Raw genomic sequence first — 144,179 nt, forward strand, 5'->3', positions numbered from 1 at the left:
CCTACCTTTGAGAATACTGTTCATATCATAGACTGTGGTGAGGGTTTCTTCCAGAAACTCCCTACAGAATCCTAAGTGATGTAAGTGTAGAATTATCAATATATTACTCAGTGCACATAAGCCAACTATATAACTGTATAAAACTACCCCAATTTACAACTGATGCAGCATTACCTTAGCTATTCCATGCACACATGAGAATGCCTGGTGATAATGTATTGAAATGGAAAGAACGCTATCATGCAACACAGATGTAGTGTACTGTCATAAGCACAAACTTGATAAATAAACTCAGCATTCCTAATATTTAGTTTGTTTGTCAGAAAGATCAGAAAGGAGAGTATTAAAACTGAAACAGAATAATGAAATTCCTAGTTGGAGCAGCTTAATAGGTCTGTAAAGACAGTACTCAACATAATAAACAAATGGGAACTATCAATAAATGGAAAACCTCAATATTAGTGCAAAATAAAACAAAAGCCCAAAGTCCCTAGTGCAACCAAAATAGTTCATAGTTCACACTTCAGTTGGTTAGACAATAGACAATAGACAATAGGTGCAGGAGGAGGCCATTCGGCCCTTTGAGGCTGCACCGCCATTCAATGTGATTATGGCTGATCATCCCCAATCAGTATCCCGTTCCTGCCTTCTCCCCATATCCCCTGACTCCCCGACTCCGTTATCACACTGTTGACCATCACACTTAAATCACACTGTTAAGATGATAGGCGCCGACCTGTAGGGGGTATGGCTGCATAGCCTGCAGCTGTCTGTTTTTCATTTCTTTTTTCTTATTTTTAGTTAGTTTAGTGTTTTGTTTTTAAGGAGTTCTAGATTTTTTATGTGTGGGGGAGGGGGAGGGGAAGGGGGAAACTAATTTTCAAGGTCCCTACCTGGTCAGAGATGCAGCTTTTCTCCAGGCTGCACTTTCGACCCGTCCTCGCGGCCTACCAGCGGGCCTGGAGCGGCATTTCCTGAGGGGACCGCCTGGAGCCTCGGCATCGGCATCGGCAGCGGCGGCATCAGCGGCGGCTGCGGAGCTGCGGGTCCGAGGAGCGAGGGGACCGCCCGGGGCATCGGCATCGGCGGCACCGGCATCGGCATCGGCATCGGCGGCGGTGAAGCTGCGGGTGTGAGGATGGCGGTGCAGCGCTGGAGCGCCATTGTGGGGCGGGCGGTGCCTTGCCTGGGTCGCCACGCTGGAACTCCGGTGAGCTGGGACCAGCGTTTAAAACATCGCGGAGCTGTGGGCGGCGGCGCTGAACTTTACATCGGGAGCCTGGGATCTCGCGACGAGATCGCCAGTTGAGCTCCATTCAGCGCGGCCTTGTCGGCTCCGGAAGCCACGGTCTCGAGTAGGGAGGCGGCCGTTCCAGGGTTCCCATGCCGCTGAGAGGACTCTCCCGACGCCGGAACATCATCACCCGGCGAGGACGGCCTGGAACATCGGGCCTCCGTAGAGGCAACTGTGGAGGCCTCAATAGGCCCTACTATGGGTGGACATTGGGGATGGGACTGGACTTTGTGCCTTCCCCCATAATGGGAACCATTGTGGGGGGATGTTTTTATGTTAAAGCTATTTATTATTGTTATGTTTGTATTCTTTCTTATGTGCTGCATTGGCAAAAGGAATTTCACTACATCTAGGTGTATGTGACAATAAATCAACCTTTGAACCTTTGGACCTTTGAACCTTTGAAATTATGTACTCTTTCCCTGATCTATGCTCTTCTTGAATTTAGTATAACAATGGGAATACAAGATACGGGATATTCCAAAATCTGAATGGAAATAAATTATTATTCCAATGATTGTTACTGATTTTCCATGAAGAAAACCTTTTGTAGCACACTCACTTGCACTTGCTATGCAACTGGACTTTGATTTGCTTATATCTGATGCTGAATTACAGCGTCATTATACTTGCAGATGTGTGTATTCCCATGTTGATCCAACATATCATCCTCTATGATCATCTTGAACACTGGTTCTCCACAAGGATGTGTTCACAGCCCTCTTCTTTACTCGTCGTACACCCACGACTGTGCAGCCATGTACAAATCCAATAAAATGTACAAATTCACAGATGACACCACCATTGTGGGCCAGATATCAAATAATGATGAGATGGAGTACAGGAGAACCCCGTGACCTGGTGTTGAGATAACAACCTTTCTCTCAATGTCAGCAAGACAAAGGAGATAGTGATTGATGTGGTACACATACCCCAGTTTGCATTGACGGCGCCGAAGTAGAGATGTTCGAAAGCTTCAAATTCCGAGGACTAAATATCACCAGCAACTTGTGGTGGACCACCCATGTTGAAGCAATGGCCAAGAAAGCACACCAACACTTCTACTTCCTTAGAAGGCCTAGGTAATTTGGCATGTCCCCAACGACTCTCTTCAAATTCTGCAAATGTGCTGTAGAAAGCATTATATTAGGGTGCATCATATCTTGGTTTGGGAACAGCTCCATCCAAGACCAAAATAAATTGCAGAGAATTGGGGATGCAGCCCAGACCATCACACAAACCAGAGATGCTGGCTGACCCGCTGAGTTACTCCAGCATTTTATGTCTATCTGCTTTCTATTGACTCATGCTGCCTCAGCATATTTAATGATGAGTCACACCCCGGTCACTCCCTCTTCTCCCCTCTCCCATCAGGCAAGAGGTGTGAAAACGCACACCTCCAGATTCAGGGACAGTTTCTTCCCAGCTGTTATCAGGTAACTGAATCCTTCTACCAATAACTGGATAGCTGTCCTGAGCTACAACCTACCTCATTGGAGACCATCAGACAATCTTTAAACAGACTTTACTAGACTTTATCTTGCACTAAACGTGATTCACGTTGTTCCCTTTATGTTGTATTTGTGCACTGTGGATGGCTTGATTGTAATCATGTATTATCTTTCCGCTGACTAGTTTGCTCACAACAAACGCGTTTCACTGTACCTCGGTACAGGTGATAATAAACTAAACTAAACTAAACTAAACTAAACTAAACTAAACTAAACTAAACTAAACTAAACTAAACTAAACTAGTGTGGTGTAAAATTACTAGGTTCTGCTGTGGAGTGAATCATCAAAATGCAGCAAAACATACATTTACTTGCTTTAATGAACTATTTTTAATCACAATCAATCACAATCACAATCACAATAATACTTTATTAGCCAAGTATGTTTTGCAACATACGAGGAATTTCATTTCCCAAGTCAGTCATACAAATAAAAAGCAACAAAACACACAAAATACATTTTAACATAAACATCCACCACAGTGACTCCTCCACATTCCTCACTGTGATGGACGGCAAAAAAAAGTTCAAATCTCTCCCCTTCTTTGCTCTCCCGCGGTCGGGGGACTCGAGCCCTCCATTGACGAGACGATCTTGACTACTGTAGCCTGCGGCGTTTTTGCCCTCCGCATCGGGGTGATCAGCCCCTGCATCAGGGGGATGTCAGCTCCCCCGTGCCAGACGATCGAACACCGCGTTGGGACTGGTCGAGCCTCTGGGTCGTTGGAGCTTCCGACTAGCCGCTCCCGAGATTGCGAGCTTGCAATGGTAAAGTCCACAGGCTGTGGTTGGAATGACCCCAGGCAAGGAATTGACTCCAATATTAAGTCCACGCCCCGCGGTGGGGCACAAAGTCAGTCCGAGGAGACCGCAGAGCGACCGGAGATACGATCTGGAAGAAAATCACATCCCCGACAAGAAAATCACATCCCCGACAAGAAAATCACATCCCCGACAAGAAAATCACATCCCCGACAAGAAAATCACATCCCCGACAAGAAAATCACATCCCCGACAAGAAACTGGAAAAAAAATTCCCCCTCCCCTTTCCCCCTCCCCCTACATAAAACAAACCCGAGAACATTTACACAGACTTTTAAAATGCACTAAAAAAATGAAAATGACAAAAAACAGACAGACTGTTGACAGGGCTGCCCATCGTGTAAATAGATTTTCAAGAACCTCAGTAAATTATTTCAATTATAAACTTGTAAAATAAACAACAGTTTTGCCACAATAATCAAACATGCCTTTTGCATTAATACAAATCATAAATATATTTTAAACAAGTTAAGTGAGCCCTGCTTTTGAGAGAATATGTTAACAAAATGTTTATTTCTCAGAAATGTAAACACAGAATTGGCATTAGTTTATTATAGTCATATATATTGAGATAACAGTGAGAAACGTTGTTTGCGTGCTATGTGGTCAAATCATGCATGCATGAGTACAATTAAACCATGTACAAGTCCAACAGGTAGTGCAAAGTGAAAAATGCCAGAGTGCAGAACAGAATGTGAAAGAAGATATTCCTGAATCTAATGGGATGTGCTTTTAAGCTTTTGTATCCTCTGCCCAATAGGAGAAGAAAGAAGAGGTAATGACCGGGGTATAAATGTTGCCTGCTTTCCCAAGGCAGTGTGACGGGTAGATGGAGTTGATGGGAGGAGGTTGGTTTGCATGGTGGACTGGGCTACATCAAAATTTGTCAGCAATTTCCTGCAGTCCTGGGAAGAACTGTTTCCAAACTAAGCTGTAATGCATCCTGATAGGATGCTTTCTATGGTGCATCTTCAGAAGTTGGGAAGAGTAATTGAAGGCAAGCCAAACTTCTTTAGTCTTCTGAGGATGTAGAGGAGTTGGTGTTCATTTTTGGCCAGAGCTTCAAATTAGTTGGCCCAGGTCAGATTGTTGGTGATATTTATACCTCAGAACTTGAAACACTCGACCAGCTACACTTTGGCAGATGGGAATGTAAACCACCTTGAAACTGACTTTTTCTGACTGCTTCATATGAAGAGCAATTGATTATTTTATGTCCTAAGGCAAATTCCATGTTACAATGGATTATAAAGAAATACTCCTTTTTTGATCCAAATTCTAAATGTTAATTATTAGTTCATTCGCATGGATTGTACAGACATCACCAAATCTCAGGGTAACAACTAACAATGGCTTCCTGATTTGCTGATTTAATTTTAATATGAATTTGCGGAAACTCAATCAACCATCATAGTTAAGTTGGTCCAGGTTATTGTTGAAGCTGAAACTGAAGCTGAATGGATAGGGTGAACAATGGTAAATTTTCTTAATTTAGATAGTTTAGCCAGTAGCACTAACAAATCAAATGTAATTCTCATCTATACAAATGCATGTCTCAGCTCTGCAAGCAGTACAGCATTCTATGTCAAATGCAAAATCAGATGAAACATCTTAATTTAACTAACACCATCCGGTTCATCACTTCCTGTTAGTGTCATTCTTAATGTTAGTCAAGAGGAGTCTTTAAATAGGTAGTGTATGAACTTATAGACAATAGACAATAGACAATAGACAATAGGTGCAGGAGTAGGCCATTTGGCCCTCCAATGACAAAATAAAATCTGAATCTTAGGAAAAAGGGCTCCCAGATTTATATTGGCACAATTTATACAATGTATGCTACTGAAATTGACCAAATTCAACCCACTCCATCATCGTACCCCTCCTCCAATCCAACAGGTCAAATTTTCCTGTGCTTTTGAATGAAATGCCTACAGATCACTTCAATCTCATGAACTTCATAAAGGTAAAGCAGTAAATGAATGTTATTGGCCTGGTTATCTAGCGGCTTGTAGTGTCAAGCAACAAATACGGAGAATATAGACAATAGACAATACGTGCAGGAGTTGGCCATTTGGCCCTTCGAGCCAGCACCACCATTCAATGTGATCATGGCTGATCATCCTCAATCAGTACCCCGCTCCTGCCTTCTCCCCATATCCCCTGAGGAACTGGAAGCATCCTGGATCCTGGAAGCATCCTATCATTAAGAGCCATAATAACCAGAACTGCTGTAGATTTGGGAGCAACAGCAGCAGGAGCTTAGTAAGAGATACGACTGATTGGCTCTAGCCCAAGTGGGAGGAGAGAAGTGATTCAGTGCCAGGAAAACTGTTGAAAACTGAAGCATTTGGTTTGTAAATTGGTAAATCAGGCAATTTATCAGTCAATTTAAGCAAGACGGCTCTTAGCGAGCGGCAGTGAGTGAGCGGCTTTGTGAGGAAAGTGCCCTGTGAGAAAAGTGTGAGGCTTTGGCGTGCCCTGTGAGAAAAGTGTGAGTCTTTGGCTCGAGAATCTTCGGCGAGGAGGCTGAGGAGAGGAGACCACGCAATACGCTTGAGAGGTAGAGACGGAAGAAGGAGATGTCAGGCAAGCTGATTCAGTGCGATGCTTGCAGTATGTGGGAGGTCAAGGACACCGCTGGTGCCTCTGGCTGCTACAAATGCGAGAAGTGCATCCAGGTAGAGCTCCTGAAGGGCCGTGTTGGGGAACTTGAGAAGCAAGTGGATGACCTCCGGTTCGTCCGAGAAACGGAGTCGTTCCTCGACAAGTCCTACAGTACGATTGTTACACCTAAGGTACTGGAAGAGAGAAGGTGGGAGACAGTGAGAACGGGAGGGAAGCATGGAATGCCAACGTCCCCGGGTGTTGTACCTCTTGTGAACAGGTTCACCCACTTAGAAGCTGTCGGGACAGAAGAGGTGTTTACACTGGGCGGCGGACTGGCTTGTGATGCGAATAGGGCTGTTGAGCCAAAACCAAAAAGGCCTAAGGCAGGCAACGCCATTGTAGTGGGAGACTCCATTGTGAGAGGTACGGACAGGGGTTTCCGCGGCAACAGACGGGATGCGAGGATGGTGTGCTGCCTTCCTGGTGCCAGGATCCAGGATGTCATGGACAGAGTGCAGAAAATCCTCAAGGGCGAAGGTGAACATCCGGAAGTGGTAGTGCATGTCGGCACAAACGATGTTGGAAAGAAGGGGATGAATATTCTGCAGCGTGACTTTAGAGAGCTCGGAAAAATGCTGAAAAGCAGGACCTCCAGGGTTGTTAGCTCCGGTTTGCTTCCAGTTCCTCGTGCTGGCGAGAGCAGGAACAGGGAGATACGGGACCTGAACGTGTGGCTGAGGAACTGGTGCACGGGGCAGGGATTTAGATTCTTAGATCACTGGGATCTGTTTTGGGATAAGGGGGAACTGTACAAAAGGGACGGATTGCATCTTAACAGGTGTGGGACCAGCATTCTGGCAGGCATGTTTGCCACTGCTACACGGGTGGTTTTAAACTGAATAAGGGGGGTGGGGTGTCGAATGGGATAGTGGAGGATGGAGTTAAAGGGAAAGGGTTTCTTAAATGTGTGAGCATAGAGACAGAGGGATGTAAAATGAGGGTAGAAGCAATAGGTAGCAAGGTGAAAAGTAAAAGTGGCAGGCAGACAAAACCAGGGCAAAAATCAAAAAGGGCCACTTTTCAACATAATTGTATAAGGGGTAAGAGTGTTGTAAAAACAAGCCTGAAGGCTTTGTGTCTCAATGCAAGGAGCATTCGTAATAAGGTGGATGAGTTGAATGTGCAGATATCTATTAATGACTATGATATAGTTGGGATCACGGAGACATGGCTCCAGGGTGACCATGGCTGGGAGCTGAACATCCAGGGATATTCAATATTCAGGAGGGATAGAGAGAAAGGAAAAGGAGGTGGGGTAGCGTTGCTGATTAGAGAGGAGATTAACGCAATGGAAAGGAAGGACATTAGTTTGGAGGATGTGGAATCGGTATGGGTAGAGCTGCGAAACACTAAGGGGCAGAAAACGCTGGTGGGTGTTGTGTACAGGCCACCTAACAGTAGTAGTGAAGTTGGAGATGGTATCAAACAGGAAATTAGAAATGCGTGCGACAAAGGCAAAACCGTTATAATGGGTGACTTCAATCTACATATAGATTGGGTGAATCAAATTGGCAGGGGTGCTGAGGAAGAGGATTTCTTGGAATGTATGCGGGATAGTTATCTAAATCAACATGTAGAGGAACCAACGAGAGAGCAGGCTATTTTAGACTGGGTATTGAGTAATGAGGAAGGGTTAGTTAGCAGTCTTGTTGTACGTGCCCCCTTGGGCAAGAGTGACCATAATATGGTTGAGTTCTTCATTAGGATGGAGAGTGACATTGTTAATTCAGAAACAATGGTTCTGAACTTAAAGAAAGGTAACTTTGAGGGTATGAGACGTGAATTGGCCAAGATTGACTGGCAATTAATTCTAAAAGGGTTGACGGTGGATATGCAATGGAAGACATTTAAAGACTGCATGGATGAACTACAAAAATTGTTCATCCCAGTTTGGCAAAAGAATAAATCAGGGAAGGTAGTACATCCGTGGATAACAAGGGAAATCAGGGATAGTATCAAAGCGAAGGATGATGCGTACAAATTAGCCAGAAAAAGCAGCATACCGGAGGACTGGGAGAAATTCAGAGACCAGCAGAGGAGGACAAAGGGCTTAATTAGGAAAGGAAAAATAGATTATGAAAGAAAACTGGCAGGGAACATAAAAACTGACTGCAAAAGTTTTTATAGATATGTGAAAAGAAAGAGATTAGTTAAAACAAATGTAGGTCCCTTGCAGTCAGAAACAGGTGAGTTGATCATGGGGAACAAGGATATGGCGGACCAATTGAATAACTACTTTGGTTCCGTCTTCACTAAGGAAGACATAAATAATCTGCCGGAAATAGCAGGGGACCGCGGGTCAAAGGAGTTGGAGGAATTGAGTGAAATCCAGGTTAGCCGGGAAGTGGTGTTGGGTAAATTGAATGGATTAAAGGCCGATAAATCCCCAGGGCCAGATAGGCTGCATCCCAGAGTACTTAAGGAAGTAGCTCCAGAAATAGTGGATGCATTAGTAATAATCTTTCAAAACTCTTTAGATTCTGGAGTAGTTCCTGAGGATTGGCGGGTAGCAAACGTAACCCCACTTTTTAAGAAGGGAGGGAGAGAGAAAACGGGGAATTACAGACCAGTTAGTCTAACATCGGTAGTGGGGAAACTGCTAGAGTCAGTTATTAAAGATGGGATAGCAGCACATTTGGAAAGTGGTGAAATCATTGGACAAAGTCAGCATGGATTTACAAAAGGTAAATCATGTCTGACGAATCTTATAGAATTTTTCGAGGATGTAACTAGTAGCGTGGATAGGGGAGAACCAGTGGATGTGGTGTATCTGGACTTCCAGAAGGCTTTCGACAAGGTCCCACATAAGAGATTAGTATACAAACTTAAAGCACACGGCATTGGGGGTTCAGTATTGATGTGGATAGAGAACTGGCTGGCAAACAGGAAGCAAAGAGTAGGAGTAAACGGGTCCTTTTCACAATGGCAGGCAGTGACTAGTGGGGTACCGCAAGGCTCAGTGCTGGGACCCCAGCTATTTACAATATATATTAATGATCTGGATGAGGGAATTGAAGGCAATATCTCCAAGTTTGCGGATGACACTAAGCTGGGGGGCAGTGTTAGCTGTGAGGAGGATGCTAGGAGACTGCAAGGTGACTTGGATAGGCTGGGTGAGTGGGCAAATGTTTGGCAGATGCAGTATAATGTGGATAAATGTGAGGTTATCCATTTTGGTGGCAAAAACAGGAAAGCAGACTATTATCTAAATGGTGGCCGACTAGGAAAAGGGGAGATGCAGCGAGACCTGGGTGTCATGGTACACCAGTCATTGAAAGTAGGCATGCAGGTGCAGCAGGCAGTGAAGAAAGCGAATGGTATGTTAGCTTTCATAGCAAAAGGATTTGAGTATAGGAGCAGGGAGGTTCTACTGCAGTTGTACAGGGTCTTGGTGAGACCACACCTGGAGTATTGCGTACAGTTTTGGTCTCCGAATCTGAGGAAGGACATTATTGCCATAGAGGGAGTGCAGAGAAGGTTCACCAGACTGATTCCTGGGATGTCAGGACTGTCTTATGAAGAAAGACTGGATAGACTTGGTTTATACTCTCTAGAATTTAGGAGATTGAGAGGGGATCTTATAGAAACTTATAAAATTCTTAAGGGGTTGGACAGGCTAGATGCAGGAAGATTGCTCCCGATGTTGGGGAAGTCCAGGACAAGGGGTCACAGCTTAAGGATAAGGGGGAAATCCTTTAAAACCGAGATGAGAGGAACTTTTTTCACACAGAGAGTGGTGAATCTCTGGAACTCTCTGCCACAGAGGGTAGTCGAGGCCAGTTCATTGGCTATATTTAAGAGGGAGTTAGATGTGGCCCATGTGGCCCTTGTGGCTAAGGGGATCAGAGGGTATGGAGAGAAGGCAGGTACGGGATACTGAGTTGGATGATCAGCCATGATCATATTGAATGGCGGTGCAGGCTCGAAGGGCCGAATGGCCTACTCCTGCACCTAATTTCTATGTTTCTATGTTTCTATAAATAACTCTCTCTTGAAAGTATCCAGAGAACCGGCCTCTACCGCCCTCTGAGGTAGACAATTCCACAGACTCACAATTCTCTGTGTGAAAAAGTGTTTCCTCCTCTCCGTTCTAAATGGCTTATCCCTTATTCTTAAACTGTGGCCCCTGGTTCTGGACTCCCCCAACATCGGGAACATGTTTCCTGCCTCCAGCAAACCCTTAATAATCTGAAATGTTTCAATAAGATATCCTCTCATCCTTCTAAATTCCAGAGTATACAAGCCCAGCCGCTTCATTCTCTCAGCATATGACAGCCCCGTCATCCCGGGAATTAACCTTGTAAATGTACGCTGCACTCCCTCAATAGCAAGATAGTCCTTCCTCAAATTAGTGGACCAAAACTGCACACAATACTCCAAGTGTGGTCTCACTAGGGCCCTGTACAACTGCAGAAGGACCTCTTTGCTCCTATACTCAAACTCCTCTTGTTATGAAGGCCAACATGCACTTTCTTACAGCACAGGAATAGGCTTTTTTGCTCACCATATCTGCCCTGACCATGATCCCAGCTTAAACTATTTGTCTGTATATGGTTTGTATTTCCTATTACCTACCTGTTCAAATTATTCTCAACGTTGCTATTGTCGCTGCATCTCCCCTGCTGGAGGGTTCCAGGCCCCCACCATTCTCTATGTAGAAAAATTGCCATGCACACTTCTAATATTTAATGCCCTACAGTACTATATATTTCCACCTTGGAAGAAGGCTCTGACTATCTACCTACAACTGTGCCTCTTATAATTGTACACACTTCTATAAGATCTCAATGTCCGTTGCTCCAGCAAAATCAATCCATGTCTAACGTTTCTCAAAAGCTAAAACTTTCCCATCAAAGCAACTTTCCCATCAAAGGTCAAGTCTACTCTGCCATTCAATCAAAGCTGATCTATCTCCCCCTCCTAACCCCATTCTTCTGCCTTCGCTCCATAATCCCTGACACCCATACTAATCAAGAATCCATCTATCCCAACCGTGAAAATATCCACTCACTTGGCTTCCACAGGAGTTATATCCTGTTGAAACCTTTGAAACCTTCCTTACTATCTGCAACCTTGTGAACCTACGCTGCACTGCCTCAGTAGCAAGGATGTCCTTCGTTAAATTAGGAGACCAAAACTGCACTTAATACTCCAGATGCATTTATCGACTTACTACAAGAATAAGGTGCATCAGTACTTCAAAAAAGAAATGGTGTCAGGACCTGGTAAGGGGGCAGGAAAAACATGAAGTTGGTATATCCCTTTTGCGCGGTTTTTATAATAGAGCTTTGGGGGTTTTTTTTCCCTTTTTCCTCCTTTCTTTTCTAGGGTCTATTTCTTAATTATTTTCTCTAACCAATGGGTCTCTTTTTTTCTTTCTCTCGTTGATCACTCTTTTATACGAACACAACTTTCTTTCTCTCAATTTCTCTACTTTCTTTATCTATATCTTTCTTTAAAGCTTAAAAAATGAAGGGGTACAATAAATGTAATAAGATATATCTGGCTTGTACTATTGTAATTTACTGCTAATAAATAAAAATATTTAAAAAAAATAAAATACTCCAGATGTGGTCTCACCAGGCCCCTGTACAACTGCAGAAGGACCTCTTTCCTCCTATACTTAAATCCTCTCGTTATGAAGGCCAACATGCCAATAGCTTTCATCACTGCCTGCCGCACCAACATGTTTACTTTAAGTGAATGGTGTACAAGAACACCCAGTTCTTGTTGCACTCCCTTTTTCCTAATCTGAAACCATTGAGATAATAATCTGCCTCCTGGTTCTTGTTGCCAAAGTCGATAACCTCACATTTATCTACATTATACTGCATCTGCCATGCATCTGTCCACTCACTCAACCTGTCCAAGTCACCCTGCAACTTCCTAGCATCCTCTTTGCAGATCACACTGCCACCCAGCTTTGTGTCATCTGCAAATTTGCTCGTGTTACTTTTAATTCCATCATCTAAATCATTAATATATATTGTAAATAGTCTGCCAACCAATTCTCAAACCCTACCCCTAATACAATGTGCTCTAATTTTGCCCACTAATCTCCTGTGTGGGACCTTATGAAAGGCTTTCTGAAAGTCCAGATACACTAAATCCACTAGCTCTCATTCATCCATTTTACTTGTTACATCCTCAAAAAATTCCAGAAGATTAGTCAAGCAGGATTTCCCCTTCATAAATCCATGCTAACTTGGACCAATCTTTTTACTACAATCCAAATGCGCTGTTATTAATAATTGACTCCAGCATCTTCCCCTCCGCCGGTCAGGCTAACTGGTCTATTGTTCTCTGTTTTCTCTCTCACTCCTTTCTTGAAAAGTGGGATAACATTAGCTACCCATATATCCACAGGAACTGATCCTTAATCTATAGAACATTTGAAAATGATCCCCAATGCGTCCACAATTTCTAGAGCCACCTCCTTGAGTACCCTGGGATGCAGACGATCAGGCCCTGGGGATCTAACAGCCTTCAGTCCCATCAGTTACCCATTACTATTTCTCACCTAATGCAAATTTCTTTCAGTTCCTCTGTCTCCCTAGATCCTTTGTCCTCTAGTACATCTGGGAGATTATTTGTGGCTTCTTTAGTAAAGACAAAACCAAAGTACCTGTTCAATTCTTCTGCCATTTCCTTGTTCCCCATAATAATTTCACCTGTTTTTGCCTTCAAGGGACCCACATTTGTCTTTACTAATCTTTTTTAATTAACATACCTAAAGAAGCTTTTACTATCTTTCTTTATATTCTTGTCCATCTTACCCTCACACTTCATCTTTTCATCCTGTATTGCCCTTTTTGTTACCTTCTGTTATCCTTTGAAAGTTTCCCAATCCTCTGGCTTCCAGCTACTTTTTGCTATGTTATACGCCTTTTCTTTTAGTTTTATTTAATCCCTAACTTCCCTTGTCAGCCACGGTTGCCTCTTAATCCCCTTAGAATCTTTCTTCCTCTTTGGAATGAAATGATCCTGCATCTTCTGGATTATGCCCAGAAATTCCTGCTATTGCTATTCCACCGTCATTCCTGCTAGGATCCTTTTGCAGTTGACCTTGGCCAGTTCCTATCTCATGCCTTCATAGTCCCCTTTGCATCGCTGACACTTCTGATTTAACCTTCTCTCAAAGTGCAGGTTAAAACTAATCATATTATGATCACTACCTCCTAGCGGTTCTTTTCCCTTGAGTTCCCTTATTAAATCTGGTTCGTTAGGCAACACTAAATCCAGAATTGCCTTGTCTCTGGTAGGCTCCAGTACAAGCTGCTCTAAGAATCCATCTCGGAGGCACTCTACAAACTCTCTTTCTTGCGGTCCAGAACCAACCTGATTATCCCCGTCTACCTGCACATTGAAATCGCCCATAACCACAGTGGTATTACCTTTGTTACATGCCAATTTTAACTCCTGCTGTAACTTGCACCCTATATCCAGGTTACTGTTTGGGGGCCTGTAGATGACTCCCATTAATGTCTTCTTACCTTTACAATTCCTTAATTCTTTCCACAGCGACTCTACATCGTCAGTCCCTATGTCACTCCTCACAAGGGACTGAATTTCATCCCTTACGAACAGAGCTACCCCACCTCCTCTGCCCACCTACCTGTCCTTTCTATAGGACGCATAACCCTGGATATTCAGTTCCCAGTCCCGATCCTCCTGCAGTTATGTCTCTGTATTCCCTACAATGTCATATCTACCAATCTCTAACTGAGCCTCAAGCTCATCCACTTTATTTCTTATACTTTGCGCATTCATATATAATACTTTTAATCCATTACTCACCTCACCTTTCACATCGATTCCTATTTCACTTGGCCATACTCTCCTATCCCTTAGTGAGCTTTCTGTCCCGTTAATTCTGGTATCTTTATTAACTTTTCCTATACTCTCTTTCCCTTTAACTCCATCCTTGTATTTCCAATTTGTCTCCCCCAGTGGCAAACCTGCCTGCCAGAATGCTGGTCTCCCGTCTGTTAAGGTGCAACCTGTCCCGTCATGTAGTTACTGAAGGAACATCTGGATCAGTAATGCCTTCTGTGGAATGAAATCTTCCAACTTAACTTGGACTTACCTTGTGTATCTCTAGTCCTATAATTGAAGCTGGGTCTTAACGGTTCTGAAATGACTTTTGGGAGAATAAGGTATGTAGATGTACAATATGGACAGGCTTATTCTTTTGAAACTACCTCAGGTTCTTTCAACTAGTTTGAAGAACAGTTAAATTGACACTTTAGACTTTTGAGATGCAGTGCGGAAACAGGCCCTTCGGCCCACCAAGTCCACGCCGACCAGTGATCACCCCATTCACTAACACTATCCTGCACACTAGGGACAATTTACAATTTCAGTGAAGCCAAGTTGGAGGAAACTGGGACACCCAGACAAAACCCACGCGATCACAGGGAGAACAGACAAATTCCGTACAGACAGCAGCTGTGGTCAGGATAGAACCTGAGTCTCTGGCTCTATCGCTTTGCCCTAGGAACAATCTAAGTCATCCCTTGTCACATGTGCACAGTTAATTTTAAATAATAATTAATAATATTAATGGTTAATAATAGCATTGTTATCCATCTTTTGGATACTATTTCAGTCTAGTGAAAATTACTACATTACCAAATTTAGGTTGAGAGCTTCAAGTTCCCAGGTAATGGAATATCACCAATAATTTGTCCTGGTTCATCTACTTTGATGCTACAGGCAAGAAAGCGCACCAACAACAACACATCCTCATTAAGCAATTTGCCTCAATTTCTCCAATGACTTACCAATTTCACTGGAGTGGGCTATGTCTTTAAAAAAATGAAGAGGTAGACATTTTAGATACATTTCAATCTGGTTTCAGAGCACATTACAGCACTGAGACTGCCCTGATAAAAAATAGTCAATGACCTTAGAGTTAGCACTGACCTTAGAGTTAGCACTTAGACCTCACAGCAGCTTTTGACACCACAGGATCACAGTATTCCTATAGCTCGCCTAGAAAACTGGGTCGGGCAGTCAGATCAAGTACTAAGTTAGTTCCAATCATATACTGTATAAGTGGAAGGAAGTACTTTGTTAGCATTGGGGACTATGTGTCACAGCTGCATGATATATCCTTTGGTGTAGCACAAGGTAGCTGCCTTGGCCCGTTACTCTTCCTTGATTATGCTGCCTCTCTAAGAGGAGTTATCAGACAGCATAATGTAAATTTTCTAAGTTATGCCGATGACACTCATCTGTCGAACCCACTGAAGCAAATGCCTTAAATTCTTTTACCCCCTGCTTATTTTCCATTAAAAAATGGATAAATGCTAACTTTCATAAACTCAACGATGATAAGACAGAAATTTAATTACTTGGGTCAAAACCCAAGAGATGTTACTCAGTAAACTGGGAAATTTGACTGCCTGTCAAACAAGAAGTCACAAGCCTGGGGGTAAAAATTGACAATGATCTTAATTCTAAATCTCATATAAATGAAGTATGCTTTCCATCACCTCAGAAATATTGCTAAAGTAAGGCCTTTCTTAACTCGACTGTAAAAAACTCATGCATGCTTTCATATCAAGTAGACTTGATTACGGTAATGCTTTATTCACCGGTCTGCCTTCAAAATCTACCAACAAGATACAGCTCATTCAAAATGCCGCAGTCCGGCTCTTAACAAATACCAAGAAAAGGGAACATATCACCCCAGTATTATACTCCCTTCAATGGCTCCCTGTGAGATCCAGGATAGACTATTAGGTACACAAAAAGGCTGGAGAAACTCAGCGGGTGCAGCAGCATCTATGGAGCGAAGGAAATAGGTGACGTTTTGGGCCGAAACCCTTCTTCAGACTGAACTATTAGGTTCTCCTTCTTGTCTACAAAACCCTAAATGCCTTAAGAGCAGGATATTTTACAGAGTCCCTCCTTCTCTATGCCCCTACTCGAGCGCTCAGGTCCTCATGTTGCTGGCCTATTAGCTTCTCAATGCTGCAGCAATAAGAAAATTGGTGAAACAGCCTTTTTCAATTACGCCCCCACGCTGTGGAATACCCCACCCAGGGCTATGAGAGACGCCCACTCAGTTGACATTTTTAAACGGCAGCTAAAGACTTATCTCTTCAATCAAGCTTTTAACTGATTTCACTTCCTTTGTACTTTTACACTCTCAATTTTATATTTTATATTTATATATAAACGTGTGCTTTTTATGCTATTAACTGCCTATGTTCTTACTGTTTTAAATTGTATTTTTGTTTAGACCTGCGTCAATGTGGAAAGCACTTTGGGTTGCATTCAATTTTATGCAAAGTGCTATACAAATAAAGTTATTATTAAATAGGAAGATAGAGCATTTGGTAGGATGGTGTCAAGACAACAATCTCTTCTTCAGCGTCAGCCAATATGATGGAGCTGGTCATTGACTTCAGGAAGTAGAGTGAGTACATATTCCAGTCTGTATCAATAGTGCTGAATTGGAGATGGTCAAGAGCTTTATCCATTTGTCTTGATTTAACCACTCCAATGCGATGGTGCATACCAATACTTCTCATTCTCAGAAAGCTAAGAAATTTGGCATGTCTCCAATAATTCTGACCAATTCCTGCAGATGCACAATAGAAAGCATCCCATCCGGATGCATCACAGTATGCTACACCAACGGCTCAGCCTGAGAACGCAAGAAATTGCAGAGTATTGTGAATGCAGTCCAGTCCATCGCTCCACCCCAATCATTGACTCCATCTATACTTCACAGTGCCTTGGAAAAGCAACCAATGTAAATAAAAACAATTTTCACCAGTTCATATGGACTTAAGCACGTACCACAGGATTCAAGAACAGCTTCCACCTCACTGCTCTTAGATTCTGGTACAGCCCTCTCGTATTCTCGGAATGAGTTCCTGATTTTTTCAATCTATCTTGTTACAATCCTTGCACTGTTTATTATCTGCATTTTCTCTGTAGTTGTAATACTATATTCTCCATTTTGTTTATTTTTTCTTTTGCACTACCTGATGTACTTGTTTCTGATATTATTTACCCGGATAGCATGCAAACAAAGTATTTTTGCTGTATCTTGGTACATGTGACATTAATAAACCAATAAAATAAGATGTTTAAAGAATCACTCAAACTCCTAAGTTAAAACGTAATAAAATTGAAAAACGATACATGTAAATATGCTCATAAACAATGCAGACATTTTTTAGTCTGCGATAGCTTTTATTCAAATGTAATTGATGCATTATGGTATGTCATTTTATACTTTGGTTAAATGAGGAGCAGCTCATTTATGACTTGAATACCCATTCTTGCTGATATTTGAATAGCAAAGTTCTGGCAGGCTAAGAGACAAAACACCAAGTTGTTGTTCTCAGCTGCTAGGAGATTTTTTTGCATCAACTTCTGCTGGGGCAGTTCTCCACCAACACTATATTCAATCAACAAAGCTCTCCTACACATACCAATATATAATCCTAATTAACATTCAGTGAGCATCACATTGCCAAGGGTTGGAAATGTTAAACGATAAGCACAGAAAAGTTATTTGTGAAACTGAACAATGAAATTATCTAGGAATCTCTGAGCATACATCGATATGTTGAATATGCAACCAAAGAATCCCCAAAGTGTGCTCACCATGGTTGCTGCACAAAGGTTATGAAAAATTGATTTTACATTTTGTTCACTATGCCTTTTGGTGAATTAGATTTCTAGCCATTAGTCTGCCTCGTTGACTAACTCCGTGACCCACATTTTCTGTTCATGCCTTATGATGGTAAAATTGTAATGAGGGAATAGCCACATTCACTGAAGGGATTTTAAAAATCCTGATCGGAGCAATTTTCCAGCATCAAAGTCTCTTACTGTATGTTCTTTTGACAGGATTCGCATCCAGTCATTTAGCTTGTGTCGGCTTTGAAGATCCTTGTCAGGTAGAATAGTGTGGCACAGGTGAAGGGCTTGAAAGTGAAGAAGTGAAATCCGGCAGGGATCAAAACCTGAACTCTACCATCGCAATACAGAAGGAGAAGGAAGTAGGTAGCAGCACTCTGAGTCTACATGTTTCATTTAGTTTAAAGCTACAATGGGGAAACAGGCCCTTCGACCCACCGATTCCGCGCCAACCAGCGATCCGCGGACACTAACACTATCCTACACACATTAGGGACAATTTACAATATTACCAAGCCAATTAGCCTACAAACTTGTACATTTTTGGAGCATGGCAGGGAACCAGAGTACCGGAGAAAATCCACGCAGGTCACAGGGAGAACAGGGAGAAACTCCATATAGACAGTACCTGTAGTCAGGATCGAACCCGGGTCTCTAGCTCTGTAAAGCAGCAACTCTAATGTTGTGCCACCGTGCTGCCCACAGAGAACCATTTCAACACTGCTGGGTAGAATTCCTAGTCATCAATGAGAATTTAAAAGTTACAATTTGGGCATACATTGTCACATAAGGCATAAAAATGGAATCAAAGATGTGCACACTTCTCATGTTGACATTTCCTTAGTAAAAGGAATGACTGCTGGCATCGTGCAGAGAAGTGGGGCTATGACACACATCAGAGATTTTAAATGTATCATTATAACCTTACAGATTGGTTGTCAAATTATTCCTTCTGTCTGCTGGTGCCAATTACAAGCATTTCCGGAGCTTCCCTTTACATTTGTTGAATTGTCTGCAGGGAATGGTTTGATGGTCCTGTCATGAAACTTAGTGCTTCCAATATATGTCCTAATGTTTTGTGGAAACTGGGTTGACTGGAAGAATGAAGAGACATAATCTGAGCAGGGAAACTGCAGGAAGGGAGAATGATGAAAAGACCATTGAAGTAAGACCATACCTGTCAGGGATCTTTCCCTCACCTTCCTCAACTGGCATTTAATGCGGCCACAAAGGTGGCAAAGTTATCTCGGAAACCCTCTGTGTAATAGTGAAAACATCATATAACTATGAGCGTATGTTCCTTAAGTAGCCTATGGAATCCAAACTTAGTTTTGACATAGCACAGGCGAATAAGAACATAAACTTATCCCATTCAATCTTGTCCGAGATGGGAGGTGCTGTGTCGCAGTGGAAGTTGTTACATCAATATCCGGTACTGAAGCTACATGTGTGATAATGAAAGTGAAAACGCATTCCATGATGGAAAGGTGAAACAAAGCTCCATTTGAAGACTCAAGTAGAGTCATATAACATGAAATCATATTCATACTGACTGTTGAGTAGCCATCTATACTAATTCCATTTCCCAACATTTGGCCCGAAACCAAAGCGAGCAGTTTGAGCGTAGCCTACGCAGCTGCACGGAGCAGCAGTGAAAGTTGCCAATGGCATCGCGCAAGGGCAGGTCGACCTCTACTTCATTGATCCAGTGCCACCAGGGCACAAGGTTTACTGTGGGAAAATAAGAAATTGCATCTCTTCTTGGGACAAGATCAAACTTTTCAGATACTTGGAAGATGCAAGATTAGTTTGAACTTGGCGACACTATGGGTGCTGTTCTAGAAGAGGATCTATTGTACTCATGTACTGCATAATTTGCCCAGATCCAATGCAGAACAAGCATTTCACTCTATCTCTAACATGTGACAAAAAATGACCATTGAACCATTGAGATTTCTATGCCTTTTGGATTCAAGTGCGCACCTGGATATTCCTTAAATGTTGTCGAAGTTTCTAGTTCCAGTGCACCCTCTGGCAGTTAAGGAAGGTCAAGGTGCTGAATGTTTTTAAGACTGAGGGAAATAGGTTAATGGGTGCAAAAGGCATCAACGAGTAAACGGATGGAACACATATCTGATAGAGAGATAGATGATCAGCCATGATCATATTGAATGGTGGTGTGGTTTGCAGAGCCAAATGATACACCCTTGATCCATTTACTATGTTTCAACTAAACTGAGTTGAATACTGTGTCATATGTTCATTTACTTCCATTCCTAGACAAGTCAAGTTGAGTTTGTGCACAAGTGTGGTGAGGAAACACAAAATACTGCAGAATACTGAGCAAAAATAAAGTTCTGGAGACTCAGTGGGTTAGGCAGCAACTGTGAAGGGAAATCGACAGACAAAATGTTGGGTCGGGACCTTTCAGACTGCTATAATGAAAACCTTGCTTACTGCAACATACACCCAGCCAACACACAAAATCACAATCACAATCACAATCACAATAATACTTTATTAGCCAAGTTTGTTTTGCAACATACAAGGAATTTAATTGTGTAATTGTGTAATAGGGAAAAAAGTTCAAATCTCTTCCATTAGCTCCCCCGCGGTCGGGGGCCTCAAGCCCTCCATTGACGGGATGATCTTGACTCCCGTAGCTGGCGGCATTTGGGCCCTCAGCATTGGGGCGATCAGCTCCTGCGATCGGACCCTGGGTCGGGGCTAGTCGAACCTTTCGCGATGTTGGAACTCCCGACTAGGCCTCTCCCGAAACTGTGAGCTCGCGATGGTAAAGTACGCAGGCAGCGGTTGGAATGATCCCAGGTAAGGGATCGGCTACGATGTTAAGTCCACGCCCATGGTGGGGCTCAAGGTCTGTCCAAGGGGGTGTCCAGCTCCATCGATGGTAGGCCGCAGAGCGACTGGAGATGCGATCCGGAAAATAATCGCATCTGCGGCAAGGTATGAAACTGAAAACAAAGTTTCCCTCTCCCCCCACCCCCTCCCCCCACATAAACAAACCAGAGAACATTTACACAAACTTTTAACACACACTAAAACTTAAAAAAAGACGAAAAAACAGACAGAATGTTGGCGGGGCTGCCAATTGTGCGGCGCCCCTGGTGTTCACGAACATGAATTGTGGATAAATTTCATGTAAATTATATATAAATAATACTTAAATTGCATTAATTCTACCAGGCAGTGAAAGGAAAGAATGCAATAAAGCGAGACATTAATTGAAAAACACATAATTAGAAAACAACTCCATGGCAGTGCAGAAGTTAGTCCCCATTGTTCCCTTGCCGAGGTAGGATTAGAGTCAAGAGTCAAGAGTCAAGAGAGTCAAGAGAATTTATTGTCATGTGTCCCAGATAGGACAATGAAATTCTTGCTTTGCTTCAGCACAACAAAATATAGAAGGCATGAATTCAGAACAGATCAGTGTGTCCAGTATACACACATGAATAAATAAAACAGATAAAGTGCAAATAAACTGATAATTGGCTATTAATGTTCAGAGTTTTGTTTGAGTTGAGTTCAATAGCCTGATGGCTGTGGGGAAGATGCTGTTTCTGAACCTGGACGTTGCAGTCTTCAGGCTCCTGTACCTTCTACCTGAAGGTAGCGGGGAGATGAGTGAGTGGCCAGGATGATGTGGGTCCTTGATGATGCTGCCAGCCTTTTTGAGGCAGCGACTGCGATAGATCCCCTCAATGGTAGGGAGGTCAGAGCCGATGATGGACTGGGCAGTGTTTACTACTTTTTGTAGTCTTTTTCGCTCCTGGACACTCAAGTTGCCGAACCAAGCCATGATGCAACTGGTCAGCATGCTCTCTACTGTGCACCTGTAGAAGTTAGAGAGAGTCCTCCATGACATACCGACTCTCCGTAATCTTCTCAGGAAGTAGACGCGCTGATGTGCTTTCTTTATAATAGCATCAGTGTTCTCGGACCAGGAGAGATCTTCAGAGATGTGCACGCCCAGGAATTTGAAGCTCTTGACCCTTTCCACCATTGACCCGTTAATATAAATGGGACTGTGGGTCCCCATCCTACCCCTTCCAAAGTCCACAATCGGTTCCTTGGTTTTGCTGGTGTTGAGGGCCAGGTTATTGTGCTGGCACCATTTGGTCACTCGGTCACTCATTCTCACCTATACTCTGACTCGTCCCCATCAGTGATACGTCCCACAACAGTGGTGTCGTCAGCGAACTTGATGATGGAGTTTGCACTATGACCGGCTACGCTGTCATGAGTATAGAATGAGTAGAGCAGGGGTTGAGCACTTGAGGTGCTCCCGTGCTGATTGTTATCGCGGCTGACACTTTTCCACCAATTCGAACAGTCTGTGGTCTGCGAATGAGGAAGTCGAGGATCCAATTGCAGAGGGATGCGCAGAGACCCAGTTCTGAGAGTTTGATAACCAGCTTGGAGGGGATGATTGTATTAAATGCTGAGCTGTAATTAATGAATAACAACCTGACATATGAGTTTTTGTTGTCCAAGTGGTCCAGAGCGGAGTGGAGAGCCAGCGAGATCGCATCCACCGTTGATCCGTTGTGGCGGTAAGCGAACTGCAGTGGTCCAGGTTTTTCTTGAGGTAGGAGTTGATTTGCACCATGATCAACCTCTCGAAGCACTTCATCACCACCGACGTTAGTGCCACTGGTCGATAGTCGTTGAGGCACGTCACCTTACTCTTCTTGGGCACTGGTAATATTGATGCCCTTTTGAAGCAGGTGGGAACCTCGGACCTCAGAAGTGAGAGGTTGAAAATGTCCGTAAAAACTCCAGCCAGTTGGTCCGCACACGTTTTTAGAACACGACCAGATATACCATCAGGACCAGGCGCTTTTCGAGGGTTCACCCCTCTGAAGGATTTTCTGACGCAGGCCTCTGTGACTGTGACTGAAATACCATCACAGCGAATGGCGGCTCAAGAAGGCACATCAGTGTTCTCCCTATCAAAGCGTGCGTAAAACGCATTCAGCTCATCAGGGAGTGATGCTACGCCGACATTCAAGCTACCTCCTGCTTTCGTCTTGTATTCAGACGCCGCCACAGTTGCTGAACATCTGTCTCATCCTCCAGCTTGGAGCAGAAGTCCCATTTGATGGCCTTACCAAGTTCGTATCTTGACTTCTTGTAGACCACTGTATCATCAGACATGAATGCCCGGTGTCTGGTCTTCAGGAGAGTGCGGATCTCAAAATTCATCCAAGGCTTCTGATTGGGAAACACTTGGAAGGTTTTTGTCGGAATGTAGTCCTCCACACATTTCTTTATGAAGTCTGTAACGACTGTGGCGTATTCGTTCAGGTCCGTTGCCGAGTCCCTGAACATTGCCCAGTCTACAGACCAGCTCTGTACTGTCCTCACCTCTGGGGGTGCGCTCTTTAATTGCTGCTTGTAGGCAGGAAGAAGCAGCACCGCGGTATGGTCGGATTTACCGAAGTGAGGGCGAGAAATGGAGCGATAGGCATTCTTGATGGTGGTGTAGCAGTGGTCAAGGGTGTTTGGTCCTCTGGTGCAGCAAGAGACATGTTGGTGGAAGTTAGGGAGCGATTTCGTAAGGTTTGCTTTATTGAAGTCCCCGGCTATGGTGGTAAACGCCTCGGGGTAAGACATCTGATGTTTGTTGACCACGGCGTGCAGCTCCTCCAGTGCCAGACGGATGTCTGCCTGGGGTGGGATGTAGACCGCGGTCAGGATGATGGAGGTGAATTCCCTCAGAAGGTAGAAGGGACGGCATTTCACCGCCAGATGTTCGAGGTGTGGAAAGCAGGAGTTGGACAGACGCCCCCTCCTCTCCTTTTCCCAGATGCCTGCGTACGGTCCATACGGTGGGTGGAGAACCCTTCAGGCTGGACCGCTGAGTCTGGGGAGCTGGGGGTGAGCCATATATCTGTGAAACAGAACACAGAGCATTCCCTCAGCTATCTTTGATAAAGCAGCATTGCCCTTAAGTCCTCCACTTTATTTTCAAGGGACTGTATGTTGGTCAGTAGAATAGTAGGGAGAGGGGGTTGAAGTCCCCTGCACTTCAGTCTGACCTGAAGTCTTGCCCGTCGGCCATGTTTCCGGACACAATGGAGGCCTCCCCTTTGTCCCCAGGTACTGTACTTACTGTACCTGCTGTTTCGAATGAACCTGTTGTGCAGGTTGGTTCAAGAATCTTATAGTTGTAGGAAAGTGTCTGTTACTGAACTATTCACCAAAGAAATAGGTTTCCGAATGGGAATTCCTTCTTTTGAAAACATGGAACGAAAGAAGAGCATTGACTCGACAGCATTTATGAGCCCATTATGCTGCTGCAAGTGAGAATTTCATTGTTCTGTCATCGCTGCATATATGATAACTAAACACTCTTGACTCTTAACTGTGCATTAACTGCTGTGTGCCAGTCCTCACATACACATCTGTCAGCATCAGTACATCTGCATCTTTGAGGTAAATGCTGTGGGGCAAATGGGACCGACTGATAAAAAGGTTTGCCGTTAGCAAAACTCAAAGACATCATTAAGATATTTGGCGGCCTGACTAAACAATGAAGTTTTGGATAAATTGGGAATAGTTCCACCACTGCTTTCAAACAAAAAATCTTTGTCAGCTCTCAGTGCAGGCACTGCTCCCAGGACTGCAGTTATGAGATGGAATTGAAAACTATTTAAGACAAGAGCAAGAGAGAAAAAAGGGAACAAGGGGCTAACAACAGTAGTACGGAAAAATGCTGGGAAATATAATGAAAAATGTGGTAATAGACCAACTTGAAAGGACTGAGCAGAGTCAATATGGATTTCTGGAAGGAAAGTCACGTTTGACTGATCTACTAGAGTTTCTTGAAGATGGGGATGGCACATTGGTAGCAGCGGTAGAGTTGCTACCTTACAGTGCAAGAAACGTGGGTATGATCCTGACCACGGTGGCTGTTTGTATGGAATTTGTACATTCTCCCTGTGACCACGTGGGCTTTCACCGAGTGCTCCAGTTTGCTTCAAAACTCCAAAGAAGTACAGGTTTGTAGGCCTGTAAAGTGTAAATTGTCCCTAGTGTGTAGGATAGTGCTACCATACGGGGTGATCACTGGTTGGCTGGGACTTGGTGGGCCGAAGGGTCTGTTTCCATGCTGTATCATTAAAGTCTAAAGTAGTATAGCTAAGGGAGGAGCTGTAGGTATGCTGTAAACACAAAAAACTGCAGATGTTGGAATCTTGAGCAATACACAAAGAACTCGAGTAACTCAACGGTCAACATTTTGGGTCGGAGTTCTTCTTGTAGTAGGGGAGAGAAAGCTGGAAAATAGAGATGGGGTGGAACAAAGCCAGGCAAGTGATATAGAATACAGGTGTGATTGGTAAATGGGTGGAGTGAGTGACAAAGGCGAGAGGTGGAAAGGAGGCAAAAGGTATCAGATAAGGAGAAAGAAGGAGTGAAATGCAAATCCAGAGGGTGGGATAAAGCGGAAGGGGATAGGACGGGGGGGACGGGGGGGTGGGTGGGGGTGGGGGGGGGGGGCAGAAAGATGGCAGGATAGTGGGAGAAATTGATACACTTGCACTGGGAAGAGAGAGAGGGTAGGAGGAGGTGGGAGGCAATGGGAAGGTTGGGAGGGGGAAGGAGGAACAAGTCTCAGATTTTCATTGCAATCCAAGGAAAAATACATTCAGAGTCTATGAAGTCTTTATAGCAGGACATTTATAGACACTTTTGTCCTTTCTTCCTTGCACACAGCCAAATGTTTGTAATAGGACACACGTACACTGTAGGATTTCCACAAGGCCTGTCGTTATTGAGAAATTGGCCTTAGAAGAAATCCAAACCAAGTATATGATTTTAAGCAATACATGACAAGCTGATATAATTTTATTCTTCTGAAACAAAAGAACACAAGAAAAAACGAGCAGGGGTAGGCCCCAGGTCCTTCTAGTGTGTCCCACCACACAATATGATCATGGCTGAGGTGCATTAGCTTAAACTCCTGTGCCAGTTCCCCACAGACCTCAATTCCTGTTCTTTCAAATATTTCTCTGTATCCACTTTAACCATATCTAGTGATCTGGCTTCCAGCATCCTCAGGGGCAGAGAACTCTAGAGATTCGCTACCCTCTCAGAGCATATGTTTTGTCCAGGATTTTAAAGTTAACATTTACATTTTTTTTAATGTAATTCTAATCAGTATAGCTGGGTCACTTTTGCCTTCAGCTCGGGAAGAAAAAAATTGCATTGAGCCTGTCATGTTTATTTTTGTGTCAAGCACAGCTCAAGAGAAACAAGGGCAGACTACAGGTCAGTAAGAATCTGCCACTGCAATCTTTCTGGCCAAGTTGAATAAATAAGATTGATACTGACAGTGTAGCTAGTGTTCAACTATTCATAATTCTCAGATAGTAGACGAACTTGACATTGATAATGAAATCATGCTTAATTAATAGTAAAATCTTGTATTTTCAATGATTTTCAATGACGTTGAATATATAACAGCAACGGTATAGCCTTGAGAATGGCAGCTAAACTGGATAATGTGTAATTGAGGCATGCTCGTTTAACCCAGTGCAGGCAAATAAAAGTGTGTACTGCGCCAGTGTACTGCCTCTCCATCACCTGCCCCCAAGATGAAGCTTTCTATTCCATGACATCCGAGATGTCCTCTTTCTCAGATAAGCATGGTTTCGCCCCTTCTGTCATAGATGGATCCCTCACCGTGCCAACTCTATGTTCCTTAGTTCTGCCCTTGTTTGTCCTCCCTCCAGATGGAACAGGAATAGAGTTCCCCTGATTCTCACCTTTCACCCCACCAGGCTCTGCATCCAACACAGAGTATTCTGATATTTCTGACATCTTCAATGTGATCCCACCACCAGTTACATCTTTCCATCTTCTTCTCATCTTCACATCTTCTCTTTTCGCATTAAGCAGAGACCGCACTCTCCACAATTTCTTGGTTCACTCAACCCTTCCCACCCACATCACCTGTTCCCCAGCTCCTTTCTGATGTAAGATGAAGATGTAACACCTGTATCTACACTTTCTCCCTCACATCCATCCATGGACTTCATGTAAATGGCTCCAGTTTGGCGCCATTTGCAAGTGCAATTTGCTATACATGCTGAGTTTCTTAATCTGGCCATAAAGGCCTGCTATCCTGGCGACGGTCAGTTTGGCCAAGGGTAGCCATTGGTGTCCTCTACTGCTGCCCCAGCAGGTTGCGTCCAGTCCACATGTTCAACCTCTTGAAGTGGCGCTGGATCCAGCTGAGCCCAAGGCTGCTACAGGGCCTACAACGGCCCACTCCACTGTCGAGGTGTACTGCACTGCTTCCTGCAGCCATCTGCTTACTGGCCCTTTGCTCCTTGCGTCTCCTGCCGCCATATTGAATCTCTTCAACTTCCTCTCGAGTTAGCAGGGCAGTGTGGACCCATTTCTTGAATGTGGACCCATTTCTTCCCTCCCCATTCCCTTCCAACTATATTCCTTCCTCTGGCTTCACAATTCACACTTCTTTTATCATTACCTCACACCTTTTGTCTTTTCACCCTCTGGCCTTTGTCCAACCACCTGGCCATCAACCCCCTGCCCACCCTTCACCTGTATCCACCTGTAACCCACCACGCTTTTAAAAATCATTCTCTGTTTATTCTCATCTATATAAAAACATGACACCATAAGCTATAGGAGCAGAATTAGGCTATTCAGCCCATTGAGTCTACTCCACAATTTGATTATGGTTGATCTAATTTTCCCTCTCAACCCCACTCTCCTGCTTTCTCCCCATAACCTTTGACACCTTTCCTCATAGAGAACCCTTCAATCTCCGCTCTAAAATATCCCAGTGCCTTGACCTCCACAACTATCTGTGGCAATGGATTCAACAGATTTTCTACCCTATGGATAAAGTAATTCATCCACACCTCCACTCTAATGGTATATCCTTTATTCTGAGACTGGGCCCTCAGGTTCTAGACTATCCAATTACGGGAAACATTCTTTCCATGGCCACTCTATCTATGCCTTTCATTATTTGGTAGGTTTCAATGAGATACCCTCCCCTCACAGGCCCAGGGCCATCAACAATTCCTCATATATTAACCCAATCATCCCCTGAATCATTCTTGTAAACCTCCTCTGGATCCTCTCTAATGCCAACACATCCTTCCTCAGATATAGGGCCACAAACAGTTCACTATTAATGCCTCCACAATCTCAACAGCTACCTCTTTCAGAACGCTGGAGTGTAGTCCATCTGATTTACATGTCTTATCCACTTCAAACCTTTCAGCTTTCCAAGCACCTTTTCCTCAATAACAACGACTCCACACACTTCTGCCCCCGACACATGAATTTCTGGTACATTGCCGGTGCCTTCCATTGTGAAGACTAATGCAAAAAACTTATTCAGTCCATCTGCCATTTCTTTGTTTCCCATTAAATACTACTCCAGCATTATTTTCCAACTATCCAATATCTACTCTTGATCTCTTTTACTCTTTATGTCTAAACATTTTTGGTATCCTCTTCTATATTAATGTCTGGTTTACCTTCATATTTCATCTTTTGTCCCCATTGTTTTTTAAGTTGCCATCCATTGGGTTTTAATAGCATCTTAATCCTCTAGCTTCCCACTAACTTTTGCCACATTATGTGCCTTCTCTTTTGCTTTTATGCTGTATTTGACTTTCTCTGAGCCATTGTGTCCTCATTCTCCCCTCAGTGTTTCTTCCTCTTTGGGATGAAAATATCCTGCATTTTTTATTATTCCCAGAACTCCTGCCATTCTTGATCCAGCAACATTGTTAGGGTCCCCTTCCAGTCAACTTTAGCCAGCTCCTCCCACACTCCTCCGTAGATACCTATACTCAATAGTAATACTGATACAACCCATTTCAGTTTCTCCCTCACAAACTGCAGGTTGAATTCTAGCATCATATAATCACTGCCTCCTAGGGGTTTCTTCACCTTTAGCTCACTAATCAAATCTGATTAATTGCACAACACCAAGTCTAGAATTGCCTTTTCCCTAGTGGGCTCAACCACCAGCTGCTCTAAGAAGCCATCTTGTAGGCATGCTACAAATTCCTTCTCTTGGGATCCAGTACCAACCTGAATTTCTGTAGTTTAGTTTATTTAGTTTAGTTTAGTTTTGAGATACAGCATGGAAACAGGCCCTTTGGCCCACCGAGTCTGCACCAAACAGCGATTCCCGCATATTAACACTATCCTACAAACACTAGGGACATTTTACATTGACACAAAGCCAATTAACCTACAAACCTGAGATGGACACAAAAAGCTGGAGAAACTCAGCGGGACAGGCAGCATCTCTATAGAGAAGGAATGGATGACGTTTCGGGTCAAGACCCTTCTTCAGTCCTGAAAAGTCACCGGTTTAAACCAGCAACTTCGGTTTAAACCAGCATCTAAAGTTCCTTCCTACACAACCTAAAAACCTGTACGTCTTTGGAGTGTAGGTGGAAACCGAAGATCTTGGAGAAAACCCACATGGTCATGGGGAGAATATACAAACTCCTCACAGACAGCACCCATGGTCGGGATCGATCCTGGATCTATGGCGCTGAAAGCACTGTAAAAGCCATGCCCCACGGTACGAGTTCATTCCAAGAGTACTCCCGAGTTTGCCCTGATTCGAACTCGGAGATTTACGGTAATGGCCACTCGTCGGTACTCCGGGCTCTCGTGGACATTTTTCATCATGTTGAAAAATCTTCACGAGTCTTCCGTGCTTACCTGCCATTAGCGAGGCTTCCTGAGTACCTGCCGTTAGCGCTAAGAGATGTCCCCGAGCTCCGATGTACCTGCTACGTTCATTCTCCGTGCTTACCACTAGTTTGATTTTTTTTAAACTCGGGAGAGCTCTTGGAATGAACTCGTACTGTGGGACAGGGCTTTAAGGCAGCAACTCTACCACTGTGCTGTGCAGTCTGTTAGCATATTGAAATCATTCTGTTCCATACATGCCTTTTCTTTTTCTTGATGTAATTTGTGCCCTACATCCTGACTACTATTCAGAGACCCGATGTGGGTAAGTATAACTCCCATCAGGGTTTTTTTTTTTTACCCTTGCAATTACTTAACTCTACCCACAAGGATTCTACATCTTCTATCCTATATCATCTATCACTAAAGATTGATTTCATTCCTCACCAACAGAGCCACCCACCCCTCTGCCCATCTGCTTGTCTTTTCGTATCCATGGATGTGCAGCTGCCAGCTCTGATCCTCTTTTGGTCACGACTCTGTGATGCCCACAATGTTGTACCTGCCAATTTCCAACTGTGCACTAAGTTCATCCATGTTGTTTTGTATACTGTGTACATTTAGATTTAACACTTACCAACTCTTGTATACTGTCTCAGTGGACTCTTTCTATACATATTGTATTAATTGGTGATTGTACTTTGGTAAGGTAATACTGTACACAAAAATCGAATTTCACTCTTCCTTGCTACATTCAGTTCTGTATGCACACCTCTCTTCTCAAAATGGTCCCGACGTAGACCACATCAGCTAGATCTTCCCCCTCCCACTCTAATTTCCTCTGCAGGTCAGATGAGATGTCCCAAACTCAGGTATCAGGCAGGCAACACAGTCTTTGGGATTCTCGACCCTTGCAACAGTGAATTGTGATTATTCCCCTGACTATACTACCCCCAATTACAACTGCATGTTTCGTTTCTCCTGCTCCTTGTATGGCTTCCTGACCCATGGTGCCATGATTAGGTTGTGCATCCTTTGAAGACCCCCACTCTTGTATGCCGAGAGAGCAAGACTTAAACTTGTCAGAGAAGCTTCAAGGCTGAGACTGCCCCAACACTGTCTCTTGAATCCCCCTACCTGCCCCACCCACGTTTATGCTTCATTCCATGGTGGATGTGCTTTTCTATGCAGTTGGTTTGTACGGAAGCTTCAAAATCAAAGTCAGTCATACAGCACCTTCTGCATCACTTGGAAATTTAAGAAACTTAAGTGAAGGAAAAATAGTATAGTGACTGCAATTGCCAGTAAAAATAAATTATGTTTATTAATGATATCACTGTGGTGGGCCAGATCATGAACAATGATGGGACAGAGTACAAGCAGGAGGTAGAGAACCTAGTAACATGGTATCTGGACGATAACCTCTCCATCAATGTCAGAAAAACAAACGAGCTAGTTATCGACTTCAGGAAGCATGATGGAGTATATGCACCAATAAGTGCCGATGGTGCTGAAGTGGAAATGGTTGAGCTTTAAGTTCCTTGCAGTTAATATTACCAAATATATTTTGTGGACCAACCACATTGATGCAACAGTTAAGAAATCACATCAACGCCTCAACTTCCTGAGGAAACTTTGGTAAAAACGTTACAGATGCCCCATAGAAAGCATATTGCCATGTTTGGAACATCTCTGCCCAAGACTGCAGGATATTGCAGAGAGTTGTCGATATAGCCCTGTCCATCAACAAGTAAGTGCCGAACAAATAAGAACGGAGATGAGGAAAAACTTTTTCATACAGAGAGTTGTGAGTGTGTGGAATTCTCTGCCTCAGTGGGCGGTGGGGGCTGGTTCTCTGGATGCTTTCAAGAGAGAGTTAGATAGAGCTCTTAGGTATAGCGGAGTTAAGAGATATGGAGAGAAGGCAGGAAGGGGGTACTGATTGGGGATGATCAGCCATGATCACATTGAATGGCGGTGCTGGCTCTAAGGGCCGAATGACCTATTCCTGCACCTGTTGTCTATTGTCTATTGTCTATAGTCTATTGTCTATTGTCTAAACCAGACTTACCACCATTGACTCCAACTATACTTCACACAGTCTCGTAAAAGCAGCCAACATAATCAAAGATTTGTCCCATCCAGGTCATCTCTCTGCTTGGGGAGAAGGTACAGAAGCTTGAAAATACGCACCACCAGACACAGGAACAGCTCCTCACCCTCTGTTACCAGGCTCATGAAGGACCCTTCTATAAGGTTGGGTACTGTGCAATTCACCTCTCTCCCATTGTGGACATTGGTCTTTTTCTGTGGAACTGATACAAGAAATTGCTGAGAACTATATTCTGCATGCTGCATTTTCCCCTTCGATCTCTCTATTGTATTTGTGTTTGACTTGATTGTATTTATAAACTATATTATCTGATCTCTTTGGATAGCATGCAAACTGATGGTTTTCACTGCATCGCGGTGCTAGTGAAAACAATGCTAAACCTAACCCCATTATCCAACATGCAGGTAGTTGACAATTTATTTAAGTGCAGGATGAAAGCATTAAATCCTGCTAAAATGTAGGTTTAACTGACAGACCTGACTTACCACCATTGACTTTATCTACATTTCACACACTCATAAAAGCAGCCAACATAATCAAAGATTTGTCCCACCCAGATCATATATTCTTCTCTCTGCAAGGGCAGAAGGTAGAGAAGCTTGAAAGCACGCACCGCCAGACTCAAGAACAGTTCCTTGCCCTCTGTTATCAGGATCATGAAGGATTTAACAAAAGTCAAGTTTAACTTTTTTGGCCTTACAAAGTTAAAAGAGTATGTTAACTGAATTACTGAACTCCAGAACAACACATTCGCTGTACGCACTGATTGCTGGCACAATCTGCTCACTCTGCACACTGCCACGCTATATTTGAGTGCTGGGCATCACTTTGAAACCAATCCACCTCCTGTCACGCCAAACAATGGAGCCACACACTGCACCATCTGGCACCAGGCTATGACTCTGAGTAAGTAGCATGGGTCCAGCAAATTTTACCAGCACCATATCGTGAGAGGTGAAATTTTAAAGCAATTAAGTTGCAGGGCCAGAGGGAAATAAGCAGGGGTGAAGGAACTGATGGGACTGCTCTGCTGATCACCATCAGGTTCTTGACTGACTGCAAGACATTGTGGGTTATAATAAGTATCATGTATTTATAACATTTGATGAAGTGCCAGTTAAAATACTTTTGCTCAATCCCTCAACATCACGTAAAAGGATGGTGAAGGAAAGAATAAATCCCTAAAAGATCACCATGGTTGTCTTTGTGTGGAGCTATGAGAGACAGAGGAGACATTAAATAAACACTTCTCATCTGTTTTTACTGAGAGAACATCATGGAAAGCTAAGCAGTTGAGGCATATAAGTTGTGATGTCTTAGAAGAGGATATACTGGTTACCAAACCTTAGGTATTGGTGGCTTTAAATCGTTTGAACGTGGATAAATACCTAGTGCATCCTTGCATTTTAATTGCATTTTGGATGTCCTGGTCTCTGACCTGCCCTCATCCATGATCTGCTCAGGTCCACGGTCTGACCAGGTCCCTAATCTCCCCTGGCCCATGACCTGCTCAGGCCCATTATCGTTCCTAGTCAATGATCCGCCCTGGTCTATGACATGGTCTATGATATGCCCTGGTCTATGATCTCCTAGGGTGCATGATTGGCCCTGGTTCATGATGTTCTCTGGTCTATGTTTTGATCAGATCTATGCATTGCTCAGGTCTACGATCTGCCCTGGTCCATGATCTGCCCTGGTCCATGCTCTGCTCCTCTGATCCATGGCCTTTCTGGTCCACAGCCTGTCCTGGGCAGTGGCCACCCCTGATCTATCCTGGATTATGATCTGCCCTGGTGGCACTGTAGCTCTATTCAGAAGGAGTACGGACAGCTTATAAAAACATCCTTGTGGCACCTTGGAAAGCACCAACTTACTGTGGATTTCTGCAAGACAAAACAAACACATGATAAAGATGTATGGTAAAAAAAGGATAGTTGGATGTAAGCAGATAACTATTGGTCAAAAGGCCTGGAGCCTGCATATAGCCAGGTGCCTTCAGCAGGAACACATGATATGTTACATTAGAAGCCAACCACAAAGTTCACTGCAGTGTCTATTCTAATATTATGGGGAATTTAATGTCAGTGCTGAACATTTCTAACAGGTTCTAAGATGGAAAGGAGATTCTGAAGTACTTTTATATGCAAAGATATGCTTTTCTCCTCGACCTCTGCTCGGTGACAAGGACAACAAGTAACAAGTCATCAAAAAATAACATGATATCTCCAGCTCTGCCTAGCTCTATCCTGAAGAGGCATACGCAAGTATAAATATCAGAGGAAATGCTTGTTAACAAAATTTAGGCTGCAGATAAACTCAAACCTTTCTCCATCTAAACATCAACTGGATTGGAAGGCGTGAGCTATATTGGCTATATTTTCCCTGGAGCAAAGGAGGCTGTAAAGTGATATGCTAGAGAATATAACATTTGAGAGATATAGAAATGATAAAGTGCCAGAATCTGTTCCAAATGTAGGGGGTGTGTACATCTGAAGGCCATATGTTTAAAGTGAGAGGAAGGAAGTTTAAAGGAGATCTGAGGGGTAAATATTTTACACATGGAACTGGTTTCTGGAATGAGCTGCCAGAGGAGATGATGGAGGCAGGGACAGTAACAACATTTAAGAGGCATCTGAACAGATGGATGAATGATAAGGGCATAAAGGATATGTAATTAGTGTCGACATGTGGGATTAGTATTGATAACAATGATGGTCAGCATAGACATGGTGAACCAGAGGGCCTGTTTCTATGCTGTACAACTCTTTGAAGACACGTGAAACTGTAGATGCTCGAATCTGGAGGAACAAATTATCTGCTGGAGGAACTCAGCAGGTCGAGTGGCATCTATGGAGGTGAAATGGACATTCAACTTCAATTTATCTTCTTGTTCTCACACCAACCTATTTGTCCTCAACCTCCTTCACTGTCAAGGTAAGACCAAATGCAAACTAGAGCAACAGCAGTAGAGGTCATTTCCTCAGAATTAAGGATGTTCTTTTAGGAAGGAGATGAGGAGGAATTTCTTTAGTCAGAGGGTGATGAATTTGTGGAATTCTTTACCATAAAAGGTTGTGGAGGCTAAGTCAGTGGATATTTTTAAAGCAGAGATAGATAGGTTCTTGATTAGTACAGTTGTCAGAGGTTATGGGGAGACGGCAGGAGAATGGGGTTAGGAGGAAGAGATAGGTCAGCCACGATTGAATGGCAGGGTAGACTTGATGAGCCGAATGGCCTAATTCTACTCCTATCGTTTATGATCTTATGAGCACCGTATATTCCACCTGGGTAACCTACAACCTAAATGCATGCACATTGAATTCTTCAGTTGCAGGTAAGCTGCTCCCCCTGTCCTCTTCGCTCTTCTGATCAGACCTGCTCCTCATTTATCTCTATCACTCTGTTTTTTCCCCGTCCCCATTCCCTCCATCTGTTCATCATCCACGCAATCCTCCCACTGGGTCCCCTCCCCACATTATTCCCATCTGCCCACACCACTTCCCTTATTTGGATCTATGCTTCACCTCCATTTCCTATTGTAACCCATCTAAAATCATCCAGAGTTAATAAAATGATAAATTACATTTAAGGAATAGTGGGATCGTTTGCAAGGGAACTGCAGACACCATCGACAGCGTGTGGAGAGAGAGATACAGAGATACAGGGATAAAAAGGGTTAAAATGATGCAAGGTATCGAATACAGACATCATTTAAAAGCATGATTGTAATATTTACATCAAATTTCCTGTGACATCATGTGTGTTGTTATTTGTAATGTTCGTGTGAAAATTATTTAATTATGGTATCTTGAGATTTCGTAAAATTTTCAAAGAGTTGCAAGTCGTGTTGTTGGATGAGATCGTCAGATTCAGAGAATACCATTTTGTAAAACTTCCTTATCAATGATGGGCCATTGTGGTGTGTGGAAATTCTCAGGCAATGATCCCAAGTAAGGCAGTTAATGGAGCATCTTGGTGAAGTAAGTGAGTGAGGACCAACTTTTGAAAAGAAGAGCAAGTGAAAGACTGGTCAAATGTAAGAAAATTGAATATTGCTGCATGATAGGGAAGAAAATATATCACTTTACAAATATTGAAGGAAAAAAAGAACAAAAGAGCAGAAATTATAGTGAATATAATGAGGGGAAAAATATAGTACTTAGTTCTGGAGACACATTCACAACATTATTAGTGGTGGGAGATTTTCAACTCATCTGAGACAAGAAGATAGGCTTTTAATATTGTATAAAGTGGCAACAAAATTTTCAAAACATTTTCTGTTATAAATGTTTAATCAGTGATTTCCAACAACAAATTGGCAAAAAGCATTACTCATATATTTTGACATTGTGATGGAAGGTTTGTGGATAGAAAGTGCATGTAGTGCGATATTTATATCACCAGAAATCCCTTGATTTTGCTTGTGAGGACTTGTGGGTGTCTTATGATAATATAAATGTTATTCTGGGTACAACAGAACTTCAAAACCAATGATTTACATTTGCATTACATTTGCATGACATGTTTTTCTGAGATTTTATTTTTCTGTACTTTTGGGATTAATTTCCTCAGATTTACTTTATTTTGGGAAAACTGAGTGGCCTTTATGCAATTTATGCATATTTCATAAATTTCATATTCTATGATTTACTAGCTCTTCAGCACAATTTTATATAACTGGGATACCAGATGTGAAGATAGTATTCCACAGAGAGGCAGAACAACTTTTGGAACTCTAGTATTTTGTTAAATTGAAGGTGGAGTACTAAGAGCTTCCTGGAAGAGGACAGCACTGGACGTGGGAGGTATAATAATAATAATAAACTTTATTAAGGACTCGAGGTCCAGACAAGGGGCAACATTACATAAAAATGCATTGCATATTAAAAAATATCATATACATCACTTAGTATATCACTTATAAAATCATCATAAATTATATTAAAAAAAACAGAATACATGAGTTAAAAATCCAGATTAAATGAATGTTCAATGTCCTACAATGAGACAACGATACCAGTGTCTCCACAGCTGGGATACGTAGCGTGTAGTGCTAACCCTTATGTTTGACAAGGCCACAATAATTACATTTTTAGAGTAATTTATCCTGCAAATGAATTTATACATGTGATTTCTTAGGAAAGCTTCTAAAGTACTGACTCCTGCAGCCACAAACAGGAAAGGAGAGGAGAGTTGCTCCAAGGATTAAAACTGTCCATGGAAATAGGCAGTAATGGAGAAGGCTGATTGTAGACTTGACATTAAGGAAGTTTCAAAGTTAGGTAAGCAACAGGGATTGGAGTAAACTGATTCCTGCAAAGAATAAGAGCTTGACCTCCCATTGAGTGAAAGTGAGGAAAATGCATTTTTGTAAGTAGCTCCTCACGGAAATAGTATCAGTGTATGTGTGATTTTCATGTTCTGTTATGAAAGAGAGAAAAGAGGGAAGGGAACAATTCATGGCAGATTTATCAAAAATCAGCGTCAAAAGGAATAGGCATTAGAGCCAATAGTATGTGAAGAGTTGCAATAAAAATGATACAAAGCCTGGAATTGGCAAAGAGCCATGGTGTAGTAAAAGTGTGGAATGATGGAGGAGAAATTTGCCCTTTGTTGTAAGTTTGAAACACATAAGGGAGAAACGTTTGTGTATACGGAACCTGCTTCAAACATACAGTTTCATAAACTTTACATTTCTGAAGCTGCGCTCACTGCACACAAGTGAGCATATTGCATATTTAATGCACACAATGGATGACAAAACATTTCCTGTCAGCAATGGCATATGAGGAGATGGTATGAATTCCTGCTGTGAAATTTACATCAATATATTTAGCAGCGGATTGATTTCAAGAAATTCATATATTGGATGTAAATATTGTATATCCTTTCTGAGTGAGAGAGGTTGGTCTTTATCTGCCAATATGGAGTTATTTTGGAGGCACAAGAGAATGCACATGTTGGAATATGCAGCAATAGAACATTTGAATATGTATATGTATATCTATATAACTAAAAGGCTCATCTTGATCACTTCCTGTCTGCACTGTATATTGATTTTAGAAAAAATATTACCCTATATCGCCATGATTTTTGGCCATCTTACTCACAGTCCTCTTCTGCTGAGGCAGCCACGAGGATTTTTCTGATCGATGAAAAATAAAAAAGTTATGAGTGTATAAAATATCTTGAGATCAGCTGATTGGTTCTCTCGCCTGTCAATCACCACGATGAAGGTAGCACCCCTTCTGGGGGGGGGGCAGGACTAGAAAACCCCAGATGCATGGACGTCAGTCAGTCACTCTGGAAGATCGCGAGGGAGAGTCCACGACTGTGATTCGAAGCTGTGAATCAACTGAACTGTGAGTCTGCAATGTACGTGCAATAAATGATTTGTTAGCCCTTAATGACAATGCAATGAATTGTTTGGCAATTTGGTGGCCTGCACTCCACTAGAAATGCTATGAAATTTAATGTGGTGGCCTGCACTCTGCTTGAAATGCTATGATATTGGATGTGGAGACCTGCACTCTGCTTGTAATGCTATGAAATTGAATGTGGTGGCCTGCACTCTGCCTGAAATGCTATGAAATTGAATGTGGTGGCCTGCACTCTGCCTGAAATGCTATGAAATTGAATGTGGTGGCCTGCACGCTGCTTGAAATGGAATTTCAAGGAATAGCCATGAGTGAACTGCCAGCCCTCCAGCCCTGAGTGACTGATTTGCCAGCCCACCAGCCCTGAGTGACTGATCTGCCAGCCCACCAGGCCTGAGTGACTGAGCTGCCAGCCCACCAGCCCTGAGTGATTGAGCTGCAAACCCACCAAGCCTGAGATACTGAGCTGCCAGCCCACCAGGCCTGAGTGACTTAGCTGCCAATCCAAGAATCCATTCGGCCCACAATGTCCATACTAACCCTCTGGAAAGCAGTCCCTTCAGCTCACAACACCCATATTAGCGCACCAGAAAGCCCCCCCCCCCCCCCCACTGGCCACCAATATTGGAATTAGTGGAGAGGTGGAATATTGCGTTGTGGGACCAGCCCTCCTGTGTGAACATGGGACCCAATGGGTTCCACTTAGTCTAGTATTATTTAAAGGTGCATCCCTATAATCATGACTCAGAGAAGTTTTACTGTCCTGTGCGATGAAGTGCCGAAAAATAGACAATATATAGACAATAGACAATAGTGCAGGAGTAGGCCACTTGGCCCTTCGAGCCAGCACCACCATTCAAGGTGATCATGGCTGATCATCCACAATCAGTACCATGTTCCTGCCTTCTCCCCATTTCCCCTGACTCCGCTATTTTTAAGAGCCCTATCTAGCTCTCTCTTGAAAGTATCCAGAGAACCGGCCTCCACCACCCTCTGAGGCAGAGAATTCCACAAACTCACAACTCTGTGTGAAAAAGTGTCTCCTCATCTCCGTTCTTAATGGCTTACCCCTTATTCTTAAGGGGCTGTCCCACTTGGGCGACCGAATCTGCGAGTTTAGAAGAGTGTATTCGACCTTCAAACTCACTGCATGGTCGACATGCGGTCCTAGGAGGTCCTATGAGGTCACTAGGACACTCCTTCATGCTCGATGGAAGTTCCCGAAAACTCGCGGACTCAGCTAGGTCGCGGAAAATTTTTCAGCATGTTGGTCGGCATGGTTCCTTTTGACTCATAGTGCAGTGGAGTGGGGTCGCTATTTAGTTACAGGCAATCGAGGGCAGCCGTAGGCATTCTCCTTCACTGACCAGGCATTTTGATTGGCTCATTGGAGTTTTCACGACCAAGGAAAACCGACCGGTAGGTTAAATGCCCGCTAAACTTTATTATCTATCTATCTATCTATCTATCTATCTATCTATCTATCTATCTATCTATCTATCTATCTATCTATCTATCTATCTATCTATCTATCTATCTATCTATCTATCTATCTATCTATCTATCTATCTATCTATCTATCTATTGTTATATAAAACTGTTTGCCTGCCGGCATCCGGCGTTCGGCGTCCGTCCGTCCGGCTGCTGGCCGCCTTTCTTCCTTTGATTCCTTGCGACGCCGAAACCAAACGCAGAATCGCCGAGATCTTTTCCATTTCGGTAGAGATTTCACTTTTCTTTCAAAGTATCCACTTCTGATTACATTTCGTCGTGTTTAAGTACACATTTTTAATCAAATCCTTCTCCCCCCCCCCCCCCAATATTTATAAAAAAACTGGCTTCTCACCCATAGAAGCAGCCCCAGCCCCAGCCCCAGCCCCTGGTGAACGTTCCATCGTGTGATGTCACAATGCCCGATGCTCACAGATGTCCAATCGGAATGGATCAATTTACATATGCCTTTGCAGGAGCCCCAGCCCCTGATGAACGTTCCATTGTGTGATGTCACAATGCCCAATGCTCAAAGACATTGTTGCCATAGAGGGAGTACAGTGAAGGTTCACCAGACTGACTCCTGGGATGTCAGGACATTCATATGAAGAAAGACTGGATAGACTCGGCTTGTACTCGCTAGAATTTAGAAGATTGAGGGGATATCTTATAGAAACTTACAAAATTCTTAAGGGGTTGGACAGGCTAGATGCAGGAAGATTGTTCCAGATGTTGGGGAAGTCCAGAACAAGGGGTCACAGTTTAAAGATAAGGGGGAAATCCTTTAGGACAGAGATGAGAAAAACATTTTTCACACAGAGAGTGGTGAATCTCTGGAATTCTCTGCCACAGAAGGTAGTTGAGGCCAGTTCATTGGCTATATTTAAGAGGGAGTTAGATGTAGCCCTTGTGGATAAAGGAATCAGGGGTATGGAGAGAAGGCAGGTACAGGATTCTGAGTTGGATGATCAGCCATGATCATATTGAATGGTGGTGCAGACTCGAAGGGCCGAATGACCTACTCCTGCACTTAATTTCTATGTTTCTATGTTTCCCTCTCCTCACCCCTCTCCCTCTCCCACCCATCCCTCTCTCCCCCACCCCCTTCACTCTCTATCCCACCCCCTTCCCTCTCTATCCCACCCCCTTCCCTCTCTCCCCCCGCCCCTTCCCCCCACCCCTCTGTCCCTCTTCCACCACTCCCCCTACCCCTCCCTCCCCACTCTTCCACTTCTCTCCTCCCTTCCCCCTCCACTCTCCCTCCCCACTCTTTCCCCTCTCTCCCCCCACCCCTCTCCCCCTCCCTCCCTCCTCCCCTCCCTCCCCTGTTCATTGGCTATATTTAAGAGGGAGTTAGATGTGGCCCTTGTGGCTAAAGGGATCAGGGGGTATGGAGAGAAGGCAGGTACAGGATACTGAGTTGGATGATCAGCCATGATCATATTGAATGGTGGTGCTGGCTCGACGGGCCGAATGGCCTACTCCTGCACTTAATTTCTATGTTTCCCTCTCCTCACCCCTCTCCCTCTCCCTCTCCCACACATCCCTCTCTCTCCCACCCCCCTTCCCTCTCTACCCCACCCCCTTCCCCCTCCCCCTCTGTCCCTCTTCCACCACTCCCCCTACCCCTCCCTCCCCACTCTTCCACTTCTCTCCCCTTACCCCACCCCTCTCCCTCCCCCACCCCTCTCTCTTCCCCTCCCTTCCCCTCCCTCCCCCACCCCTTCCGCTACCCCTCTGTCCCTCTTCCACAACCCCCCGTCCCTCTTCCACCACTCCCACTACTCCTCTACCCCTCCCTCCCTCCCCACTCTACCGCTTCTTTCCCCCTTCTCTCCTCCCCCTCTCCCTCTCCTCACCCCTCTCCCTCTCCCATCCCTCTCTCCCCCACCCCCCTTCCCGCTCTACCCCACCCCCTTCCCTCTCTCCCCCCGCCCCTTCCCCCTACCCCTCTGTCCCTCTTCCATCACTCCCCCTACCCCTCTCCTCCTCCCTCCCCACTCTTCCACTGCTCTCCCCCCTTCCCCCTCCACTCTCCTTCCCCACTCTTTCCCCTCTCTCCCCCCACCCCTCTCCCCCTCCCTCCCTCCTCCCCTCCCTCCCCATCCCCCCCTCCCCCACATCTCTCTCCCCATCCCCCTCTCTCACCCCCTACGCCGCTCACCTTTCCCTCCCAAATCTGTCCCGTTTCCTCCTCCTCCTCTCCCCTCCCTCCCCTCTTCTCACCCCCTCTCCCCCCACCTGTGTGTTTGGGGGGTGGTTAATGTGAGTGTGATGCCGCAGCCCCCCCCCCCCCCCGCAAACGCCGTTGGGGAAACAGACCTAACGGGTCTGCACTTGGTCTAGTACTTCTTAAAAGTGTCTCCACACTACTTCTCCCCCCTCTTTTCCCCCCTTCTCCCCCCCCTTCTCTCCCCTTCTTTCCCCTTCTCTCCCCCTCTCTCCCCTTCTCTCCCCTTCTCTCCATCCCCCCCCCCCCCCTCCATGCTCTCTAAAGGACTTACCGTACACTGTGCAGCCGTCTTTTACCATCCTCTTCATCGCAGGCGTGAATTTCAGACAGCGCTCCACTGCTTTCCCTGGCCCCCGCCTTTGTGGTGTGTTTGTGTGTGTGCGGTCGGTCGGTCAATCCAGCTCGCGGTTTCAACGCAGACGGTCGATCCAGCTCGAGGTTTTCCAGGCGAGTGCCTTCGAGCTTGAAGGTCAAAGACATTCTTCTTAACTCGCGGATTAGGTCGCCCAAGTGGGACAGCCCTTTTAAAGTGTGGCCCCTGGTTCTGGGCTATTCATTATTGTGCAATATTGTTCTAATTTTACTGCAGAGGTTATTCTTAAAAATCTGAACTAATCATAAGGACTGGGCGGCACAGTGGTGCAGCTGGTAGAGCTGCTGTCTCAAAGTGCCAGAGATCCTGTCCTTGGGTGCTGTCTGTGTGGAATTTGCACTTTCTCCCTGGGTTTTCTCTGGGTGCACTGGTTCCTCCCACAACCCAAAGTTTGGGATTTGTGTTCGTAGGTTAATTGACCTCTGTAAATTCCCCCATATGTAGGGAGTGGATGTAAAAGTGGGATAACATAGAACAAATGTGGACAGTTGAACGATGGTCTCCATGGACTCAATGGGCAGAAAGGCTTGTTTACATGCTACATTTTTCAATCAATAAGTGCAGCTTGGAAAATCAAAAATGTCCATTCTACATCCAATATACTGTACAAACTGAAATCTCTTCATGGTTTCACGGGAATTTGTGCTTTACAACTTGGTGAAAGATTACGCCAGTCAAACCCTTCTGGCAGCTTTAATACGAGTCCACCAAGTTTTTGTTCCCTTTTCCATATGCCCACTCCAGTTCCCATCACTCCCTTTCCCCCTCCTGGTTCCAATCAACTACCACCCACACATTTCACCCACCGCAGCCCTTCCTACATCTGGTTCCATCCGCCCTTCATCTTTCCTTTAATGGTTCCAAATACCATGCTCCTTATTTATTCAATTTTATCACCTGCTTCCCTTGAATCAATATGAATAACCCTTCAGCAATTGTCACTGCCTTTACCTGCGCCTCCCCTAACTGGCTCCCCTGTCGTTATTTTTTCCTTGTCTGCTTTCTTCATCTTCCATTTGCCTCAGCTTCTAAACTACACCCCTCCCCCCTTCCATAGGCCCTATTCGACCCACTGAGTTTCTCCACCTGTTTGTGCAGAATAAGATTATTGTGTTTCAATAACCTTACACCCATTGTGCAGGTTCAAAGAGAAAACAATACCAATAACCAGAGTATCCAGGAACAAACATGATGAATAAAGGGATACCTAGCAGGTTTCTGCAGACCTTGAGGTTGGTTAACACCCTGATGTAAATGGTGGTGAGGGGCAGGTTGAGAAGAATTGGAACAAGCAGGTAATATATATCGAGTAGTTGAATACATTTTCAGCCAACAGCAATAGCTGTGTTTCACTAGATGAGCTGGATAAAGCGGGAAAGAAGTAGATGGAAGTGATCAGCAATTGTACATCAGAGAACAATGTTGGAGCAATACCGTCTAGTCATGGATGACTTGACTGTTAAAACATACATGTCATGCTATTGGCTTGCAGTATGTTGGTTTATTGGAACCTGTGCTACAGGCAGTGACTGAATAACATTGAAAATATTGTGGAAACATTAACAATATTACTGTCCATTCAGGCATCTAAGAACTAAACGGTTCAAGCTGTTTCTCTGTCCAGAGTTGAGTGTTTTTTTTTTAGCATTTTCTGCTTTTATTTCAGATTTCAAGCACCTACTGTTTATTTGCTTATCATTCAAAATATCAACAGCTGATTTAAGCATATCATAGTGTCATGACTTTACTCAACAATAAATAAATGTAGAAATAAGTAGTGGTGTTCAGCATTTGCAGATTGAATACAGAGAGTGTGCCTCCTCCCTAAACTGCTGCTCATATCCCCGTCACCTGCAGACAGGCTGGGAGATGCTGAAATGTGCAGGATGCTGGTTTACACCAAAGAGAGACACAAAATGCTGGAGTAACCTAAAGGGACAGACAGCATCTCTGGATAGAAGGAATGGTTGACGTTTCAGGTCGTCCCCTTTGATCTCTCGTTTTCACACCTTACCCTTCCATATCTCTCATTTCCCTCTCGCTGACTCTCAGTCTGAAGAAGGATCCAGATCTGAAACGCTACCCATTCCTTCTATCCAAAGATGCTGCCTGGCCCGCTGTTACTCCAGCATTTTGTGTCTACCTTGGGAGAAGCTGAAGATTGGACCATGGACAGCGCCTTCCTGCAGGAAAACATTGGTACCCTGGACAGCGCTCCAGTCTGAGCTGAGACCACAGCCAGCAGAGCAACAACTGCATACATTTAGCCAGTGACTGGTCTCGTTTCAAGGTTTCAAGGTTTCAAGGTCAGTTTATTGTCACATGTACCAATTAAGGTACAGTGAAAATTTGTGTTACCATACACCCATACTAAGTGAAAAGCAACAAGACACACAACCACATAAAAGTTACCATAAAATGTGACGAGCACCCTGAAGCACCCTGATTGTTGAGGGGAGGGGAGGAGAAGGGGAGGAAACGGGACAACGAGAGGACAAGGGGTGAGAAAGGAGGGTGCCAATCTGCTAGCTGTGTTTCTCTTTGCAAGCTTCGATCAAGACTCTGACCAGTGCCTCCTCACCTGCCCACAGACGATGAGGGACTATGCGTGACGTGAAAAAAGTGAGCTGCCTGGACAAGCCTGACACCACCGCACCTGGTCTTTGAAGCCTAAACTGAGGTGCTAGGACAAGCCTTAGACTACCAGTGCATCCTCTTGAGGCAAGAGTGAGCGGTCCGGACAAGCCCGAGACCAGCATACCTCCTCTTTGAAGCCAAGACTGAGCTGCCAGGACAAGCCTGAGATCACCAATGCCTCCTCTTTGAGGCCAAGACTAAGTCGCTGGGGCAAGTCCTTGATCGCCAGCACCTCCTCACTTGCCCACAGATGACGAGAGGCTACGTCCTCACAGGAACATGGACCTTCTCGTCACTATTTTCAATCACTATAAATAAATCTTTCCACATGAATTCACCTTACCACGAGTCTGTCGGTATAGTCATTGTCAACCTGGCGTCTTTAACGATGGCACATCGTACATTCCACCATATTATTGGAAGAGAGTTGCCTTTTTCACTCCTATGGTTTTTTGTCAAGCTTCAAAGTGCAAACCAAAACAAATTTGATGCACTGTTTGAAACCAGGAAGATACTTGTTTTGAAGTATTGTTTTCTATTTGCCTTTTGTTGCCTGGCGCTCTGTTGGACTATGAACATTTGAGTTTGATTGCAGCTGATTCTGGGCATTACACACGTATGAGTGTGCAATTTTACCAATGCATTACTGCTTCTACAGTCGGTCTTTTCATTGTTATTTGATCTGTTCTTACATCCTCTACAGGGAAAGAAAAAAGTCAGCACAATGAGAATTTGCTGTATTCCTTATTACTATTCTGCTTGTACAAAGATGGAAGTTATCATGTTGGCTGAGCTACAAGGTTATTAACAATAAAAGTGCTTGTTTGTACTTCAGTCTGTTCCAACTTTTCTTGATGAATGTAGGACAGCAGGTTGTGATGTAATTGACAGTGACACTTGGAAGCTTTAACTAGATTACTCTTCATTTTATATCCTGCACTTCACAATGTGATTTAATCATGATAAGAGGTGTTGTTCTTAGAGCCAAGGTTTTTGGCAAACCTTATTTTCTGAATCATTTAATTTTAATCATCATCACAATCTACAATATACAAAATAGACTGATTGGGACATTTGAGCTACTTAGTGTTTAGTAGAAGATATCTCAGGGTAATGTACAAACAAAAAATTATGAGCCGCACCCAAGAGGTTGCCTATGACATTTAATCACTGAAATCCAATCTCTTTAGCCTGAGGTACAACTTATTTTGTAAAAATAATATTTTTGTCATTGGGTCACTTCCATTAAATCTGTGCGGACCCCATTAATTACCAGTTTATACAAACCTGTACTGATTCCATTTCATTTTCATAATCTTCTCCAAATACTACCTTCCACCTACACACTACAATGACAACTCCACATGTCTTTGGGACGTTGAAGGAAACTGGAGCACCCAGGGAAAACAAAACCTATGCAGTCACAGAGAGAATGTACAAATCCCACACAGACAGTGCAGAGGTCAGAATTGAACCCATTCACTGGTGCTCTGAAGCAACATCTTTAATCTGATATTATACAGAATAATCGTCCCACGTTTGAGGTGGAAAGCCCTTGGGCTGATTTTTCTGGAGGTTTTTCTGGTGGGTGGCAAAAAAAGAATGTACGAAGGAGGAAACAAAGAAATAACAAGGAAAATATGGATGATGAGGGAAAAGGTGGGTTGCTTCATTACTGGAGAGTTAGCGGATCAATTGGACCGGGGAAATATTGTCAACATGGGCTGTGTGGAGTGAATGCAATACATCAACGCATAACGGGGAAGATTTAAGGGATGCAGTACATTGGATACAATGTGCAGAAAAATAATTTTTGCTTGACTTAAGAAAGTAGGGGAGGAAGCACTTTTATTGAAATGCGTTTGGGGAACAAATGGCTTGTCTTTTTTGAAAAGCTGAATAACACTGAAGAAAAAATGCAGGTCAAGCATGTCTTTGGGCCTGAAACAGATCCAACACCGTGGCTTTGCTGGAAACGATGTAGTTGAGGCAAGTATTATCGCAACATTTAAGAAACATTTAGATAGGTACATGGATAGGACAGGTTTAGAGCGATATGGGCCAAATGCAGACAGGTGGGACAAGTGAAGATGGGACTTGTTGGCTGGTGTGGGCAAGTTGGACCGAAGGACCTGTTTCCAGACTGTAAGACTCTATGACTCCATGTGGTAGAATGGTTACTATTATGTATAAAACACCAAATAAGGTGAAACAGCTATCTCAAAACAGAAATCTTACTTCCTCCACAGTTGTTCCATTAAGACTTTCATATGTTGCAGTTTTCTTCTTGCACAATGCAAAAGAAATTTTGGAAATCCTCACAATTTGATGCACAAGCCAATATCCCGTTGCACTTCCAATCTGATTGTTTTTAAATCAGTTCAATTTTTTGAAGTATTTTTTTAAGTGATTTGTTGAGTTTCCGGCAGTTCTTTCTAACAATGCAGTTCCACTTGGCAGCAGAAAAAATGAGAAACAATTGACAAATACTGGTTCCCCAGAATTCAAACTGAAATAGGTAACGTATAAGGACAATACTCAAAATACTGGATTAACTTAACCAGTCCCAATATACATAACATGAATTGTGAATATCAACCTTTTTATAAAATATGAAGAAAATTAAAAAATTACAAAAAGGTCGCAGCGTTTTGAGCTCTTTTGTTTCTTTCACAATTTATTTAAACTGTATGATAAATGGAGGATTCAAAAGGTTGATTGGAAGGATTGGGAGGGAGAATTTGGAGGGTTGATTGCTTTTAAAGGATATTAATACCTAAATAAGGTTTAGTGTTGAATCTGATTCTACCACAGGAAACTGTGATAAAATTTACAAGTTTCATTAAATCTCAGTGGCTAAGGAAATAGACCTACTGGGGCATGTGCTCAATTATTTACATACTTCCAGCAATTTGTGGCTCAAAAATATTTTGAGGATCCGACATACTTCAGATCATTGCTACTTGAAAAGCAAGACTATACTATAATGAGACCTCCTTGGGTAAAGCTACTAACCCAAAATATGTGGATCATTCAGTGATCAAATCATGACAATATATTTATTTTATGTTGCTCATTAAAGTAAATTCATAGTGATGCAGGAATATTATAATAAATGTTTACTTTAGGTTTCCACATTTGCTTTAGTATAGATTGCTCTCCTACTCATCTGCAATATTAACTTGGTTACAAAGATTAGTTTAAAATGCTAAAATTAGAATGTGTATTTTGCTTAATTTTGCCTGAATAGAGACATTTCAGGATACATTGTCATCATAAAGCTACTTAATGAACATCCACCACCTCACTGTGATAAACATCCACGCTTTCATACTTTAGAAAGGATGTGATGACTAATTTTCCATTATCAACAGCTGCACAGTCACAAAACTTGCAATGTTAATTCTGATGCCATGAGATAGGGAAGTTGAAAAAAAAATCATCTGGGATTCGTCATGCTGATTATTTTGTAAAATGTCAGATGCAAAAAGTTACAAGACAAAATGGTTGTATTTCTTTATCTGCATTTTAAAACCCTGTGAATATCAAACCAGAAATATACACTGAGGGGCAACTGAGTGAGGTATAAAAAGTATTGATAGATTGTGAGAAGCCTTTCAGCAGCACAGAAGCATTGAAAAACAGAGCACACAGTGTGAAGGCCTGTGGTAAGAGGGCTAGAGGGCATCTGCAGAAAACATTTGTTACCCAGAGGGTAGTTGGAAAGAGGATTACACTGCTTGAGGGTCTGGTAGAGGCTGTGACTTTCACAACATCGAATGAATTTCTGGACAAGTTGTTGAATTGCCCAGGTGATGGCATAGGGCAAATGCTAGAATATGTGGTCAGTCAAAGGATATTCAATGGTCAACATAGATATTGTGGTCCAAAGTGTGATCTGTATTGCTTGACTCCATGACTAAATGACTCAAAATTCACATCTTGCTAGGCCTTAATGAGCACATTTAAAAAAAAAGATTGAGTAGGAAATCAAAACAAGAGAATAAAACAATTCAGGTTGATTTATCATGAGGTATTGCAGAAGAGCAGCAATTGTCGTGTGAGTGTTAGTGGACAGAAACAACAATAATTTGGTAGGCTCACAATACTTAACCATTATTGCAAGGAAGGTAAAATTTAAAGGCTTGTTAGTTATATAATGTAATGGTTAAACCCCATTAATAGTATTGCATCCAATGTTTGTGACTCATGGGATAATTGCATCAGCAGATGATGCAGCGCAGATTCCCAAATGTCATACCGAGGCTCACAGAAATAAATTATGATGATAGAATGCATGGATTTAACTTGTATTCCCATTCCAAAAGAAGGTTAATGGAATAACCTAACTAGAAGTTTTAAAATGATGAAGATGTTTGACAGGGTAGATGGAGATAATTACTTACTCAGTACTCAGAACCAGGACCCACTTTATAGCCGGGACATTTCGAGGGATGTCAAAACAAATGTGGAATGGATGTTTAGCTCTTTCTCGTTTAATAAACTGCCATGACTGGAGTTTAAAGCATCATCCCTGAAATTAATTCATTAATTTTTCAGATAAGTTAAAATAATTAAACTGGGCAGTGGAGGTAAAATACAGTTGGTGCTAGCTCTAATTTATGGGAAGAAAAGATTCAAGGGGCTGAATGTCTTCTTCTATTCCTTTTATTTTACTGCACCATTGTGTTGACAAAAGTGTTTTGGATAACAGTGAGATAATAATTTGTCTACTATCTCTCCACCTCTATTTATTCTACTACCAAACCACTACTTTCATCTCCGCAACATCGCCAAACTCAGACCCTCTCTCACACCTCCCGCTGCTGAAAGACTCATCCATGCCTTCATCTCCTCCCGACTGGACTATTGCAACTCACTTCTCCTTGACATCAGCTCCACCTACATCAACCGACTCCAACTGGTCCAGAACGCAGCCGCCCGACTCATCACCCACACCAAATCCTGGCATCACATCACTCCAGTCCTCAAACAACTTCACTGGCTTCCCATCTCCCACCAGATCACCTACAAAATCCTGATCCTCACCTACAAAGCCCTCCACCATCTGGCCCCTCCATCTCTCACTGACCTCCTCTCCCCCTACCAACCCTCACGGTCCCTCAGATCCACATCAGCCGGTCTCCTCTCCATCCACAAGTCCAACCTCCGCAGTTTTGGGGACAGAGCCTTCTCCAGGGCAGCTCCCAGGCTCTGGAACTCCCTCCCCCAACTGATCCGCAATTCCGTGTCCCTCACCATCTTCCAGTCCCGCCTCAAGACCCATCTCTTCACCTCTGCCTATCCTTAGCCCCACGTCCCCCTCCCTTTTCATCTGTGCATTAATTGCCTCATGTTGTGTTTTGAATTGAATTCTGTCTTTAATTTGTGTACTAGTCATGTCTCTACTATTTATTTCATTCCCCTTACATGTTTTTCCTCTACCTGCTAAATTTTTGTAAGGTGTCCTTGAGACTCTTGAAAGGCGCCCATAAATAAAATTTATTATTATTATTATTACTACTATTTTAGAGTCATACCATGCAGAAACAACCCATTTGGCCCTTTGTGCCCATGATTATCATCAAGTTCCTATCAATACTAATCTCCTTCAGAGACCTGGCATCATCTCAAATCACTAGAAAAATACTGCCATCACTATCTCTACAAAATCCCCCAAATTCACCAAGAGTGTCTGATAGAACATGGGTTTTTGATCTTCAAATTCCTTCTTCCTTTTGTTACCAAAGGCTGTGTTGCCGCGTTAAAGGTGAACTAGAGTTTTATCTTTCTTCGCCGAGAAGTGGCTCCAAAAATATAGGAGGTGGACCATGCTTTCCTGATTCTCTCATGGATCTTTATTGTTGGGAGTGGAGTTCAGTGGTACTTTATTGTCACATGTACTTAGTTGCAATGAAATTCCTTTATTGCACACAGTTCAATAAAAATATTAGTATACATCAACACAAACATATTCAGGGATATTGTAAAACGGGGCAGACAGGTTGGTAGAGCACCTTGGTTTTGGTGATTTGGGGGCATGAGGCTGATCTTCTCGTGCTTTGGTGAATCAGTCAACAATGACTTGTTGCTCATTCCACAGGTGTGCATAAATAAAGGCAAACATGATCTGTACTGCAGCACCATTACCCATAACAGTGCTTGACCTTTTGTTCTGGAATGTAGCTGTGGTAGATTGAGTTTAGTTTAGTCTTGTCATTTGTGCTGAGATACAGTGAAAAGATTTAGTTGTGCACTATCCAGTCAAAGAAAATACTATATATGATTACAATTGAGGCAGTGCAGCGTAGGTTCACGAGATTGATCCCTGGGATGGCGGGACTGTCATATGAGGAAAGATTGAAAAGACTAGGCTTGTATTCACTGGAGTTTAGAAGGATGAGGGGGTTCTTATAGAGACATATAAAATTATAAAAGAACTGGACAAGCTAGATGCAGGAAAAATGTTCCCATTGTTGGGCGAGTCCAGAACCAGGGGCCGCAGTCTTAGAATAAAGGGGAGGTCATTTAAGACTGAGGTGAGAAAAAACTTTTTCACCCAGAGAGTTGTGAATTTATGGAATTCCCTACCGCAGAGGGCAGTGGAGGCCAAGTCACTGGATGGATTTAAGAGAGAGTTAGATAGAGCTCTAGGGGCTAGTGGAGTCAAGGGATATGGGGAGAAGGCAGGCACGGGTTATTGATAGGGGACGATCAGCCATGATCACAATGAATGGTGGTGCTGGCTCGAAGGGCCGAATGGCCTCCTCCTGCACCTATTTTCTATGTCCATCTATGTTTAATCAAGCCGTCCAGTGTACAGATAAAGAATAAAGGGTATAACAATTAGTGCAAAATAAAATCTGATAAAGTTTGATTAAAGTGCATTCTAGCTGGTGAGAAGACAGTTCAGTCAGCTGGGAAGAAACTGTCCCTCATACTGGAGGTATGCATTTTCTAAATTCTGTACCTCTTGCCCAATGAGAGAAGGGACAAGAGGAGTGACCAGGGTGGGACTGGTCCTTGGTCATGCTGGTGGCCTTGCCGAGGCAGTGTGAAGTTGGTGTGGGTTGTTGGGACCCGCCAAACATCTTGAGCCTTCTAAGGAAGTAATGGCATTGGTGTGCTTTCTTGGCCATAGCTTCGATGTGGCTGGTCCAGGACAATTTACTGCTTAAGAACTTGATGCTTGATCCAACCGGCTTTATTCCTCTCCGGTCACATCTTTCGTCGTCACTGGCTCCCTCCTCCCGGTCTTCAGGGTCGAGCACTGGGCCAGCTCGGCGGTTTCTCCCTGCAGGCCGCGGTCCACTGGGTCTTGCGTTGGGCCAAGCAAGAGCTGTGGCCCTCTGGGAGTTTCTTGGGACCGCATGGTGCCATCTATGTAGATAAAAGTTGCTAACATTGCTAATGTATAGAACCAATGAAATTGTGAATGCATGAAGCGAAGCAATGTGGTTTTTTATTGTGTTGTATATTTTTATACAGTGCATTCAGAAAGTACTAGACTAGGTGGGACCCATTCTCACACGGGAGGCCTGGTCCCCCAATGCAACATTCCACCACTCACCTATAGCCCCCAACTGCACAGGCACAGTTGACGGGTTCCCGTTGTGACGCTCCCGATCCCCCCTCCCCCCGCACTCCGCCCCTTGCCAATCCACCCCCCACCCCCACGCACTCACTCCATCCCCCCTCAACTCCCCCAATCCACTCTTAGCAGCTCTCTGGCGGTGCAGCCATTCCTGCCCATTGAGTTCCCATTGTGACGTAGAACATGCAGGCATTACTGCGCAGGCACAGCTGACGGGCATAGCAAATGGAAAAAGGATTTATTAAAGCTTAAAATGTGAATAACTCTTAAAATATACCTACAATTTAAATGTTAAAGATGAGATTTACTCAGTTCAGTTCTTTCTTGCTATGTCTCTTGTTGCGTTCTGCTGCTCACTCTTGATGTCTCTTTGCTGTTGATGAAAAAAAGACCACAATTTTAATATAGAGACATTATTGAGTGGTTAAATTTTAACGAAGAAAATCTGAGAATTTACCTCAGAAGTCATCGTTCAACCAAGCACGCGTTTCATGACAACATTCTTGGTCAATGTTCCATCCTTCAGAAAAACTGACATTTTCCTTCATCTTTCCTCGGCTAAGAACCACATAGTTGTCCATGCTGAAATACCATTTCTCAAGGTATATCAATACTTTCTCCATGGTTTGTCCTTTGCACTTTATGGATCAGCATAGCAAAACTTGACTGAATCAGGAATTGGTCTGGTGAATCATGAATGGCTTCGCCTTCTGTCAAATTCAGTATTATCCAAGGAATGAGAACAATGTCATCTTTGAAGGCTCCCATGTTGACTCTTTCAACGTTCAGATGATTGGGTAGCTCTTCCACAATCATCCTTGTTCCATTGCATAGCTTTGGGGGTTCCAGGTTTCTCATTAACATTGGAGATTCTTTTTTCAACTCCAATTAGTGTGGTGGTAATCCAGAGATCTCGAGTGAATCGTTTCCACGGCATGAAATCACAAAGCTTCAAAATCTTCACGTACTCATCGTAACTCATCATAAAATAAAGATCAAACTTCAAACTGGTAAGTTCTCGTTTAATCTTACTATTAAAATTCAAAACAGAGCTACATTGATTTAAAAACAAAAATGTTACATGTATAAATCGTTCTTCCATTTGGGAACATGTTTAATTAATTGTTGGCATTATTTCCCTGTCCTAACGGCCTTTGCTTTAGCCGGTGGTCCCATCCATTCCATCCCTCCCTCGCAAAGATGTGAGATTTCAATTTGAGCGCACTTGGTTGAATAGATGCAAGCGGCATGTAAAGTGTCTCTTCTAGGTGCGCAATACACGAAGCTGATGAAATGAGACAACTGTCACACCAAAGATAGACACAAAATGCTGGAGTAACTCAGCTGAACAGGCAGCATCTCTGGAGAGAAGGAATGGGTGACGTTTCATGTTGCGACCATTCTTCAGACCTGAAGACTGAGTCTGAAGAGTCTCGACCCGAAACGCCACCCATTTTTAGGCATCCCGCCCTTTTGGTTAGTTTGCATTTAGGCGTCCCATCCTTTCGGTTAGTTGGCGTTTCGTCTTCGTACTCTTTCGGTTTTTTGGCGTTTCGGCCTCGTTTCCATTCAGTTCTTTGGCTTCGACTTCTTTGCTTTGGCTTCTAGTCCGTTGGCGCCACGTCTGGACACAGGTTTCCTGAGGGCTAGTATGCACATTGTGGACTGAATGGACTTTTCTTGGGCTAGTCCTGCAGCTGGGGATGGGCAGGCTTCAGGTGGGGGCCGGAGGGAGCGTACTGTAGCTGGGGGAGGGGGACGGCTTCAGGCAGGGGCCGGTAGGGGGAGTGCTCCGTGGCCTAATGCTGCTGTGGCTTGCCGCTGTGGAGCAAGGGGAGGGGGATGGGGGTGCGTGTGCCCCGCCAGAGCCCTGGCCCCGCCAGAGCCCGGCCCCCTCAATCCCCCCACTCTCAGACCTCAATTCTCCAGGATCTCGAGGTTGCAGCAGTCGGCGTCGCAGTCGGCCAGGCTCCGCAAACTGGGTCACCTCTGCAGACCGGGCCGCTTCTGCACACCGTGCCGGCTTCGGGGCGGACACCGTCTGGACTCACTTATGGCATCTGCACTCAATACCCACTGACTCATGGCTTCTGGACCAACTACTCACTGACTGACGGCTTCTGGGCTCACTACTCACTAACTCACGGCTTCTGGGCTCACTACTCACTCTCACTATTCACTGACTCACGGCTTCTGGGCTCACTACTCACTGACTCACGGCTTCTGGACTCACTACTCACTGACTCACGGGTTCGGGACTCACTACTCACTGACTCACAGCTTCTGGACTCACTACTCATGGTTTCTGGACTCGCTCACTGACTGACACGGTTTCTCAACTTAGCTCGGCCTCCGGGGATTTATTCTCCTCGCCCTGGTGATTGGCAGCAGGTGCCAGAAGGGGCGTTGCCTTCCTGGCGACTGACAGGAGAGAAGAACTATCTGCTGATCTTACGATTTTTAAACCTTCATAACTTTTGTAATATGCTACCGATCAGAACAAATCGTGATGTGCTTGGAGCACAGGAGAACGTTGAGTAAGGTGGAGAAAAATCATTGTGTTATCCGGTACCATTGTTGCGCAAATGTAAAAACAATGCAAACCGGAAGAGAGCAAGATGAGAAAGAGAGATAGAGAGAAAAATTTTTTTTTTAATGTCATCAATCTACACACAATACCCCATAATAAAAAAGGGAAAACAGGTGTTTAGAAATGTTTGCAAAGTAATTAAAAATAAATAACTGAAATATCAAATTTACATAAGTATTCAGACCCTTTACTCAGTACTTTGTTGAGGCACCTTTGGCAGCAATTAAAGCCTCAAGTCATCTTGGGTATGACGCTACAAGCTTGGCACACATGTATTTGGGTAATTTCTCCCATTCTCCTCTGCAGATCCTCTCAAGCTCTGTCAGGTTGAATGGGGAGCGTCCATGCACAGTTATTTTCAGGTACCTCCATAGATGTTCGTTCGGGTTCAAGTCCAGGCTCTGGCTGGGCCAGTCAAGGACATTCACAGACTTGTCACAAAGCCACTCTTGCATTGTCTTGGTTGTGTGCTTATAGTTGTTGTCCTGTTGGAAGGTGAATCTCTGCCCCCGTCTGAGGTCCAAACCTTTCTGGAGCAGGTTTTCATCAACGATCTCTCTGTACTCTCTGTTCATCTTTCCCTCGATCCTGACAAGTCTCCCAGTTTCTGCCACTGAAAAACATCCCCACAGCATGATGCTGCCATTACCATGCTTCACCGTCGGTATGGTATTGGCCAAGTGATGAGCGATGCCTGATTTCCTCCAGATGTGATATTTGGCATTCAGGCCAAAGAGTTGGTTTCATCAGACCAGATAATCTTGTTTCTCATGCCTTTTGGCAAACTCCAAGTGGGCTGTCATGTGCCTTTTACTGAGGAGTGGCTTCCATCTGGCAACTCTACCATAAAGGCCTGATTGGTGGAGTGCTGCAGATATAGTTGTTCTTCTGGAAGGTTCTCCCATCTCCACAGAGGAACTCTGGAGCTCTGTAAGAGTGACCATCGGTTTCTTGGTCACCTCCCTGACCAAGGCCCTTCTCCCCCGATTGCTCAGTTTGGCCGGGCGGCCAGCTCTATGAAGAGTCCTGTGGTTCCAAAGTTCTTCTATTAAAGAATGACGGAGGCCACTGTGCTCTTCGGGACGTGCAATGCTGCAGAAATTGTTTTATACCCTTCCCCAGATCTGTGTCTCGACACAATCTTGTCTCAGAGGTATTTGGAAAATTCTTTCATCTTCATGGCTTGGTGTTTGCTCTGACTTGTACTTTCAACTGTGGGACCTTATATAGACATGTGTGTGCCTTTCCAAATCATGTCCAATCAATTTAATTTACCATTGGTGGACTCCATTCAAGTTGTAGAAACATCTCAAGGATAATCAATGGAAACAAGATGAACCTAAGCTCAATTTTGAGTGTCAAAGCAAAGGGTCTGAATACTTATGTAAATGTGATATTTCAGTTATTTATTTTTAATTACTTTGCAAACATTTCTACGCACCTGTTTTCACTTCTTCATTCTGGGGTATTGTATGTAGATTGATGATTAAAAAAATGAATTTAATCCATTTTAAAATAAGGCTGTAACATAACTAAAATGTGGAAAAAGTGAAGGGGTCTGCATATTTTCTGAATGCACTGTATTATAAATAAAGTTTATATCTCCATTTTATAGAAACCCTGCTGCAATTTTCCATAATGGGAAGCTTGTACCTTGCATGAAGGACTGTTCCAGAATATTTGGGGTTGAACCAGAAGTTTAATAGAGGATGTGTACAAGTGGCTGAGAAAGATGAGTAGTTGTGTTGAGGCAAGAGTCGTCTTCAGGTTTGTGGCTTGGCATACAATCCAAGTATAGATGTGAGGACCCAAGTATAGATGTAAGGAAGTACAGTTATAATTGGGATTGAGGATGTGGTCAAGGGTTGTAATTGGAAGATGGCCTGGGAGGAGAATGAGGCCCTGCCTTGGGGGAATTGTACGATCAGGGGCATTTTGATTGGAATGCTTGTGGTGGGAATCATTTTTCCGGGTCTGGGATAGGGGAGGAGGCTTAGTCTCGTGGTTGGTAGTCAAAGCAACGGTAGAGAATCAGGGCATCAAAGGATCAGGGGATAAGAATCAGCAAGGACTGTATGTGCCTGTGTCAGAGATTCAGTACAATTAGTGGATTAGCCACTAGTCAGAAATAAAATTATGAGGTGGGAAATGGGTCGGTATGCAAAGCAATAAGCTAAGCAAAATATCCTTTATATTCATAGGGTTTTAATCTAGCATTACATTAATGATGTATCACTATTCTGAAAGTGCCCAATGATGGTTGATCCCAGGCCGACTGGATTAACTACCTCTGTTACAATTCAAATCATGTGTTATATGGCAAAATGTTTCATCATATGTGCATCCAGCATGCATCAGGAATGCTGGGAAGTGAAAGTGAAAACTCCAAAGTGATGCAAAGTGATTTGGAGAAGCTTGCTGTTGCATTCCACTTCACATTGCATGAGAGAGTATTATGTTAATGAGTCTCATGTCATTCTAGCAAGATGCAGCCCATGAGATCAATGGACCACAATGCTACATACTACTTACTACTGCATAGTTTTACAAAACAAAACAATACTTGTGTATGGCCTTGCTACAGCTGTACACCACAAAGCATTTGCATTGTCTGTGGAGAATGGAAGTCAATGTTTATTTTACTTCGGAGTCACATGAGTGATTCCGTGAAGAAGCCCCGCCAGTCCGCATGAGCGTCATTACGTTGTTCGCATGGCGAAGCACCGGACTGGCAGGCGCGTCGCTCCTGCCTGCGGTAAGTTTAAACCTACAGGTAAGTTTTTATTTCTTACCAGGTTGTGTTTGTCTTGCAGGAACCTCTTCTTACCGAGGTTTCCTGCTGGATATTGTAGCGAAGTCCGGACGAGCCGCGGGGAAACCGGCTTTGGGCTGTGGGGAGACTCCGGTCCAGACCGCGGAACGCGGGTAGCCGGCGGACATCGGGTTCGCTACTCCAGTCGCTGACAAGGCGGTAAGCGGCTTCCAGACCAGTGTGGTTCCCGTGGAGGGGTAAATCCACGAGGAAGGCGGTATCACCAGGGTGCCGACTGAGAGCACCGTGGCTACTCCTGTGGGGAGGAAAAGCCATTAAAAAGTCAGTAAGGCCCATGGACTCCGATGAGTTGGGCCAGGAGGATTCCCCTCCCACTAGAAGCGACATCTGTGGATGTCTGGCAAAGATGGAGCACCTGATGGAGAGGATGCTCCATCACGACATGCTCCAGGAGGAGCTTTATATCCGTGGGTCACCCCATGGGCCCGTGGCAGCAGTTTCTGTTCAAGGGCTGTATAGGGAATATCTGCTCCATGAAGAGGAGCCTTATATCCACGGGTCTTCTTGGGGGCCCATGGCAGCAGCACCTGTAGTAGGGCTGCATAATGTCTCACTCAAGGAGGAAGTGAGCTTACCTGGGCAGTTTTGTTCTGACCCTGAGGTTGTAGGTATTGCAGAGCAGCATACCCCAAGGCATGGAAGCCAAGAACCAGGGGTGCCAGGCATGGCATCGAAATTCGCCATACCAACTGGGACTGGTGAGATGCTCCAGCAAGAGGAGCTTTATATTCGTGGGTCTCCTCGGGGGCCCGTGGTAGCAGCACCTGTTGAAGGGCTGTCTTGAAAGAGCTCCTGATGGAGAGGATGCTCCATCACGATATGCTCCAGCAAGAGGAGCTTTATATCCGCGTGTTTCCTCAGGGCCTGTGGCAGCAGCACCTGTTGAAGGGCTGCATAATGTCTCCCTCTCGGAGGAGGAGAGCATACGGGGTCAGTTTTGTTCTGACTCCGAGGTCGGAGGTATAGCCGGGGAGCATACCTCTCTAGGCAGGGGCCTGCGGCAGCACCTGTTCAGGGCTGCCTACGAATCTCCCTCTCTGTGCAGGGGAGTGCGAGTGGTCAGTGGGTAACTGACTTCAAATTCTAAAGTATGTCCATGGAACGTACTGGAGCACATGCATATGGATTCAAGGGAGTCCTCGCAAACGAAGGTGGCAGAATACCCAGAAGGGGCCAGAGTTCCCCTCATGCTATAAGTGCCAGGAATGAACAGCGCTATCAGGGGTGACATTAAAGACCAGCTGCCGAATCTTCTCTTCAGGTAAGACCTATTCAACAGGTAAAACCTAGATAAGGAAGCAAAAGCTGTCGGACCAATCGAGGTACCATCGACGAGCAAAGCTTCATCGTTGCAGCGACAACACACCCCACGGCTCCATTGGCAGTAAGCAGTTCACTGAAGTTGGTGGCAGCATAAAAGCTGGGCAGAGGTCTTCAATCCGAGACCCAAGTCGGGCTACAAGTTGATAATATTTACACTTGTTTTTTGTACAAATGATAATGATAACATGTGTTTAGTTTATGTGTTGTATGAAAGTATCATTTCCCTTGATAAGGATGGAAGGGGCCCTAGTGGCCTTACAACACACAAATGGTTGTGGCATCTAACTATGTAAAACTGCACAATACTAGGGCTCCAAGCACAGAATTGGACCAGATTTGTCTTTACAGGTAAGCTCAGAATTATGTCCAGAGTTGTCTTTCGAGGCAGGCTCAGTATTATGGCCAGGATTGGCTTTCAGGACAGGCTCGGAAATCGGGCCAGAGTTGTTGCTCCAGCAGGTACGGAATTCGCAGGCATGGCCTGTTCATTGTGAAAAAGATGCAGAATGTCGTTTAACTCGCCTGTGCAGTATAAATTTTTCCGAATAGGAAACTTTGCATCTGATTTCCTTAGGATGCTCCCATTTACAGAGATCACCGGAGACATTTGAAATTTATCTGGATAAAGGCAATGATAAAAACATTGCAAAATGGGTTAACTTCAGTTCCCAGGTTATTTACCAGATTATTAAAACCGATGCTTGGACTGTTCAGAGCTCAAAAACATTTGTTATGTCTTGTCTGGAGGATATTCTAATGCTGTATGCTGTTAAAATTAACTGTTTCAGCCTCAAACTATGTTTAAGAAAATTAACGTGATACCAACTAGACTTGTTCATCATTGGGATTTACCTTTAACTATTAATTAGCCTGTGACTCCGCCCTGGGGGAGGGATTGGAATTAATAGGAGCCTACCAAAGTCATAATGGTGGACAAACAGTATTCAGCATTGCCCCAGTAATCTGGTCAGTAAAATTTCAGTTAAATTATAAACTGATGGGGCTCTAAGGTGGAAAATTATGAATGCCATCTCTAGTTCGGCGACGGAGGAGATTTGCATGAGTTAACAATTATTCAGTTATTGGTATCAACTACCTATAGACATTAGGTGCATTCTATAGGTTAAAGGGTTATTGAGCGAATATGTATAATCTGCATGCTCAACATTGAGTTGATACACTATGGTGGTGGCATATGTTAGTCACATGGGTGCAATCAAGTCAGAATATCCTGTAATAATTTACCTAATCTCATTTTGCGTTAGAGTATCATCACGTACAATCAATGACAACACAAAATGGGTATTGGATCATTAAGTATTTAATGAAATTATGACTCGATGGAACACCGAATATCGATAAGTTTGTTTCCAAGCTCATTTACCGGTTGCAAAATATGTGGCATAACAGTGGCGAAAGATACATTCTCGCTTCAAGGAGAAGGAAGTTATCTTTGTCTCCTTCCATTTTGCCTCATCAGTCGGGTCTTGCAATAAAGTCAGCAAGATCCCGCTTTAGGTTGTCGTTCTGTCTGACTAGCCTCTGCAGCCATTCTTCCCGATTTCATCGGGAATAATAATACAACCTTTTACGGTTATTCTAAACGTAAAACTTTGCTGGTTCAGCCTGTGGTCCAGGAAACTAGCCGATGCATGATAAAATCAATTTATTGACATAGATTCTGAGTAGACTGCTCTTGCGGCTCGGATTGTCAGACCAATCCATATTTGTGCTCACTGCAGAGTGCAGGGATAGCACCAAAAATGATAAGCATTACATTTCCTCTTCAGGAGATGGGAAGCGTTTTGTTTGAATGCTAATGTTACATCTTATATGGTACAGATAACTGACATCTTGGAGTTCGTTTCAAATGGGTCTTTGACAATAAATTAAGTTATAAGACCATTAACTGTGCCCAATGTGGCTTCCCATCATCTTTGCTGCAGCAAACGGGACACACTCTGTCGGGGTTTACCCTCTGATCCAGAGTTTATAAAGGATATCTTTCACACAAGTTCTCCCAGGACAAGCACAGGGGGCTCCAGCTACATCCTTAGCTTTGGCTCGGCTCTCATAAGGTAGTTATCCTCATGGCGCTGGTCTCAGCGCAACGGGTTCAGTCACTACATATTGTGACTGGACAGGATGGTTACATCTGCAAATAATATTATATTTTAATGTTTAGTTAAGCAGAGCAGACGTGAGGTCTCAAACTAGTTTCATGGCATACCCCATGGACCTTCAGTTGTGTATAGTCACACATATACAACAATACATCAAGGTCATGAAGAGCCTTAGAGGCTCTGAACTAGCAATGTTTGTAATTACAAAAACTTTATAAAAAGGTATTGGTTCAGACCATCTCCAGGAGGTTAAAACGGGGTTTGGCTCATGCAGGAGTAGATACTGATATTTTTCGAGTCACACTCCACCAGGGCTGCTACAACATCAGCAGCAAAGGTTATGTACGTTCCACTGGACCACATCTTGGCGACTGCAGGATGGTCGAACGAACGAACTTTCTGAACATTTCATAATAACCTATTGCCAGTTACGATGAGCGATTACGTGCCCACCGCTCCCTACCCTCTCTCATAAAGATCACTCGGTAGTTCTAGTCTTCTCTAGGTCTTACTATGTTACTTCGACTGCTGTTATCTGTGATTTCACACCACTGCTTTGAAGATTGACGCGCAAGCGGACTGGCGGGGCTTCTTCACTTAATCGCTCATCGTAACTCCTCATAAAATAAAGATCAAACTTCAAACTGGTAAGTTCTCGTTTAATCTTACTAGTTTAGTTTAGTTTAGAGATACAGCACGAAAACAGGCCCTTCGGCCCACCAAGTCTGCACCAACCAGCAATCCCTGCACATTAACACTATCCTAGAGACTAGGGACATTTACAATTATACTAAGCCAATTAGCCTACAAACCTGTTAATCTTTGGTGTGTGGGAGGAAACTGGAGTTTCCCAGAGAAAACCCACACAGGTCACAGGGAGAACGTTCAAATTCCATACAGACAGCACCCGTAGTCAGGATCGAACCAGGGTTCTGGCGTTGTAAGACAGCAACTCGTGCCATCCAATGCAATAGAATTTCACTATAGGATTGCAAAATGCAAATGCTACTCCATCTTACCTTTTGTGCAACTGGTCAAAGGATTACATTTTAAGTGACATTTCTCTCTGTTCATTAAAAAAAACTATTTTTAAGGTCACTGCAGTGCTTGGATCAGTCTCCATGAAATTATCATTTTTTTTGCTCTTTTATTTGTGGATAATAGTGAAAAAACAAAATGGAGATTCTGTTGAATATCAATGATTGTCTTCAAATGGAACCATCGCAACAAAACGAGAGACATAAATGCACAACATTTGGCATCCTTGACCCATGTAAATCAGCATAAATGGTGTCAGGTACAAAAGACAGACGTGGGAACAAAGAAATAAAATGTTAACTCTGACATATTAACCAAAAATGAAATGAAATGTGTTGGAAATCACAGAAGTAAAATGTACATAATTTTATGAAAGTGGGGCATTATTGTTAACTGAGATTATAAGGCACTTTGCATGCAGTACCTTTGTTCTCCTTTTTATGTTATTACAAAATCACTACAGGCAGTCGTCAACAGCTTTCTGGTGTACTAGCTGAGAAGGTTTGCCTAATTATGCCACACACTGACAAACAGCATGAAAGAAAGGGCAAATAGATCAACATCCAAATCTTAAATGACCTAGGACTACCACCCACTGGTATGCTGCTTCTACACTGGGATGTTGTAATGTAGGAGGAGAAATGTCAAGTTACTTCAATGAAGATACTTCATGATGCCAATAATTTGAAAGTTTTTTTTTGGCGTATATGTATATGCATGCTTTCTCGAAGAGGATTTAATCCATGCCTCTGGTGCTGTGAGAAGGCAGTTCTACCATCTGTTCCCCTGTTGCCCCTTGATCTGAGTCGCATTAGATTGACAGGACTTTCATTTACATCATGTTTCCATATCTCAGTTTTTGATAAAGTTTAAGATCATGGACAGTTATTTCTCCGATAAACTTTCATTAAAATAAAACAAACTTGAGTTTGAAACTCAGACCCCAAGGCTTCATGAAGAACCCTGACAGTTATTTGAATTTTGCAGGCAATTAGCGTGTGGTAACAAATCAAAGTGGAAAGGCGGGCCTGAATTCAAATAACTCAGATGCTTTACCATTGACAATGTATTTTTGGACTGCAGTCTTTGTTTCAATGTGGGAAACACGCCAGCCAATTTGCACCCAGCAAGGATCCACAAACAGCAAAGGAAAGAAAACCCGTTTCAAAATGTTGATTGAGAAATAACCATTGGGCTGGTTTCCAGAGCAAAGTCCCTGTTCTTTGCAAAAATTGAGAGAACATATTATAAAGTCTCCATTGTTTATGTAATTTTCTGCACAGGACTTCCAACAGTGCCACACGCCAGCAGTCCTGCATTCAACTGCAAGCCTGGATTTTGCATTCAAGGTTCCAGAGTAGGTGTTGAGAATGTTTTCAGGAAATTCTCCGTAGTTTATGTTTTGGCTTTGACCCCTTTCGCCAGGCCAAGATATAAATTGGGTCAAAGACTGTGTGGACAATTCTGACATTGTGGCGGGGACTTGCAGGAGACCAGCCAAAAACTAGTCGGACACAAGTTGTGTGCACTAGATGTGTCTATTCTTCTGTAATACGGCTCCCTACTCCTCACCTGACATGGGCGTTGCCTGGCCTTAAATACCAACCCAGATACCGACCCCATGACTCACGCCTCCCCCACAAAGACGGCGCCCTCTAGAGCCGATGGTTCATCGTGACCTTGGTTTGCTATCAGGTGCCGCCACATGACCCCCCCCCCCCCCCCAGAACCGGAGGCACCGAACCGCACAGGACGTCGCGTGAGGCGGCCCAAATGCGTAGATACAATCCCGCACCCCGGGGGCTTGCTCGGTTTGGAAGAATCTCCGGGAGCCCGGGACGGCGGTCACCCGCTACGGGGAGGTTGAGCCACAGAACTGGCTCGCTCAGGTCCAAGTGGGCCTGTTTCAAACGAGCCACAGACACCGTTTCACGCCGGCCTCCCAGGTCCAAATCGAATGTAGTAGGCCCGTGCCGCAGCACGTGAAAGGGACCTTCATACGAGCGCTGCAAGGATGACCTGTGGGAATCACGGCACAGAAAAACGTACGGGCAGCCCATCAGTGGCAGTGGCACATGGGACGGGGCCATTCCATGACGCGACGTTGAGATGGGAGATAGGGCGCCAACCCTCTCCCACAAGCAGATCAGCACCGATGATGGGGGTTCCTGGGACTCATCAGCAGCAGGGCCAAACACCCCGGGGACGGTGAGCGGAGCACCATATACCAACTCCGCGGAGGACGTTAACAGATTCCTCCTTGGGGGCCGTCCGAATCCCCAACAGGACCCACGGCAACTCTTCAGCTGTAACGCCGCGGATGTGAAATTGGGATTCGGCCTGTCGAAACCAAACCCTGGGCTGCGAGGTCCAAAATGTAAGCAGCTTCAGAGAGACTGCGTTGAGTCCGGCCTCGTTGGCCCCGTAGGTGGCAGCGGCAGAATTCATTTCTTTAAATTTCCCTTTCAGGATTACACTTCTGGGCCTCTGGGGTCACCAATTGTGGCGGGGACGTGCAGGAGTCCAGCCAAAAACTAGTCGAACACAGGTTATGCGCACTAGACATGTTTATTCTTCTGTAATACAGCTCCCTGCTCCTCACCTAACATGGGTGTTGCTGGGCCTCAAATACCAACCCAGATACCGACCCCATGACTCGCGCCTCCCCCACCAAGTCACCGCCCTCTGGAGCCGATGGTTCGGCGTGACCTTGGGTTGCTATCAGGTGCCGCCACAACATTCAATAGCACAATTTATTAACTTTTTTCATCCTTTGCCCAAAGTGACCCCACATACATTATAGTCTCTGTTTGTCAACCTTAACAAATGATATATACAAGTCACTCATTTTATTGGTTTTATATCTGTAATTTTCGTATATGTCATTGACAATCTGGTTGTCTTACATTCAGTAAAGAAGCATCTTTGGTTACTGAAATGTAATAAATTATATTCCATAGTGTATGAAACCATAGCTTTTTTCAAGTTTGAAACTCTGGGGGCAACAGTGCAATGAATATTGTCCTCAAGTTAAAATTAAGGCCATTCTGATTATCCAATCTTTAATAATGACAAAAAGCTGACAGAACTCGATTCCACCAAAAGACAGTGAAAATATGTAATATTGCATACAACTAAATTACCATAAGAGAATATTTATAAAAAATCAGAATTGATAAAATGTGTTGAAATTTTACTTAACCAACCATGGAATAAAATAAAAGCACCAGAAATGTTTATAAGGTTTTCAGTTAACTGGGTAACTTTTACATCTAAACTCTAACAGCCTTGCCCATTCCATTTAAGCTGATAGAGAAGTGCAAGGAAATGCCTTATTGGTATGCAATGTTCCAATTATCTGACAGTCAGAGCCCATTTACAACTAATAAGAAATAAACGGACAAAATTGAATCTCCAGTGTGAACTCATAATTTGCATATTTATTACATAGAAATGCTAATGAGGCTAATAAGAATTTCCACCACTAATTTGAAAGTTGCGGACGATTTCCTACAAAATATCAATTGGTACAACTAGTCTCAGAAACAAAATAGATACAACTCTATTTTCCTGTTATTGCTATTTTTATAAAGGAAATTCCATATTCATGCATAGGAGAAAGCATATCTCAGGCAATCTTATAGGCAGAACAAATCCTTTATACCAAAAAAATATTCTACTGAGCATTTTTCTATATTTCTCTATGCTTTAAACAGACATTACAAAATTTAATGGGCTAGAAATACTCTCACAAAAGCTCACGTTGAAGCAGTCCCTTCAAAGCAATTGACACCTGTTTTGCAAAGGTTAGGTGCTTCAGTTCAGTTTATCAGGTAAAGTGTTGTGATCGTAGAGATTTTTATTGTCTGGCAGATGATGCAAAATTAATGCATTTCATCAAAATATCACACAGTTTTAGGCTCAAAATTCATATGCCTTGACCAAGGCATGGTGAAGGGTTGCTGCGCAAGAGTTCCAGGCCAGGTTCGTGCCGGGACCTCACAGTGAAATTCTTTCACCGACAAGACCCATGGTGCCTGACATGCAAGTACACGAGTCACATTGGAAACTATACCCATAGCCCTGCCCCATGTCATTGAGAGAGAAATATTGAAGGATGGAGAAACTGGACACACAATCAGATAGCAGTGAGAGCTGTATTTACCATGTGACTGTGGATCTTCAGTGACAGTTTAGCCACTCTTTATCAAACCGTGAAGTACTTCAGTGTGAAATGTGTGATGCAAGTGCAAGGCTGCTCCACAAATAGCCCTTGTATTTCAAATGTGGAATCTTCTATGTTCTTGGAGTTATAAGAACTTTCCATTAGTAATTCTATTCGCACTTATAGTACAAGGCTTACTTAGCACATTCACATCAAAGAAGCCCATAAAGAATGAATGGAGGCCTATCTGGCTTCAGTTAAATGAGTTTCTTACAAGAGAGCAGGAGCTGTGAATTGAAAGTCAGAGTGACACCAAAGGAAGTATTTAAAGTGGGACCCACGAACCTGACAATGGACATCTCACATTCCACACTACTGGACTGGGAAATATCAGACCCAAATAACTGATGCCAGGCAGGCTTAAATTCTTCCATTATGAATTTCTTTGATGTGAATATCCCATTGTGCTAAGCAAGAGCATTACATAAAACATTCCCGTAACACAGAGAAATACGGAAAGTTTCTTATTTGAAATACTAAGGCTCCATGTGGAGCAAAATTTGTATTTTCATCATACATTTCATGCTGAAGTGCCTCACTGTTTGATAAAGGGAGACATTGCAATACCTTGAAAAGGAGAATGTGCAAAAGTTGTAGTTTTACAATGACTGCGCGGTTATTCGAAATGTTATTGCGTGCCATGCTCAATTGGAGAATGTTTTAACTTGAACTGCTCCAATTTCTGCTATTTTTTGCTAAACAGCAATTCAAGTCAAGGGTTAATTTTAATGTAATTTTTGAGAATAGTTTATTTAAATGGAGGAAAGTATTGTGGATTTCCCATGCAAGGGCTCTGGTCGATCAGATGTGCTTTGAAATTATGTGTGGCCTGCTTTCACAGTGTGTTGTAATAAATAAGAGCCCAAATTTAATCTCGCTGTGCCACTTTATAGACCTAACCAATGTGTCAGGAAATATACACAGGTTGTGCCAATATACCTTGAGTAGTGGCCCTCTCTCTGGGAGCAAAAGCCACTGCCCAGATGTTTTCAGGTTTTATGAAGAAGTGCCTGTCAACAGCCAAAAGCTAATTGGAAAATTAATACAGATCTCATTTGAATACTGAAAACAGCCTTTTACCTTTATTTTCTGATTGGGTTGGTAAATTAATTTCCCTATTCAGGGCCTGCCATGCACAATCTCTGAATGCTAAATTTAGTTAATCAGATCATTCCCACAACCATTTGGGTTTGACAAGCAAACTACATCAAGGAACCACATTGCCGACATAGATTGCCTAATTTATTCCATCAATGGGTGATGACAAATTTAGACTGACCCTGCAGCCATTTGATTCCAGCTATGTCTTGGTGTTATTGGGCATAACCTGGGTTAACTGCTTGCAGGATAAAAAGACACAAAATGCTGGAGTGAGTCAACGGGTCAGGCTGCATATCTGGAGAACAAGAATCTGGAGAACATCCTCTCTCACTGCTCCCCCTCTGTCTCTGAAGACAGTCCAGCAACATCCTCTCTCACTGCCCCCCCCCCCCCCTCAGTGATTCCTCCTTCCCTCTGACTCTACGACCACGTCTTAATCCAGACCCGTTACCACAGCCACGTTTGTTTTCTCGGGACTTGCCCGTGCCTCCATCTTTTACCTCGTGGATTCCAGCTCCTGTTCCAGACATCCCAGTTCGGACCCAACCCAGACTATAGGTTCCGACAGTCGATCTGCCACTTTTCACAGTAGTTCTTCTTCCGTGCCCTGTGTTCTACACTTGCTGCAATGCACTGGCACCAGCAGGCCCTCACTCTGACTCTCCCACAGCTCTGGGCCTCACTCACCCAGACCTGCACAGACCCCAAGTATACTTTATCCAACGGCAGATCCACGCCTTCAAGAAACGCTTCCTTTCCTACCTGGACTCCACAAAGGATTGCAAACTTGCTCGCCTCCAGACCAGTCCTGCCACCGCCACTCCTCGACTTGATTGCCCGCATGCCCGTGGCACCACCGCTGGTCCGTGCTACCTGCCCGAACACCATGAGGCCCAGTCCCGCAACGCCATTGCTGCCACGAGCAGCAGCACCAACACACACATGGGACCCAGCTATGCCTGCCTCTTTGTAGGGTACGTCGAACAATCCCTGTGCCAGGCGTACACTGGCCCTATCCCCAAACTCTACCTCCACTATATTGATGACTGCATTGGTGCTACCTCCTGCACCCATGCAGAACTCACTGATTCATCCACTTCACCACTAATTTCCATCCGGCACTCAAATTCACCTGGACCATTTCCAACATCACCATTTCTAGATCTCACCGTCTCCATCGCAGGCAATAGACTACTGATCGACATCTACTACAAACCCTCTGGCTCCCATAGCTATCTTGACTACACTTCTTCCCACCCTGCTTCCTGTAAAGACTCCATCCCCTACTCCCAATTCCTCCGACTACGCCGCATCTGCGCCCAGGATGAGGTGTTCCATACTAGGGCATCGAAGATGTCCTCATTCTTTATGGAACGGGGGTTCCCCACTTCTATTATAAATGAGGATCTAACCAGGGTCTCCTCTATATCCCACAGCTCCGCTCTTACACCCCCTCCCCCTATTCGTAATAACGATAGAGTCTCCCTTCAACCCCATCAGCCGTTGTGTACAACACATGGTCCTCCAACATTTTCGCCACCTCCAACGGGATCCCACTACTGGCCACATCTTCCCATATCCTCCCCCTTCTGCTTTCTGCAAAGACCGTTCCCTCCGTAACTCTCTGCTCAATTCGTCCATTCCCACCCAAACCATTCCCATCCCGGGTACTTTCCCCTGCAACTGCAGGAACTGCAACACTTGTCCCTTTACCCACCCCCTCCCTTGACTCCATCCAAGGACCAAATCAGTCTTTCCACATGAGGCAGAGGTTTACCTACACCTCCTTTAACCTCATCTACTGCATCTGCTCTTCGAGGTGTCAACTTCTCTACATTTGCGAGACCAAGCGCAGGCTCAACGATCGCTTCACTGAACACCTCCGCTCAGTCTGCCTTAACCAACCTGATCACCCGGTTGCTCAGCACTTAACTCCCCCTTCTATTCACAATCTGACCTTTCTGTCCTGGGCCTCCTCCATTGCCAGAGTGAGGCCCAGCGCAAATTTGAGGAACAGCACCTCATATTTTGCTTGGGTCATTTACACCCCAGTGGTATGAACATTGACTTCTCTAATTTTAGATAGCCCTTGCTCTCTCCCTCCTTCCTCTCCCCCTTCCCAGTTCTCCCACAAGTCCTTCTCTCTCCACCTACTTCCTTTCTCCTCCCCCCCCCCCCCCCCGCCCGACATCAGCCTGAAGAAGGGTCTCGACCCAAAACGTCGCCTTTTCCTTCTCTCCATAGATGCTGCCTCACCCGCTGACTTGCTCCAGCATTTTTTGTCTACCTTCAATTTTTCCAGCATCTGCATTTCTTTCTTAAACAAGAATAGATGATGGTTTGGGTCGACTCTTCTCAGGTCCCTTGTTGTGGAGCTGCCAAAGGCAATACAACCAAATTTGCTAAGGGAACTAGGGTACTATCAACGTGAGAGGGGGACAGTATGAGGCTCATCCATGGAGCTAATGCCATGAAAGTTGGGCTGCTATTATAAACGCTTTTCGTTCCATGTGAGGGCAGCTGTTTTTACATAAATTGTAGCAGGACAGAAATGAGAACTCACCTTTGACAATTAAAATGAGATTTTACTCCTATATGATCACCTTACTGTGAAATAAAGGAACCTTTTGATTTGCTTGATCGCACATCATTAACTGACTGAGAGGACTTGGCAAGAGGTTGACATAAAGAAAGTATAATTATTTTTTTCAGATCACAAGAGGTTGCAACTGTAATGATCCTCGGTTATTTTATGTTCTCAGACACCATATTTTGGCAATTGTTTTACTGCTTCTTAATGGCGTTCATGGTGTGAGATCTTAGCAGAAATCTCACAAAGATTGCAATATCCAGTCACAAGATGCCCAATACAGCGTTTCCCTTTCAGTGCCACAATGGCATTGAAAGATCAAAAAAAGACACAAAATGATGGAGACACAAACTCAGCAGTTAGTCAGCATTTCTGGAGAAGATGTTTTGGGTCAGGACCCTTCTTGAGACTGATTGTAGGTGGGGGAGAGAAAGCTGGAATAGACACACTGCAGTCCACCCTTTCACCCTTTTTTATTTTTATGTTTAGTCCTGTCAAAAAACAAATGTTAGTTGGAGGTCTTTTATGTGGTGGGTGGGGAAGGGGAAGGGGGAAACTTTATTTCTTAGTCCCTACCTGGTCGGAGAGGCGGCTTCCCTCCGAGCTGCTTCTTCACCCCTTCCTCGCGGCCTACCATCGGACTGGAGCGGCGTTTCCTGTCGGGACCGGCCGGGACTACAGCTTCGGCGGAGGTACAGCGCTGGGATACCAACACGGAGCGGGCGATGCCTTACCGGGTCGCCCAGCGGTAAACTCCGGAGTGTGGTGACTGCCGACTTGAACATCGAGGAGCCGTGGCTGCGGAGTGGCCAGCCACGGGCTGCGCTGGATTTAAAACACCGCGGAGCCTGGGATCCTGGGATCCGGGATCGCCAGAGTCGGAGCTCCAGCCAACGCGGCTTGAGGACTACAGGTGCCGCAGTCTCCGGGGAGGAAGCGGCCACTCCAGACATTTTCCAAGCCGCTGAGGAGTGTTTACCCGACGCCGGAGTTCCAACTTTCCGGCAAAGAGGGCCTGAAAACATTGAACTGGCTGCGGAAGTCACAAATAGGCCCCGACCTCGGGTGATTCACAGAGGGAGAGGACTTAACTTGTTGTTGCCTTTCCTCACAGTGGAAAATTTTGATTCTGTTGTGGGGGGACGTTCTTGTTGAATTCTATAATGTGTTATGTCATTTTTCTGATTTTTAATTTTTCTATGGATGCATGGAAACTTTATTATTTCTTTTATTATTTATTTTATGTAAAGCACTTTAGTTTCAACGCGAGTTGATTTAAACGTGCTATATAAATAAAATGTACTTATTTACTTACAATGCTGATATAACTCAGCAGGTCAGGCAGCATCTCTGGAAAAAAGGAATAAATGACATTTCGGGTCGACACCCTTCTTCAGACTGATAGTGGACTCAATGGGGAAACCACTCAGAGTGGACTCTCTGTCAGACTAAGGGTCTCAATTCGGAATATAACCTCTTCCTTTTCTCCAGAGATGCTGCCTGACTCGCTGAGTTACTCCAGCATTTTGGGTCTATCTTCGATGTAAACCCGCATCTGCAGTTCCTTCCTACACAAAGCTGGAAGAGAATTGGAGCAGGCCAAAGACTGTCAAGTGATAGGTGGATACAGGGAAGGGTGGGGAGAGGGAGTTTCGATCAACAGATGGTTGGACAAAGGCCAGAGATTGAAAGGCAAAAATTGTAAGATAAGTTTAGAAAGGTTGCAAATTGTAAGGCCTGAGAAAGACTTATAGGTGTAAAGGAACAGAGAGAGTGGGAGGGGCAGAAATGGGTTCAAACCCAGTTGGGGCACAGGGAAGGGGAAGGGGATGTTTGAAGATTAGTTACCTAAAATTGGAAAATTGAATGTTCATACTGTTAGGTTAAAAGCTGCCCAAGCGGAATATGAGGTGTTGTTCCTCCAGTTTGCGTGTGGCCTCACTCTGGCAATGGAGGCGGCCCAGGACAGAAATATCAGTATGGGGAGTTAACAGTATGGGGACTCGAAGTGGCGGCGCCTAACGGCAGCGGCTCGACTGCAGTCCATCTGTCTTTTTTTCTGACCGCTTTTCGGAGCTCCCGCAACGGCAACTTCTCCCGCCGGGGGGGGGGGGGGGTGGGGAGATCCGGTGGACAGGAACATTGGGAGCTCGCAGGTCCCTGGTGGGAGACTGCTTTTCGGAGCTCCCGCAACGGCAACTTCTCCCGCCGGAATCGCGGGGTTTCAATGACTCGGAGCGGGGCCTAACATCGCCCAGTGTGGCTTAAACGGCCGCGGGACATACCATCACCCACCGGGGGCTTTAACATCGTGAGCCCCAGTCGCCTCGACATTGCAGTTGGACTGCTGGACAGCGGGAGAAGAACAAAGGGAAGAGATAAGACTTTTGACTTCCATCACAGTGAGGAGGTGTTGGAGATTCACTATGATGGATGTTTGTGTAAATTGTGTTAAGTGTGTGTCTTGGTTTTTTTGTAATGTCATGACTGTAGGAATGAAATTTCGTTCAAACCTTGTCTGTTTGAATGACAATAAAAGGCATTCTATTCTATTCCATTCTAACATGATTAGCAACCAGGAGATCCAGCAGGCCTTGTTGGGCTGACTGCAAGTGATCGGTAAAATGGTCGCCGAGTCTACACTTGCTCCTGCCGATGTAAAGGAGTTCACACTATGAACACCATTGCAGTAGATGAGCTTAGAGAAAGTGCACATGAACCTCTGTCTCACCTGGAGAGACTGTTGGGGTCCTTGTGTCAAGCATTACATCTCCTTAGTTACAGGGGAAAGTACCTTGGAGTTTCAGGCAGAATAGTCTCTGAAAGTAGGGGGATCAGGTGCAGAAGTAAAATCAGAAAATGTGAAGGTCACCGAAAGGTCAGAAAATCATGTGTTGGATTCTGATTCTGCCAGGGTGAAATGTAAAGATGAGGGGAACTCTCTCCTAATTCCATCTTAGGGAAGGGGAGTGCGAACAGAACAGTGGGACACAGAGGAGTCAAGGATGAATGATCCATCTCTGACAGCAAGAGGGAGACCATATTTAAGAAAGAAAGGGAACATTTCAGATGAAATTCCAAGAATGGAAAGCCTTATCTTAGGAGCAGATGCGAAGGAGATGGGAGAATTGAGAGTAGGGGATAGTGTCTTTGCAAGGGGTGGATGGGAGGTGATGTAGTCCAGATAGCTGTGGGGGTCAGAGGGTTTGTAGAAGATGTCAATTGATGGTCTGTGCCCTGTGTCTGAGAGATCAAAAAATGAGAGAGCAATGTCCGAGGTCATCTAAGTAGATTTGAGGGTAGGGGGAAGTTAGTGGTAAAGTTAATTAAATCAACCAGTTCTGCATGGGTGCAGGAGGCAGCCCTGATGCTGTTGTTGTGGTAGCACAGAATGAGTCAGAGTACATTTGGAACAAGGACTGTTCATTGTAACCAACAAAAAGACAGGCATAGCTGGGGCCCATGTGTTCCCATGGCTACACCTTTAACTTGAAGAAACCGAGATGAGTCAAAAGGTAAGTCGTTGAGGATGAGGACATGTTCCGACAGGTGGAGAAGAATATTAGTAGAGGCCGTCTCTATTCAAGGAAGAACCAGAGGGCCTTGATACCTTCCTGCTGGAGGATGCTTTGAAAGAATTGGAAGCCAATTACAAAGATGAGACCGGAGCCTAAGGATTGAACGTTCTTGTCGAGTTGAAGAACTTACGAGGTGTCTGGGATGTAGGTCAGAAGGGACTGGGCAAGCAACATGCCTGAAATTCAAGAGTGTCAGAGGGCAGAAGTTTGTGGAGTTGCTATTCCGAAGGAAAAGGTGCTTGAGAAGCTGAAAGGTTTGAAAGTGGATAAGTCACTTGCACTAGATGAACTGCACCCAAGGGTTCTGAAAGCGGTGGCTTTAGAGATTGTGCAGGCATTAGTAATGATTGGAGCCAGGATGTTTAGGCACTAAAAAACTCTGAAATAGGCAGGCAAAAAGGTATAATAAAAAAGGCACATAAAAGACATTTATTGACAAAAAAAGGCATAAATAGGCATGTATTTCCACCACCAAAATATGGTTAAAAATGATAATATAAAGGTATACTACATTATGACCAATGTTGCCTGGTTGCACATAATAGCATTTTTTTCATATTATCTGGTGTTAAACTATGCCGTCTGTCAGACAGAATATGCTTCAGTTCTACCTCATCTGAGGTCACTGGTGCATACCCGAAACAAGCTACAGACTCTATGTTCATGTCGATATCTTGTGCATTACAACTACCTTTGAGAACTTTAGCTATATTTTGTATTTCTTCAAGATCTTTGTTAGCTAAAATCACTCTCACATTTTCCTTGTATGTCTTCACCTACATCACCAGGAACTTTACAAATATTGTCAGTTACTTTGTTGAAAACCTGCAAGATATTCACTAATGTTTCGCCACGTTTCTCAAGGGAAGTGACAGCTTGTGGGAAGTGTAGACTGGTTATTGCTTGTGAACCAATCAGAGTAATGTACTACCACTAACTCCACTTTACACTTTTACAGTTTTGGTCTCCTAATCTGAGGAAGGACATTCTTGCCATAGAGGGAGTACAGAGAAGGTTCACCAGACTGATTCCTGGGATGTCAGGACTTTCATATGAAGAAAGACTGGATAGACTCGGCTTGTACTCGCTAGAATTTAGAAGATTAAGGGGAATCTTATAGAAACTCACAAAATTCTTAAGGGGTTGGACAGGCTAGATGCAGGAAGATTGTTCCCAATGATGGGGAAGTCCAGAACAAGGGGTCACAGCTTAAGGATAAAGGGGAAATCTTTTAAGACTGAGATGAGAAAAACATTTTTTACACAGAGAGTGGTGAATCTCTGGAATTCTTTGCAACAGAATGTAGTTGAGGCCAGTTCATTGGCTATATTTAAGAGGGAGTTAGATGTGGCCCTTATGGCTAAAGGGATCAGTGGGTATGGAGAGAAAGCAGGTACTGGATACTGAGTTGGATGATCAGCCATGATCATATTGAATGGCGGTGCAGGCTCGAAGGGCCGAATGGCCTACTCCTGCACCTATATTTCTATGTTTCTATGTTTTTATGCTTCTACACTTTATATTTTACTTCGGAGTCACGTGAGTGACTACGTGAAGAGCCCGCCAGCCCGATGTGTGTCATATCATCTAACGCATGGCGCAGCGACTGGCTGGCGGGCGCGTTGCTCCTCCAGCGGTAAGTTTCAAAAGGCCCTGCCGGTAAGTTTCACTTATTCTGAGGTTGTTTTTTGTTTTGAAGAATTTATTACAGAACGGTGGATTCCAGTGTGATGGAAAAATCGAGGGCCAAGTCCAAACGGACCGCAACTTAATACATTTGTGCAGTATAAACATTTTAAAATGGAAACTTTTGTTACTGCCAAACATTTGATGTCCAAAGGATATTTTATGGCTTGCATCAATTTCAAGGATGCATACTATTTGGTACCCATTCATAGGGATCACCAAAGGTATTTGAAGTCTAACTGGATGGGGCAACTGTGGCAGTTTAAGGTTTGTAAGATTAACAATCAGTGTGTATTTTCAGTGATCAGTTGAGTCAGTGACCATGCGGGGGAGAGGTTGGGTCATGATAGCAAGGTTTGCAGGCTTGGGATGTGGCTTCAGACAGGGTAGCAAGAGCCTGAAAGGGGGCCAAAAAAATACCTACCACCTTAAAGGGGACGTACCTGAGTCAGGTTTGCAGTACCAAGCTATAAACTGCACGAGGGGGCTATGTAGAGATCTAATCAACTTCTCCCAGAGAGTTGAGAATCTCTGAGCCTCTAGTACAGAGACCTGTGGAGGTTGAATTTTTCATATATTTCTGGCTGAGGTAGATTTATTGGGTAAAGGAGATTCAAGAGTGAAAGGATCAGACAGAAAAACAGCCAAGAATCAGTGTACATTGTCTTATTGAATGGTAGAGTAGATGGGGGATGATTTGACTGCATGCGCTATTATTCATACAGCCTAGTCCACTGTGTGCCCATGCAGACCCAGAAATATAAACCATGCACATACTGCAAGTTGATGTAAATCCACACATTTCAATTATGTATGATTTTTCATTGGAATTGGATTGTGTCAGACCAAAGAAAACATGACAATATGCCATCTAATATCCAGGCATGCATTTGTTTTTCTTGAACTGCTTAATAATGTTTTCTCCCATGTAGTAGCATTAGCAATACACTATCATTATGCAATGCATTCAGTCAGAAAATAAACATTCACGGGAACTGGATTTTTCACGTGCATGTTTACATGACTGACTGCCTACGATATAGAATTTGCAATCTATGAAGACTTCATTGATTAGTAATGTACATGTTCCTTACATATTCCTGTGGATGATGACCACTCCGTGGGCTGTCCATTGTAACCAAAGAACATTAACCATACATATGCATAAAAACTGCAAATACCTTTCCAGTTGCTGGGTGTAATTAGGACTGGTGATTCATCCACAAGAAGCTAGTGATCTGCATAATATGTCACATTGGTATTCTGAAGAAGCAAAATCATAAATATGGGAATTAACACCACACCAACCCACTCCCTATTTTTATTTATAAATCTTGACAACACAATATATGTTTAAGGAATTCTCAATGTTAAAACAATTAATGTATTCATGCTGAGAAACAAGTTACTTAGCTTGAGAAGATATCATTAACTAGAGGAAAATAAGCTTACACATAAAAGAACAGCTCAGCCTACCCAAGGATATTCCTTTGAGAAAAATTGAGTGTTTTCCACTGCTGTTTTTAGCAGTTTATTTGTCATGTACAGTCACATTTAGTTCTACAGATACAAATAAACAAAACTGTAATGAATATCATCAGTTATTTTTTTAAGAAGCTTTTCTGTTTCAAGTTTGTTGATCAACTACAATGGGAAAGGGATAGAAACATAGAAACATAGAAAATAGGTGCAGGAGGAGGCCATTCGGCCCTTCGAGCCAGCACCGCCATTCATTGTGATCATGGCTGATCGTCCCCTATCAATAACCCGTGCCTGCCTTCTCCCCATATCCCTTGACTCCACTAGCCCCTAGAGCTCTATCTAACTCTCTCTTAAATCCATCCAGTGACTTGGCCGCCACTGCCCTCTGTGGCAGGGAATTCCATAAATTCACAACTCTCTGGGTGAAAAAGTTTTTTCTCACCTCAGTCTTAAATGACCTCCCCTTTATTCTAAGACTGTGGCCCCTGGTTCTGGACTCGCCCAACATTGGGAACATTTTTCCTGCATCTAGTTTGTCCAGTCCTTTTATAATTTTATATGTTTCTATAAGATCCCCCTCGTCCTTCTAAACTCCAGTGAATACAAGCCTAGTCTTTTCAATCTTTCCTCATATGACAGTCACGCCATCCCAGGGATCAATCTCGTGAACCTACGCTGCACTGCTTCAATCACAAGGATGTCCTTCCTCAAATTAGGAGACCAAAACTGTACACAATACTCCAGATGTGGTCTCACCAGAGCCCTATACAACTGCAGAAGAACCTCTTTACTCCTTTACTGAAATCCTCTTGTTATGATGACCAACATTCCATTAGCTTTCTTCACTGCCTGCTGTACCTGTAAGCCGACTTTCATTGACCGGTGTACAAGGACGCCCAGGTCTCGCTGCACCTCCCCCTTACCTAACCTAACCCCATTGAGATAATAATACGCCCCCTTGTTTTTGCCGCCAAAGTGGATAACCTCACATTTATCTATATTTTACTTTGGAGTCACGTGAGTGACTACGTGAAGAACCCCGTCCAGCCGCACGTGCGTCATTACATCAGACGCATTGGTGCAGGTGGCCGGTTGGAGCAGCAGAGCTCCTCCAGCGGGAACGTTTAAAACTCAAGGTAAGTGGAAAAACTTATTCGTGAGGCCGCTTTCTGTGTCGGTGGTTGTGCTCCAGGAATGATGCAGAACGCAAGCATGGTGAAGGCGAGGCGACCCGTGGCAAAAAGTATGGAGGACCGGGAGAGTACGGTCAGTGGGTGCCCGCCTAGTTCACCGACTTTGTCGCAAGCAGGGGGGCTTGCGGGTGCAGACTCTTCGCCAGAGAGCAGCGTTGCCGCGCCGGTAGAGCGCAAGACCACATTTAAGTCTGCCAGGCCTATAGACCCAGAGTCGGGCCAGGATGTTTTACCTCCAGGAAAGACCGTTTGCTCACAGCTCTCCCTAATCGAGCACCTGTTGGAGAGGTTACTCGAGAAGGTGTAACGGGTATAGCTTGGACCCAATAGCAGCACAGAATCAGGCAGGTATAGTTGGTAACGAACTTTATTACGATACTGTAACAGAGTAGTAACACAGGAATGGGTACACCGTACTCACACAGAAGCTCAGGATTGAGCGAGGGTTCCAAAGAGGGGCAGGCAGGAGACGTAGTCGGGGTAGCGGAAGGTCCGGTAACCAGGAGATCCAACACACGATGCAAACAAACCAGCGAGGGACAGACAAAAGGAGAGTCGAGGCCAGTCGGGAAATCGCTGGAGAGTCTTGCATGAATGCTGAGAACAATCTGGCACTATGTGAACGGTGAGGAGAGTCTATATACCGGGTTAATTGGTGATCAGAGGCAACTGAGTGCAACAGGTGAGGAGAGTTGGGCTGATGAGAGGGGAGTGGCAGGTGAGGAGAAGGAGGGACCGGTGGAAAAGTACTGGGAAGTGAAGTGGATGAGAATGAGGAGAAGGAGGGACCGGTGGAAAAGTACTGGGAGGTGAAGTGGATGAGAATGAGGAGAGGGCAGACTGTGACAGAAGGATGCACTCCGGGAGCAGGAGTGTAGTTCTCGCCAGGCTGTTGTAGAGCCTGTGCCAGCAGCGCCTGTAGTGGGGCTGCAGAATCGCTCCCTTATGGAGGAGGAGGGTGAGCCGGGTCAGGAGTATCCTGATGCCGAGGTAATGGCTGTGTATAGCCCTAAGGGTGAAGGACAAGAGGTCTTTGTGCCTAATCTGGCTGCTAAATTCGCAGTCCCCAAAGAAGCAGGGGAGCCATTGGGGGAAGAGCTGGCAACCATAATCAATTATATGCTCTCCCATCCGCTCGAGGAGCTAACTATGGATGATACTGCGAGAAAGTATGAAACCCCGGTCAACTGTGGGTTGTTAAAGGTGCCAGTGGTCAACCATGTGATATGGGGCCAAATGGGGGTTGCAGTGAGAACACAAGAATTGAAGCTCCAGAGGGTGCTCAAATTATAAGCAGCAGGTATCGCTGCGTTTGCCAGAACATTGGACGAGGGGCAAATGACTGAAGTGCACCAGGATGTTCTGGGGCTTTTGTGCAGTGCCCAGTTTGAAATGCACGGCCCCCAGAAAGAGTGCCATACGTCCTGCCATAAAACCAAAATTTGCAGCACTGCAAACCAAATAATGTCCAGTTGCCTAATCTATTGTTCGGGGAGAACCTCGCTAAGTGAGTCAAGGAACTGGACGAAGGGGCTAAAACTGTGGGCCTCATCAAAGTGCCATCAAGTAGCCGAATGGGCAAGAGGTTTTTCCCCTATCGACGGGGTGCTCTCACAGGGACTGGTGAGAGAATGAGCCGTTCATTCTCCAACTCACGATGCTGGTATCCTGCCACAGGCACTAAATCTAAGATGAATTTCCCTACGAGGGGCCGGGGGCAACAAGCCCAGTCAGCAAATGTGCAGGTAAGTGACTTTGCTCCTCAAGGAAATCAGTTAAGTGGGGAAGTTGTTCAAGTTGGGGGCAGGTTACACTTGTTTCTCAAAGAATGGCAAAATATAACATCAGATTCATTTGTGCTGGGCAGTATAGAGGGTTTCGGATTGAATTCTACCCTACTGTATGTCCGCCCACTCAGCATGTCCCATGTCGGACACTCGTGTTTTCACACGAAGAGAATATACAGATAAAGGCAGAGCTTGAGATATTGTGCAAAAAAGGGGTTATTGAGAAATCGGTTTGTCAATCCCATCAGTTTGTGTCAAGTATCTTTCCTAGATCTAAAAAAGATGGGGGGTGTAGAATCATTCTGGACCTAACGAGCCTCAACCCTTTTGTGCAGTATAGACATTTCAAAACGGAAACTTTTCCTATTGCTAAACAGCTGGTTTCCAAAGGGTCTTATATGGCAAGCATAGATCTTAAGGATGCTTATTACTCAGTGTCTGTTCATTGTGATGATAGGAGATAATTGAAACTTAGCTGGATGGGCCAATAGTGGCAATTCAAAGCATTGCCTAATGGTTTAACTTCAGCTCCGGAATTTTAAACCAAATTGTTAAAACCAATTCTTGCCTTACTCCGAACTCAGGGTCAAGTGGTAATGGCTTATTTGGATGATATTTTTATTGTAGGAAACACTCCGGAGGCAGCTGAATCATCTGTTTCAGCTGTTAAATTCACTTTTGAGCAGTTGGGGTTCATTATCCACCCAGATAAGTCCAAATTAACACCAGTTAAAGTTATTGATTACTTGGGCTTCACCATTAACTCAGATCACATGTTAGTGACTGTGCCAAGTGAGAAAAGGCAGCAGTTAATTGAAGAGTGTGTCAAGCTTATTGAGGAACAACTACCCTCAGACAAGTGGCCAAGTTGATTGGTAAGCTCGTGGCTGCTTTTCCACCTGTGCAGTTTGGGCCTCTGCATTATCAACAATTACAACGAGCAAAATAACAAGCATTAAGAGCACATGCAGGCCATTTTGATAGGCCTATGAAGTTGCCAACAGAAGCCATTTCTGAGATACAATGGTGGATTATGAATGTTGCAACTAGCTCAAGGAAGGTATTGGTTGATCCACCTTCTATAGTTTTACAGACTGATGTCAGTGGCCAAGGTTGGGGTGCTACTGATATGGGTTCCAGCTGTGGAGGCAGATGGAATAATGATGAGGCACCCCTTCTGCAATTGCGAGGGATCAATTATTTAGAGCTGCTGGGAAAATTCTATGGGCTTAAAGCTTATTGTCTTACCAAAAGTAATGTACATGTGCAGATGCAAATTGACAACACTACAGCACTAGCGTATCTGAATCATATGGGTGGAGTCGTCGAAAGCTTGTGATAGCTTGGCTAATCAGATCTGGAGCTGGTGTATTGACAGAAACATTTGGATTTTAGCAATTCATTTGCCTGGGAGGTTCAACATTGAATTGTCGTGACCTTGTGTCTGTGACTATGACAACATAGAGTGGATGTTGAGCCATGAGATATTTGAAAATGTTGTTGCTAAGTTTGGGATGGCAGATATCGATTTGTTTGCATCCAGACTAAACCACCAGTTGCCTAAATATGTTTCATGGGAACCAGATCCAGGGGCAGCAGCTGTTGATGCGTTCTCGCTGCACTGGGGTGGAATGTTTATATATGTATTTCCCCCATTCTGCCTCGTCAGTCGATGCCTGCAAAAAATCAAGCAGGACTCCGCTTTAGGAGCATTGGTGGTACCCGACTGGCCTACTCAGACATGGTATGCTCATGTTCTGGAGATGGCTACTGAGCCTCACATGATTGTTCCCAAACACAAAAATCTACTGGTGAATCCGGTAACTGGCGATCAGCATCCGTTACATGATCATATTGATCTGTTGATTTGCAGATTCTAAGGAGACCATACCTGTGGAGAGGACTATACGAGCGCACCGTGGATGTTATCACTGCGGCCTGGAGGGATAGTACCCCAAAACAGTACATCTCTTCGATAAGAAAGTGGGAGGTGTTCTGTTTAAGGCAGAATGTTTCATATCAAAATGCAGGCATCCCAGATGTGCTAGAATATTTGTCAACTCTCTATTTCGATCAAAGGTTAAGCTATAGTGCGATTAACACAGCCAGAAGTGCTCTGTCCTCATATTTACCCATGGTGTCAGAATTACATTCAGTGAGGACTCCCCCATTAGTCTCTAGATTCATGAAGGGAGTGTTTAATTCCAATCATCCCAAGCCCAGGTACTCGGTTATCTGGAATGTGAACGAAGTTCTAATGCTGCTTCGTCAGTGGGCTCCTGTCACAGTACTATCTCTAGCCAAACTCACCATGAAGGTGGTCATGCTTATGGCGTTGGTTTCAGCCCAACGTGTGCAGACATTACAGATGCTGCGGCTAGACAGGATGTATGTATCAGCAGATGCCATCACTTTTTATGTTTATGATCTGCTCAAGCAGAGTAGAATTGGTGTGACAGGGTGTAAGATTGTCTTTTCGGCATACCCCAAGGATTCCTGCCTGTGTCATATTTGTCCCATTATATTGAGGCTACCAGAACCTTGAGGGGAACAGAGTCAGCGTTGTTCATAAGCCACAAAAAAAACGCACAGTAAGGTGTCGGTGCAAACTATCTCAAGGTGGCTAAAGCAGGTTCTGGTAAGCGCTGGGATTGACACTGATAATTTAAAATCTCATTCCACCAGGGCGGCAGCAACTTCAGCGTCCAGGGCGATGGACGTTCCAATAGATCATATCCTCGCAGCCGCAGGATGGTCAAGTGAACTGATGTTCCAAAGGTTTTACCATAAGCCAATTACAAGGCTGGGGGGTTTTGCTGATTCTGTTTTAAGTTCAGTTGTATAGTTTCCCCCTGGGATAGAGGGGTTACTATTGTTGTTTTGTTTAAATAAACCGTTTATTGGTTAAAACAATGTTTAGGTTGATGCATTATTGATTATTTTAATTATGATTGAGTCAATCAATGCAGTGAGAGGCCGGGATTTGAATCTGCAGCATGAAATCACAGAGCTTTGAAATCTTCACGTAGTCACTCACGTGACTCCGAAGTAAAATAGTAAGATTAAACGAGAACTTACCAGTTTGAAGTTTGATCTTTATTTTATGAGGAGTTATGATGAGGGACTACGTGCCCTCTGCTCCCAACCCTCATGAATCTCATCTGGTAGTTCTAGTCTTCTCTCATCTTACTATTATACTTCAGTCACTATTATCTGTGATTTCACACCGCTGCTTTGAAGAATGACGCACGTGCGGCTGGACAGGGTTCTTCACGTAGACCCTCATCGTAACTCCTCATAAAATAAAGATCAAACTTCAAACTGGTAAGTTCTCATTTAATCTTACTATTATACTGCATCTGCCACGCATCTGCCCACTCACTCAACCTGTCCAGGTCACCCTGCAACCTCACCAGTCTCCCATGTGGGACCTTATCAAAGGCTTTCTGAAAGTCTAGATACACTACATCCACTGGCACCCCTTCATCCATTGTCACATCCTCATAAAATTCCAGAAGATTAGTCAAGCATGATTTCCCTTTCATAAATTCATGTTGACTTGGACTAATCCTTTTACTGCTAGCCAAATGACCCATTATTCCTCTTTAATAATTGACTCCAGCATCTTTCCCACCACCGAAGTCAGGCTAACTGGTCTGTAATTCCCCGTTTTCTCTCTCGCTCCTTTCTTGAAAAGTGGGATAACATCAGCTATCCTCCAATCCACAGGAACTGATTCTGAATCTATTGAACATTGGAAAATGATCACCAATGCGTCCACTATTTCTAGAGCCACCTCCCTGAGGACCCTGGAATGCAGACCATCAGGTCCAGGGGATTTATCTTCCTTCAGTCCCATTAGCCTACCCAATACTATTTCTCGCCTAATGCAAATTTCTTTCAGTTCATCTACCCGCTTAGATCCTCTGTCCTCCAGTACATCTGGGAGATTGTTTGTGTCTTCCTTAGAGAAGACAGATCTGAAGTACCTATTCAACTCTTCTGCCATTTCCTTGTTGCCCATAATAATTTCACCTGTGTCTGCCTTCAGGGGACCCACATTTGTCTTTGCTACTCTTTTACCCTTAACATATCTAAAGAAGCTTTTACGGTCCTTCTTTTATTCCTGGCCAGCTTCCCTTCGTACTCCATCTTTTCAGCCCGTTTTGCTCGTTTTCTTTCCTTCTGTTGTCCTATGAAAGTTTCCCAATCCTCTGGCTTCCGGCTACTCTTTGCTGTGTTATACATCTTTTCTTTTAGTTTTATTCTATCCCTAACTTCTCTTGTCAACCACGGTTGCCTCCTACTCCCCTTAGAATCTTTCTTCCTTTTTGGAATGAAATGATCCTGCGTCTTCCGGATTATGCCCAGAAATTCCTGCCATTGCTGTTCCACTGTCATTCCTGCTAGGATCCCTTTCCAGTCTACCTTGGCCAGCTCCCCTCTCATGCCTTCATAGTCCCCTTTATTCAACTGCATCACTGACACTTCCGATTTAACCTTCTCCTTCTCAAATTGCAGGTTAAAACTAATCATATTATGTGAGGTAGATTGGAGGTTGGAGGGGGCATTAGTCCTGGTAACTGCCAGTTGCAAATTCTAACATGCTGACAACTCCATTATTCATTGGAAAAGACCAGTTAACCCCGTCCCACGACATTGATGCAGGAAATTAGATAACTTAGAAATAGTTAGCTAGAGTTGGCCAATTGGCCTGCTTTTCATTAGGATCATAGCTAATCCAATCTTTGCTCTCTTCATTTAGCTAAATGACTCCTTGATGATGTCAGCCTATGTCAGGTGTATATATTATGACACCATCTCCATGGGATGGAGAATGCCAAGAAATCTCAAACCCTGAGTGAAGATATGGATGACTTGAGAATGTATATGACATGTTTAGCATGTTTGCAGATGACACAAAAGTGGGTGGTATTGTGGATAGTAAAGATGGTTGTCAAAAAAAAAGTAAGATTAAACGAGAACTTACCAGTTCGAAGTTTGATCTGTATTTTATGAGGAGTTACGATGAGGGATTACGTGAAGAACCCGTCCAGCACGCATGCGCGACATACTTCAAAGCAGCGGTGTGGAATCACAGAACACACAATAATTGAAATAAACATAGTAAAGAAAAGGAGAACTTAAATACCAGTTGATCTCTATAATTGAGGGTGGGAGCGGAGGGCACGTAATCCCTCATCGTAACTCCTCATAAAATACAGATCAAACTTCGAACTGGTAAGTTCTTGTTTAATCTTACTATTTTTCTTCAGAGTCACGTGAGTCACTACGTGAAGATTTTAAAGCTCTGTGATTTCAAACCGTGTAACAGTTCATACTTCACTCGCTGCCGGGTGAGGTTGAGGGCAGGTTCTATTACTTCCTTCGAGAGGTTACGGATCGCATACTGTGTTTGAACAGTAGGGTCAGGTGTTTTGCCATACTACCCTGCCCCTCTGGAATGAGCATGCGAAATGATAGCCGACGTCAGGGGTATCAATATTGCAAATTAAGATTTGGGGTTTTTAAAAGCCCTGCTCAATGTACCCCCAACAGGTAGTAAGCTGGCCACCAGCTTAGGCTGTAATGGCCATCTCGCTCATGGTGTAGCCACGTAGCGGTACTCACACCCAGCAGCTCTTCCTGGTCCTGTACCTCAAGCATACTCCTGATGTTGTTCAGCCAGTGACCCCTCTTCTTGACCAGCCCAGCCCTGGTCGCCATCGATCTCCTCTGATGAGAGAGATGGCCAGTGCTGTTAGTGCACTGGAGCGGGAGTGTTTGTGCTCCCTTGGCGAGCTTGCCCCAGCTCCCGAGGCAAGTCTCGCTGGAGTTTTTTGCTCCATGACCTTTGTCTAAGGCTTGGAGACAGACACTTTCTCGCTTTCGGGCGGTAGTTTGAAGTGCCGGCTCTCTGAATGAGCCGGGCTATCCGTCTTCCGTGTGTCTGTCTCCAGCCCGATGAATGGTTTCCAACTTTGCTCAAGCGGCTGCCTGTTCTCGGGCGGCGAGTCTCCTTGTCGGAGTTGCAGGGATTACCGGCTGGTTTGATGTTGATTTCCCTCCAGTCCGCTGCTGTTGGTCAGGCAGCTCTAGCGGACTGGGCTTCGGCTCGGTACCCGTGTCTGTGGACCGCAGCGTGTGCGGTCCAGGTGCCGCAGCGTGTGCGGTCCAGGTGCCGCCTCTCGCCCCCTCCACTGATAGGACGCTCCTTCCTTGGAGTCGAACGGGGCTGTTTTCCTCTGTGCTCTTTCCAGTTTTCCCCTGGAGCACAAAGAAGAGCAAGTTTGGCAATTCGAACCTGTGGGTAAGTACTTACCTAACGGTCCGTTCTTTCAGCTTGTAGCGGGAGCTCCCGTACTCCCGTTTGTCGCTGTTGCACTGCGTGAACGCTCATATCGCGCATGCGTGCTGGACGGGTTCTTCACGTAGTCACTCACGTGACTCCGAAGTAAATTTGCAGCAGGATCTAGATCGGTTGAGCAAGAGGGCTGAGTAATGGTTGATTGAATTAACACAGGAAAATGTGAGGTGTGGCATTTTGGGTGCACTAACATGGCAGAACTTACATACTAGGGCTCTGGGGAGTGTTGTAAAACAGAGGAATCTAGGAGTACAGATACATAGCTCATTGAAAGTGGCATCACAGGTAGATAGGGTGGTCAAAAAGGCTTTTGGCACATTGGCTTTCATCACTCAGAGCATTCAGTACAGAAGTTGGGAGGTGATGTTGCAGTTGTATAAGATGTTGGTGAAGCCGCGTTTAGAGAATTGTGTTGAGTTTGCACCATGTTTTAGGAAATATGTTGTAAAGCTGGAATGAGTGCAGAGAAGATTTACGAGGATGTTATCAGGTCTCGAGATCGGAAGAGTTTGAGCAGGCTGGGACTCTATTCCTTGAAACACAAGAGAATGAGGGGTGATCTTGCAGAGTTGTACAAAGTTGTGAGAGGAATAGATCGGGTATACACACAGAGGCTCTTGCCCAGAGTAGGGGAATTGAGAACCAGAGGACATAGGTTTAAGTTGTGGGGGGAAACATTTTATAAGAACCTGAGAAGTAACTTTTTCATACAAAGGATGATGGATGTATGGAACGAGCTGCCAGAGGAAATAGTTGAGGCAGTAACTATCGCAACATTTGAGAAACATTTAGATAGGTACATGGACAAAACAGGTTTAGAGGACTAATGGCCAAATGCAGGCAGGTGGGACTAGTATAGATGGAACATGTTGGTAGGTCTGTGCACTTTGGGCCGAAGGGCCTATTTCCGCACTGTACGACTCTATGATTATGACTACTGTATATTCTTCCTCATCCCTGTCTTAAATCATTTTTTTCCTGAAACTATCCTGAGTCAATGTTTCAGGTCGGGACCCAGCATTAGGACAGACTGTAGAGAGGAGATAACCAGTATAAAGGAGTGTGAAGAAGGGGTGAGATGGAGGGGGAGGGAAGGGGGGGGGGGCAGGCAACTGGTGGAAGTAGGTGCAGATGTTATTAGGAAGGAGCTCGGGAGGGTACACTGGGAGCAGTTGTTATTTGGTAACATCACATCTGACATGTCGAGTCATTTAAAGGTTAGTTGATTGAAGTTTAGGACCGCCAAGTCCCAATAAGGAGCTGGGATAAGGATGACAAAGTAAGGGAACCTTGGATGAACAATGAGGTTGGAAATCTGCTCTAAAAGTGAAAAGAAGCACATAGAAGATGTAAGATGTAATCCGACAGTGTCTTTGAGGAATATAAAGAAAGGAGAAAAGGACTCAAGCGGGTAATTGGAAAGGCCAGAAGTAGCCAGAATATGGCTTTGGCGAGTTGGATTAAAGAAAAATCCAAAGCTTTTTACATCTACAATAAAAACAAAAAGGTAACCAGGGACAAGGTAAGAACACTAAAGGATAACGAGAGAATTTGTGTTTGGAATCAAGGAATGGAGGCGAGGTAGTAAAGTACTAAATGAGCACTTTGCCTCTGTTTTCACCAAGGACAATTACATGGAGAACAGTGAGATCAGTGTGGAGAATACTAATATGCATGGGCAGTTTGAGATTAAGGAGGAGGTGTTAGGGCTCTTGAACATTATTAAGGTAGATAAATCCCCAGGGTTTAGGATCTATCCCATGTAATTGAGAGAGGCAGTAGCAGAAATTGTTGGAGCATTGTCAAAGATCTTTGTGTCTTTTCTAGCCACAGGCAAGGTCCCACAGGATTGGAGAGTAGCTAATACCCCTTTGTTTAAGAAGGGAAGTAGAGAGTGGATTTGGGAGACAGCAGTTGCTGGGTGAAAGGTGGATACAGATATGGAGAAAGAAAGGGGCAGATGGGGACGTGGGAGGGGGGGAGGGGCTAGTGAGGAGGTAGAAAAATATGTTGGAAGGTGATAAGTAGCTGCAGAGTCTGGAATCTGAGAAGTAAGGAAAGTGAGAGATGTCAGGGGAACCTGGGATGGATCAGAAGATGAGAATAAAGGAGTGCAGGGAGAAAGGGTTATCTGAAATTGAAAAATCCATGCCAGTGGGTTGGAGACTACCCAGGGAGAATCGAAGGTTTTCAGTTTGGCTTTTTCCTGGCAGTGGAAAAGACTGAGGATACTCAAGCCAGTGTGGAAATGGGAAGGGAAGTTCAAATGGCTAGCAACTGTAGAATGATCTACTCAAAGACAATTAGGAATGGCCAATAAATGCTGACATGGCCAGCAATGCTCACATCCTGACAATTAATTAATAAATAAACAGGTTAATATTGTTGTGGAAAATGGTTTCTATCTTAATAATTGCTGATTAGCATATTGCAGACTGGTACTGAGAGGTTGTGACTTGACTTGCATGGATTATTAATAGTGACATAGACCTCTGGGCCTAAAAGATCTGTTCCTGTTCTGCACATTCGATTAAATATTTTTGTATTGATTTTTTTGGCAGGTTCATGTTTGGTACTGGCAGCAAATTCATCCTATGATCCTGACTTTTAAAAAATATATCTGTACATTGAATGAAAATACCTAACATTACTTAAATTTATGCAGGATTTTGTGTGGCTTGAAACTATTTTCATGACCATGTTTAGTTTGTGAATGATTAACTTGCTTCAAAACCTATCCATGTTGGTAGTTACAACCAGTATGTAGAGTGATCTATATCTGACAGACCATGGCAATTTCTCATGGTAAGCTTCCAAAAAAAAAATTTGAAATAACAAAATTCAATTGTTCCCCCAATGAAGTAATAACATAATTGTCCTGTCAGTACGCAAATTCAGCAGTTTGCTTACAAGTACTTGGCACCTTATTCTGCCAATATCAGTGGGCTACTTACCAACCTGATTCTGTAGCTGACTGCACTCACAGCTATGTGGCTGGAACTTGGCTGAAGACTCTTCTGATGAACAAGAGCCTTACCATAATAAGCACAAGTGCTGTATACTACTTTAACATTCTCTCAGGATCGTTTATTATATATTATAATAATACAACCTCAAATGTAAATGAATGAATGAATGAATACTTTATTACAGTGAAATTCTTTGCTTGCATACCCAAGATATGCAAATAGTCGCCACATAGAAGGTACTTACAAAGTTACAAACTACCCCTGCGCCATGTCCCCCTTAGTTCTCCAACCCTCTCCCACCTCCTCCTCCCTCAATGTGGTCCCCCCATGCTGGCTCCTCCATTGTTCTTCCCCCCCCCCCTCACGGCAGTCCCCCCCACGCCAAGTTGTCCTTTGCATCTTCCCTTGGCAGTGGCGTCCTCACTTCTACATGGTGGGTCCTCGGCCGAACCAACCTTTCCACTATCTCCGCCGGGTGTTAACTGGTCAGTCAGCTTATTGTGAAACATCTAGAACTTCAGGAAAATATATTTTCCCCACTGCACTGACTTTCTTCCTAAATCATAATTTACTTTCTACATTCCATTCTCTCCTCAGTGGATGGGCTCCCTGTTTGTGTTCCTATCATTCAAAGTTGAACTTTCCCTCCCTCTCTCTCTCATCTCTTCCTCTCATGCTTCCCTCCCTCTCATCCCTCTCTCGCGCTCATTCTTCCCTCCCCCACATCCCTGTCCCTCAACTTATCAATGTTGAGTCACACTTTGTTACTTCTCAGCAGCTCAGTGCTGTGCTCTGTCTCTATAAGAACACAATTAAATAGGAACAGGAGTAGGCTCCTCATGCCTGATATACCACTCAATGTGATCATGGGTGATCTATGCAGGCCTCAACAACTCTTCTGTGCCAGAACCATCCCCATAACTGTCAATTCCATGATATTTCAAATATTAACCTATATCCTCCTTAAATATATCTATCGATCAGACCTCCACATCTCTGGGGCACTGAACTTCAGGGATTCACTAATCTCCGAGAGAATAAATATCTACACACCTCAGTTTTAAAAGACCAGCCACTTATTTTGTAATTATGTCACCTTGTTTTCATTCTCCCACAAATGAAACATTTCAGTATTTACCTTGTCAAACTTTCTTCCAATTTTACGCACATAATAGACTGGCGAATCTCCTTAAGATTCTCTCCAATGTGAAATATCCTCTTTTGGGTAAGGAGTTAAAAACATGCACAGAACTCCTGGTGTGGCTTTGCCAACATGCAGTGCAACTATCACAAAACCTCCCTCTTCATAAACTTCAGATCCTTTGCAGTAAAGGAGAAAACTAGCCTTCCCAACTACTTGCCGACCTGTCTGCTAACATTTCACCACTCATGTACTGGGACACATTGATCCCTCTGGACTTCACACATCTTCAGTTTCTTTCATTTAGATAACGATCCACTTCTTGCTTGATCTTGTCGTACACTTCTCCCATTGAACTCCATTTGTTGGGGTTTCACCTAAAAGGTCAATCTTTCTTGATCCAGTTGAAGAATCATCATGTCCTCATCACCACATGCCCTTCCACCTATTTTCATATCAATGAGTAAAACTTTTATTTCATTCTTAACTCCAGGTCATCAATGCAAGTATAAACATTTGAGGGCAAAGAACCGATTCCCGGTCTACTCCACTAGTTTCATGCTGGCGATCTGAATATAACCATGTGTTCCCACTTTATGTTCTTACTCCAAGATAAGAGCCTCCCTCCAATATTAAGGACTCTTATATTGTCAAATGCCTTTTGCAATCCTAAACACAACGACACTACATCTGATGGAAAATTGTCAAACATGTTTTGCCTTTCTTAAAAATCATGTTGTGCTCAGTCAGAAGAAGAAGTGCATTCTTCTGGACTTATTCAGTTTCATTGAGATTGTGCAGGAGGTTGAACATAGAGATATCAGAGTGGGACTGGAATGGGCGATTAAGGCAACAGGTTGGGGTCATACATACAGATGGGAAAAAAATGTGTTCTGCAAACTAATATATCCACTCTATTGGTCTTACTTCTTTGGAGGAGACTGCCTTGCAAAACAATAAACACTAAATATTAAATTGAAGTCACTGTTCACTTGGAAAGAGCATGTGCACCCTTGACAATGGGGAAATGGATATAGAAATTAGGTGCTCCGTTCACTATCTTGTATGTGGATGTTCAGGGAGGGAAGTGGGCATTGGTGGAGCTGGAGAAGTGAACTGGACTCAAAGTGAACTAGAGGGGAGAGTCCATTTGGAATGCTGAAATAAAAAGGTGAAGAAATATGTGGTGGACATGCTGGTGTAAAGTGATCATTACATGTCAAATACACACTTTCAATGGGTATATAACAACTGCCATTAATTATAGTATTCTGATATATGATACTTTACCTTCATCTTTACCCAAGATCACCAACCTCAACCTTCTGTAAATGTATCCCATCAAGGATTACAGTTAAAGAAGTAGCTGCATTTTTAACATAAATTAAACCAATATCCGCCCTTGGAGGTTAGATAATAATCTCAGAAATATACAAGCACCTATTCTGCATAAAAAATCTTCTGCACAGTTGACCATCTGACTGGATGAGTTGTGAAGATCATTTTTAGAATGTGTTAACAAATTTCCTGCTAACCGTTAATGTATTTCAAATTTTAAAACTCTAGGGCTCTTATTCATGTTAAGGGAGTAAACAAGCCAGACGTTGGCGAGAACATCATCACAATATTTATAATTCCTTATTAAATTTTTGGATTATCACATCAGGCAAGACTTAATTAAGTTTTCATGAGCTGCATTCAGTATTTTTTTTTTAATGTGCTTTAACAACCACTATTAAAAGGCAGGGGAATCATAAGCCTGCTAAATTAAATGGCTGCATTTCAATCTTGAAAGATTGCTATTGTTGTGATGCACAAAATCTTTGACTTTCATTGAATGGGAGAGACTTTATACATTCTGAAAACAATCAAAATATACAACACATTTGCAGATTAGCGATAACCCTAGGCCAAAATGGAAATTGTTGTGCTTTCATTAGTGATTCAGTTTTACATACGTTCGCAGGCACTGATCATTATTATGTCAGTGGAAGACATTTAATGGCAACGTAAACCCAATGTGCATCTTGCTAGTAAAATTTTAAACAACTCTGTTTTACTGTCCATTTCACTGCAATATGAAAGAACGCCCGGTGCACTTGTAGTTGAGAGGTGCTTGTGGAATTTCTAACAATTTGTAGCGGGCACTGATCCAAGACTGGAGACTCTGTCTTTCCTTTACATCTCAACTCAATACCTCATGCATTATTCACACACATTAAAAAACTGTGTGGCAGAGCCTGTGAGAAAGAAATTGAGAGACAAAGGAAAGACAAAGGAAATTAACAGAGCAGGTGAACTATAAGAAGTTGAGGAGAATACGAACAAAGAAGTGGAAAGATAGAAAGCTCCTCCTTCCATCATCCTATCATGCAGTTACCAGTTTTCTTTTATCAACTAGAATTGAAAACAAAATATAATAAAACATTGGAATTAATGTTAACATTGTTTTTGTTTATTTGACTGGAAATACTACTTTCGTGACAATAAACTAAACAAACTAGCTGCTCTAAGTGTCAGCTGCTCTACATCGGTGAGACCAAGCATAGGCTTGGCGATCGCTTCGCCCAACACCTCAGCTCGGTTCTCAATAACCAATCTGATCTCCTGGTGGCTCAATACTTCAACTCCCCCTCCCATTCCGAATCCAACCTTTCTATCCTGGGCCTCCTCCATGGCCAGAGTGAGGCCCACCATAAATTGGAGGAGCAGCACCTCATATATCGCTTGGGTAGGTTACAACCCAGTGGTATGAACATTGACTTTTCCAATTTTAGGTAGTCACTGCTTTCTCCTTCTTTCTGCTCCCCCTCCCAGCTCTCCCACAGCCCAGTGTATCCGCCTCTTCTTCCCACCCCCGCCCCCCACATCAGTCTGAATAAGGGTCTCGAACCGAGCCTATTTCCTTCGCTCCATAGATGCTGCCTCACCCACTGAGTTTCTCCAGCATTTTTGTCTACCTTAAACTAACTAACTTAGTGTTTTGGAATCTGGAACATTTAAGTGTTTTCATGACCCCAATTTATGCCCCTAAAACCTGACCTTAAGAAATTGAATCCTTTTCAATTCAGTGGCTTGAAGTGAAAATTGAAGATGAGATGACAACAAAGTTGTTAAAAGAGTTGGCATGCCAGGCATCGACAATTTAAGGTAAATTTCAAATATCTCTGGCGTCTTTCAAGGCAGACTCAGAGTTATGGCCAGAATTGTCTTACAAGGCAGGCTCAGTATGATGAGGTTTCAGACCAAGACCCAAGCAGGGGTCAGGAGAAACATGGAATCCACACTCCCTACCAGTCCTACTCCCCAATCAAGGAGAGAAAAGGAACCCGCATCAGCAGCCTTTGGGCTTACCACAAGACCACCGGTAGCCATGGAGGTAGGTGGGTCTGGGTTTACAGAAACAATGGATTGTGGACCAGTTACATGTTGGTAATTTTTACTCTTGTGTGTTTTTGTTCAAAATGACAATGAAAAACAACATGAGTTTCATATCTGGTTTTAAAAACCAGATAATAACATGTGATTACTTTTACTGCACAACATACATAGGTTCCAAGCAGACTTGGAATTGGGACCGGAGTTGTCTTCGAGGCAGGCCCAGTATTATGGGCAGGATTGCCTTTCAGGACAGGTGACAGATGGAGGATGTCACTTCATCCAGGTTTAATTCATATGTGCAGTACAGACTTTCAGAGTAGTAAATTTTGTTACGGTCTAACAACTGTTTTATAGGAGCTATATGGCAAGCATCAATCTCAAAGATGCATGCTATGCAGTTCCCATTCACTGGAATCGCCAGAGATAATCAATATATCATTGTGGAGAACCTCTCCACCAGGTGCTCCATGTGGGTTTGAATGTTTAAACATGTTACCCATGTAGGAGCTAATCCTCTCCATCCTCCTGGCCCGACTTGTTTGCGGGCTTTTTCTTTGCGCTCCCTTCCTCAGAGCGAGAGATCAAATAATGGCTAACCCTCCAATTGGGTTTGCCTAGGTACTCCTGGCCCGTTTTGTTTTAATGAATGGGTCTCTTCCCTGGACTCCCCTCCGCAGAGATGAGATATAATTTAATGGCTAACCGTCCAAACGGGTTTGCCTAGGTACTCCTGGCCCGTATGTTTAAATGTATGGGCCTCTTCCCTGCACTCTACTCCGCAAAGGGGGAGATACAATTTTTGTGACTAACCTCCAACGGCTGCCTTGGTTCTGTCGGCATCAGTCCGATGCTGCTTGCTCCACTGCCAGTGATTCGAGAGGAGAATTTTGACCACCACCCGCTACTCGCACTGCCGCGGTCTCTGTAGCGTGTCCCACGGTCCGTTTCCGGTATCCCCGAGGTCATGACCGGGATTCCCTCTGTTCCGTGACTGGGGTTCCCGCGGTCCATAGTGGTTTACCCGTCCGGACTTCGCCCCCAATCCAGCAGGCAAACTGTGTAATGAGTTTCCTGCAAAACAAAAACCAATCCCAGAGGTAAGTTTAAAAACTTACCTTGTTGGTTTAAACTTACCGCTGGGCAGCGCGACTGCTGCCGCCAGTCGGCTCGTTTGCGCAAAGCGAGTCAATGTAATGACACGCCAAGTGGGATGACGGCCTTCTTCACGTAGTCACTCACTTGACTCCGAAGTAAAATTCACTGATGGACTGGAATCCATGAATGTAGGTCAAAAAGGAAGCCTTAACAATCAAAAATGAGTCCATGTGGTTCTAAACAGTCAGAAACTTTTCATCAGGGAAGATTTCCAGAAAGAAGGAGAAACCCAGTGGTTAAGTTTATTTTGTGAAATGCACATATCATTGTATATGCAACATATATGCATGATGCCCTCATTTTATTCAGGTTATATACAAGTAAACAATCCGACAAGATTGTAATAAATTCATAGCGTTTTATTATATTAAAAAATGTCAACAATGTTATATTCAAAAATGTCAACAAGGTGATAACTTTTTCATTAAGGTGGGAGGTGTCGTAATAGCGCCACCTTTGGTCGGAGGATTGTAAATGATTCAATAAACCACAGTGGATAGTGCAGTTGATTTTGGTCACGAGTGAGTTAACTTGTATTGCGTGTCTGAGCATAAGATATCACAGGGTGAATGTACAATCTCCATAAGAACGGAGATTAGGACTGAAGATTGAGCCGAAAGGCACCAATTCTATTTGCTGTGCCACTGTGCTTCCCATTTGTCACAGCTCATCTGGCCTCACACAGGAAACATGTGATTAAAGGCTCTTTAAAACATCCTTCATTCTTTCATTGATACCTAGCCCAAGCACAATATAATCTTGGGAAAATCAGGGGTTCTTTATAACTTTGTAAGCACCATATGTGGCGGCTATTTGCATACCTTGGGTGTCCAACCATAGAATTTCACTTTGCCTTGATACATGTGACAATAAAGTATTCCATTCCATTCCATTCCAAAATCAGCTGCAGATCTTGTGAATGATGGTTTATTATAAGAACATAAAGAAGCAGTGTCTCACATAGTGTCTCCAGTGCCTCCTGCATCAGATTGTGATTTGAGGATACCCAAATTTGAGAAAATTCATCCATAATCCTTCTCAGTTAATGGTCAGGGAGTTTTGACATGTCAAAATAAGCTGTGCATATTAGACTATATATATCTCCTAGGACTTTTATTGGATTAGTTGTGAATTTAAAATCATGTCCACTGAAGAGAACTGGCTGGCAGTCAGGAAGCAAATAGTAGGCGTAAACTGGTCCTTTTCACAATGGCAGGCAGTGACGAGTGGGGTACCGCAAGGCTCAGTGCTGGGACCCCAGCTATTTACAATGTATATTAATGATTTGGACGAGGGAATTGAATACAACATCTCCAAGTTTGCGGATGACACGAAGCTGGGGGGCAGTGTTAGCTGTGAGGAAGATGCTAGGAGGCTGCAAGGTGACTTGGATAGGTTGGATGAGTGGGAAAATACATAGCAAATGCAGTATAATGTGGATAAATGTGAGGTTATCCACTTTGGTGGCAAAAACAGGAAAGTAGACTATTATCTAAATGGTGGCCGATTAGGAAAAGGAGAGATGCAACGAGACCTGGGTGTCATGGTACACCAGTCATTAAAAGTAAGCATGAATGTGCAGCAGGCAGTGAAGAAAGCGAATGGTATGTTAGCATTCATTGCAAAAGGATTTGAGTATAGGAGCAGGGAGGTTCTACTGCAGTTGTACAGGGTCTTGGTGAGACCACACCTGGAGTATTGCGTACAGTTTTGGTCTCCTAATCTGAGGAAAGACATCCTTGCCATAGAGGGAGTACAGAGAAGGTTCACCAGACTGATTCCTGGGATGTCAGGGCTTTCATATGAAGAAAGACTGGATAGACTCGGCTTGTACTCGCCAGAATTTGGAAGATTGAGGGGGAATCTTATAGAAACTTACAAAATTCTTAAGGGGTTGGACAGGCTAGATGCAGGAAGATTGTTCCAGATGTTGGGGAAGTCAAGAACAAGGGGTCACAGTTTAAGGATAAGAGGGAAATCTTTTAGGACCGAGATGAGGAAAACATCTGCGGATTTCTCAGCACTGTCGATGTGCAAAGGCAAGTTACCTGATGAATAACTGAACATTCCATTGCACTCATGGATTCTTCAGTTCTATGACATTTAACCAGTCCTTTGGCCTTTGTGACCATCCACAATTTCTTGTGTTTTCTAAAATTATTCAAGCTATTGTGTTGTGCGATGAACTCCCTATGAGTTAAATTTCCATTTTGTGCCTCAGCCAACACATACTCTTTATATTTAACCTATATGGTTACTTGGACACTTCTCCTTGGCATCAGCTCCACCTACATCAACCGACTCCAACTGGTCCAGAACGCAGCCGCCCGACTCATCACCCACACCAAATCCTGGCATCACATCACTCCAGTCCTCAAACAACTTCACTGGCTTCCCATCTCCCACCGGATCACCTACAAAATCCTGGTCCTCACCTACAAAGCCCTCCACCATCTGGCCCCCCCATATCTCACTGACCTCCTCTCCCCCTACCAACCCTCACGGTCCCTCAGATCCACATCAGCCGCTCCTCTCCATCCACAAATCCAACCTCCGCAGTTTTGGGGACAGAGCCTTCTCCAGGGCAGCTCCCAGGCTCTGGAACTCCCTCCCCCAACTGATCCGCAATTCCGTGTCCCTTACCATCTTCCAGTCCCGCCTCAAGACCCATCTCTTCACCTCTGCCTATCCTTAGCCCCACGTCCCCCTCCCTTTTCATCTGTGCTTGAATTGCCTCGTATTGTGTTTTGAATTGAATTCTGTTTTTAATTTGTGTACTAGTCATGTCTCTACTATTTATTTCATTCCGCTTACATGTTTTTCCTCTACTTGCTAAATTTTTGTAAGGTGTCCTTGAGACTCTTGAAAGGCGCCCGTAAATAAAATGTATTATTATTATTATTATTATATGGTACATGTCTATAAGTCATGACAAGGGGAGAGGTGACAGATTGGGGCTGGCTATGTTCATTATCTTTACCTACTCTGAACATAATGGTGCAATTGTTAGAGCTGCTGCCTCACAGTGTCAAACACCCAGGTTTGATCCTGACCTCAGGTGCCAACTATGTGGAGTTTGCACATTTTCCCAGTGTCCGTGTGGATTTCCACCAGCTGCTCTGGTTTCCTCCCATATCCCAAAGATGTGTAGGTGTGCAGGATAAGTGGCCTCTGTAAAATCATCCCGAAAATGTAGGGAGTGGATGAGAAAGTGGAATAACATAGAACTAGTATACAGGTAACCATATAACCATATAACCATATAACAATTACAGCACGGAAACAGGCCATCTCGACCCTTCTAGTCCGTGCCGAACACGTATTCTCCCCTACTCCCATATACCTGCGCTCAGACCATAACCCTCCATTCCTTTCCCGTCCATATAACTATCCAATTTATTTTTAAATGATAAAAATGAACCTGCCTCCACCACCTTCACTGGAAGCTCATTCCACACAGCCACCACTCTCTGAGTAAAGAAGTTCCCCCTCATGTTACCCCTAAACTTCTGTCCCTTAATTCTCAAGTCATGTCTCCTTGTTTGAATCTTCCCTACTCTCAGTGGGAAAAGCTTATCCACGTCAACTCTGTCTATCCCTCTCATCATTTTAAAGACCTCTATCAAGTCCCCCCTTAACCTTCTGCGCTCCAAAGAATAAAGCCCTAACTTGTTCAACCTTTCTCTGTAACTTAGTTGCTGAAACCCAGGCAACATTCTAGTAAATCTCCTCTGTACTCTCTCTATTTTGTTGACATCCTTCCTATAATTAGGCGACCAAAATTGCACCCCATACTCCAGAATTGGCCTCACCAATGCCTTGTACAATTTTAACATTACATCCCAACTTCTATACTCAATGCTCTGATTTATAAAGGCCAGCACACCAAAAGCTTTCTTTACCACCCTATCTACATGAGATTCCACTTTCAGGGAACTGTGCACAGTTATTCCCAGATCCCTCTGTTCACCTGCATTCTTCAATTCCCTACCATTTACCATGTACGTCCTATTTTGATTTGTCCTGCCAAGATGTAGCACCTCACACTTATCAGCATTAAACACCATCTGCCATCTTTCAGTCCATTCTTCCAACTGGCATAAATCTCTCTGTAGACTTTGAAAATCTACTTCATTATCCAAAACCCCACCTATCTTAGTATCATCTGCATACTTACTAATCCAATTTACCACACCATCATCCAGATCATTGATGTACATGACAAACAACAGTGGACCCAACACAGATCCCTGTGGCACCCCACTAGTCACTGGCCTCCAACCTGACAAACAACCATCCACCATTACTCTCTGGCATCTCCCATTCAGCCACTGTTGAATCCATCTTGCTACTCCACCATTAATACCCAACCATTGAACCTTCTTAACCAACCTTCCATGAGGAACCTTGTCAAAGGCCTTACTGAAGTCCATATATACAACATCCACTGCTTTACCCTCATCAATTTCCCGAGTAACCTCTTCAAAAAATTCAAGAAGATTAGTCAAACATGACCTTCCAGGCACAAATCCATGTTGACTGTTCCTAATCAGACCCTGTTTATCCAGATGCTTATATATATTATCTCTAAGTATCCTTTCCATTAATTTGCCCACCACTGACGTCAAACTAACAGGTCTATAATTGCTAGGTTTACTCTTAGACCCCTTTTTAAACAATAGAACAACATGCGCAGTACGCCAATCCTCCGGCACTATTCCCGTTTCTAATGACATTTGAAATATTTCTGTCATAGCCCCTGCTATTTCTACACTAACTTCCCTCAATGTCCTAGGGAATATCCTGTCCGAACCTGGAGACTTATCCACTTTTATTTTTCTCAAAACTGTCAGTACTTCCACTTCTTCGAATCTCATAGTTTCCATAGCTACTCTACTTGTTTCCCTTACCTCACATAATTCAATATCCTTCTCCTTGGTGAATACCGAAGAAAATAAATTGTTCAATATCTCCCCCATCTCTTTTGGCTTTGCAGATAGCTGTCCACTCTGACTCTCTAATGGACCAATTTTTTCCCTCGTTATCCTTTTGCTATTAATATAGCTGTAGAAACCCTTTTGGGTTTACTTTCACCTTACTTGCCAAAGGTACACAAAAATGCTGGAGAAACTCAGCGGGTGCAGCAGCATCTGTGGAGCGAAGGAGATAGGTAAAGTTTCGGGCCGAAACCCTTCTTCAGGCTGATAGGGGGTGGCGGGGAGGAAGGAAGGAAAAAGGGAGGAGGAGGAGCCCGAGGGCTGGGGGATGGGAGGAGACAGCAAGGGCTAACAAAATTGGGAGAATTCAATGTTCATGCCCGCCGGATGCAGGCTCCCCAAGCGGAATATGAGGTGCTGTTCCTCCAATTTCCGGTGTTGCTCACTCTGGCAATGGAGGAGACCCAGGACAGAGAGGTCGGATTGGGAATGGGAGGGAGAGTTGAAGTGCTGAGCCACCGGGAGGTCAGGTAGGTTCTTGCGGACCGAGTGGAGGTGTTCGGCGAAACGATCGCCCAACCTCCGCTTAGTCTCACCGATGTAGCTCAGCTGACATCTAGAGCAGCGGATGCAGTAAATATTTCAGAGGGTCAGCGACCATTCAGAGCATTTGAGGCCAGCTTTAAAGGATGCACTTTTACACACGTAAGACCAATGAAATAGGGCAAGATGAATCATCGAACCCTCCATGTTCCTGCTCAGGAACTCATTGTGAGCTCTGTTGTTACTGAGTCAAAATATGACTGTCATATTTCAGTGCAACTCAAAAAGTTTGCAAAAGAAAACTAAAGCAGGTAATGAAATGCAAATTGCAAAAGATATTTCCATACCATTACATTTGGGCAATTATATAATTGGCTGCAATACCAAACCACGTCATGTACGGTTTTTTATTGATTCAATCTCATCATAATGAAAACATTTTGTGTTTGGCATATGAGTCACTTGCACTTCTCCTATTTGTCCTTGGGATGTGTATATTAGGAAGGGAATAATTTCTGTCTATTTCTAATTGCACTGATGACATTAAAGACCATATTTTAACATAGAGTGGGACATTGAGCATGTGGAACAACCTATGTTGGCCACAAACCCATTTACCCCTAAACAATAATAGGTTTCTTGCATTGAATCATAGAATCATAGAATCATAGAAAGTAGGTGCGAGAGTAGACCACCAGGTCCGTCGAGCCCGCACCGCCATTCGCTCATGGCTGAACACTAAACAGACACCCTTACCCACAAACAGTAGACACAAGACACAGAACACAAGACACTACCCTCCCCTTTATACCTCTATCTCCCCTCTCCACCCCAAGAACCGCGTGATCTCCTGGGGGAGGCAAAAAAACGGATAAAAACCCAGGTCCAATTCGGGAAAAAAATCCGGGAAATTCCTCTCCGACCCCAATCCAGGCGATCGACACTTGTCCAGGAGATCACTCAGGTCTTACTATACTAACCATACCTAGGTCCATATCCCTGCCCTCTCCCCGTAGCCCCTTATCCCCTTGGCAGCTAAAAAACCATCTATTTTAGATTTAAATATATTTAATGTTTCTGCTTCCACTGCTCCCTGGGGCAGTGAATTCCATAAATTAACCACCCTCTGGGTGAAGAAGTTCTTCCTCATCTCAGTTTTAAAAGAGCCCCCCCTTATTCTGCAACTATGTCCCCTAGTTCTAGTTTCCCCGATCATTGGGAACATCCTCGGTGCATCCACCCGATCAAGGCCCCTCACGATCTTATACGTTTCAATGAGATCGCCTCTCATTCTTCTAAACTCCAAAGAGTAGAGTTCCAGCCAACCTTTCCTCATATGTCAATCCCCTCATTGCAGGAATTAATCTTGTAAACCTTCGCTGCACTGCCTCCAGGGCTAGTACATCCTTTCTTAAGTATGGACCCCAGAACTGTACACAGTATTCCAAATGTGGTCTCACTAATACTGTGTACAGCTGCAGCAAGACCTCCGTGTTTTTATACTCAATCCCCCTAGCAATAAAGGCCAAAACTCCATTGGCCTTCCTGATTGCTTGCTGCACCTGCATACTAACTTTTAGTGATTCATGTACTAATACCCCTAGATCCCTTTGCGTTGCATTACAACGCAGCTCCTCCTCATTTAGAAAATAACTTGCCCTATCATTTTTTTTCCCAAAGTGAATGACTTCACATTTATTAGTATTAAATTTCATCTGCCAAGTTGTTGCCCACTCACCTAACTTATCTATATCCTTTTGCAGACTCTTCCTATCCTCCTCATCCCCTACTTTTCCTCCCATTTTTGTATCGTCCGCAAATTTTGATATATTACACTTGGTTCCCTCCTCCAAATCATTTATATAAATTGTGAACAACTGGGGTCCCAGCACCGACCCTTGCGGAACCCCGCTAGTTACCGGTTGCCATCCCGAGTATGAACCATTTATCCCCACTCTCTGCTTCCTATTTGTTAGCCAATCCTCTACCCATGCTAATATATTACCCCCAATCCCATAATTTTTTATTTTTAGCAATAGTCTCTTATGTGGCACCTTGTCAAAAGCCTTTTGGAAGTCCAAGTATACCACATCCACCGGTTCCCCTTTATCCACCCGGATTGTTACTTCCTCAAAGAATTCGAGCAGATTCGTTAAACAGGACTTCCCCTTCACAAAACCATGCTGGTTCTGTCCGATGAAGTCATGTTTATCCAAGTGCCCCGTTAGTGTTTCTTTAATAATTGTCTCTAACATTTTACCCACCACCGATGTTAGACTAACCGGTCTATAGTTACCCGCCTTCTGTTTACTTCCTTTTTTAAATATAGGTGTTACATTGGCCATTTTCCAATCCACTGGGACCGTTCCTGTCTCCAGGGAGTTTTGGAAAATTATCACCAATGCATCCACAATCCCCACCGCTATCTCCCTCAAGACCCTTGGATGTAATCCATCAGGCCCAGGGGATTTATCCTCCTTCAGTCTCATTAATTTCCCTAATACATAAGTATTTTCAATTCTGCATAGAACATAAAACATACAACAGTCAAACACAGAAACATGTGCTCAGCCCACGATATCTGTATTGAACATTAAATAAATCCCTGCTGCCTGAACATATTCCTCCATATTCATATCATTCTAAAAGCCTCTTACAAACCACCATTGTATCTGCTTCCACCACAACACACCTTTATTCCGGGCATCCACCACCTTCATCTAAGCCTTTCCCCTCTCACCTTAAAGCTATGGCCTCTAGTATTTGACACCGCACCCTGGGGTAAACATTCTGACTGTCTGCCATTCCTAAGACTCATACTCCAAAGCTCCAGAGAAAGCAATCCAAGTTTGTCCAACCTCTCCCGCTTCCACATCCTTCATAAAAAGGGAAAACCACCACGAACGCAATACTATAAATGTGGCCGAAACAAAGTTTCATAAAGCTGCAATATGACTTTCTGACTTTTATATACGATGCCTGACCAATGATGGCCAGCATACCAAACACATTCTTTACCATTCTATCTATTTGTATTGCTATTTTCAGGGGGCTATGGACTTTCCCCAAGATCCTGAATTTCAATGCAATTTAGAGTCCTGCCATTAACTGTATGCTTTCCCATTATATTTGTCCTCCCAAAGTGCAACACCTCACACTTGCCCAGATTAAACCCCATCTGCCATTCCTCTGCCCATGTATGTAAATAATCTCTATCCTACTGTATCTTTTAACAGCATTCTTCTCTGTCTGCAACTCCAAATGTCTTGAAATATCTGCAAATTCACTATTCTGACCCATCTCCATTTCTAAATCATTAATATACATCATAAACCGTAGAGATCCCAGAGTGGAACATGTGTAGAAAGGAACTGCAGATGCTGGTTTAAACAAAAGATAGACACAACAAGTTGGAGTAACTCAGGCAGCATCTCTGGAGAGAACAAAACTGCTAAAGGCAATTTATACAGTAGGTGGGATCTATAAGTGCTGAAACACCAGGCATGAACAAAATGCATACAAGCCAGTGAAAAAAGCTAGATGGTGTGTCAGTTTCTGGAGTGTGTGCACCAAATATGCTCCATAAAAGGATTACAATGAGGGAGACTACAGAAGGTCTAAAGCATTAACCCAGCTTCTCTCTCCACAGCTGCTGCCTGGGATGTAAATGCTTCCTAATTTTGTGGTCAAGCAACAATAAATGATATGCTCCATTTGTCTCGACAAACAATATAATTTTGTATATATTTAATGTAAATTTTTAGCATTATGGAATTTGATTCATTCACAGCTTAGATACAATCTATTTTGATCAGGAATGGGTCCAAGTTAGATGCAAAACAAATATTTTCTTATGGTAAGAAAGAAGCTTCTGAGAAAAAATACGAGGTAATTAACCATGAACTGCACTAATGATTATGTTTTGATTGCTAAATATTATATCATTCAAAATGTTTGAAATTTCAAACAAAATAGATAAACGTGGCAAGTTATGGTGTTCTTTTAAAATTTGTGTTGCTGCTAATAAATGTTGGATTTTACATACAGATTTTGAAATCTTTCTACCACAAAAGGCAAAAGTAACCTACATTGTGGCCATTATCACATTGATTCCTGAGGAATCTTGTGTGCAAATTGTTTGTTTTGTCTTCTATAATACAACAATATTACAAGTCAACATTAAATTGAATGTAAACTAGATCTACCATCAACCACTGTGTAGGAAGGATCTGCAGATGCTGGTTTAAACTGAAGATAGACAAAAATGTTGGAGTAACTCAGCGGAACAGGCAGCATCTCTGGAGAGACGGAATGGGTGATGTTTCGGGTCGAGACCCTTAAGTCTCGGCCCACAACGGCACCCAGTCCTTCTCTCCAGAGATGCTGCCTGTCCCGCTGAGTTACTCCAGCATTTTGTGTCTATCTCCCATCAACCACTGTTGTGTTGGCAATGCATCCGTTCAAAATTAGTTAGTTGTGGACCATTTGAACTTGAAAAATGTGTAATGTACTGTAAATACAGATTATAATTTTACATTTGATTTTCACATACACAAAGAAGGCCATTTTTCATAATATTTCACTAAAATGAGCTCCACTAGCATTTTTCCATTCACAGATAGATTCATCCCAGTAATGCTCATTGTTCGGATGCTATAAGTACTGAATTGGTTCTAACATGTCACTTGATGTACAAGCAAGCATTAGTAGCACATTGGTCACATTGGTCAATCCTTTAGCAAAGATATTAAATCACACATGTTTACAATAGCAATTAACTTTCTATCATATCTTTGAGTTGTAGGAGGAGATATATACAGTCAGATTCAGAATGTTAAACTCTGATTAGATGGTACACAAACTCATGTCTGAATCTGGGTTGGAAGAGCAGAAATCAAGAAATGCCTTCCATTTCAATACATTAGAAGTGTTGCTGGTGAGTTGGAAGGAAGATGTGAGAATTAATTTTAGAGGTATTTGGATATAATAACAAGAAATAGAAGCAAATCCTTGTACACGCTCCCCCATTCAATGTTAATGATTAATCTTTTATCTCAGTGCAAATATCCTGAATTCTTCTCATTTTCGCTAATTCTTTAAATATGGAAAACAAAATATTCATGCCTGTCATCAGTTTGGACATTTTTTATTTTTCTATTATATCCCTTGGTCTTCAGCTCATGTCTCATGGCCTTACTTTAAGTGACATAATACACAAACAAAGGAGCTTAATCTGATTCTCACAGTAAAATATGGTCTCAACCTATTCAGCGGTATTCCCTTTCTACATCCCAGCCCTCCCCATAAATTTTGCTATTGAAAACTAACTAGTATTTTAATGTATTTTGCAGTTCTGATGAATGATTCCAGACCTACAATGATAACTGTTTCTCTGTTTCTAAATGCTGCCTGACCTGCTGAGTATTTCCAGCATTTTTCTTTTTATTATAATAGAGTACGAACAATGAAGTTGCAGTGAAACTTCATAAAGCATGTGCCCAGCTGTGATGTGAAACACATATCTCCCACCCTCTTCCTTCTCACATGGCCAATTCCTCTTTTTTTTGTTTTGTTGGGGGAATGACAGTGGGCATTCTGTCAAAGACAAAACAACAAAAAGACTTGCACATATGAACTTTACTGTGTTTCTGCTGCATACGTGTTTATGATTGCGACTGGTAACGCATTATCACACACTCCTATCACATTGAATTCATGAACATTACACAGATGATGAAGCATAATCAGATTCTAATTGCTGCATTCATTCATTTGGTCTCACCCGATCGGGGATAATCCCTTTGCTTCCTCCCTCTCTCCAGCAGTGCTGCTTTCTTCTATTATGACCTTAGTGCATGTTGCCATGGTGTGTGCCTCTCATGGGGTGTACTCACTGAGGAAGAAGGCCTTCTGTGATTGGTGCAAAGTGTCATGAGTTGTGCTCAATTAGATGTGATGCTGTTGGGAATCAGAGAGATTCAGTTTTAGCACTTGTTTCCAGCTGTAAAACATCTGAATCTGTTTCGACTTGCTTTGATCAATTTTCTGAGCTTACTAAAAAGGTCCCTGATTTGGTGCGGGTGTTAATTGCTACAAATCTCAGCACTCCAAAAATAGATATAACTAGTTGTAGGCTCTGTCCCTTTTATGGCTAAGCTGTCCATGACTGTTTAATTGCATTATGTGATCACACCATCTTCCCAGCATTTTCCATGTTGTTTTCCATTTGTTTATACAAAATACATAGCATTTTTGAGCATATAAGAGTAAAATAAAATGCAACACATCTTCATGCATTTCTGTCTTCAATAAGTCTTGTCCAAGAGTCGTGATGCAATGGCGGTGATATGTGGAAACCCAGAAAATATGAGGCAAAACAGTTGAAGAGTTGGGAATTGTGAAGCCAGGGGAAGGAATGTTGGTGGAGGGGAGAAATAGATGGAAGACCAGGTAGGACATGGAAGGTGGGGGAGGATAAGAAAGTGAGACGTGGAGGTGAGAGGGGAGGGGGTGGGGTTGTTAGAGGTTACATAAAATATGACAATTGAATGTTCACATCACTGGGTTGTAAGTTACTCAAGTGGAACATGAGGTGATGTTCCTCCAGTTTGGATATGACCTCACTTTGGGAATGGAGGAGGCCCAGGACAGAAAGGTCAGTATAGGAATATTAAGGGGAGTTAAAATGGTTAGCAACCAGAAAATCCATTAGACCTTGGCGGATCAAACACAAGTTCACCGAGTCTGCGCTTGGTCTCAGGAGGCTACATCAGGAACACTGGATGCAGGAGAGTAATGCCCCTGTCCCACTTAAGAAACTTGAACGGAAACCTCTGGAGACTTTGCGCCCCACCCAAGGTTTCCGTGCGGTTCCCGGAGGTTGCAGGTGGTTGCCAGAGGTTGCGGGAACTGCACGGAAACCTTGGGTGGGGCGCGAAGTCTCCAGAGGTTTCCGTTCAGGTTTCCTAAGTGGGACAGGGGCATTAGGTTAAGGGAGGTGCATTTGAGCCTCTAGCTCATCTGGAAGGTCTGCTGGGGTCCCTGGATGGAAGAGGTATAGAGACAGGTGTTACATCTCCTGCAGTTGTAGAATAAAGTACCTGGGGATATGGTGGTTTGGATGGAAATGAAGGATGAGTGAACCAAGGGAACCTAGATTTGGTTTTGTCTGAAAAAGGGTCTCGACCTGAAACGTCACCCATTCTTTCTCTCCAGTTTGTCCCACTGTGTTACTCCAACATTTTGTGTCTATCTTCGATTTAAACTAGCATCTGCAGTTCTTTCCCACACATTTGGTTTATGTAAGTTAGCTTCACCTGTCACTTGTCACTCCTGCAATCAGGCCTGCGTGCTGAGATGACAACAATGTAACAGCAGGGTTAGATTCTACAAGATCATATCACTGAGTACACTGCCTGCACTGGGTGGGATGGAATATGATTTGTTAGATGTTATGATCTTCGCTCCCATTTTTCTGCTGTCAAATGTATTCTCCGAAAATCTGTCCAACATTGCCTCCCACCTCAAAAGTAACTACTGCATGTATTTATCTGTGTGTGCTTTTTGCTCATGGTGATACCTCTATATATCTCCCGTAATTGTTTATATTATGTCATTGGTTATAGTTCCCCTGATGAAACCCATGATTTATCAGCAGAGCAAACTCCTACCTCAAGAATATTGGAACAGACGATACTTTAGTGCATTCCATTTTTGGCTGTGTGCAGGATTTTTCTTCCACTGGGAACAATTTGGATGAAAACTTCTGGTAAAATTATTAAAATTTGGAATATACAAATGGCTAAGGACAAAAACACCACAGGAGAGCAAACTGATGCAATTAGAAAAGTAATTAACATCTCAGAAGGGATCATATTGCAGTATAATAGGAAAGGGAAAAAAGCAACCCGGAGCACTATCTTCACGCACGTCAAGGAACTAGGAACAGATGACACGGATTTAGGATTGTTTTTTTTCCGAAATTATTTTCATTTGAACTATTTATGGACTACTGTAGTGAAATTTAAGTACTTTGCTGGCTTTTGAAGGCCTGTGTGCTCCCTGTGGACTTGAGGAGGGTCACGGCCATTGCTTGCTTTTTATACAACTTCATTATCTCCCTGAGCTTGTTTATTGGAAAGTTTGCAGAATTTCTGTACTTTGCTGCTATTAATAACAATCATCTTTAAAACTGCTTTAACATTTTCCATGTGGTTTAATGCCCTGTGACAAGAAGGGATTTGTTTATCATTTAACATTTGACTGAGGTCCAGCTGATAGAAATATATTCAATGAAGTTTAGCTAAATGGTGAAAGGTACTCCCAGTATGCATTGTAAAGTCAGCTATTTTTTCAAGCTTATAGTTAATTCAAGGAAAACAAATGCTGTTTTTATGTAATACCTTTTACATTCCAAAAGTGTTCCAGGAGCAAATATGAAGTATAGTTCTTGATGTTTGGTCGGCAAACAACATTAACAAGGGAGATATAGATAGAAAGCTCAATAGAATGGTGTCAAGACAATAGACTCTCCCTCAGTATCCACAAAACGAGTGAACTATTCATTAACTTCAAGAAAGCAAGACTGAGTAAACAGCGCAGTTGGCCCCAATAGTCAGGTGGGCGGTGGAGGTCAGACCTGCGATGGTCGGGCCTGCGGTGGAGGTCGGGCCTGCGGTGGAGGTCGGGCCTGCGGTGGAGGTCGGGCCTGCGGTGGAGGTCGGGCCTGCGGTGGAGGTCGGGCCTGCGGTGGAGGTCGGGCCTGCGGTGGAGGTCGGGCCTGCGGTGGAGGTCGGGCCTGCGGTGGAGGTCGGGCCTGCGGTGGAGGTCGGGCCTGCGGTGGAGGTCGTGCCTGCGGTGGAGGTCGGGCCTGCGGTGGAGGTCGGGCCTGCGGTGGAGGTCGGGCCTGCGGTGGAGGTCGGGCCTGCGGTGGAGGTCGGGCCTGCGGTGGATGTCGGGCCTGCGGTGGAGGTCGGGCCTGCGGTGGAGGTCGGGCCTGCGGTGGAGTTCGGGCCTGCGGTGGAGGTCGGGCCTGCGGTGGAGGTCGGGCCTGGGGTGGAGGTCGGGCCTGGGGTGGAGGTCGGGCCTGGGGTGGAGGTCGGGCCTGGGGTGGAGGTCGGGCCTGGGGTGGAGGTCGGGCCTGGGGTGGAGGTCGGGCCTGGGGTGGAGGTCGGGCCTGGGGTGGAGGTCGGGCCTGGGGTGGAGGTCGGGCCTGGGGTGGAGGTCGGGCCTGGGGTGGAGGTCGGGCCTGGGGTGGAGGTCGGGCCTGGGGTGGAGGTCGGGCCTGCGGTGGAGGTCGGGCCTGCGGTGGAGGTCGGGCCTGCGGTGGAGGTCGGGCCTGCGGTGGAGGTCGGGCCTGCGGAGGAGGTCGGGCCTGCGGCGGAGGTCGGGCCTGCGGCGGAGGTCGGGCCTGCGGCGGAGGTCGGGCCTGGCGGCGGAGGTCGGGCCTGGCGGCGGAGGTCGGGCCTGGCGGCGGAGGTCGGGCCTGGCGGCGGAGGTCGGGACAGCTGCGGAGGTCGGGCCTGGCGGCGGAGGTCGGGCCTGGCGGTGGAGGTCGGGACGGCTGCGGAGGTCGGGCCTGTGGTGGAAGTCAGGACGGCGGGGGAGGTCGTGCGATGGTTGAGGTTGAGTAAGGGGTTGTTAGTCGAGGACGAGGATGGCGCAGGCAGACGAGGTCAAGGGCAGGCGAAGGAGGTCGAGGCCACGGTTGCCGGCGGTCAAAGACAGGCCACGTGAGTGCCGGAGGTCAGACGCGCAGCCGAGAGGGAGAACAAAGGAGGACCTGGGGTGGGGGTGCCACCAATAAATAAGAGGACCACAAGTGGAATATTTTGTGTTCAAATGGGATACTTTGTAACATGCCACATGTGATAATAAAGAATAATTAATTAATTCATTCATTCATTTAATAGTGATGAAGTGGAGATTACCGAGTGCTTCAAATTTCCTGGTGTAAATCGCACCAACAATTTGTCTTGGTACACATTGACACTATGGCTAAGAAGGCACACCAACACCTTTACTTCCTTGGAAGACTGTAAACGCCTATCTCACCAGGGACTAACTCTACTGAACGTTTTTTCCTTCCATTATTTATTATGTAAAAGAATATGTGTGTTATGATTGTGTTTATAGTTTGTTTGGTTGTTTGTCTTTTAGCACAAAAGTCCGCGAGCATTGCCACTTTCATTTCACTGCACATCTCGTATGTGTATGTGACAAATAAACTTGACTTGACTTGACTTGACTAAGCAAATTCAGCTTAACCATGCTGGATATCAGTACCATCAATTGTCAATGGCCAATGGTTCTTTATTGTCGCATGTTCCGAGGTACAATTAAATTGGGGGTTTTTTGCACACAGTTCAGCAAAGTATTACTATACAAAAGCAAAATCCTAGATTAAGTATAAAGTATATAGAAATAGTTTACTTAGACAATATACAAGAGTCGCCAGGTTTTGGTGCCATTTTCAAAGTCCAAGTTGTTTAAATGCAGCTGACCATTTGTCCCGGTGGCGTAGTCTGGCCAAACAAAGTTGTACGCGCCCTCCAACACTTCTCCACCTCTCTGTGTCGCTGTAGGCTGCATCCGGTCCGCTTATTTGCTCTCTTGGAGCAGCGACTGATCCAGTCAAGCCCCAGGCCTCCAACCGTTGCCTCAGTCCACATTCTCGTATCGGCCAGCGACCCTTTGTCCCACTCCATGCCCGGACACTGTTCAGCCTTTGTGCCCCAGTGGCACCTCCCGCAGCCGACCTTGAAGGTGCAGAATGTATGACACTGGTTCCTCTTACCACCCCTAGTCTATGACACCAGCTCTGGCTCTGAGGCGCAGAAGGCAGGGTGAAATCAGTCAGTGCTCTAGTGATCAGAAACTACAATAACGGAGGCTGACTGGATGTGTGGTTACAAATTGGACTCCACGTTGCTGTATTGCCTCTCTGGTGCTAGAGTCCAAAAGTCTCAGATGGCTGCAGAGCATTCTCAAGGTAGCAGGAGACAGCCAGAAGTAATGCATTATTCCCAATGACGCATGCGAGTGAGGGCAGTAATAGAAGGATAGGTTGGATGAATATATAGCTGGGAAGCTGATGCAGGGGGCAGTGATTCTGGTTTTTGTATCATATTCTGGGGCAGATATGAACAAGATGGACGGGTTGCACCAGAACTGGAGGGAAATCAATATCCTGGAAAGGAGATTTGCTCCTGCTACTCGGGATGATTTAAACTAGCTTGATGAGGGAAGGGTCCCAGAGCATCAAGGTAGCAGATGAGAAGTTGGGGGAAATACTATAGTCAAAGAGAGCAAAAATTAGAGACAGGACAGGCAGGTGCTTGGCAAAGAGAGGAAAGACTGGTGGTTTTAATTATATTTATTTCAATGCCTGAGGTTTACAGATAAGTCGGACAAACTCAGGGCGAGGATTGTCTCAGGGGACTGGGATGGGATGTTGCAGCCAGACAAACATGGCAGAAAGAAGGCCATGATGTGGCAGCTCACTGTTGCAGGGTATTGAGGCTACCCTCTGCAGGGTAGAGAGCAATCCATGTTACATAGAGAGGAGGCAGGAGGGAGGGGTGTTGCCTTTTGGATCAGGGAGGGCATAACTGCACTGCTCAGAAAAGATCATCTTGGGGGACCGTCCAGTGAGGCATTTTGGGTAGAACCTATCAACAGGAAGGGATTGATCACTTTTTACTGCCACTGTATTATAAGCCTCCCAATAGGCTTCACAAAAGTCGGTTAATTAGAGGACCAAATGTGTAAGGAGATTGCAGAGAGCTATAAAAATAATATGATACTATTAATTGGAGATTTCAACCACGAATATTGACTGGGTCTCCCACAGTGTGGAATTTGGGGGTGGATTTTGTTGAATGTGTCCAAGAAAGCTTCCTTAAACATGATAAAGTGAGTCTTATTACAGAGGGAATAACAAAAGACCTCCTCTTAGGGAACGAGGTAGGGCAAGTGACTGAAGTGTTAGTGAGGGAGCACTTTGGGACCAGTGACCATAGGTCTGTTAGTTTTAAATAGTTAAGGAGAAGGATAGGTCTGATCCACAAATTAAGTTCCCAAAATGAGGTGAGGCCAATTTTGGCAACATAAGGCTGGAATTTGCAGAGTTTGACTGGACTAGAAGTGTTTGCAGGTAAGGGGGTGGTTGGCAAGTGGGAGGTTTTCAAAAGTGAGGTAGTACAGGAGTGTGAAGTACAGGAGCTGCACATTTCTGTCAGGGTGCTGGCAATTTCTGTGAACCCTGGTTGATGAAAGACGTTGAGGTTCTGGTCAGGAAAAAGAAGAATGCATACATCAGATTTACGCAGTTGGGATCAAGCATATCTATTTGCAAGAATAAGAAGTGTAGAGAACACTTAAGAAGGCTGCCAGAAAAGCAAAAACAGGACATGAAATAGAGCTGGCAGGCAAGGTAAAAGAAAATCCTTGGAAGGTCCCATAGGCACATTAAGAGTAAAAAGGCAGTTAGAGAAAGAATAGTACACTTTAAAGATCAATATGTGGTTGGGCACTATGAATGGCCCGATTGTAATCATGTATTGTCTTTCTGCTGACCGGTTAGTATGCAACAAAATCTTTTCACTGTACCTCAGTACACCTGACAGTAAACTAAAACTTACAGGTTCCCTGATAGAGTCGGATGAACACAGTCTGTGGCACATTTGCCTTCATTGGGAAGAGTATTGAGTACAAAGTTTGGAACATCATAATGCAGCTGTATAAGTTACCGGTGAGACCACACTTAGAACACTGTGTGTAGCTCTGGTCACCCAGCTATAGGAAAGATGTTAATAAGTTGAATGGGTGCAGAAGAAATTCACCAGGATGTTACCTGGGCTTGTGGGATTGAGCTATATTCTCATTTTGCATTAACTAATGTACTCATGTACAGTTGTTTAAGAAAGAACTGCAGATGCTGGAAAAAAAGATAGACAAAAATGGTGGAGGGACTCAGCAGGTGAGGCAGCATCTATGGAAAGAAGGAATAGGCAACGTTTCGGGTCGAGACCCTTCGTCGTGTACAGTGTGATTTAACTGGATAGAACACAACATAGTTTTTCACTGCACTTTAGTATGTGACAATAATAAACCAGTACCAATATCAACACAGCAACAGTTTTCAACATCAACAATAATTAAATATAGGAGAATAAATGTTTTCCTCCGAGAGGAATAAATTTCAGAGGCAAGCGATAAGTCCCAGCCAAAGAGACGATTGATTAAATGTAAACACACAGAATTGGAACTGGAGTAGTAATTTGTTGTGAATTCATTTTGAAATAAAAACAACGTGAACGGGAATAATTAACAGAACGTGACAAATTGCTTTTCTCCTGGACATCTATTGTGATATGTTCTGTAGAATTCCACGGCTTACACCCTCAATCAAGGAAGTAAGAGTGATGCATTTCCAAGTCAAGATGATGTGCGACTTGGAAGGGAATTTGAGAGTGGTAATGCTCCCATGTGCTTACTGGCCTCATCCTCCTTTGTTCTGAGGTTGCAGGCAGAATAGGTATGTAAGAGTAGCCTAGTAGTTGAAGTGTATTTTGTAGATGGTTTACACTGCACCCATCGTGCACTGGTGATGGAGGCAATTCATGTATATTTTTGGTTCACTGGAAAGTAGTACGATTAAAAGGCCTGTCCCACTTGGGCAACCTAATCCGCGAGTTCTGGCGAGTTTGCCCTTGACATACTCGCAGCATGGTCGACACGAGGTCGTAGGAGGTCTTCGTAACTCTTCTTTATGCTCAAGAATGGTATCCGTGTACTCAAGGCCTCAGCTAGGTCACAGTGTTTTTTCAATATGTTAAAAAATGCCCGCGAGTAAAAAAAGGTCGCCATAATAATAATAATAATAAATTTTATTTATTGGGCGCATTTCAGACATCTCAAGGACACCTTACATAGATTAACAGGAATATAAACATATAATCAGAATAAAATAAATAATAAAGACATCACAGAAACACAAATTAAAAACAGAATTCAGTCCAAAAACAAAAAATCAAAAACACAATGTGAAGAGAGAGCAGCGGCAGCTAAAGCGCGCCAGCGTCCACTCTCCCTTCACGGCAGCCATCTTGGACAAAGACTAACAGGATTACCATACAGGCAAAAAATCATCCCCCCAACAATGGATACGACTGTGGGGGAAGGCACAATGTCCAGTCCCCAACCCCAAGTTCACCCCAAAGTCAGGCCTATTGAGGCCACCGCAATTGCCTGTACGGAGGCCCGATGTTCCTGGCCGTTCTCACCGGGTGGTGTTGCCCCGGCGTCGGGAGAGTCCTCTCAGCGGCTGGGCCACCTGGAACGGCCGTTTTCTAGCTGGAGACCGCGGCTTCTGAAGCCGACAAGGCCGCGCCGGTTTGGAGCTCCCAGGCTCCCGATGTTGAAATCGGCGCCGCCCGCTCCGCTCCGCAGACCCGCAGCCCGGAGGTGTTGAACACGGTGGTCACAGCTCACCAGAGCTCCAGCGCAGCGACCCAGGCAAGGCATCGCCCGCTCCGTTCCACGATAGCGCTCCAGCGCTGTGCTGCCACCGAGGCCGAGGTGCTGGGCGGTCCCCGCCAGGAAACAGCGCTCCAAGCCCGCTGGTAGGCCACGAGGACGGGTCGACGGACAGCCCGGAGGAAAAGCTGCCTCACCGACCAGGTAGGGACCTAGAAGTAAAATTGACCCCTACCCCCCTCATTAAAAAGTCCATATCTCCAAACATCACTAAACAGGACTCACTAAAAACTTTTTAAAAAAGCGAATTAAAACGGATGGCTGCTGGCTAGCAGCCGTTCCCCAAGATGGCTCCTCCTCCTCCTCCGCCATGGAAAAAATCGATACTTTTTTACTCGTAGGTTTAGTTGTAGTAGGTCATAGTAGGTCGTCATGTTAGTCGTAGGTAATCAAGGGTAGTCGAAGGTAGTCGAAGGTAGTCATAGGTAGTCAAAGGTAGTCATAGATAGCCTTCATCGTCGAAGGGAGGTCGAAGGGAGGTCGAAGGAGATCGATGGAGGTCGTCTTCACCCTCCACTATTCGGTGTCCAATTTTCCCAAATTTAATCGTAGCTAGTAGTAGCTAGTCGAAGCTGGTCTTCAACATAGTTGAAGGAGGTCGAAGGAGGTCGAAGGAGGTCTCCTACATAGTCGAAGGAGGTCTTCAACATGTCATTTTTTCAAACTCTTCTAAACTCGCAGCTTAGGTCGTCCAAGTGGAACAGGCCCTTGAAGGGGCTGTCCCACTTGGGCAACCTAATTGGCCAGTTTAGAAGAGTTTGCCCTGGACTCAAACTCGCAGCATGGTCGACACGAGGTCCTGGGAGGTCGTATGAGGTGGCTGGAACGCTCCTTCATGCTTGAGGGAGGTTCCCGCCAATTTGCGGCCTCAGCTAGGTCACAGAAAAATGTTCAGGATTTTCCGTGAGTAAAATTTGGTCAGCATGGGTCTTTTTCACTCGTAGTGCAGTGGACTCGTAGTTACTGGCACTCGAGGGCAGCCGTAGGCAATCTCCTTCGCTGACTGGCCATTTTGATTGGCTCATTGGAGTTTCACGACCGGTAGGTAAAATGCCTGCTAAACTTTATTATGCTTCTTAAAAGTGTCTCCACTCCTTCTCCCCCCCCTTTCTCTCCCCTTCTCCTTCCCTTCTCTCCCCTTCTCTCCCCCTTCTTGCCCCTCTGTCTCCTCTCTCCTTCTCTCCCCTTCCCTCTCCTCTTCTCTCCCCCCCCCTCCCCGCGCTCTCTAAAGGACTTACGGCAAATTGTAGCAGCCGCATACCTTCCTTTTCATCCCGCAGACAGCGCTCCTCCGCTTTCCCTGGCCCCCACCTTCGCAATGAGTTTGCGTGTGTGTGTGTGTGCGCGTGTGCGCGTGTGTGTGTGTGTGCGCGCGTGTGTGTGTGTGTGTGTGTGTGTGTGTGTGTGTGTGTGTGTGTGTGTGTGTGTGTGTGTGTGTGTGTGTGTGTGTGTGTGCGTGTGCGTGCGTGCGTGCGTGTGTGTGGTCGGTAGATGCAACTCGCGGTTCGGTCGATCCAGCTTGCGGCTTCAACGCACTGGTCGATCCAGCTCGAGGCTTTCCAGGAGAGTGCCCTCGAGCTTGAAGGTCGAAGGCACTCTTCTGTACTCGCGGATTAGGTCCCCCAAGTGGGACAGGCCCTTAAGGCAAACGACTTTCTCCTGGGATGAAGTTGCCATTCTTATTGTTTGAACTGGACTCATTCAGTCAAGTTGAAAAATACTTAATTTCCCTCCTGACTTTAACATTGAGATGACAGAAGGCTTGCAATGTCAGGAATTGAACCACTCTTAGATTCATAAGGACTCAGAGTCACACAGGACAGAAACAGGCCCTTTGGCCCAACTGTGTTCAAAAGGGAACTGCAGATGCTGGAATATCGAAGGTACACAAAATTGCTGGAGGAACTCAGCGGGTGCAGCAGCATCTATGGAGCGAAGGAAATAGGCGACGTTTCGGGCCGAAACCCTTCTCCAGTCTGAAGAAGGGTTTCGGCCCGAAACGTCGCCTATTTCCTTCGCTCCATAGATGCTGCTGCACCCGCTGAGTTCCTCCAGCAATTTTGTGTACCTTTGGCCCAACTTATCCATGCCGTCCAAGATGTTCCATCTACGCTGGTCCCATCTGCCTGCATTTGACCCATACCGCTCTAAACCATTTCTATCCATGTACCTGTCCAAATGTCTTTTAAATATGTTACCTGTTCTGGCAGCTCATGCCAATATATACTCATCATCCTCTGTGTGAAAATGTTGCTCCTCAGGTTTCTATTAAATCTTTCCTTCCTCACCTTAAACTTACAGTATGTCCTCTGGTTCTTGATTCCACTACCCTGGGAAAAAAACACTGTGCATTCACCCTATCTATCCTCAGATGGCGGGACTGTCATATGAGGAAAGATTAAAAAGACTAGGCTTGTATTCACTGGAGTTTGGAAGGATGAGGGGCAATCTTATAGAAACATATAAAATTATAAAAGGACTGGACAAGCTAGATGCAGGAAAAATGTTCCCAATGTTGGGCGAGTCCAGAACCAGGGGCCACAGTCTTAGGATAAAGGGGAAGTAATTTAAGACTGAGGTGAGAGAAAAAAAATTTCACCCAGAGAGTTGTGAATTTGTGGAATTTTATGGAGCAGTGGTGAGTTTCTCAAAGGAGTCGGTTTATTCAAGGCCTTTGGAATCACTGGGAAACATTATGAGAAAACCCAGTGATTCAAAGATTCGAGGCACCCCTAGCATTTTTATATTCCCATGACACAATGGTTACATGTGGATTTTACATCTTTGAAACAATTCATTATTGATCAATGTTTAACCTCCTGTTTCCTGTTGGTAGGAAACAATTCTTCAATTTAACTAAGAAATGGGTGCAATAAAGGACACATGTGGAATTTACACCTGATAAATCTATTTATCACCTCTCTTGGCATCCTTAAGTTCCCTTCACTATGTTATTACAGACTACTTATCTTTTATATAATTTTCAGAATTTCCTACATCATACACCTCTGAAAAATCACCCCTCCATCCTCCTGCTGTCAGTGTGTCCTGAAGTCCTAGCAGGTCCAACCTCTCTCTATAGCTCAGGCCCTCGAGTCCTGGCAACATCCTCGTAAATCTTTTCTGCGCACTTTCCAGCTTAACAACATCCAGGATGACCAAATCTAAACAAAATACTCCAAATGAGGCCTCACCAACATCTTGTACAACTGCAACATAACTTACCAACTTCTGTACTCAGCACCCTGACTGATGAAGGCTAATGTACTGAAAGCCTTTGACCACCCTATCTACCTTTTCACACCACTTTCAGGGAACTATATACCTTTACTCCTAGCCATGTATCAGCCAACTAACCCAGTTGATCAAGATCCCGCTGTAGATTTAGCTTTCCATCTTCTCTATCTATGATACCAACTACTTTAGTGTTATCTGAAAACTTACTGAGCATGCCTTGTACATTCTCATGCAAAACGTTGATAAACCACAAACAGCAATGGGCCCAGCAGCAATCCCTGATGCACACCATTAGTCAAAGGCCTCCAAAAAAACCCACCTTCCACCATTACCCTCTGCTTCCTTCTATGAAGTCAAGTATCTATCCAGTCGGCTAGCTCTCCTTGGATCACATTCAATCTAACGTTCTAGAGCAGCCTACCATAAGGACCTCGTCAACCTTATTAGTTGCTTCCTGAAATTCAGATTCATAAAACATAATCTCCCACATACAACACCACATTGACTATCCCTGATCAGCCCCTGTCTTTCCAATGATTGTATATCTTATCCCCAGAATCCTCTCCAGTAACTTGTCTACCACAGGCGTTAGGTTCACTGGTTTATAGTTCCCAGGCTTTTCCTTGCTGTCCTTCTTAAATAGAAGTACAAGATTAACCACCCTCCAATCTCCTGGCACCTCACCCGTGTCTAATAATTCACCAAAGGACATACAGCCTCAGAACTGTCCTTCCAGCCAATCTTTATCTGATTGCTCCAGATAAGTTGCGGTCAACAGTAATATGTTTGATCTCCATCAACCATAACAATCCTCCTTTGTGCAAAGCATGACATAATCTGTGGGTTGTTTTCCAATACATGCTAATTGATTACAATTTTACCAGAGCTTTTTGATGCCATACTAAATCAAATGCTGCCACGATGTCAAGTTTTCGCTTTTTAGTCTGTTTTCAGACAAAGGCAGGAGAAGGGCCTGGAACATAATGGTTCTGGAAATAAAACAAAAAATGAATGAACAATTACTAAAGGTAATCAAAAGGGAAAGAAGACAGGGATTAGACTTTTTCTCAGTTCATCAAAATGATGCTTCAGCTGGCCAGCCCTATGATTAATCACATCAGTATTTGTTTAGTTTAGTTTAGAAATACAGTGCGGAAATAGGCCCTTCAGCCCACCAAATCCGCACAGACCAGCGATCCCCACACATTAACACTATCCTACACACACTAGTGACAATTTACAATTTACATTTATACCATCCAGTTAACCTACAAACCTGCACGTCTTTGGAGTGTGGGAGGTAACTCGAAGAGTGTTTTGGAGTGTGGGAAGATCTCGAAGAAAACACACATGGTCACGGGGAGAACGTACAAATTCCGTACAGACAGCACCCATAGTCAGGATCGAACCAGGGTCTCAGGCGCTGCAAGCGCTGTAAGGCAGCAACTCTGCCGTTGTGCCACCGTGCCGCCCTTTGTAGTCCTAATCTTCCAACCTACCTTCTTGCAGATCCATAACCACCATGATAACGTGTCACACTATATTCTGCACTCCAGTATTTTTCTCTTTGCACCAAGTTGTACTTGTGCCTGATTTTATTGTATGCATGTGTCGTATGAATTGATTGAATGGTACGCAAACAAAGCTTCTCACTGCATCTCAATACATGTGACAATAATAAAGCAATACCAATACTAGGGATACAGCATAGGTTTACAAGAATATTACACAGCTTTATGGAATGAATCATGAGAACATGTTGCATAAATTGCCTCATAATCCCTTGAGTTTAGAACACTGATAAGTGACAATCATGGTCTTTAAAATAATAAAGGGATTTGGTAGATACACATGCTTCAATTGATGCAGCAATCCAGAACAAGAGGTAAAATATTACAATTAGATTTGGATCTCTCATCATCCGCTTCTACTGTAAACCTTTTTGGAAGTGAGTTTTTTAAATATATATTTAATAATGGATGTCCAATACACCCCACCTAGCTCTCCTACTCCACCAGAACTGGGATTGATAGATTTTTATTAAATTAGGGTATCAAAATTAGTAAAAGATGATGAAATACACCATCGGCACAAAAAACTGGAGTAACTCAATGGGACAGGTAGCATCTCTAGAGAGATGGAATGGGTGACGTTTTGGGTTGAGACCCTTCTTCAGACTAGTCAGGGAGCGCCGCATGATGGCTGCCTCGTCAACGGTCTGTCTTCGTCTTTTTCATTCTTTGTTGTTTTTAGTTTGTTGTAAAATAAATGCTTTAGTTTATCTTTAGTTTTTGTATTTGTGGGGGCTGGGGTAAACTTTTTTTATCTCTTTCCTCGAAGGAGATGCGACTTTCCCCATGTCGTATCTCCGCCTGCACTGCAGCCTAACATCGTGGAGCTGGCAGCCTCATGTTTGGGACTTCTAAAGCTCCACAACCGCAGAGTCTGCGGACTTTAACATCTTGAAGCAGGCAATCCCTTCGCCAGGGGTCGGCCTTTGGTGCTCCAACCTGCGGGAGCTGCGGACTTTAACATTGTGAAGCTTGCCGTCCATGGTTTGGGACCGATTTTGGGAACTTCATGCCTCAGGAGTTTCGACCGTCCCTGGGAGCTTGATCGCCGGCTGCAGATGGTTCGACTCCCTCGACAGCGGGATGAAAGGAGGAAGGAAGATAAGACTTTATTGACTTCCATCACAGTGGGGAGTGTGGAGGAGCCGCTGTGGTGGATATTTATGTCAAATATTTATGTATTCGTGTGTCGTGTTGCTTTTTTGATGTGACTGTATGGCAAACCAAATTCCTCGTAAGTTGCAAAACATACTTGGCTAATAAATTACGATTATGATTATGATTATTATGATTATGAAATATAGATGATGACGTAAAGAGATAAAGAACAATGAATGAAAGATATGCAACCGCAAAAGATGCAACACCTGTCCCTATACCTCCTCCTTCAACTCTGTCCAGGGACCCTGACAGTTCTTTCAGGTTAGGCAGAGGTTCACTTGCAACTCCTCCAACCTCATCTACTGCATCCATTAGAAACATAGAAACATAGAAAGTAGGTGCGAGAGTAGACCACCAGGTCCGTCGAGCCCGCACCGCCATTCGCTCATGGCTGAACACCAAACAGACACACCCACCCACAAACAGCAGACACAAGACACAGAACACAAGACACTACCCTCCCCCCTATACCGCCACCACCCCTCTCCACCCCAAGAACCCCGCGATCTCCTGGGGGAGGCAAAAAACCGGACAAAAACCCAGGTCCAATTCGGGAAAAAAATCCGGGAAATTCCTCTCCGACCCCAATCCAGGCGATCGACACTTGTCCAGGAGATCACTCAGGTCTTACTATACTAACCATACCTAGGTCCATATCCCTGCCCTCTCCCCGTAGCCCCTTATCCCCTTGGCAGCTAAAAAAACATCTATTTTAGTCTTAAATATATTTAAAGTTTCTGCTTCCACTGCTCCCTGGGGCAGTGAATTCCATAAATTAACCACCCTCTGGGTGAAGAAGTTCTTCCTCATCTCAGTTTTAAAAGAGCCCCCCCTTATTCTGCAACTATGTCCCCTAGTTCTAGTTTCCCCGATCATTGGGAACATCCTCGGTGCATCCACCCGATCAAGGCCCCTCACGATCTTATATGTTTCAATGAGATCGCCTCTCATTCTTCTAAACTCCAAAGAGTAGAGTTCCAGCCTACTTAACCTTTCCTCATATGTCAATCCCCTCATTGCAGGAATTAATCTTGTAAACCTTCGCTGCACTGCCTCCAGGGCTAGTACATCCTTTCTTAAGTATGGACCCCAGAACTGTACACAGTATTCCAAATGTGGTCTCACTAATACTGTGTACAGCTGCAGCAAGACCTCCGTGTTTTTATACTCAATCCCCCTAGCAATAAAGGCCAAAACTCCATTGGCCTTCCTGATTGCTTGCTGCACCTGCATACTAACTTTTAGTGATTCATGTACTAATACCCCTAGATCCCTTTGCGTTGCATTACAACGCAGCTCCTCCTCATTTAGAAAATAACTTGCCCTATCATTTTTTTTCCCAAAGTGAATGACTTCACATTTATTAGTATTAAATTTCATCTGCCAAGTTGTTGCCCACTCACCTAGCTTATCTATATCCTTTTGCAGACTCTTCCTATCCTCCTCATCCCCTACTTTTCCTCCCATTTTTGTATCGTCCGCAAATTTTGATATATTACACTTGGTTCCCTCCTCCAAATCATTTATATAAATTGTGAACAACTGGGGTCCCAGCACCGACCCTTGCGGAACCCCGCTAGTTACCGGTTGCCATCCCGAGTATGAACCATTTATCCCCACTCTCTGCTTCCTATTTGTTAGCCAATCCTCTACCCATGCTAATATATTACCCCCAATCCCATAATTTTTTATTTTTAGCAATAGTCTCTTATGTGGCACCTTGTCAAAAGCCTTTTGGAAGTCCAAGTATACCACATCCACCGGTTCCCCTTTATCCACCCGGGTTGTTACTTCCTCAAAGAATTCGAGCAGATTCGTTAAACAGGACTTCCCCTTCACAAAACCATGCTGGTTCTGTCCGATGAAGTCATGTTTATCCAAGTGCCCCGTTAGTGTTTCTTTAATAATTTTCTCTAACATTTTACCCACCACCGATGTTAGACTAACTGGTCTATAGTTACCCGCCTTCTGTTTACTTCCTTTTTTAAATATAGGTGTTACATTGGCCATTTTCCAATCCACTGGGACCGTTCCTGCCTCCAGGGAGTTTTGGAAAATTATCACCAATGCATCCACAATCCCCACCGCTATCTCCCTCAAGACCCTTGGATGTAATCCATCAGGCCCAGGGGATTTATCCTCCTTCAGTCTCATTAATTTCCCTAATACCACCTCCTTGGTGATCTTAATAGTATTTAGCTCCTCCATTCCTACCGCCCCCTGTTTATCCAGCGTTGGAATATTTTTTGTGTCTTCTATGGTGAAGACTGATACAAAATACTCGTTTAATGCCTTTGCCATTTCCATGTTCCCCACCAACAACTCTCCAGTCTCACCCTCCAATGGACCAACATTCACCTTAGCCACCCTTTTTCTTTTTATATAGCTATAAAAACTCTTACTATTAGTTTTTATGTTGTTCGCTAAATTCCTTTCATAGTCTATTTTCCCCGTCTTAATTAATCTCTTAGTTATTTTTTGCTGACCTTTAAATGCTTCCCAATCCTCTACCCTCCCACTATCTCTGGCTACCTTATATGCCCTTGCCTTCAGCCGAATACTATCCTTTATAGTTTTACTGAGCCATGGCTGACTGTTCTTACCCTTACCCCTTTTTTTCTTCATAGGAATAAATTTTTCTTGAAGGTTATACAGTATACCCTTAAACGTACACCACTGCTCATGTACCGTCTTATTCTTGAGTCTGCTATCCCAGTCAACTTTGATCAGCTCAGTCCTCATACCTTCATAATCCCCCTTATTTAGACTAAGCACCCTAGCCTGAGTTTCAACCTGCTCCCCTTCTATTTGAATATGGAATTCGACCATATTGTGGTCACTTGTTCCCAACGAGTCCCTAACTATGACATTTTTAATTAATCCTGCTTCATTACACAGGACCAGATCCAAGATTGCCTCCCCCCTTGTCGGTTCGGTGACATACTGTTCTAGGAACCCGTCTCTAATACATTCTATAAACTCTTCCTCTAGTCTACCCTGCCCAGTTTGGTTTGCCCAATTAATATGAAAATTGAAGTCCCCCATGATTACAGCAGTTCCCTTTTTACATGCGTCAACTATTTGCAGATTTATGTTCTGACTAACAGCGTCACAGCTATTTGGAGGTCTATAAATTACACCCACTAGTGTTTTTTTCCCCTTATTATTCTCTATCTGTACCCAAGCTGTTTCACTATCCTGATCCTTCAACGCAATATCCTTCCTCTCTATTGCCGTTATTCCCTCCCTTATTAAAAGGGCCACCCCTCCTCCCTTTCTTTCCTGTCTATCTTTCCTAATTGTCGAGTACCCCTCTATATTTAACTCCCAGTCCTGATCTCCTTGCAGCCATGTCTCCGTAATGGCCACGATATCATAACTATATATACTTAATTGCACCGTTAATTCATTTATCTTATTACGAATACTCCGTGCATTTAGATAAAGCACTTTCAGATGATTTTTACTACCCTTCCTTTCCGTTTTTGCCCCTTTTACATCTAGATCTTTATCTTCACAAATTCTGTCTCCTGTCACATTTTGAATTTCCGCTTCCCCACTGATACCCTGCTCTATTTCCTCTACCCCTGCCGTTATTACCCCCCTTGATACCTCCCCCCCGCTACTTAGTTTAAAGACCTCTCTACTGCCCTAGTTATATGATTTGCCAGGACCCCAGTCCCAGCACCGTTCAGGTGAAGTCCGTCCTTACAGAACAGATCCCCCCTGTCCCAGTACTGGTGCCAGTGGCCCAAGAAACCAAACCCATTATTCCCACACCAGTCTTTGAGCCACGCATTTAGCTTTTTAATTTTACGTACCCTCGCCGATTTGGCCCGTGGCTCAGGTAGCAATCCGGAGATCAGTACCCTCGAGGTTCTGCTTTTTAATTTATTCCCTAACTGCTCAAACTCCTTCAGCAGATCCTCCTTCCTCGTCCTTCCTATGTCATTGGTCCCCACATGGACCACGACCACTGGATCCTCCCCCTCCCTCTGCAAATTTCTCTCCAGCATCGCAGAGATATCCTTAACCCTAGCACCGGGTAGGCAACACAGCCTTCGGGACATGTTCTGCTGGCCGCAGAGAACCTTATCTACCCCCCGAATAATACTATCCCCTATCACTACGGCATTTCTTCTAACTCCCCCCTCTTGAATGGCCTCCTGATCCACGGTGCTGCAGCCAGGTTGCTCATCCCTCCCACAGCCCCTGATCCCGTCCTTACATTGAGTAAGAGCCTCGGTCATGCTCGTCAGGGACAAGGGCTGTGGCTCCTGCCGCATCTCCTCCTGGTTCCCCCTACCTGCCTCGCTTATGGCCACACCTTCCTTTCCTTGCTCACTGCCTACTGAATTAGTTAAACTGGTCGGTGTGACCATCCCCTGGCACAAAACATCCAGGTAATACTCCCCCTCCCTGATGTACCGCAGCGTATGAAGTTGGGTCTCCAGCTCATCAATGCGGAGCTGGAGTTCCTCTAGCCTCAAACACTTACTGCAGCTGTAGGGATCTTCTACATCAATGGTGTCGACAAATTCCCACATCTCGCAGTATTGGCACATCTCCTGACCGCCCATCTTATATAGGTAATTAACTGGTCCTGTTTAAGAATCCCCTACTGTATTGATACACCCCTTATTTATATAATCCTACCTCCTATAAATGGGAAAGTACTCACCCCAGCCGTAAATTACCTACTGGTTTGGCTGTCTAGTGGTAATTCCGTCCGCTCTTCCTGTCTGGTCCACTGCTCCCTTGCAGTGCGAGGCAAACCTCTTTGCCTCTGTTAGTCTCTGTTAGTCTCTCGAGCCGCGGCTCCGTCCGTCCTCCCTCGGCGACAGCACCTGTGGCACCGCGGTCGTGACGTCCCTTCCGTTCCTGCAGAGCCTTCCTGTCCTGGGCGGAGTCTGCAGCTAACTGTGTGCTCACGTCCGTTAAATCAAACGAACCTTGCTACTGCACACCCCAGACTCTTATACATCGTCGAGACCAAACATAGACTGGGCGATCATTTTGCTGAACACCTTCGCTCTGCGCATCCCTCTGCAATTGGATCCGCGACTTCCTCATTCAAAGACCACAGACTGTTCATATTGGAGTCAGAGTATAGAAGTGAGATCGACCGACTGACCAAATGGTGCCAGCACAATAACCGGGTGCTCAACTCCAGCAAAACCAAGGAACTGATTGTGGACTTTGGAAGGGGTAGGATGGGGACACACAGTCCCGTTTATATCAACGGGTCGATGGTGGAGAGGGTCAAGAGCTTCAAGTTCCTGGGCGTGCATATTTCTGAAGATCTCTCCTGGTCTGAGAACACTGATGTAATTTTTTAAGAAAGCACATCAGCGACTCTACTTCCTGAGAAGATTACGGAGAGTCGGTATGTCAAGGAGGACTCTCTCTAATTTATACAGGTGCACAGAAGCGAGCATGCTGACTGGTTGCGTCATGGCTTGATTCGGCAACTTGAGCGCCCAGGAGCAGAAAAGACTACAAAAAGTAGTAAACATCATCGGCTCTGACCTCCCTACCATCGAGGGGATCTATCACAGTCGCTGCCTCAAAAAGGCTGGCAGCATCATCAAGGACCCACATCATCCTGGCCACACACTCATCTCCCCGCTACCTTCAGGTAGAAGGTACAGGAGCCTGAAGACTGCAACATCCAGGTTCAGAAATAGCTACTTCCCCACAGCCATCAGGCTATTAAACTCAACTGAAACAAATCTCTGAACATTAATAGACCATTATCTGTTTATTTGCACTTTATCTGCTTATTTATTGATGTGTGTATATATTTATATAATGGGATATGGACTCACTGATATGTTCTGTATTCATGCCACTATATTCTGTTGTGCTGAAGCAAAGCAAGAATTTCATTGTCCTCTCTGGGACACATGACAATAAACTCTCTTGACTTGAATTGACTCAGTCCGCCTGGACCTACCTGATCTTCCGGTTGCTAAACACTTTAATTCTCCTTCCCATTCCCACACTGACCTTTCTGTCCTAGGTCCCTCCATTGTCAGAGTGAGGCTAAATGCAAATTGGAGGAACATTCCATCATATTTCACTTGGGCAGCTTACAGCCCAGCATTATGATGTTGATTTCTCTAACTTCAAGTAATCCCGGCATTCCCTCTCTCTCTATCCCTCCCCCACCCAAGTCGCACCAGCTTCTCATTTTCACCCAACAAACAGCTAACAATGGCCTGTTACCTTTATCATCATTTATTTTTTGCATATCTTTCATTCATTGTTCTTTATCATTCTACATCATCGTCTATATCTCTCGTTTCCCTTTCCCCTGACTAGTCTGAAGAAGGGGCTTGACCCGAAATGTCACCCATTCCTTCTCTCCAGAGGTGCTACCTGTCCTGCTGAGTTACTCCAACTTTTTGTGCCTATCTTTGGTTTAAACCATTTGCAGTTCCTTCTTACACAAGTAGATTACCGGCCATGGATTGTTTGGCAGGATGGGCTCTGGGGGCTGAAAATTCATTTTTTATTAAAATCATTGCATTAACAGAGAATAAAATATAACAACACTGCCAGCGTTTTGGATGATTCCGACTCTCCACCCAATCATGATTAACATTGATTGTCCCTCGAAGGGTTGGTTGGTATTGATGACCTTGAGGGGTCTGAGCGAAGCTGTGCATGAGCAGTTTGGCAGGTGCTGATTTAAGCTCCAGCAGTTGCTGACACTTGAACCTACCTTGCTAATATCTGAGTATTTTGTCAGCTCTCAACAAAGCCCGTAGGTGTGGGAAAAAAAAACCTGACAGTCTGTCGGTCTCCTTGAATATCATGCTTCACATTTACTCATCCATAGCGAAAACGCATCTGAAAGAAAATGTTGAAGTAATTTGCAGCTCACCTGCCTGTCGTAACCCTTCTCACTTAGAGATCCACAATCAGATAACAGTGGCCACATTTGCGATAAAAAGACCTGGATGTGAGAAGTTTGGTGGTGTGGAACATAGGATCTAATTCATTATTAAAGCCCTGTACATATTGCATAGAAAGAAGCTTAAATGCAAGACATTTAAGACACAGAACAAGTAATATTTTTCTCAGCGAGTCACAAGGCTGCCAGACACACCACCAGCATGAACGATTACAGAAAAACAACGCTAACATTTCAGAATAATTTATGTTAATGATTGGAGAAAAAGGGTATTAAAAGGGTATCCAACAGGGGCATCTATAAATTATGACTTCTACTCATGTAAGGAATAAGCACCAACATGGACCGCTTGTCCTTTGTGCCCAGCTTTAACATAGGAAGACCAATGCGGTTATACTACATTTCCAAATAAGTGCTTAATTTTTAATTTCAAATCAAAATAAGACAAAGTAACTGCAGCAAAAGCTTCAGAGTTGTGGAGGACAGGCCAATTACTGCCTGCATCACAGGTGACTGCAGCTGGCAGCAAGATTGCAGTGAAAAGCACCCTGTAGTTGCTCACAAGTAGAATCATACCCTTGGCTATAATTTTTCATGATAATAGCCAAGACTAATGGGCAATTTCTCCCTGCCCGGCTGAAGGAGACATTGAGCTCCTTTGGTTCTTGCTGACCTGCACTACCAGCTCGATTTCAGTCAATTACCCTTGTGAAGGAAGAAAAGGGGGAACGCAGCACAATTCGCGAGGAGCATTTGGATTGTAATTGTCTACTATCCCCTGCAAATAATAATAACAACAATAATTATAGTAAATTCCTGCAGCTTGATGCCTCATAAATTAAAATCTCAATGTTCAGGTATTCTAATCTCTAGGATTGTAGTGCCTTCTATTCCCCTTTGACCTTTACATGGATTCAACAAGAAAATAGCCAAATAAACCTGTCACTATGGTCCTCTTCCTGCTTACTTTTCTGTATTTACACCGCACAATTCTCAAAACAGCAAGTTTTCCTTTTTTTTGTCTTTTACAAATCCCTGTGCACTCCCTTTTCATCTTGACTGTCCTTGCAAGGATCTGTCATTCTGTTTAATACACACAGGCTCTGCAAGACTGCAAGAGAGAGGGAGAGAGAGAGAGAGGGAGAGAGAGAGAGAGAGAGAGAGAGGGAGAGGGAGAGAGGGGAGAGAGGAGAGGAGAGAGAGAGAGATGAGGATAGAGAGAGAGAGAGAGAGAGAGAGAGAGAGAGAGAGAGAGAGAGAGAGAGAGAGAGAGAGAGAATAGCACACGACTGCAGAGAAGGCCAGAGAAGTATTGTGCGAGGAAAATTATGGAGCCAGAAGGAATATTCCACAATCTCAAGGGTACCAGACACAAACTCAATCATGTTAATCAAGAGGTTCTGACAAATAAATAATTAAGCGGACAATAATTAACCTAATTCCAGAACTCATTAGGAAAAAATACACCATTTAGAACACTTAAAAAAAAACTAAATTAGCATTTTGCGGCTTATACTTAATAAGCGATTATTGATCATTTTAATGGAATTTTAAAATATTTACCATACATTAAGAGTGCATTACCTTAAAGCATCGTTAAATGACCTGCTCTCTCCAGAACACATTTGCATTTGATGGCTTGACTAAAATGCTTCACAAATGATAATTTTGTTCTTGGCTGATAAGAAATTCAGCTGCAGTTATCAGTTCCAATGATTTTGTTTTACTTAACTGAACACTACAAAGATGAGGATGAATCTGTGTTAGGTAACTAATGCTTCCTAGAACCTATAACTATTATGTTTATAGCAGTGTTGACATTTACACAAATTGACTTTTTTTTTTCAGTGCATTTGTTTGAAGATATACCACAATGACTTTGTAATCCTGTTTTAATTAGACATATGTTGCTAGCATACAAAAAAACCCTCGCAGTCTGCACTCCCTGTGGTGATGCCACACTGGCAAGGAATCAATCACCGAGGTTTCAGTTGCCATGGAAACTGACAGTTGCTGCGCCACCATCTAAGTGGAAAATGATTGCAGGTGTAACTCATTGCACGGGCAGCCCAATGAGTTTTATCAACCCATCCAGCGCCTCTGCCAAGGAGTTAATTAAAAGCAGTGAACATCAAATAAATCTAAACCTGCAAAGAAATGAAATGTACAGTACAAATTGAATTCCTGCACTGAGCAGAAATTAATATGCAGCACAAAGCACACCGTTGCCTCAGCATCAAAAATGTAAAATGTCAATGGTGCAACAAAGCAGGAAAGTGAACCACATTTTACACAAATCAAAGGACTTTCATTTGTCTCCAATTTATCTGTGCACAATCTATACTTGTCTGGGAGACAGCTGACTGGGAAAATTGTGTGGCCTTCCAGAATGGAATCCAGCGTGAAGCTTTTCCTTCACGCATTGGTTCAGGTATATTTAGGTCGCTGTTCATTCCTGCTACGACTGTTAATTTGCAACATTTTCCCACGTGTCCCCACTCCTTCATTTATTTGTCATTGACTGGCAGGTGATGCGTAATGCAGCTCTGACTCATGTCTTCATACCCCTTTTACCACGTTGCTACATGAAAGACTGCCACACTAGCTTAAGGCATGAGAGCAGTGAAATGGAAAGTAAAGGCAGCAGACAAAACTTAATGTGGATAACTTTGAGGTAATACATTTTCATTTTGCGCCTGACCTGAAGAACAGAGAATGAGAGGAAAGATTCGAAAGATTGCAGAATCCAAAGCAAGAAAAACCAAAGCGCTGGAGGAAGTCAACGGGTCAGGCAGCATCCGTGGAAGAAATCGACAGACAAGGTTTTGGTTCGGGACCGTCCTTCAGACTGATGAATGATGAATGAAATGGGCATTGAACAGGCCACAATAGACAATAGACAATAGACAATAGGTGCAGGAGTATGCCATTCGGCCCTTCGAGCCATTCAATGTGATCATGGCTGATCATCCCCCATCAGTACCCCATTCCTGCCTACTCCCCATATCCACTGACTCCACTATCTTTCAGAGCCCTAGCTAGCTCTCTCTTGAAAGTATCCAGAGAACCAGCCTCCACCGCCCTCTGAGGCAGAGAATTCCACAGACTCACAACTCTCTGTGTGAAGGAGTGTTTCCTCGTCTCCATTCTAAATGGCTTACCCCTTATTCTTAAACTGTGGCCCCTGATTCTGGACTCCCCAAACATAGGGAACATGTTTCCTGCCTCTAGCTCAGTGGTTCTTAACCTGGGGGTCGTGACCCACTTAAGAGGGTCGTTTAGGGCTTTGCCGGGGGTCATGAAGGGGATACAAATAACATATCAATTTGTTGAGCCCATGTTTAGGAACCTAACAAAAGTACATACCACAATACAGTATTTGTTCGTGTATGCGCGTACTGGTGCCAAAAAGGTTAAGAACCACTGCTCTAGCTTGTCCAAACTTTTAATAATCTTATATGTTTCAATATGATCCACTCTCATTCTTCTAAACTCCAGAGTATACAAGCCCAGCCACTCCATTCTCTCAGCATATGACAATCCCGCCATCCCGGGAATTAACCTTGTAAACCTATGCTGCACTCCCTCAATAGCAAGAATGTCCTTCCTCAAATTAGGGGACCAAAACTGCACACAATACACCAGGTGTGGTCTCACTAGGGCCCTATACACCTGCAGAAGGACCTCTTTGCTTCTTTACTCAAATCCTCTTGTTATGAAGGCCAACATGCCATTCGCTTTCTTCACTGCCTGCTGTACCTGCATGCTTACTTTCATTGACAAATTCCTCTTTTCCCAACTTGACACCATTTATATAATAATCTGCCATCCTGTTTTTGCTACCAAAGTGGAAAACCTCACATTTATCCACATTAAACTGCATCTGCCATGCGTCTGCCAACTCACCCAATCTGTCCAACTCACCCTGAATTCTCATAGCATCCTCCTCACAGTTCACACTCACCCAGCTTTGTGTCATCTTTAAATTTGTTAATGTTACTTTGAATCCCTTCATCTAAATCATTGATGTATATTGTAAATAGCTGCGGTCCCAGCACCGAGCCTTGCGGTACCACTCTAGTCACGGCCTGCCGTTCTGAAAGGGACCCAATAATCCCTACTCTTTGTTTCCTGTCTGCCAACCAATTTTCTATCCAGGTCAGCACCCCAATACCACGTGCCCTAATTTTGCCCACTAATCTCCTATGTGTGTCCTTATCAAATTCTTTCTGAAGGTCCTGGTATACTACAGCCATTTTTTTGCAGTGCAGCCTTTTAAAAGCAGTTACCACCACCAACAACAGCCATTTTATTTTGCAGTGCAGCCTTTCAAAGCAGTTACCACCACCAACAACAGCCATTTTTTGCCGTGCAGTCTTTTAAAGCAGTTACCACCACCAGCAGCAGCCATTTTATTTGCCGTGCAGTCTTTCAAAGCAGTTACCACCACCAACAGCAGCCATTTTATTTGCCGTGCAGTCTTTCAAAGCAGTTACCACCACCAACAACAGCCATTTTTTTTTGCAGTGCAGCCTTTCAAAGCAGTTATCACCGCCAACAAGAGCCATTTTTTTTGCAGTGCAGCATTTCAAAGCAACCATATTTTCATTTTGAAACCACATTAAGGGCACTCACAGTTGAGTAGACATGTGTTCAGTGTTATTCAGAGCTCAGCGAGATGTGACCCTCTCGCTTCCTCCATCTTGCAGAGACTGAGTGAGGCACACCACTTCTGGGTTTTATAGTCTCTCCCCCCTCCCACCAGCAGCAGCAGAGAGAATGGTGATTTAAAAAAAAACCATTAATATCTCTCTGATTTTTCATTGATGGTAAAAATCCTCCAGTCCAGTCCGGCGGAGGGGGGCTCTGAGCGAGGTGGCCAAAAATGACGACCGTAAGTGGAGGCGTTCTCTCGGAAATCACACCGCAGTGAGTCAATAGCGGTCACGATCTTACTTTTAGTAATATAGATAAAAGGACTGGACAAGCTAGATGCAGGAAAAATGTTCCCAATGTTGGGCGAGTCCAGAACCAGGGGCCACAGTCTTAGAATAAAGGGGAGGTCATTTAAGACTGAGGTGAGAAAATACTTTTTCACCCAGAGTGTTGTGAATTTATGGAATTCCCTGCCACAGAGGGCAGTGGAGGCCAAGTCATTGGATGGATTTAAGAGAGAGTTAGATAGAGCTCTAGGGGCTAGTGGAGTCAAGGGATCTGGGGAGAAGGCAGGCACGGTTTATTGATAGGAGTTGATCAGCCATGATCACAATGAATGGCGGTGCTGGCTCGAAAGGCTGAATGGCCTCCTCCTGCACCTATTTTCTATGTTTCTATGTATTGCCTTTTTCGTTATTTTCTGTTGCTCCTTAAACATTACCCAATCCTCTTGCTTCCCGCTCATCTTTGCTACATTGTACTTCTTCTCTTTGATTTTTATACTGAGAAGAATAACCAAAAGGATAAAACCAAAATGTTATACTAAGAAGGATACCAAAAGGACTAGTTAAACCAGAACTGGAAGTTAAAGCTCCTCAATCCAAACTGGTAGAGAGTAAAAGTTTGACTTAAAACAAAAATGGTTATTCACACAAGAATGATAATAACTAAAGTAAATTTCCGAGTATGCTAGTAGAGGCAACATTTCTGATTCACCCACGTAATTGTTCGGGTACTGTGATGGGGAAATTACATGTTTGTAAGGATAGGATGGATGAGAATTGCCTTCCTTATTTCTTTGTGACCATAGAAAGCAAGACAAAGAGTTTAGTAAAAATGTTTTAATCTGATTCGAATACACTACAGTCAGAGACTTCAGCGAAAGATATTTTAAGTATATTTATCTTGCAACAATGTTCCATATCAAACGAATGATTGCAATATAAATCCTAACATCATCTTCATTATCCAGAGGCTTAGCAGGTAGGCTGTGGGATCATTCCAACACAAATCCCTTAAATGAGCATCGTTGATCTCAAGAATTTTTAGAAAGCCATATTCAGTATTTGGGAGAATTAGATTCATAGAGACTTACAGCATGAAAATAGATTCTTGGCCCCACCAGATCTATCCTGACCGTTTGGTACCCATTCATACAAATCCCATTATCTAGAACTTGACGCGCAGAACTTAACACTTGATAATTCAAACACTCATATATGTACTTCTTAGTGTAATTCAAATACAGCCACCCTCTGGGTGACAAGATTCTTCCTTAAACTCCCTCCAATCCTCCCATTGCTCGTTGTAGATCTATTGCCTCTGGTTTTGATCCATGTCCGCAATGGAGAAAATTTCTTACTATGCACCCTAAACTATGCCCCTCATAATTCTAGATTCAAGTCAACAGAGAACTCCATTTTCATGGTATATACAATTTTTGCTGATGAGGGGTGATTAATTCTTTTAACTAAGGTATCTGAAGTCATAGCCATAGAGCATATAAACAGGTTCTTCAGCTGAACTCATTCATGCCAACCAAGATACCCATCTAAGTTGGTCCCATTTTCCCGTGTTTGACCCATATCCCTTGAGGTACCAGAACAAGAATTCTAACAGTAAATGGCTTCTATCACTCGAGGTACCAGCAAAGAGGCACGTTGACTATAAAAGAGTATTGGCAGAGGAAATTGAAACCATGTAGATCAGGACAAGCAAGCAAGGAAAAGAAAGAAGGCTTTAAATAGGGGGACTATATTCACCACAGTGTTTGTCGAGCAATTTCTCAACCCAAGTCCCTGCAAGGAACAGTCTGTAATGTATCTGTGATTCAAAAAGGAATTGTGTACTTAAATCTGCAACCTACGGCGGCCACACTTACCAAGTTTTGCTAGTGGTTGTCAAGGTCATCATGACCATGTATTTATGCATTAAACCCCTTCCAGCTGGACCAGGCAGTTCGTCATCAACAGTAACAAAGATTATTAAAAGTGCTCCTTTCAATGATTGATTGTATTTCATTCTCAATTATGACCAGCAGCAAGCAGAGAGTGTGTGCGGCTTTAGGAGGATTACAAGCTCTGCATGGTTCAGTGTATCATTGATTATATACACAATGTTTTGCACGCACCCCATGTCTACACTGGTTGAGATAATTCCCTTCGTGTCCAGCGGATCCGCACTCTTCTGAAGTCCAGATCCCGGGCATTCAGGTCTGGAGATACAGAGGTCTACAAGAAGCCCAGATACGACCTTGGTAAGGCCATCAAAAAGGCCAACCGGGACTTCTGCTCCAAGCTGGAGGATGAGATGGATGTTCGGCAACTGTGGCAGGGCTTGAATGCAATCACCTCCTAAAAGGCAAAATCAGGAGGCAGCTTAAATGTCAGCGAACCATCACTCCCTGACGAGCTCAATGCGTTTTATGCACGCTTTGATAGGGAGAACACCGATGTGCCTTCCCGAGCCTCCATTCGCCGTGACGTTATTTCAGTTACAGTCACAGAGTCCGACGTCAGAAGATCCTTCAGGAGGGGTGAACCCTCGGAAAGCGCCTGGACCTGATGGCATACCCGTTCGTGTTCCAAAAACCTGTATGGACCAACTGGCTGGAGTTTTTACAGACATTTTTATCCTCCCACTTCTGAGGTCTGAGGTTCCCACCTGCTTTAAAAGGGCATCAATAATACCGGTGCCCAAGAAGAGCAAGGTGATGTGCCTCAATGACTATCGACCAGTGGCACTAGTGTCTATGGTGATGAAGTGCTTTCAGAGGTTGATTATGGTGCGTATCAACTCCTACCTCGACAAGAACCTCAACCCACTGCAGTTCGCTTAGCACCATAACAGATCAAAGGTGGATGCGATCTCACTGGCTCTCCACTCCGCTCTGGACCACTTGGACAACAAAAACTCATATGTCAGGCTGTTATTCATTGACTACAGCACGGCATTTAATACAATCATCACCTCCAAGCTGGTTACCAAGCTCTCAGATCTGGGTCTCTGCGCATCACTCTGCAATTGGATCCTCGACTTCCTCATCAACAGACCACAGTGTCTGTATTGGTGGGAATGTATCATCCTTGATAACAATAAGCAAGGGAGCACCTCAAGGCTGCGTGCTCAGCCCTCTGCTTTACTCACTCTATACTCATGACTGCATAGCTGGACATAGTGTGAACTCCATCTTCAAGTTCACCGACGACACCACTGTTGTGGGACATATCACTGATGGTGACGCGTGAGAGTATAGAAGTGAGATTGACCGATTGACCAAATGGTGCCAGCACAATAACCTGGCTCTCAACACCAGCAAAACCAAGGAACTGATTGTTGACTTTGGAAGAGGTAGGATAGGGACCCACAATCCCATTTTTTATCAACGGGACGATAGTGGAAAGGGTCAAGAACCAAATTCCTGGGCGTGCACATTTCCAAAGATCTTTCCCGGTCCCAGCACACTGATGCAATTATAAAGAAAGCCTCTACTTCCTGAGAAGATTACGGAGAGTCGGTATGTCAAAGATGACTCTTTCGAACTTCTACAGGTGCACAGTAGAGACCATGCTGACTATTTGCATCGTGGCTTGGTTTGGCAACTTGAGCGTCCAGGAGCGGAAAAGAATGCAGAAAGTTGTGACCAGTGCCCAATCTATCATCGGCTCTGACCTCCCCATCATTGAAGGGATCTATCGCAGTCGCTGCCTCAAAAAAGGCAGCCAACATCATCAAGGACCCACACCATCCTGGCCATGCACTCATCTCTCCGTTACCATCGGGTAGTAGGTACAGGAGCCTGACATCTTACATCCAGGTTCAGGAACAGCTTCTTCCCCGCAGCCATCAGGCTATTAAACTCGCCAACAAACAGACTCTGAACTGTAACAGCCTATTGCACTTTATCTGTTTATTTATGTGTATATTGAACTGAACTGTTCTGTATTTATGCTTGCAATATTCTGTTGTGCTGCAGCAAGCAATAATTTAATTGTCCTATCTGGGACACATGAAAATAAACTCTCTTGACTTGACTTGACTTGATATGTGAGTGTTGGCAATAAGTAGGGTGGCAAGGTGGCGCAGCAGTACAGTTGCTGCCTCACAGCACCAGAGACCTGGTTCAATCCTGACTATGGGTGCGTCTATACGGAGTTTTAACGTTCTCCATGTGACCACGTGTGTTTTCTCTGGATGTTCCGGTTTCCTCCCACACTCTAAAGATGTACAGGTTTGTAGGTTAATTGGCTTCTGTAAATGGTAAAATTGTCTCCAGTGTGTAGAATAGTGCTAGTGTACGGGGATTGCTGGTCCAAGGGGACTTGGTGGGCCAAAGAGTCTGTTTTAATACCATATCTCTACACAAAACTAAACTAAAGTAATGTAGATCAATGTCCAATGTCCCAACCACAATTAAGGGCCTGTCCCACTTGGGCGACCTAATCCGCGAGTTCTGGAGAGTTTGCCCTCTATTCATACACGCAGGTCGTAGGAGGTCTTCGTAACTCTCCTTCATGCTCGAGAGTGGTCTCCGCGTACTCGAGGCCTCAGCTGTATCGCGCCGTTTTCTTTAATATGTTAAAAAAAATGCCGGCGAGCAAGCAAAAGGTCGCTATTAAACTCGCCAACAAACAGACATGGAAAAAAATCAATTTTTTTACTCGTAGGTTTAATCGTAGTAGGTCGGCATGTTAGTCGTAGGTAATCGAGGGCAGTTGAAGGTAGTCGAAGGTAGTCGTAGATAGTCTTCATCATAGTCGAAGGGAGGTCGAGGGAGATGGAAGGAGGTCGTCTGCACTCTCCACTATTCGGTGTCCAATTTTCCCGAAGTTAGTCTTAGCTAGTCGTAGCTAGTCAAAGCTAGTCTTCAACATAGACGAAGGAGGTCGAAGGAGGTCTTCTACATAGTTGAAGGAGGTCTTCAACATGTCATTTTATCAAACTCTTCTAAACTCGCCAACTAGGTCGCCCAAGTGGGACAGCTCCTTAAAGACCAGCTTCAAATAGCTACGGCCTACTACGACTAAACTTACGAGTAAAAAAGTATTGATTTTTTCCATTGCGACCTGTTCTTACTCGTACGAGAAGAAAGGAGAAAGGAAGAGGAGTAAAAAAGAGTAAAAAAGGAAGAGAAAGGAAAAGGTCATGAGGACACGGCCTCGTTGTTAATGCAGTAGTAGAAAAATTATGATGATAACGGTAATGATGAAAACAATAACAATAATAATAATATTAATAATAATATTAATAATAATAATATTAATAATAATAATAATAATAATAATAATAATAATAATAATAATAATAATAATAATAATAATAATAATAATAATAATAATAATAATAATAATAATAATCACTTTCTGGCAGAAATTATTAGCATCAGTACAATTGACCATGATTCCAGTAAATACAATCCCAGTTCTTCACCAACAACCTCTCATTTTTCAACTTCTTTCTCTTCACTGAACATCACTCCATTTGTTTGGTCTCATTGCAGGGATTAATCCCGATGCTAAATAAATATTACAAACCCAGTTTATAAAGTAAAGGTCTGAACGAAATTTCGGTCTGAACGAAATTTCGTTGCCTTGCAGTCATACATATAATAAAATGACAAAAACACACAATAAACACAAATTTAACATCCACCACAGTGAGTTCACCAGGCACCACCTCACTGTGATGGAAGGCAAAAGTCTTAAAGTCCTTGTCTCTTCCCTCCTTGTTCTCCCTCTGCTCCGAGGCGACCTGTGAGCTCCAGACGTTGTCATCCTCCGGGCCCGTGGCCCATCCTCCGAGGTCAGGTCGCCGCTGCCGCTGGAACGCCACAGCTCCGTTGTCGGGTCGCCGCTGCCGCCGGAACGCCACAGCTCCGTTGTCGGGTCGCCGCTGCCGCCGGAACGCCACAGCTCCGATGCCGGGTCGCTGCTGCCACCGAAAAACCACAGCTCCGTTGTCGGGTTGCCGCTGCCGCCGGAACGCCACAGCTCCGATGTTGCCGCTGGAACGCTGCCCCAGCTCCGAGGCCGCCAGCTCCGCCATTAGGCCTCGACGCAGACGGAGACGAACACGGGGAATACGACAAGAGAAGTTGCATCCCCCCGAAGGAAGAGACCAAAAACACGTTTCTCCCCCCCACACCCATACACAACATAATAAAATTAAAATTAAACCAAAAATTTACTAAAACAGGACAAAAGAACAAACATTAAAAAAGAAAAAACAAACCGACTGCAGGCGAGCTGCAGCTGCTAAGGCAGCGCCGCCATATTATAATATATTGAATCTGATCTGATTCCAGCACGGACAGATTTGTCCACTAATGACAACTGTGCATTTCCATCCCACCTGCTTTCTGTGTGCCTTTGTTTGTCCTGCAACTCCTGCAGTGTGCTACCCCTGTATCTGGAGCGCAGTTAGTGGGAGATGCTGACTAGATGCTGAAAGAGACTGGATGTGGACCTCAGCTCAATAATGTTGAGCTGCTCTCCATCATTAAATCATCATCTTGACCCGGGAAGCAGCCACTTGAATTAGCCAGGTGAGAGACTGCTGGTTTGGTATAGGCGTGTTATAAAGGCAATAGGCGTGTTGAAGTGTGTGGCGACTGTTGGAATGCTATAGATGCTGGCATCCAGAGGGGGGCACAGCGGATGTGTGCTATGTGGAACCATTATCATAGTCCAGATTGGTACCTAGTAATCTTTGGAGATTACTGGCCAGGTAGTGACAAAATACAAGCAAATGCAGAAAGTGGTTTGAGGCCAAGTTTGTAAATCAGAAGGAAACGCAGTGCAGAAAATGGTGAGATGATGGATAATCGTATAATGTGATCATCATTCATGATATCAGTATATGATAAACAGCATCCCTACCCTAGTATGCATACCTTTCTCCCGTCATCTCCCACCCGCCTAATCACCCTGCCACTTTCACCTCCTCCATACACTCATCTCTCATCACCGAGTCTGATAATTCCCTTTTATTCCCCCCCCCCCCCCCCCCCCCCCCCCCCCCCCCCCCCCCCCCTTTCACTTCTTGCATTTGTCATTTACTCCACCCATTTGCCAGTCAACACCCTCGCCAGTAACCATGAATTTTTTGCCAGGCTTTTCTCTCTTTTCCAGCTTTATCCCTCCATACTCCATCAATCTGGAGACAGGTCCCAACCCAAAACGTTGTTTGTCCATTCCCATCCACAGATGTTGCCGGACTCACCCAGCTTCTGCATTTTTAGTTTTTTTTTACTGTGGAAGATGCTTTGTTGTCTATCCTGACTGATTGGAGTCCATGAGTCAGAAAGTCTACGTGTCTATGTGCCCAGTTGCAAAGAGGACGCTGAGACCCAGGTTTAGTAATTTCGAGATATGTTTGTTTCCAAATGATGGTGTTGAAGGTTGAGCTACATTCAATAAGTAGGAATCTTATGGAGGTGTCCTTGTTATCCAGGGATGAGTCAAGGGCCAAGGAGATTGTGCCTGCCATCGATCTGGCACCCACAATGGACCAGATGCAATGGTAAGCGATGCAATGGATCAAGGCTGTCTGAGAGGCTTGAGTTGATGTGCGCCATAACCAGTCGCTCAAAGCATTCCATGACAGTGGATATCAGAGTCACCAGATGTTGGTTATATCATGGACTGATACGACAATTCCAACACACAGGAATAGAAGAGGCTGCAAATAGTGCAGATGGGTAGCACAGTGGTGCTGCAGGGCAGCATAGTAGTGCAGTGGTAGAGTTGCTGACTTACAGTACCAGAGACCCAAGTTCAATCTTGACTATGGGTGCTACAGAGGTTGCACATTCTCCCTGTGATCACATGGGTTTTCTTCGGGTGCTCCGGTTTCCTCCTACATTCCAAAGGTGTGCAGGTTTGTAGGTTAATTGGCTTCTGTAGAGATCTCCCTCGTGCGTAGGCTAGAACTAGTATATGGGTGATTGTTGGTCAGCATGGACACAGTGGCCCAAAGGGCCTGTTTCCATACTCTATCTCTAAACTAAACTAAACTAAGCTAAACTAAACTAAACTAAGAGTGGTAGACTCAACCTGGTCCATCAAAGGCACAGACCTCCCTAACATCAAAAACATCTACATGAGGCACTGCCTCAAGAAGGCAGCATCTATAATTAACCACCAACCAGTCCATGTCCATTTCTCACTGCCACTATTGGGCAGGAAGTACAGAAGTCATTCACGACCAGATTCAGGCACAGCTACTTTCCTACAATAGTCAGGATCTGGAACTAAATTGCACAACCATAATCCTATCTCAGCAAAAAATCACTATGGACCACCTCTTGCCCAAACATGGATTTGTCTTTGTTTAATTGTATTTTGCATTAATGTCTTCTTGTTTTTGCACAGACTTTCTTTTCTTCCACTGTGTTGTAGAATGTTGTGTAATCTCTGTATAATTTGTGTGTAATTTTTTTGTGTGTGTTTGTATGAGTCTACGTGCCTTTGATGCTGCTGCAAGCAAGATTATTATTGTACCCTTCTTCTTCTTTTCGTGTCCTTCTTGTTAGAACTGTTGACATCGCTGTCATCGTCCATCCTGTAAAGGACGCAAGCTTCCGGCGACAATCTGTGGAAGCCATTACTTGTCGCAATAGATGATGGTGGTAGCAGAATGTGCTCAGGATACTTCCAGTTTCCAGCCTCATGACATGGACGCTTCTGCTATGGGGCCATTATTGTACTTGTGCTTGTGCATACGACAATACACACAACTTGTCTTGACTTACTAATAAAGCCTGTGACAATAGTGGTACTCTTCTTTGGTTTGGCTGCCGAGTACTTGAACATGGACTAATCAAACTAATGTAGAACAGTCATGTAGTTTAGTTTAGTTTAGTTTCGCGATAAAGTGCGGAGACAGGCCCTTCAGCCCAACGAGTCAGCACCAACCAGCGATGCCTGCACATTAACAATATCCGACACACACGAGGGACAATTTTACATTTATACAAAGCGAATTAACCTACCAACCTATACATCTTTGGAATGTGGGAGGAAACCAAAGATCTCGGATAAAACACACGCGGTCACGGAAGAGCGTACAATCTCTTTACAGTCATCACCCATAGTCGGGATAAAATCCGGGTTCCGGAGCTGCAAGTGCTGTAGGACAACATCCCTACCGCTGCACCACCGAGCCGCCACCATAGGAGCGCCTCTGTTTCTTCAGATGAGGAATTTCGATATGAATTTCTTTACTGGGTCCTGACGCTTCAGTGTCTGCTTGTAAGCAGGCAGTAGGAGCACAGCCAACGTTAAATTTAGAAAGCCATGATCTTGACCCCTTGCTGCTACATCATCAATCAGCACTGCAATTAGTGCTGGCTTTATACTACAATCACACAAGTGAGTAGGCAAGATGAGATTTGCACATTATCGCAGCAGTAGAAATAGATGTTTAAGCTAAACCTTAAGATTTTAGAGCCATATTTAGATCTTGTGGAGTAAGATTTTGGTCCACCTTGCCTCATCTGTCTTCCCTGCCTTAGCCTCTGTTTTGCTATGTTTATTTCTGGTTCCTGGGACATTCCTGTTTAAGGGGCAATATTAGCACACCCTTTTAGAGTAATAGTATAGATCATACAGCACGGAAACAGGCACTTCACCCCTACTTGTCTATGTTCACCAAGATGCCCCATCTAACCTACCCCATTTGCCTGTATTTGGCCTATATCCCCGTAAACATTTCCTATCCATGTACATGTCCAAGTGTCTCTTTATTGTTGTTATAGTACCTGCTTCACCCTCCTCCTCTGGCAGCTCATTCCATATACCCAATGTCCTCTGCTCCTCTGGTTCCTATTAAATCTTTCTCCTCTCACCTTAAACCTATCTCCTCTGCTTAATGATTACCCTTCCGGGTAAATGATTCTGTGCATTCAGCCTATCTTTGGGAGTAAGAATGTTCTAAATTGGGAGAGTTTTACCAGAATGATCCTGGGGATGTTTGGGTTAACCTACGAGGAGCATTTGATGGCTCTTGGCTTGCACTTGCTGGAGTTTAGAAGGATGAGGGGAACATCATTGAAACTTACCGAATAGTGAAAGGCCTGGATTGAGTGTATGGGGAGATGATTTTTCCACTAGTGGGAGAGTCTAGACCAGGGGGCACAGCCTCAGAATAAACGGATGTACTTTTAGAAAGGAGATGGGGGGGGATTTCTTTAGACAGATGGTGGTGAATCTGTTGAATTAATTGCCGCAAATGACTGTGGAGGTCAAATCATTGGGTACTTTAAAAGCAGAGATTGACAAGTTCGAGTGCAAAAAGAGCGAGTGCAAATCACACCAAAACGGGTGGAAGAAAGCAAGAATCAGCACCACCATCTCCGAAAAGGGAGTGAGTGAAAATCACACCAAAACGGGTGGAAGAAAGAAAGAATCAGCACTACCATCTCCCGAAAGGGAGCGAGTGCAAATCACACCAAAACGGCTGGAGGAGCTCCTCCATGGTGGCAGTCCCAGAAATATGGAGGCTAGCCACAGTGGGCAAAAGGTAAGTCCCACAGCGGTACCCCGTGTGGGGCCGCAAGATATCTCTTACTCCTCGGAGGAGAGTGGGCAGGACCAAATTTGGTCAGACCCTGACCAAGGCACAGGTTTACATAACCCTGAAGGAGGGGAGAAAGTGGACTCTGCATTTCACCCTGTGTAGGAAATGGACAGAGCAACGCGTAGAAAGGCTGTAAAGAAGCTGCAGGACGTCAGTGGCGAAGGTGCCGGGGACCTGCAGCAGCAGTCGCCGGCACAGGCAACTTGTATGGAGACATCAGCTGTGCCGGATTTAAACCCCGCGCCAGGAAAATCAAATCCTAGACCGGGCGGGAAGGCAAAGCGCAAAGTACATCACTGTGAAAGTGATGTGGAGAAACAGCCTCCAGATAATACTTACCGATACCGAAGTAAGGATGAGCAGCTGCAGGATATAGCGCAGCCAGCAGCGGCCACTTTCGCGGAGCTGGGAAACCGGTACGAGTGGCTGCAGCATGTTCGGCCGTCAGCGACAGGTGCCGGGGAGTACCGGGACTGCGAGCAACGGCACAATTATATGGGGCGGCCGGGAGCGACCAGTGCCCGTAGGCATGGGGACCGGCTGCGGCAAAAACCGTGTGCGACTAGTGCCCGAGAGCACGAAGTTCGGCAGGAGCGGTTGGATAAAAGTACATGTCTACACATCACCTGCAAGCCAATACCTTTGCTGAGGTGTTGGCAAGACATTTACCTCCGGGAAATTGTGGGGCTCTGAATGTC

At 44.2% G+C, this 144,179-nt stretch overlaps 1 pseudogene; it reads left to right on the forward strand.

The window, feature by feature from the left end:
* The first annotated feature begins 59,446 nt into the window (after nt 1–59,446).
* LOC116971620 lies at nt 59,447–59,588 on the forward strand (annotated as a pseudogene).
* Nucleotides 59,589–144,179: the final 84,591 nt, after the last annotated feature.

The sequence above is a fragment of the Amblyraja radiata genome, chromosome 3, assembly GCF_010909765.2.
Source record: "Amblyraja radiata isolate CabotCenter1 chromosome 3, sAmbRad1.1.pri, whole genome shotgun sequence".
Classification (NCBI taxonomy): Eukaryota; Metazoa; Chordata; class Chondrichthyes; order Rajiformes; family Rajidae; genus Amblyraja; species Amblyraja radiata.